Source organism: Amblyraja radiata, chromosome 27, assembly GCF_010909765.2.
Source record: "Amblyraja radiata isolate CabotCenter1 chromosome 27, sAmbRad1.1.pri, whole genome shotgun sequence".
In the NCBI taxonomy this organism is placed as follows: domain Eukaryota; kingdom Metazoa; phylum Chordata; class Chondrichthyes; order Rajiformes; family Rajidae; genus Amblyraja; species Amblyraja radiata.
The window spans coordinates 13,380,783-13,517,562 of NC_045982.1; the positions used below are offsets into that span (position 1 = coordinate 13,380,783).

Here is a 136,780-nt window from a genome sequence, read left to right on the forward strand (position 1 = left end):
GAAAGAAATTGACTTTATAATGTCGTTGGATTATTGATCTGCAAGCTTGCAGGTGAGGTGAATATTTGTGCAGGTTGAAGACACTCAGCAGCTGCAATCACATCACATGGTGCTGGATGGTTTGGCATATAGTGTTTAATGCGAAGGGGTGTTATTGACTTGAACAGTACTAAAGTCAAGCATACCTGCACCATAAAAGAAAAAGAGCCAAAATCTCCGACAGAATAAATAAATATTTAATATAGAAATAAATAATAAATCATATTTAAAATTTCATAACCAAGTGTATATGTTGCTGGACTAAATTCATGTGATTCTCCATTACAAAATGACAGATACCATATTGACCTTGTATAACATTCAGGAAATTGTAGCCAGTTTCGATGCCCTCACAGGGAGATGATGTTGACATTTTTGGAAAATGTTCAGATGGCCAAAGGAACAATTGCAAGCTTGACCTAATTTGGATACCCAGACATGCTTAAAGAACTGAATTGATGCAAGTGTACACGGTAAAGGAATAAATTTCACACACAAAGAGAGTTAATGGCAAACGACTGATCATACAATTGTATCACACAAAAGGAAGAAATATATACAGTAAATATACAGTATATCCTTTCACAAAGAAAATAATACAAATGGAATACTGAATCAGCTTGTTGATAAGCGTTGATTACGGTTCATCTTCAAATGTGTCGTGGTCTGCCCTCTGGAGACAGTAGAGGTTGCATCATTCAGAAAGCAGGGTATTATTTTAATACAGAGAGATTGCAAATGAGTGAAGTATCAGGGACTCTTGGTGTTCTGTGCATGAATCACAATAAGACGGATGCAGTGTGTATTTACGATGGCAAACAGCTGGCAAACAGCATACTGGCCTTTATTACAAGGGCGATTGGAATTTAGAAACAGAAGAATTCTTACAATTATATACAATTATGTGGAAAGGAATGTGACAGGACAAAAGGATCTTCCAGAAGCTCAAATTGTACGTGTCCTATAAGTAAAGGCAGACAAATAAAAACAGAAGATGCTGGAGCAACTCAGCGGGACAGGCAACAGCTCTGGATTGAAGGAATGGGTGATGTTTCTGGTCGAGACCTGAAATGTCACCAATTCCTTCTCTCCAGAGATGCTGCCTGTCCCGCTGAGTTACTCCAGCATGGTGTCTACCTTTGGTGTTATCCAGCATCTGCAGTCCCTTCGTACACAAAATAAAAACAGAATTAATCAAGCTACATTTTGCTAAGAGTTGTGTCTTTTTGTGGAGGGAAGACAATACTTTTACTATCATTTGTAAATAGCTGTTGGACTTCGTAATCTCAGAATCGGGAATCATCAAAATATGCATGTTTACCATTCTGAGAGAACAGGCAGAATTTGAACGACTAGTGCAATCTATGGAAAGTCATGATAATCAGGACATTCAGTCAGCAAGCCTGGCTGATACTCGAGATACTCAATTAAGTGACTGAACAGGCATGAGTTTGACAAGTCTAGGATGTGCTGTCCAGAAATATCCATCAAGTAGGAGCTTTAATTATTATTCTGTTCTGCGCAACTAAAAATCATCTTTTATATTGTTCAGTCACAAATTCCTGATGAATTTTAAGTGATCCAAAAGCCTATTTGATTTAATTATTGTCCACTGCATTTCCCCAAATAATAATTCCTACATTCATGTTATAGCGGTACCAGTTGTCACACTCACCTGAAAGTTACATTGAATAGATTCCGAATAAAATTTCACTATCATCAGAGTGCAATTCAAATTAAGTGCAAACACCTCTTAATATGCGCAATGATACACCTCTAAATATGCTTTAGTATCATTTGACTTATATAATTATATTCATTTAAAATAAATCTAACTGATCATTTGAAACAGATGATTTGTGAAGACATTTCCTTCATAGAACACAGAACAGTACAACACAGGATTGGCTGCTTTGGCCCATAATGTTTGTGCCGAACATGATACCAAGTTAAAGGTATACCTGTAAGTGAACCATACCTTTTTATTCCCTGCACTGCCATGTGCCTATCTAAAACCCTCTTCAACACTGCAATCATACGACCTCCATCACCACCACTCGAAGCAGTGTGTTCCAGACCCCCCCCCCCCCCACTATTCGGTGTTAAAAAAAAAACCTTCCCCTTTCTCACCCTACAGTTATGCCTTCGTGTGTTCAACATTATCACTCTGGGAAAAAGGTTCTGACAGTCTACCCAATTTATGCCTCATATAATTTTATATATTTCTATCAAGTCTCCCTTCAACCTCCGATGTTTAACAGATAACAAACCAAGTCTATCCAACCTCTTCCTGCGCCTGAAACTCACTAATCCAGGCAGCATTCTGGTAAACATACTCTGCACCCTCTCCAAATCCTCCACATCTTTCCTGTAAAGGGGCAACCAGAACTTCACACAATACTCCAAAAGCGACCTAACCAAAGTTCTATAGAGCTGAATTACGACTTCCTGACTCTTGTACTTAATACCCCAGCGATGAAGCCAAGCACACTATTAATGTTCCCCATCACCCTAGCCACCTGTGCTGCCATTCTGTGAGCTATGAACTTTGACTCCAAAATCCCTTTGTACATCAATGCTGTTAAAGTCTTTCCATTTACTGTGTTCTCTCTTTTTACATTCAACCACCCAATGTGCAACACCTCACACTAACTCAGGTTAAACTCAATCTGCCATTTCCCCTCCCACTGCTGTAGTTGATCTATATCCCGCGGTAACTTCTGCTGCAACTCCTCCAATTTTATGTCATCAGCAAACTGACTCACCAACCCATCTCCATTCACATCCAAATCATTTACATACATCTTATCTCCATCTCCCCGGTGAAGACAGATGCAAAGTACTCATTTAGTACCTCACCGACGTCCTCAAACTCCAAGCATAGATACCCTCCTTTGTCCTTGAGCAGTCCTACCTTCTCCCTGGTCACTCTTTTGTTTTTAATGTACAGATACAAGCCTTTGGATGTTCCTTAATTCAGCTCGCCAATGACAGTGCATCGCCAATGGTCTCTTTTGGCCCTTCTTATCGCCCATCTTTCCTACTTGCTTTATATTCCTCCGATGCCGTCTTCATAGACGTAACAAACACTTCCTTTTTCTTCCTGACTAAATTTATAGCCTCCATGGCCATCCATAGTTCCCTTACCTTTGTCACCCTTCTCTCCTTATTGGAACATGCTGATCCTGCACTTCAATCAGATGGCCTTTAAACAACTCCCATATGTCATCTGTAGATTTACACAATAGAAACTGCTCCCAAACTACCCTTTTTCGCTCCTGCCTAATGACATTATAATCTGCCTTGCCCCAATTAGCTCCCTTCCCCCAACATCTGGACCTGTCCCTATTCAAAACAATGGGCTGCTTGTTTCTGCCTCTCTGCGTTGATCCTTGTTAATCCTGTGTTAAATTTCCTTTAATTACATACTCAAGGTTTATAATTATTCCATATTATTGGAAACACTTATGGAAATTACTGTTTTTTGCTGCAAACACAGGATTGGAAGTTCTCAATATTATTACACCGTTTGAAAAGTTTTTATTTTCAAAACCATGCAAAGATCTTCAAAATCAATGATGAATAGAGAAAGTGCTGATGAAATGGGGGGTCAGGTCCTCTATTGTGCATTGGCAAATTTGCTTTTTGCTGGAGAGTGCTGGCATAAAACATATCACCACATATTTCTGGCCCATTAGACCCTTTGCTTATTGGTATTTTGGCCATACATATGCCGCAGGAAACATATATTGGATGTGAAAATATATGTTTTATTTTTTTAAACAAATGCCAGCAGTACACTATATAGGAAAGAACTACAGATGCTGGTTTAAATCATAGGTAGACACAAAATGCTGGAGTAACTTGGAGGGACAGGCAGCATCTCTGGAGAGAAGGAATGGGTGACGTTTTGGGTCGAGACCCTTCTTCAGACTGATGAAGGATATCAACCCAAAACATCACCCATTCCTTCTCTCCAGAGATGCTGCCTGTCCCGCTGAGTTACTCCAGAATGTTGTGCCTGCCAGCAGTGCACTGGTGTATTCTGCAAAATATGTTCAACATACAGGAGGAGATGCAAGCATATTGTACAACAGACTGAAACATAGGTAGGCCTGAGTGAAAAATATCCCAATTGATATGTAGTCTCCAGCATTTGAAAACATTAAACTTATCTTCCAATGAACATTTTCAACTGTCTTCTAAATGATAAAGTCCAAATCTGCTTCATAATCTATGCTGACATGCATTTATTCACTTTCTTTATTTAAGCAATTATTCAATGATATCAGTGTTGAAGATATAATCTTCCTCATCACTTTAAACAACTTTAAAAAGCATAAATCAATTTTAGAAAGACTTGGCAAAGATGCTGCTTTCAGTATGTCCGACTGGTCAATCTTTGATAAAGGATTGTTCCTTGATGAATCAAGTCTGACAATCTCAGGCTAGCTTTGACTTGAGAGGGAACATATTTGATTTGAGAGAGGGCATATTTGCTAACTTGGTTTCAGTGCTAGACATTCATTCCCAACAATTTTTATCAGCCAGAAGTCATTACTAATCTGCAGCCATGAAGATTTATAAAGCACTTTAAATGTGGGTTGCCTCAACCCAAAATAATCCAAAATTTGTCCAATATCATTTGTGGTGTTGAATTGCATTAGTGGAGTGATCTTTTCCAAATCATTCACTTTGAAAACTTCAAATAGGTGCTTTATTATGAAATCTTACAATCCATTCCAACACGACTAATACAATGTGCACCAACCCAAGACTTGTGTGCCCCTTGGCAGTTTACAGGCATGACAATAATTCTTGTGTAGCATTACTTTGATACACCCTGATCAGTGTTAATGTCATTGCTCTGTGAACTAATTTCTGCTGTTAAAAAAACCCTTAAAAGTGAACATACGCATTACATTAAATATGCATAATTATTTCCAAAAGAATACAATGCATGATCGTAATAAAAGATAAATTAACATGGCAAAATTATTTTCTAATTACTCATATCCATGCATTGTTTGAAGTGGCGAGCAACAGAGATTAATGAGAGTATCTTTTGAATGTCTAAGGCTTCCTTTCCACCAAGTGCTTTACAAGTTGTGCACAGATTTAACATTTCACATAACTACAATGATAATTATATCAGAATTAACATGTCAGCAAGCATTTGGCAATCAGTGTTCAGATCTAAACATTTACAAACACGTTAGTGATCTGTTTCAAATACAGTCCCATGTGACTTAGTTTAACTTGCATTTTTAAACCATCACCTTAAACAATAGAATAGAATTTTGCAGTCCAGAATTATGGTAGTCATTCAACTCTCCTGAGGGCAAGAACAGACATCTTGATTTACATCTTTATTTACTCATTAACAAAAGAAATGTAAAAAAAAGCAAATGAAGGACAAGATATCCAAGCACCTGAATCTTTTGAACAGATGATCGCAGCTTACTCTAAAAGTTTTTCCTACTGCTATTACATTTTGTGACAGCTTACATATCGTTTCAGTTTTTCACAAATTGAAAAAAATATTCATTTAATTGTTTTAAATAAATGAAGCAGGTTACACATTTGCCCAAAGCCTAAGCTTACTGTTTAGCATGTATTCACTAATGGAAAAGTTAGATATAACACCTTCTCTTTGCACCTTCGCTCCATACACTGGGTGTGAAGAATCTCTTTGCGTTGTCCTCTGCTGCTTATTAACTGCCTTGGTGCTAAACTGTGTAAGAGATTACAATATTTTACAAATGCTAACTTAGTCCCTTTACATATTCCTATTTCAAATTAAAGCAACAGCCAATTGACATTGGGCCTAATAATGTTAAAATCTGGTGGCACTTTAGTGTATAGCCCTCTCGTATAATAAAACAAAGCTCAGAGATTGCCACAATTGGCTAACAGTTCAAATGTCAAGAAGATAGTCTTTTAGGTTTAGTATGGAGCCCCTTCTCTGAAATGGATACACTGTATGGTATGTAACACACCACTGGGTGTGCCGTTATCATTAGAAATGAACTCTTGAAGTATAGCCAATCACCAAATTTATTGTGGAATCCAAAGGCATGTAAACTTTGGAGAAATTAATCCAAATTTGTATTTCATTATTGAAATTTAAAAACATTATTTTACAAAATGCAAATGCATATTTAATTTTGTTGTCTATGTTGCAGTTGAATCATTCAACCAAACATACCATTATGAGGTATTTATGTTGTGCCAGATCCTAAATATACCATTTGAGTGATTTCTACTCATATATTTAGACATCACCCGATTGCTTTTTTGATCTCATCATTAATAAGCAGTCATGAAAAAGTAACATGGCGTTAGGGGCCGCAAGCTAAACTAACATACTTGCTGTTTAAAATCTAACCTTAATTTCCTTGCCTTTAAACTGGAGCCCCACTTAGCTCATACTTACTGGTGATGATTCAGCTTCGATCAAAGTTCATAAAAAAGCCTAACAGCTTGGTGGTATCATAATATTTGAGGAAGAATCTTGTCTTTGCTTCTTCTCAATTTTTAAAATCAGTCCTAATCCCTATACTTGGTTGGGGAATACAATATTGGTTATCATTCCACTGAACATTTTCATAAAGTCTTTCTACCGATTTCCTTATTTTTGTTTCGGCTAGAACTGTGTGGGAAATGCTCAGTTTAAATATCCTATATGCTCACACCTACAAGCAAACATTTGTTAAATATGACGAGGAAAAAGAAAAAATTGAAATAGTTTCAGGAGGACGTTCACCTCTCAATATATTTGGGTAAAATACAATGAGCAATGAAGTGCTACAAACTCTAGAAGATCATGTGTTAAAGCAAATATTAACTCATCAATTCAAAAGGAAAGGAAGCTACTATTTACCACAGAAGAGAGCTGGAGAGATTTCCTTTAATTCAGTAGAATGGTTAAATACAATCACTATATGCAATTCCTTCACCGAGCAAACTCCCAGTGAGACGATTCTTCTTCCATCTACTTTCACTCCCAGCCAACAGAGCCAATGGTTACTTCATATCAGCTCAGAACTAAAATGATCCAGAGAAGAAAACCTTATTTCTTCACGAGTGGTCTGCAAGCATTTGTACAGAGCACAAATCGCATTTAATCCAATTATTTGCAATAATACACCCTACGTAAACATAACCAGACTTATGTGGGGATTAACAAACTGGAATCTGCATTGAAGCCAACTATTGGTGTTTACAAAAGGCCAGAACAAATAGACAAGGGATATTTATTGAAACATGAGAAAGCCGAACCAAAAAGTTACAAAACCACATGAACAGGAGATGCACAACATCCAGTTATCAAATGTAAATGACTTTTAGACAATGTAAGCAAATTCACTACATACTTCATGCCAATAGCTCTTCCTGTGACTTTATTTTTTAGTACTCACAGATCATTGCAAATATTCTGAAATTATACATTTGTTACCTTTTGACACCAGACACCAACAAATCAATGTTCAGTATTTCAGTTTAAAACAGATACACATTTCCTCATCCCTGCATGTGTTGCAAGAGTGACCTACAAGCCTACCTCATCTGTATGACATCAATCAATTGATCAATCAATAACTATCTGTTTAATACTAGTTTAAAGAGACAGTGATATTTTTCAGGGTGAATTGGGCAGTTTAAATAGTTTACAACTGGGGAATGCACATTAACAATGGTGCACCACAATATACATTTTTTTTTTTAAACAACCACGTTATAAGTATATAATTTTTCATAATAAAATGGAGTGTTGAATGAAATTATCATGGTGAGAATTATCCCATTTTACAAAATACAAGCAATTGTATATCATATAAAATCTGAAAAATAAATTTACTGAAACATGGAGGTATGCCAAAACAAATATAATAAACTACATGTGCTCCCTTACCAGCAGTTGCAGATAAATTCAGCTTGAATCATTGCACGTTGTCACCTCATGAGAAACTCACTTTGTTAGTTTGCTTGCTGACCCATTTGATGATTGCAGGTGGGGGGGGGGGGATAACAATCAGGTGAGACCCATTATTTAATTGACTGCATGGTTCTTTGCAGATTTGTTCGCTGGGAAATTGATCTCACATGAACTGTTTTCCTTAAGGAAACCGATCCACAATGCAGTAACTCTGATATCAAGGGAAAATAAAATATATTACTGGCATTAAATGAGAAAATGCAGTTGTACGGTTAACACCAACAGGAAATGTTCTGATCTGTGTAGTTACAGAAGAAAAGCTGCTGTTTGTTTTCTACTGCTTGTTATTTGAGCAAAATGTATATTCTTCAGTGTTCTCCAAAGTGCCAAGTAGATGAAATACACTGAGTTTTGCATCAGTTGACCATGCTGGCCATCAATCACCCATTCCCACTAGTTCTGCGTTATCCCACTTTTGCATCCTAGGGGCAATTTACAGCGGCCCATTAACCTACTAACCTGCACGTCTTTGGAATGTGGGAGGAAACCAGAGCACCCGGAGAACACCTACGTGGTCACAGGGAGAACATACAAACTCTGTTCAGACAGTACCCGAGGTCAGGATCGAACCCGGGCACTGTGAGAAAGCAGTTCTACCACCTGTGCCACTGAGCTGCACCAGTTCTGCACATAAACTGGGAAAAAATGAACTGGCATTTTACATGACTGTCATTTGTGTTCAAGAATATGAAAGTTTTGCAATAATAATAATGTGGTGTAACTCCATTACTAACGCATTTGATATAGTTTATTTTATAATGCTGCAACTATCACTTTGGCCAGTATTTAAACCATTTTGAGTAATTTTGTTTTTATTCGTGTTTAAAGTCAATCACCACTGGGATAAGAATAATATGGTATCAAGTGGAACTTGTTTATAGGTTGGAAAATGACAGCTTGGTTTTTATCATCCATAATCACAAATGAATCACCTTAAATCAACACGTCACCCTGAAACAATTTCAGGTGAAACCTATCTTTACAGATCACAACTTCATCCCTAAGTGTCCATTGGTTAAACGGCCTGTAGGTTGTAAAGTACAAGGAATTACTTTAGCAATGAGATCATCAACAATGGAAGTTCTCTCATTTTATACTTCAAATCAGTCATAAATTTCATGTAATTCACACATACAGTGATGCTGCTTGTTTTGCTGGAGATAAGGAGAAAGAAAATATGGCAAAGAAACTTGAATGTTTCTTGCAAGATATCCCTGACCTGCACATTCTGTGAAGCAACAGAGCCCACAGTGGAGAGAGAACCGCTTAGAACTTCACAATTTGTGTATCTCCCACGAGAATATCCAAAATACAAATAGCATCAGCTGTTTTTGTGCAGTAAAAGGAAAGATATATCCTCACAAGGTGAGGTTATTCATTGAATTTGCCTGCATGGATTCAAATAAACCAATCTCTTTTGAAATTACGTGAATACATGGAGAGAGAAATCCAGTTGTTTCTATTTCAGCCCTTTAAGACTAACTTTCACTTGACCAAACTTTACAAAAGATCCTATAAACTCCAAAGTTGCATGGCCCACTCCGCCACTCATGACTACGTTTTACTTCAAAGTTGATTTCATTCCATTTCTGATTTACCTAGCCCTTACAGCAACTCTATGATTCCACGGAAACGGATTCTTCTGTTAACTTATCAAAATATCAGCAAGACTGAAGAAAAGAAAAAAACTTCAAAACAGTTATGAATGAAATTTAATAGTGGGGCAAGTGAAACTCATGATTAGTCAATCAATCACAAATTAGAGGATTGTTGAAGCATTATAGATATATTAATAAAATAAATCCATAGAATACTGTTATAATATTTTGTGACTTAATGTGTATATCCTTCATAATACCTATGCCAGGGCTTTCAAGGTTACTTGATTAAAGGTGATTACACTTAGGCATTTGTGATAACTGCTGTGAACTTAACAAGTTAGGCACTGCAAACTGTTAATTTTTGAGGCCAAGATTGGTTTGTAATATCTACATTTAAATGTGATCAAAATTGACTGTAAGATAAACAAAGTCATTTTGCTATTTTTGACGTAGCTGATAGAATGACCATTCACAGTGCAAGGTCTTACAGGCACAGCTTCCTATAATAACAATGTCACACGGAAAATCGACTCCTTCTTGTGTATCAATCACATTATTGTTATGATCACCGGAGCAATCGCTGGCTTGCCTGGCAGGAACATTGAAAGCCCTTCCTAAAATATGTATATATAAAAAAATGTAAAAACTGAGATACCTGAAGTTATAATCCAATAAAAGATATAAAATTATATCTGACAACTTGCCATACCATGCAATAAAAGGAAAGCATTGTCTATTAACAAAAGCTTTTCTGTTAGTTGGTGCTTGTGCTGGCCCTGCCGGTCATTACTTGCTGAGGCGTTTTGCGACATCCGCATAAGCTATTTCGATTTCTTTGTCTCCAGGGCAGGTGTTTGTGAATTCATCCCTGGTGTAAGCGTTCTGCAGGTACCGCCAAATTCCCGTCATGTACTTTGGAATGTCAAAGTTCCGATATTTCTTTGTTACAACCTAAAAAGGAAAAAAACTTTGCATTGACATGTTGCCTTGTCATGGATTGCAGGTACGCTAATCATTACGTAAAACGTAGAACAGTACAGCGCAGGAACAGGTCCTTGAGCTCAGTGTCCACGCCAAACATGATAAGTTCATAAGACATCGGAGCAGAATTAGGCCTTTCGACCCATCGGGTCTGCTCCACCATTCAATCATGGCTGATCAATCTTTCCCTCTCAACCCCATTCTCCGGCCTTCTCCCCGCAAAATTTGACACCCTAACTAATCAAGAACCTACCAATCTCTGCTTTAAAAGTACCCAAAGACTTGGCCTCCACAGCCTTCTGATGCCAGGTTAACCTAACCCTCTCTGCCTGCACGTGATCCATAACCCTCCAATCCCTGTATGTCCATGTTTTCAAGAGAGAGTTAGATTTAGCTCTTTTGCTGATTTTGGACGATCAGCCATGGTCATATTAAATGGCGGTGCTGGCTCAAAGGGCCGAATGGCCTACTCCTGCACCTACTTTTCTATGCTTCTACTTAAAAAATGTCCTGAAAAAACAAATGATTATCAGTTGCAATAAAACCCATGGATAGTAGGTGAACATTCAACCTTTCGAAGAGATGCCAGTTTATGATAGAGGAAGTAGTAACAAGTTCAGAAGGTATAGGAGTAGAATTAGGCCATTGGCCCATCTAGTCTACTCCCCCATTCAATCATGGCTGATCTCAGCCTCCTAATCCCATTTTCTTGCCTTCTCCCCATAACCCTCGACACCCTAATCAAGAATTGGTCTACCTCTGCCTTATAATGTGTCTATCTCAGCCTCTGCTTGGTCAGTCCCATCCCTGACAGTTCTCTTCCCCAAGGGCAGCTTTCTACTGAGAAAACTTGTGATTATAAAATCCCAGAACAACACATGCCCCCCCCCCCCTCCCCCCCTCCCCTCCTGCAAGTGCGAATAGACTGCTGTACCTCCAAAGCAGCTTTTGCAGCTGGTGGGGGAAACCAGAAAGCTCATCAGTTGTCATTGCAGTCACTGGAATTGAAGCTTCTTGAATGAGCCAGCAGAAATATAGGCCGTGTATGGGAGCGGGGAAGGAGGTGGCAGGTGCTGCCATTAACCTGCTGCCCCCATCTTTATAACCAGCAGTGACGGCAGCTTTTGTGCAGTTCATAAGTTCATTAGTGATAGGAGTGGAATTATGCCACTCGGTCCATCAAGTCTACTCCGCCATTCAATCATGGCCGATCTATCTCTCCCTCCAAACCCCATTCTCCCCATAACCTCTGACACCTGTACTAACCAAGAATCTATCTATCTCTGCCTTAAAAACATCTACTTGGCCTCCACAGTTTTCTGTGGCAAATAATTCCACAGATTCACCACCCTCTGACTAAAGACATTTCTCCTCATCTCATTCCTAAAAGAACGTCCTTTAATTCTGAGGCTATGGCCTCTTGTCCTAGACTCTCCAACTAGTGGAAACATCCTCCCCCCCATCCACTCTATCCAAGGCTTTCACTATTCTGTATGTTTTAATGAGGTCGGCCCAGTGCCGACAAATGTTCATCATAGCTTAACCTACTCATTCCTGGGATCATTCTTGTAAACCAGTTGTTGTTAATGTGGCTTTGACAAGTAAATGCATTGCCTCTTTTAGCTGGTGCATGCTGCAGTTATGCTACACCGATAGTAGAACTAATTGCTTGGTGATAATGGAATGCCAAGTATGCATTCTCCGTTCTGGGTAATGCCAAGTTTCAAGAGTATTTAATTGCCATTTATACCGGGACCAAAACAATGATTTGTTTTATTTGCTGCAGCTTTATAGGCACATCAAGCACAACAACACAACAAATAAATACACAATAAATCATCAGCTATTCTCAATAAAGCTGACCATTACAGTGCAAGCCAAGGTACAAAGTGCAACCTTAGTACTGATAAGACTTTTGAAGGTAGAAACAAGGAAATGCAGATGCTGATGTACAAAAAAAGGCACAAAGTGCTGGAGTAACTCAACGGGTCCGGCAGCATCTCTGGAGAACTTGGCTCCAGGGAGAACATGGATCCAGCGATGCTGCCTGACCCGCTGAGTTATTCCAGGAATTTGTGCCTTTTTAAGATTTTTGAATGTTCTTCAAACTAAGATCATCTCGGTTTTGGTGCATATTCCATTTTACACCTCAACTGTGCTTTGTAGATGGGGGGAACGTCAGGAGGTGTGTAACTCAGCACCGGATACCCAGCCTCAAACATGCCCTTGCAGTCATCATCATTTTGTGGCCTATACATTTTGGTCAATGGTGATCCCCAAGTTGTTGACCACAGGGCATTCAGCGATGGTAACATCAACAAATGTTAAGCAATTATGAAGGCAAATGATTAGTTAATATTTAATGCAAGGGCGTCACAGTGTAAGGGTAAAACAATTATGCACTGTTTGGTAAGACCAATCAACAGTACAGAGTAGAGTTTTGTTCTCTTCATCTAATGAAACATATGTTTGATTTGGAGGTGATGCAATAAAGTTTGGAGATTGTGCAGATTATCTCTGGAGTTTTGAAGACAGATTGATTTAAACTGAGTCTAGCTCTTGACACGGTAGACATATTACAGGCACTTTGTCTTTATTTGGAGAATCTCGGGCATAATCTCCAGATAATTGGCCAATCATTTAGGTTTGAGGTGAGGAGAAAATTCTCCCTTCAAAATATTCTGAAACTTTGTGATTCTCCAACCCAAAGGTCTGTGGATGTCAGGCATTGAGGAAATGCAAGACAGTAATATTTGGGCTTTATGGACATCAAAGAGTACAAGGATAAAAAAAAGTGGAGATAATTTTGTATCAAGGTTCAGCCAATATACTGCTGAATAGTAGAATTTACAGGACTTACAGGACTACCTACTGATGTTATATTCTTTGTTTAAACTTCTTTCATCTTGAATTAATGCTTAACTCTGCCACAGAAGGCAGTGGAGGCCAATTCACTGGACATTTTCAAGAGAGAGTTAGATTTAACTCTTAGGGTTAACGGAATCAAGAGATATGGGGAAAAAGCAGGAATGGGGTACTGATTTTGGATGATCAGCAATGATCATATTGAATGGCAGTGCTGGCTCAAAGGGCCGAATGGCCTATTTTCTATGTTTCTAACTGGCCAAACAAATGTTTAACTGCTGCAAATTTTGGTCAGTTTTCTTCTATCTTCGTCAAACTGACATATCCTGCAGCTCATCGATCCACAATTATTAACTTTCTCTGTCTGCGTTCTCACTCTCTAACTGCCCCATTAAACTATTGACAGGAAAACATTTACAAATTATCCCCATAACAAACCTGGTATCATCCTATCAATGACATTCCCTTTGTCCTATTCAGTCCTCCTCCATCTTCTTTGCAACTTCCAACTAGCTCATGTTTTTCTCTTTCACAAATCACTTTAGCTGAGTCTTTCAAGCATTTTTGGTTTTGCTTTTGTTTCGGATGTTGAGCTTCAGTATTTTGGTTATTTTTTCTCACCTAGTGCTGACTGCTCACCTCCAATGGTAATTTGCAGAGCCAAAAGAATCCTCTCGTAATATAATCAGGGTCCAATATCTTGTTTGGGGGGAGATGAACAGGAAGCCAATGGTTACCCTCCTGGCTACACCTGCCAGGGTCAAACAACAAAGACAGCTTTCTGCCAGGTCCAGATCATGGTTCAGAAAAGGAGAAAGAGAAATGTTTCTTGTTAAATTCAGTTTATGTTATGAGTGTGCAAGAGCAGTGGTGCCAAGTTCTACTGCAGTTCTGAAGTTAAACAAAAAACGTGGCCAGACTGTACTGCCAAAGCCATTTGCCAGGTTATGTGTTAGGTTGACTGGCCCTTTCTGCAGGGGTCCAGATGTTTCTGCTTGTTCAGATTTGCACACAATGAAAAACAATTCATCGTACCTTGACAATGTGAAGTTTGGGGAGCAAATTACAGTCTGCTAGTGTCATCTCATTTCCATCCAGGAACTTGCGGCTGGAGGCTTTGATATCCTCCATGCTGTCAGCATCAATCTCTTCGGGAAGGGCTGTGTTCAGATACTCATCCAACTTCTGCAGGGTTTTTAGCAGGCTTTTCTCCAGAGCTGAAAAACAAAACAAATGCAGTGCATTCCAACTAAACATATGCAACCAATAGATTTTTAAAAAAAGACTCGTTCAGTTACACAATGTGAAAGCAAAACCTTCGGCCCATTTCCCCACCAAATCCTATTCCGCACCAATCATTGATCACACATTTGCACTAATTCCATTGCATTCTCCCCATCAATTTCCTCAGATTCTACCACTCACCACACATTAGGGGCAATTTATAGTGGCCAATTAATGTGCCGAAAATCACACATTTTTGGATGTGGGAGTAAACCAGGGCACTCAGAGGAAACCCACGCTCCACATGGTCACAGGAACAATGTGCAAACACCCTGAAGTCAAGATTGAACCCTGGTCGCCAGTGCTGTGATGCAGCCGTTCTATCAGAGACCCAGCACGGTGGCGCAACAGGTGGCATGGTGGCGCAGCGGTAGAGTTGCTGCCTCAGAGCGCCAGAGACCCAGGTTCGATCCTGACTACAGGTTCTGTCTGTACAGAGTTTGTACATTCTCCCCGTGACCGAGGTAGGAATGCGGGGTAAAGTTTACATTCAGATCAGGCATGATCTTACTAAATAATGTCGCATGTTTAAGAAAGAACTGCAGATGCTGGAAAATTCAAAGGTGAACAAAAAAGCTGGAGAAACTCAGTGGGTGAGGAAGCATCTATGGAGCGAAGGAATAGGCGATGTTTCGGGTCGAGAGCCTTCTGGGGACAAGTACCTAGGGGGTGGATGACTCCTGCTCCTTATTTGCATATTTGCATGATGATCATATGTAAAAATAATATGGTGCAGCAGTGTAATTGTGCCTGAATACTGCTACAGCACCAAAGGTTCCCCAATAAGAATAAAAAATGGCATAGTTTGTGACAGTACTCCTGGTGCACAATCTCACCCTTCATTACACAGCTCATCACGTTGTCCTCCTGTATTGCCTCTCCTTCATTATCATTAAAACTATTGCAGGAGGCTATACTCTTACACAATTGCATTTGGTGCATTTTCAATAACCTCCAGCTAAATCTTTGGGAAGCTCTTCAGTGCTGGCACACTGCCAATGCGTTTTCAACCTTGCTTTTCTTAAGGACTTTGAGACCCTTCCTCCATTATAAATGCACAATATTCATTAAAGTTGTTGATGAAAATAACACAGACTGAATTGCACCAGGCAGATTTTGACAAATTGAGTTTAACAAAATCTTTTCAACTGTCTGCGTGTATGGCATAATGATGTCATGGTAGAGTTGCTGCCTTACAGCGCCAGAGATCCAGGTTCTGTACGGAACGTGTATGATCCCCCTGTGACCGTGTGGGTTTTCCCCAGATGCGTCGGTATCCTCCCACACTCCAAAGACGTACAGGTTTGCAGTTTAATTAGCTTCGGTAAAATTGTAAATGAACCCTAGTGTATTGGATAGCAATAGTATGCAGGATGATCACTGGTCGGCACGGACTACAGTGTTTCCACTCTGATTTACATTCTTCCCTGGCATTATGAAGACAAATACTAAACTTGAACACCATGTTACCTGATGGCATTATTCCAGAGATCCAGAGCAACACGACATTTAAAGAGGTGTGTGTGTGTGTGTGTGTGTGTGTGTGTGTGTGTGTGTGTGTGTGTGTGTGTGTGTGTGTGTGTGTGTGTGTGTGTGTGTGTGTGTGTGTGTGTGTGTGTGTGTGTGTGTGTGTGTGTGTGTGTGTGTGTGAAAAATGAAAAACATTTTGCATTGGCTGTTTGCATTCAATCCAGATTCAATGTCAGGGTGAGGTTTCAGCACAAACACGGTAAAATGCTGGAATTGACTATAAGATGTAAGATTGGTCAGCTCATTACTGAAATTACTCCTGATGGTTTAGCGAACTGAATGCTCCACACTTATTATAATCATGCAAAATAATGTCTTTTATAAGACATCGGTGAATTTATCCTGTCAAGCATTACTGGGCTATTTTAAGACAGGTTCCATAGAGATTACATCCAAGGCATTCATCATGATGGCGGTGAAACATATTTCACTAAAACAGTAATTTGCTGCTTTTTCTTGTGCAGTTCCTATTGATTGAATATCATGGTGTACAGAAATGATAAATTATGGAATATGGCCTTGAAAACTACTTTGCTTAAGTGCAGTATGAAATGATAATGTACAGGCATTTTGCAGGCATGCATAATCTTTGAATGATCAAAAGCAAGATGATTTTTCTCACTCCCACTACCCAGCAATGAATGCAGGGAGGGGTGAGAGTCAGTCTAAACCTGCAGATTTTGATCTGATATAAAAAATATATTCACCGATGCCTTAGCAATGTAAGATTTGAGTTCAAAAGTATAATTGTATTTATCAAAATCTGGTGAGGCGATCTCAGTCCACCAGATTCTTAGGTCAGACTATATTATCAAAGAGTAAATATCTTTAAACATGAGGATACATTCTTTATGTTATTTGTGGAGTCCTCCAAGAGCAAAGAATGAACAGAAGGTTATTAGAAAGCGCTTAATCCTAGTGAGATGGTACAAATACGCCAAGATTTCATTATTGTGTGTAACACTGCTGCAATATGTCGGTGCTCATTTTTAATCTGATAATGTTCCTTCACATTATTAAAATATATATTTGTATAGAATTTATTGTATAGAGTGATACAGATACAGTGTGGAAACAGGCCCTTCGGCCCAACTGCTACACTAGTCCCACCTGCCTGCGTTTGGTCCATATCCCTCCAAACTTGTTCTATCCATGCACCTGTCTAACTGTTTCTTAAACGTTGGGATTGTCTCAGCCTCTGGCAGTTTATCCCGCACACCCACCACTATTTGCGTGAAAAAGTTACCCCTCAGATTCCTATTAAATCTTTTCCCCTTCACCTTGAACCTACGTCCTCTGGTCCTTGATTCCCCTACTCTGGGCAAGAGACTCTGTGCATCTGTGTTCAGGATTTATGTTCAGGACTCGCACTGGGCTCCAACATTACTGGGGCTAGGGGAAGGTTTTGGATGGTTCCCGCCCATTAACTGTCCACCATGATTTATATCCAACTGATGTAGGCCTGCACTGCTTTGTTCTAATTCACTGATCATGGGTGCTTGTCGCTCTGGCTCCTGCATACACTTTCAGCTGTGAGATCTCAAGAGGAAGCCAAGGTAGATGATCTACCCAGCACTTTAGACTAAACAAAACTATGGACGTTTCAGCCTCGTGTTTACCACCCATAACTGGATCCTTGCCTACACTGGTAATGATCCTAAATTATTTTCAATAGACAATAAACAATAGACAATCGGTACAGGAGTACCCTTCGAACCAGCACTGCCATTCAATGTGATCATGGCTGATCATCCACTTTTAGTACCCCATTCCTGCCTTCTCCCCATATCTCCTGACTCCGCTATCTTTAAATTATCTATCTAACTCTCTCTTGAAAGTATCAGGAGAGCTAGCCTCCACTGCCCTCTGAGCAGATAATTCCACAGACTCACAACTCTTTGTGTGAAAAAGTGTTTCCTCATCTCCCTTCTAAATGGCTTACCCCTTATTCTTAAACTGTGGCTCCTGGTTCTGGACTCCCCCAACATTGGGAACATGTTTCCTGCCGCTAATGTGTCCAAACCCTTAATAATCTTTTATGTTTCAATAAGATCCCCTCTCATCCGTCTAAATTCCAGAGTATACAAGCCCAGCCGCTTTCATTCTCTCAGCATATGACAGTCCCGCCATCCTGGGAATTAACCTTGTAAACCTACGCTGCACTCTCTCAATAACAAGAATGTCCTTCCCCAAATTTGGAGATCAAACCTGCACACAATACTCCAGTTGTGGTCTCACTAGGGCCCTGTACAACTGCAGGATGACCTCTATGCTCCTATACTCAACTCCTCTTGTTATGAAGGCCAACATGCCATTCGCTTTCTTCACCGCCTGCTGTACCTGCATGCTTACTTTCATTGACATGAACAAGGACCCCAGATCCCGTTGTACTTCCCCTTTTCACAACTTGACACCATTTAGATAATAATCTGCCTTCCTGTATTTGCTACCAAAGTGGATAACCTCACATTTATCCACATTAAACTGCATCTGCCATGCAGTTTAATGTCGATTTCCTTCTGTCATCTGTTTAATTGTCTACACCCATTCATTACTAGGTGTGAAAGGACTTCAGATGAATCCATTGATATGGGGTTTGCTTAACTTTGTTAATTTCATGCTGATGTTCCTGCTTAGCTGCTGCATTGGATAGGCACACCTGCTACAGGGAGGGTGGTGAGAAAGAGGTGCCTCATGTCGCCTCATGCACTACCTGCTGCAAACCGGTCTACCAGCTCTTGGCTGGTTGGGTCTCTGGTAGTATTACCAACCATTCTCGATGAAGGACATTAATACACCCCAGTCAGAGTACATTCAGTCTTTTTGATACTTCTAATGCTTCTTCTAAGTCTGTGGCAATCTGGTGGAAACTTTAGTGCCCAAGTTTGACCTGATATTGTGCTACTTCATGTAGTCATACAACATGAAAGAGACCCTTCGTAGCAACTTGTCCATTCTGACCATGATGCCCCAACTACACTAGTCCCACCTGCCCATTCATTCCAACTATCCTTTCTTGCTCCCTGCTGTACCGTTACCTATTCAGTTCACTGACTCTTCTTTCATCACCTTCCATACTGACTTCCAGTCTTCCACCTGCCCTCAGTCCTGCATTGGATCCTGTCCCCTGTGGCAATCTAGATTAAACCCAGCCGTTTAGCACTAGCAAACCTGCCTGTCAGTATTGCAAATTCAATGCATACCTTCCCACCCGTACAACCAACATGTTACTTCCAATGAAAGAGAAGACACAAAGTGCTCAGAGGGTAACTCAGAATAACTCATGAAGGTCAGGCAGCATCAACGGAGAACATGGATAGGTGACGTTTCAGGTCGGGATCCTTTTTCAGCTTACAATTGCCGACCATCGATAAATCGATTCACACTAGTCCTGTGTTATTCCACGTTAACATCCACTCCCCACATACTAGGAGCAATTTTACAGAGGCCAATTGACCTACAAACCTAGATATCTTTGGAATATATGAGGGAACCGGAGCACCCAGAAGAAACCCACGCAATCACAGGGAGAACATTCAAACTCCACACAGACAGCACCCAAGGTCAGGATCAAACCTGGGTATCTGGTGCTGTGAGACAGCAGGTCTAACAACTGTGCCACTGTGCCAACCAACTTAGTTGGCCAAAGAGACTGTGAAAGTGCTGTATGACTCAGATCATCACAATTACTTCTTTGCTGCATGGCACATCACTGGTTCTGCTACATTTACTGATACATTTTATTTTTTCTTTCAGTTTAGGATGGGAAGTCACAAGATTTGGAAATTGTCAATGGGAGGACTGGTGATTAAATATCAATCGTGTTAAAGTTTCGTATTTGAACAGGATACAAGAACAATTTGTCACCAAAAAATGCAATCCTTGCTTAAAGCTGTGACATTCCACAACTCCCTCTCATTTGAACTTTCCTTGCCTTAATTACATCAACATTTGTATGTTTAATGCTTCTTTGAAGTGTCCCCTTGTTTATTCTTAGTGCAGAATGCAATATTTTTAAGTCTTCATACATTCCTGTTATGTTGAAATCAAGAGACATTGCACAATCCTTCACTCAGAGATCTTTTCCCAGAATCTCAGTTCTGTGGATCACTTCACTCTCCCACTTTTTCCTTCCTACAGCCTTAAACATAGAAACATAGAAAATAGGTGCAGGAGTAGGCCATTCGGCCCTTCGAGCCAGCACCGCCGTTCTAGATGATCATGGGTGATCATCCCAAATCGGTACCCCATTCCTACTTTCTCCCCATATCTATTGATTCCATTCGCCCTAAGAGCTATATCTAACTCTCTCTAGAATACATCAAACTTTAAATATCAGGCTACCAACACTTAATCATGGCCCCTTCATTTATTCTGGCTTAGAATTTTCTTGCAACCCCTTCTTCAAAGATTGAACTTCAACTTGGCTGGATACAAGGTCCCAAATATACTCTACAAAGAGGCCAACATTAATCTGTAAACAATATGCACGATAGGACCCACACACTCATTACAGCACAAAGTGAATCCTCATCAAGAATACATTCGGCCAGTTTACTGAACGAATATGTTCCGTGCTTCCAATTCAGAATGTATTATATCCTGAATTGGAAGCAGTACTTGAAGGATCACTATTGCTCTTCTAACAAACAGTTTACCTTCATTAGCTTCTGGCTTGGAGTTTTTGATGAAAGACGAGAATTTTGCAAAGATATCATTCCCGGCTGTGTTGGATTCTGGGTGTTTTGTGCCGAGCTTCAAGTACCTAGGAACAAAATGAATATTGAATAAGAAATTTAAAAACAGAAACATTTTACTTCTTCTTCTTATCGAGTACACATACAAGATTAGTTGTTCAGCCAGAGCTGAACACCCTTCTCGGCATCTGCATACAATGGTGTCTGTCTTGTCGCTTCTTGTGCGTGGTGGTGGAAAGATTGCTGGAAAAACCGCTCTTTCCTTGACCCCACCATTTTACTGTTGTGGGATGGATTTAATCCACAATAACTTTCATTGATGGTGTAGCAAATAGTATTACCACTCCATAGTTCCACCGGCCCAGGTTCTATCCTGACCTCGAGTGCTATCTTTGTGGAGTTTGTGCTTTCTTCCTCTGACCATAGGTGTCTATCCCAGGTCCTCCTGTTTCCTCCTATGTTTTAAAGTCATGCTGGTTGTATTGTTATTTAGTTGCCCTTGCAGTAAAGGGCCTGGTAGGTGGACTGGAGCGATCAGACCATTACAAAAATAAAATTCAATAGCGTGCAATAAAACGAAGTAACAGGTTAAAGACCAAGAACCTGGTCAAAGGCTAGATATTCATGAAGAAGGGGAAGTAATGATGTGGAGTTCTGGTGAGGGAAATTTAGAATTCAGGGTGTCCACATACCCACCAGTGGTTAATGTCAAGATACACATGAAGGCAGAATTAGAGGGGTAGGGTCACTTTGAAGGGTTTCAAGGCTGGAGAAGGCTATGGATCTGCAAGACCACTAAGGAATGTGAAAGCAATGAAGGAAATGTTAAAATTAAGGTCTTGAGTAATCAGGAACCACTCTGGTCAGCAAGAGTATGGGCAATAAGTGAATGAAACTTAATCCGATTTAAAGTAATCAATGGGATTGGACTTGTGACAATGAACTCATTACAACTTACATGACAACCATATATCAACCACAATTTTAGTAGACAATCAGGGAAACCCTTTATATTTTCTGTCTTGAAGGTGGAGTGATAACATGGAAAGCTGCAATAATGAGTATCGCTACATTAACAGGCAGTTCCATTCTCACAAAACAATAATGTTTAATTGGACAACATCACCACATGTGCATGATCTATCTATTCAGTAAGATTGCTTTTGAATTACCTTCCTTAAATATTCAGCATTCCACTATTAACCACAGAGCCACAATTCTTATTTCTTTCCACTATTAATATTTCACACCATTGATTGAATGATGGAAGGAACTACGGGATAGCAAGTGCCATTAAGTCTCCTGGTTAAATTACATGAAATAAACATGCAATTACATCTGAAATAAAAACAGACAATGCTGGAAAACTTAACAGGTCAGACAGCATCTGTGGAAAGAGAAGCAAAATGAATTTGTTAACAAATTCTGACCTGCTGAGTTTACCTAGCAGTTTGTTTTTTGCTGCAGATTTTAACATTTGATGGGTTGATGACACATTATATTTTTGTCTTTCTGCTGATTCTGGGTATTTCAGTTTTTATTATAGATTTCCATAATCTGCAGTAGCCGACTTTTGGATGGAGCAACATGTAATGTTCTTGTTCTGCTGTCGGGCACTGCTGCAACAGGGATTTTTATTGACCTGTACCCCAAATAGTTTAGTAAATTTAATGACGAGATGTTGTGACCTATAGGCCAGGTTGATCACAGGAGTCATTCCTGTTCGTTCCAGAAAGATGGTCTTGGCTTGAATCCCCTGCTAGCTCTCACAAAGTGAGTGAAGTACTAATCCAGAATTCCAACTACTGTCTCAAGAAAACAGATTGGAAACGTCAGGCATTCTGTCATTCAATATATTCCGCAGAATATCTTATGAGGCCTCTATCAGATCTGACCTATTACATACTAATAAAAAATGTCTCACATTCATTCCCCGAATGTGAAAGCTATTGGAAGCACATCCCAAAACCCCTTCAAAAACACTGACCATATTTTTAACAGGAGGATTAGTGGCACATTATTCATTCTGCTGCTGCACACACACCATCTGTTTCTGATAGATTTGCATACTGCAGCTTTACTGATATTAATATTGCAGATTCAGTGCCAGCACCAACAAGATCATCACCATTGAGAATGCTCTCAAAAATGTAATTACCTGAGAATGAAACTCAAAAACACGATGGCTCAAATGATTAAAATGACTGTCACCACTGTATGAAGCAAATCTTCCATTTCAGCATTAAGAGTCTCAAAATAAGAAAACCCTGCTGCACTTTTTACCTTAGAATGAATTGCAGGCTCTTTGCAAAAATCAATAGAAGTTTCCAAATTTAATTCACATTGAACTTCTGTAGATGTCTCTGTTAAGACATCTTCCTGACAATACCATCCACACCCCTCCCCCTCCCTCTCCCCAAGCAGCAATAGTTGAATTAGAGATTTAAATTCAACTGCATACATTGTCTTCCGATAAATATAATTCTGTAATTTTGAAAGTGATATGACTCAGCTGCAACATCTAGGGACGACTTGATTAAGTGCAGTTGCTTTGAGAAATTCTAAACTACTTAGATCAATTGGTTCAGTTGAGTTTAGAGATACTGCGTGGAAACAGGCCCTTCGGCCCACCGAGCCCACGCCGACCAGCGATCCCTGTATTGTCCCACACACTAGGGACAATTTACAATCTTTACCAAAGCCAATTAACCTACAAATCTGTACGTCTTTGGACTGTGAGAGGAAACCAGAGCACCCGGGGAATACCACATGGGGAGAATTCCGTACAGACAGCACATTAGTCAGGATTGAACCCAGGTTTCTTATCTTTAAGAATTAAAGTGTCCAAAGCTTATTTAATATTTTCTATCAGATAATACAAACAAAAAAAAATCAGCCCTGAGGTTACTCCAGGCCTACCCCTTATTCTTAAACTGTGACCCCTGGTTCTGGACTCCCCAACTTTGGGAACATTTTTCCTGCATTTGGGCTGTCCAATCCCTTAAGAATTTTATATGTTTCTATAAGATCCCGTCTTGTCCATCTAAATTCCAGTGAATATGAGCCCAGTCGAACCATTCTTTCATCATATATCAGTCCGCCATCCCGGGAATTAGCCTGGTATTAACATTGAATGGTGAGGCAGGCTGGAGGGACCATATGGCCCACTCCTGCTGCATTGTTCGTGTGTGTTCTTGGCAAACTGCAGGTGGAAACTGACATTCCCAGCAATGGACTGCAATCAGCTGGACTATTGCATTCCCTGTCCTTGAATTTAAGCAGACTCATTCTTGGACACAGTTCACAGGTACCGTGACTGGTTGATGTTTACCATCTTTAAATCATTATTATTTTCCCTGAAGTGAAATGATAAAAAACACAACTGCCGTGTTGAGAGTGTGATGCTATCTCTCCACAAATCTGAAAACAATTTAAGATTAGCACCAATTAATGTCCCGGGCAAACAACATCACTTCCATCCAAGTTCTGGAAACATGTATAAACAATGTTTAAAATAATCAAGTAGTAGCTTGATATACTCATCCAATAACCAAAAAAATGCTTACAACAATTAAACCAAGATGCTAATAAACTAAATATCCAATATTTCCATGCCTGCACTCAATTATTGCTTAAATGCTTGATTATTAAGCATTAAGCATTAATAATTAAGCAATTATTGCTTAAATGGGTCTGGTTTTGATTTTTTTTCATGACCAAATTTCAGTGGATACATTAACAATGATACATATATTGTGAATCATTGAGCACTTACATTTATGCTCAGTCTATTTTGTGGATTTGACAGAGATAGGCACCACGAGAAGATCCCACTTAACTTTAGACTTTACTTTAGCGACAAAGCATGGAAACAGGCCCTTCGGCCCACCGAGTCCGTGCGGACCAGCAATCTCCTTCCACTAGCACTATCCCACACAATGGGGACAATTTACAATTTTACCGAAGCCAATAAACATACAAACCTGCAAGTCTTTGGAGTGTGGGAGGAAACCGGAGCACCCAGAGAAAACCCTCACGGTCATGGAGAGAACGTACAAACTTTGTACAGACAGCACCCATAGTCAGGATCGAACCCGGGTCTCTGGCACTGAAGGGGAGCAACTCTACCGCTGCACCCCTGTGCCAAAAATGCATAAAACTAAATGAAGACATATTAGTGTAATACATTTTTTCAAATCAAGATAATCGTAGCTCACAGACCAGCCCCAGAGAATGCTGAATCTCCAGAGATATTTCATTTAAATTAAACTTGCAAGCGGAAGTTACGTAAATGTAATTCCTGTTCCTCCTAAATTGTATTTTATTGCTCAAATGGCTGTGGCATCATCCATCTGCACGGCACGGTGGTGCAGCGGTAACGTTGCTTCCTTACAGTGCTTATAGTGCCAGAAATCCAGGTTCGATCCTGGCTACGGGTGCTTGGCTACACAGAGTTTGTACGTTCTCCCAGTGGGTTTTCTCCGAGAACTTCAGTTTCCTCCCACACACCAAAGATGTACAGGTTTGTAGGTTAATTGGCTTGGTGTAAATGTAAAAATTGTCCCTAGTGTAAATGTGCGGGAATCGCTGATCGAGGCGGGCTCAGTAGGCCAAAGGGCCAGTGTCCACGCTGTATCTCTAAACTAAAAACTAAACCATGGCAGGTATCACAGAAAAGCTAGCTGCTGTTGCAACCACGAGGAGAGGTATTGAAGCTAGGAAATAATTCAGTTGTCGGTTTGCTGTCAGCTAATGCTGGCATTTGGCTGCGAGCCTCAGCATCAGCACTGCTTTGAGACCTACCCCTGTGGTTAGTCTGGCTCACAAAAGCCCAATTGAGAACACACGATATAAACAATTTAGAAATACAGATCTGGTTTTGGCAGATTCAGGGCAATCTGACCTCTGAGTGCCACGTATGAATAGGATGAAAGTTCCAGAATCCCGTGGCTTTGAGGGTTAGGGTCCTTTGATAACCTTTCCTGCAACTATTAAAACAACTAATTTTGTATTTGAAAAATCAAAATGTCCCAAATTGACCAAAGCAAAGATGTATTTGCTCTGCAAAGCAAATATATATGTTGCAGTTGTATAAGACGTTTGGGAGACCACATTTAGACCGCTCGGTTCACAATAACCAACCTGATCTCCCGGTTGCTCAGCAGTTCAACTCCCCCTCCCATTCCGAATCCGACCTATCTGTCCTGGGCCTCCTCCATGGCCAGAGTGAGGACCACCGTAAATTGGAGGAACAGCACCTCATATTTCGCTTGGGCAGTTTGCACCCCAGCAGTATGAACATTGACATCTCTAATTTCAGGTAGTCCTTACTTTCTCCTCCTCTTCTCAGCTCTCCATCAGCCCACTTGCTCCTCCTCTTCCTTTCTTCTCCCCCCCCCCCCCCCCCCCCCCCCCCCCCCGCCCCCCACATCAGTATGAAGAAGGGTTTCAGCCCGAAATGTTGCCTATTTCCTTCGCTCCATAGATGCTGTCTCACCCGCTGAGTTTCTCCAGCATTTGTCTACCTTTAGAATATTGTGTTCAGTTCTGGGCACCATGTTATAGGAAAGATATTGTCAAGCTTGAAAGGGTTCAGAAAAGATTTATGAGGATGTTGCCAGGACTAGAGGGCGTGAGCTATAGGGAGAGGTTGAGTAGGTCAGGTCTCTACTTCATGGGGCACAGGAAGATGAGGGGTGATCTTATAGAGGTGTACAAAATCATGAGAGGAATAGATCGGGTAGATGCACAGAGTCTTTTGATCATAGAGGAATCGAGGACCAGAGGACAGGTTCAAGATGAAGGGGAAAAGATTTAATAGGAAACCAAGGGGTAACTTTTTCACACAAAGGATGGTGGGTGTATGGAACAAGCTGCCAGAGAAGGTAGATAAAGCTGGGACTATCCCATCGTTTAAGAAACAGTTAGACAGGTACATGGATAGGACAGGTTTGAAGGGATATGGACGAAGCGCAAGCAAATGGGACTAGTGTCGCTGCGCCAGTGCGGGCAAGTTGGGCTGAAGAGCTTGTTTCCACACTGTATGTCTATGACTATATCCAAACCCAACAGTGCATATACACTGCATCTTGCAAATGCTTTGCCTAATGCTGCTTATTAGCAGTCAGACACTTAATTCTTCACCTCCTTCCTGATTATCTCATTTTGCTTCGCTATTATCTCAACACATGCAATGCCAGAATACAAATGAGCACTAATAAGTCACACAATGAAGAATGGGCCAGGGAAGCTATCACTTTGGTTCCTTGCATTCTCACATGGAGCGAGCTCAATTAGAATCAGGAAATTCCAACAGTTTTTATCAACCAGGTCCTTTACCCTCATGTGTAGGAAGGAACTGCAGATGCTGGTTTACACCGAATATAAACACAAAATGCTGGAGTAACTCAGAGGGTCAGGCAGCATCACTGGAGAAAAGGAATAAGTGATGTTTCAGGTCGAGACCCTTCTGTAGGAAGGAACTGCAGATGGTGGTTCGACCCGAAATGTCCAGAACGGTCTTGACCCGAAAAGTAATTATTCCTTTTCTCCAGAGATGCTGCCTGACCCGCTAAGTTACTCCGGCATTTTGTGTCTATCCTTTACCCACAAAACAGATCATAAGCTGAAGAAGGGTCTGAAGAAGGGTCTCGCCCCGAAACATCACCCATTCCTTCTCTCCAGAGATGCTGCCTGTCCCCCTGAGTTACTCCAGCTTTTTTTGTCTATCATAAGCTACCAACAGTTTTATCATGGACCAAATTAGCAACAGCGACTGTGGTAGGCATCATCGTTTTAAAGATGAGTTACGCCCCAACTATAACATGACAGGACAGTCAGGTGCAGGAGTTCATTAAGCATTATCTAACTGCTCCTTCAACAAATATAGTGTCTCTGTCAGTCCGAACATGATGTTCTCTTGGGATCTAGTTCTGCGTTCAAAATACAATCCAATGTACAGGAGAGTTATGATGTGCCATCTCCTTTCCACGTGTAAATAGTTTTAGTTTATATTTATAGTTCTTATAGGCCTGTCCCACTTAGGTGATTTTTCGGCTGTCATAGTCGTAGCAGGTCGCCGAAAAACGGGACAACTGGACCCCCCCTACGACAATGTCTACAACAATGTCTACAACAACTTACCACCTAGTCAACGTCAAGCTACTGACAACCGGCGACTCATTAGGACGTCCACACCTACGTCAACCTACGTCCACCTGCAAAAAGCTATGAACAGGTAAGATAATTCAGTTGCCGGTGCTGCCTGCTGCCTGACCCACTCAATCACGGGACCACTTTGTGTCTTTTAAAAGTGATATAACTTTTATTTTATTTCCATTGATCCAAGCAGACGGCACATTTATGAGTAACACATGTTGGACTGTCAAAGTCAACAGGCCTACAAGGTGGAACAGTGATGCCAAGCATTTGTGAAATATTAAAGTAATAACAAATGTGGATTTACTTTCAAATTTCAACATTGAGAGTTCACTTTCAAAATAACACTCGCTTGGTCAACCGACACCACTTTGCTACAAATATTTCAAACAGCTCAGAAAATGATATATATGTTTAAATTGATGATAACATTTGCTCTACGATACCTCTCGATCTTTAATTCAAGATCAACCCAGTCTAGAACGGTTGTGGTTTCCTTTGCTGTTGTGTTTGTGGGAAATCAAACAGTGTGCTGAGTGTGTGCGGCATGGTGGCGCAGCGGTAGAGTTGCTGCCTTACAGCACATGCAGCGCCAGAGACCCCAGGTTTGATCCCGACTACAGGTGCTGTCTGTACGGAGTTTGTACGTTCTCCCCGTGACCTGCGTGGGTTTTCTCCGAGATGTTCGGTTTCCTCCCACACTCCATAGACGTACAGGTTTGTAGGTTAATTGGCTTCAGTAAAATTGTAAATTGTCCCTAGTGTTCAGGATAGTGTGCGGGGATCGCTGGTCGGCGTGGGCTTGGTGGGTCGAAGTGCGTATTTCTGCGCTGTGACTCTAAACTAAACCTAACGAAAAATATACCTGTGACTCACATCTCAAAACAAGCTGTCACAGAGACATGCAAACATTGTTGGAGCTGTATCCATTCTTATATCTTCATTCATTCATGGGCTGTGGGCTTTGCAACAGTGCGGGCATTTAATTTGCCATCCCCAGCTACCAGGTAGTGGTTAGCTAACCGACAAACGTGCCAGGAATGGAGTTGCAACATTTTAACCTCATGAGGCTGAGGACAAGGAGATATTTTTTCCAAGTCAGGATGCTGTGTGTGTGCTTTGGAGAACAATGGTCCAGGTGGTGGTGATCCAAATTCCACCCCAAATGCACAATACAAGTGACAAAATATTTCTCCATCAAACCTCCTGAACCATCTGATTGTGTTCACTGCATTGGAGCAAACTATCTTGTTTTATTCCAGCAGTTTCAGCCAAATGAACTTTATCACATTCCAAATGTAACTTGGATATATTCCAGCACCACTCTCCTCTTTGGGAAAGAACATTTTTAATTGCTTGTGCATGAGTTCTCTGCAGAACCAGCTCAAATTCCATTTCCAATACAACACGTACTCCCCACACTCAGGATATGTAGCGCTTAATTGATGTCATAGCAATGTGTGTCACAATGACCAAACCTCATTAACCTCTTTTTGTCAGGAACCCTGTCGTTTCTCACTACGCTGGTCAAAATGTTTCTTTCTCCCCGAAGAAGAGAAAATAAGATTCTAATTCCACCGTAACTCATGACATCGAAATTTTAGGTATTGATTTCCAAACGCTGTTCAAAATCTCACTGTAAGAATTCTGTAATCTCCCTCTCTGTTCTCTTTGGTTAAAACAGCTTCAAATCCGATGATTACAGGGGCTCCAAGCACAAAGGTTCACCAGTGCCAAGCATAAAATATGTATCAATTAACTGTTCGGGTGCCAAAAGCCCAACAGAGCAATTTCTAGCCGTCCTCTCATCCATTCAAGCATCTGCGGAAGGAAGGAATGTTTAGTGGGAGGCCATAAGTTTGGCAGAGATCTCTGGTGGAAACAGAAGTTTATATTCCAGCATTTTTGAACTTTGATCCCCACTTCTGGCATTCACAGTCCAAAGTTGAGAGGGGCCAGAGATTACTAGAGAAAGTACGGGTCTGAGCAGAATAGAGAAACCCAGCCCAAAACTGTTACAGTGAATATCAGTGATTATTCTGTGAGCATTTTGTGTACATCTTTTTTTCACATTCACCCTTTGCCCTTTTCCATATGAGTCTATACTCATTGGGCGAAACAGTCTCAGTCTATGTTGTAGGCCAATATGGAAAAGGGCATAGGGTGAATGTGAAAAAAAGATGTACACAAAATGCTGGACTAACTCAGCGGGACAGGCAGCATCCCTGGAGAGAAGGAATGGGTGACGTTTCGGGTCGAGACCCTTCTTCAGACTGATGTCAGAGGAGTGGGCGGTACAGAGATAAAATGGAGTCGGAGACAGTAAGACTGGTCAGAGAAGTGGGATGGGGGAGGGGATGGAGAGATAGGAAAAGCAAGGGTTACTTGAAGTTAGAGAAGTCAATGGTCATACCGCTGGGGTATAAGCTGCCCACGCGAAATATGAGGTGCTGTTCTTCCAATTTGCGCTAGGCCTCACTCTGACAATGGAGGAGGCACAGAACAAACAGGTCAGTGTGGGAATGGGAAGTGGAGTTAACTGAGCTGAGCAACTGGTGAAAAAAAGATCTATGTTGGAGAGGAAAGACACACACACACACACACACAGAGGAGGGAAGTAAAACAGGAACACAGAAACTCAGGAAGGGGATAAATGAAAAATAACAATGAGCTGACAAAATTTTACATCGCAGGCAGAATAGTTGGTTTTAATGGTTAAAATTGATTAAGACAGAAATGTCAGCCCACAGGAACGCAGAAAGTGGATGAGACAAGATAACAGAAAAATCACAAGCGATAGATATGCATTCTGATCCCGTTAATCAGGAAAAAGATCACGTTCTCCCCAAGGCTTTGTAATAATCAGGGATAGACCTTCTCCATGAGAAATCTTCCATTTCAGGTCTTTTCTTCTGCTCTAGTATAAAGCAAATTGAATCTAAAAATGCTAAAAAATGGTAGACGTCACATTTGACGTCTACCCAGAAGTAGCAGCACCGATGTCTCAGAGTAACAGCCCATTCCTTCAGTAATTAATCATCTTGTGCTTAGGTGGGGAAGGGTGGTGAGATCAGGCCTCAAATAACGCTGTACATCTTAATGATTGAGACCGCAATCGTATGATATAATTGTGCAATGATCTACTCTAAGGGTGGTTACCTTGTGGTGGTGGTGAAGTTTGTGTGTGCCTAAGATTCTGAGAGCTAAGATTCTGGAGATATGATCCTGGCAGGCTCATCCATGACAGAGCATGACACAAAAAGACCTCAATGACAGAAGAATGTAGAGAAAAAAAAAAAACGCAGATGTTGTTTTACAAAAAAAGACACAAAATGCTGGAGCAACAGCGGGCATTGCACCATCTCTGGAGAATGTGGATAAGTAACATTTCTTCAGACTGAAGAAGGGTCCCAACCGGAAATGTCACCTATCCATGTTCTCCAGAGAAGCAGCCTGACCCATTGAGTTAGTCCAGCATGTTGTGTCTCTTTTTGCCTCAATGGTGGAACAGGCGGAGGATAGTTGATAGCCAGCAGGTGGAGCACCACAACAGCTGAGAGGGTGGAAGAAGGCTGCAGTCGGGAGGGACTCCCAACAGTTGTTGAGTTCATGCTCTTGGATCTGGGTCTGTCTCTGCCAAGGTGGCTGTCTGTGCACCAGTCTCTCCATGTCACACACGATGATCTACCTGGAGGATTAATATCTGTGACTCCAGGATCAGTCTCTTCAGCCATCGCAAGACCCACAGAAAGGACCCAGCAGGACAACAATCATACTTGACTTTGAGTGATTTTTGATGATGACGAGTACAAAAGTGTCTTTACTTTCACTAGGATTGGGTCAAATGAGAAAGCCAACTCCAATAAGTTGTCTCAGAGCCTCGTTATAAAAAGATTGCACTTACTTACATCTCTGGTCCTGATTGTTGCTTTGTGACCAATTTTCTAGGGACATTCTGCTGCCTGTGTGCAATTGAAAATCACCTACCCTCACAAACTGCTCACATGGCACAATTTGGACAAAAATGAAACACTTATGTTTTGAAAAGATAACAAGGGGTTTGCTGATGTAGCTAGATAAAAATAAATGTCTCCATTGGCTGGTAAGTCGATACATAGAGGGTGAAACAGGAGTTGAAATCATGATCAACAATCTGTTCTGATGAAAGATCATCAATCTGAAACATTAATTCTGTTTCTATCTCCGTAGACGCCACCTGACATGTTGAGCATGTTCCGGGTTTTCCATATAAAAATATATATAATTTAGATCATCTACAGTTATTTGCTTTAAAAATTCTCAATCTTGTTTTCAAATCTATCATCTAATCTCTTCTTATCTCTGACCTCTCCTTAGGCCTTATAAACCTCTGGGACGTCTGTAGTCCAGCAAATATTGACAATTGACTCAACCTCGAATTCAATGGTTCCTCAGTTGTTAAGCATGTTTTAAGGGCCTGTCCCACAGCAGCAACCTAATTGGCAAGTTTAGAAGAGTTTCCCTCGACTCATACTCGCAGCATGGTCGACACAAGGTCCTAGGTGGTCTTTGTAACTCTCCTTCATGCTCGAGAGTAGTCTCCGCGTACTCGAGGCCTCAGCTAGGTCGCGGCGTATTTTCAACATGCTGACAAATGCCCGCGAGTAAAAAAAGCCATGGAAAAAATCGATATTCTTTTTACTCGTATGTTTAGTCAAAGCAGGTCGTAGTAGGTCGGCATGTTAGTCGTAGGTAATCGAGGGTAGTCCCATTTCTCCCAAATTCCACCCCATCCACCATACTCCTCTCTCCCCTCCTAGAAATATTCATCTCCCATCCTTGAGCCCTTCCTTTCTCAATTGCCCCATCTCTTTCCATCCATATCCTTCCCTCCAGCTTTACATTTCACTCCTCCACTCTCCTTATATGGATGCCCTCATGTCATCTTTTCATCTGCAGCCTTTCTCACTTACTCCATCCATTTGTCAACCAGCCCACTTAATTGTATCCACCTAGCACCTTCCAGTCTTTTTTTCCACCCCCACCTCTCTTTTCATTCCTATGTGTAAAGAAGGCTCCCGACCTGAAACGTCACCTGTCCATTCCCTCCGTGGATGCTGCCGGATCGGCTTATTTCCTCCAGCACTGTGTTTTACACAGGCATATTACTTTTGTCTTGTTTGCTGTTAGAAATCAATCTGGACTCCTTTAAACGTAGAGGGTATTAAAATGTTCTGCTACCTCGTTTAAATGCTTTCCCACCAGTCACAACTGGAGGCACAGCGACACAGGTCACTGGTGCTATGAGGCAAAGGTACGAACCACAGTATTATTTCCTGCTTGAGTAATATCTTCCATTTAATAACAATCATGAGACCTCACATGGTTGGTGTATCCGGTAGGCGGCGCGACTCTCGTCAGCTGCGGCCTCTGCAGTTTGTCTGCGTTTTTATTATTTTATGTCTATGTTTTTATGTAGTTTTTGTTATTTTTGTTGGGGTATGTGTGTGGGGGGGTGGGGGTGGTGTGGGGGGGTTGGGGGTAACTTTTAAATCTCTCCCTGCACGGGAAACCCGACCTTTTCTTTGTCGGGTCTCCGTTGTCGTTGGGGCTGCAACGAGGAGCGGCCTCCAACAGGAAGACCGGGGGCTGTGGTGCCGACTACTCACCTCACCGTCGCGGAGCTGGCCGAGTCCAGAGCGGGTGGAGCTGTGGTGGACGCTGCTGCGGCCCGACCTCTGGAGATTCGGTGGCTGCAACTGCGGGTCTGGCGGGCGGCACCGGGAGCCCGCGGGTCCCTGGAGGGAGACCGCTTTTCGGGGCTTCCGCAGCGGCGACTTCTCCCGCCCGAGTTGCGGGGTTGAAGAGCTCCTGGAGCGGGGCCTTACACCACTGCCCCGCGCGGCTTGGAATGGCTGCGGGCTGCGAGCGCGCGCCGGGGACTCTAACACGAAGAACCCGGTGTGCGGCCTTGCATCACCCGGCGTGGCTTTAATGGCCACAGGACAATCGCCATCGCCCTCCGGGGGCTTTGACTTTGACTCTGACATCGGGGGGGAGAGTGCAGTGGAGAGAGAAGTTTTTTTGGCCTTCCATCACAGCAAGGTGATGGATGTTTATGTAAATTATGTTGTGTCTTGGGTCTATTTGTTTGTAATGTATGGCTGCAGAAACGGCATTTCGTTTGGACCTCAAGGGGTCCAAATGACAATAAATTGAATTGTATTGTATTGTATTGTATTACCTACTCTGAGATTTGCTGTGACATAAGGTGATGCATAAATGCAGCCATTCATTGTTGTTACAAGTCCTGATCTCCCAGTTTCAGGTTGACATGGCCATTCTGAAACCACCAGGGGTAAATATAGTGAATGGAAAGCCTGGACTGTTGAGTTCCACCTGATTTTTATTTAGTGTTTATTTTGTGCTTACACTGAGTGGAGATTGATGGCTGATGTCAAATCCTTCAACAAATTGGAACAGAAATCCAGGCACAGGCTGACCAACCAACGCTTCTGTGCTAAATAGTGGCTTCACTGTGGGTGAAGATGCGCTTTTATGAAGATGTACAAATTAAACTCTCACCCACTGTTGGAAAAACAAAGTCATATTCAAAGTAAGTTTACAGTGATTTCAGTCTAAAGAACGGTCCCGACCTGAAACGCCACCTATCCATGTTCTCCAGGGATGCTGCCTGACCTGCTGAGTCACTCCAGCACTTAGATTATTTTAATAGTCATTGAGTCATAGAGTCTTACAGCGTGGAAACAGGCCCTTGAATGACGCAACTTTTTTTTTCCGTTGATTCAAGCAGACAGCACATTTATGTAACAAATGGTGGCCTGTCAATGTCAGTCAACAGGCCTACAAGGTGGAACAGTGCCGCCAAGCATTTGTGATATATTGAAGTAATAACGAATTTGGATTCACTTTCAAAATTGAACATTTGACAGTTCACTTTCAAAATACCGTTACCGTTCAAGCGGGTCAACAACAACCACTTTGCCACATATACTTCAAACTGCTCAGAAAATGATATATGTTGCAGTTGATGAAAAAATATGTTCAATGTTGCCCTTTCAACCCCAGATCTTCGATTCAAGTTTGACCCAGTCTGGAACGTGTTCTCGAGAACAGTTCTAGACTACATCTAATCTATAATCAATAATGTGATTGTTTCCTTGTGGATCGTGGTTCAACTTCTAACGTAATCTACCTTTACTACAAGGAGCACAGAATCCACGCCAAATTAATTCAAAGCTCAAAACAAAAAGTGACTGCTGTATTTGCAGTAGGGCGTTTCACTGTCAGAAAGTTAGATGTGGAGTTAGATGTGGCCCTTGTGGCTAAAGGGATCAGGGGGTATGGAGAGAAGGCAGGTACAGGATACTGAGTTGGATGATCAGCCATTGAATGGCGGTGCAGGCTCGAAGGGCCGAATGGCCTACTCCTGCACCTATTTCCTATGTTTCTATGCTTCTAACAAGGGACAGGTTGTGTGGGGCAGTGTCGCAGTTTTTTCCCCTTATGTTCTTACATGTGATGCATTCTGAAGATGAATTGCGGTGCAAGAAAATGACTGGAAAATAAACAGCCTGCCTTGTACTGCGCCTACTCCTCCAACAGTGTGCATATTAGGGCGGCACTGTGGCACAGCGGTAGAGTTGCTGCCTTACAGCGCCAGAGACCCCGGTTCGATCCTGACCACGGGTACTGTCAATACGGTGTTTGGAGATTCTCCCCGTGACCGTGTGGGTTTTCCCCAGGTGCTCCGGTTTCCTCCCACACTCCAAAGACGTGCAGGTTTGTAGGTTAATTTGGCTTCTGTAAACTGTAAATTGTCCCTAGTGTGTAGGATAGTGTTAGGGTGCAGGGATTGCTGGTCGGCGCGGACTCAGTTGGCTGAAGGGCTTGCTTCTACACTGTATCTCTAAATTAAACTAAACATATATTAATTACCCTGAACAAACCGAGGACAAAGGATAGAAACATAGACAATAGGTGCAGGAGTAGATCATTCGGCCCTTCGAGCCTGCACCGCCATTCAATATGATCATGGCTGATCATCCCAAATCAGTACCCTGTCCCTGCTTTCTCCCCATATCCCTTGATTCTGATAGCCCTAAGAGCTATATCTAACTCTCTCTTGAATACATCCAGTGAATTGGCTTCCACTGCCTTCTGTGGCAGAGAATTACACAGATTCACAACTCTCTGGGTGAAAAAGTATTTCAGCATCTCAGTCCTAAATGGCCTACCCTTTATTCTTAAATTGTGACCCCTGGTCTGGACTCCCCCAACATTGGGAACATTCTTCCTGCATCTAGCATCTGTCCAATCCCTTAATAATTTTATATGTTTCTATAAGAGACCCTCTCATCCCTCTAAATTCCAGTAAATATAAGCCTATGATGATGTGGCCGTCTTAAATTGCCAACCCATACTGCAAGTGAATGCTGAGTTACTCCAGCAGTTTGTGTCTATCTTTGGTATAAACCAGCATCTGCAATTCAATTTTATTACTGCAACTGAACCTTTTGCCCATCTCCATTCAAACCAGAAGAGAATGGTTTGAGATCTTGATGCAGCTTTTTGGCTCTTCGGCACTTCACTTATTTATGTTTAAATATTTAAATTATTTAATGTTTACATCGCCCACGCTTCTAGTGCTTCACAAAAGTGTATCAGGTTACTAGGATGCCCCGTCTCATGTTAAATGGGGCTGGATTCCATACTAAAAGCTTCTCATTATTTTTCATGATCCATTATAGTTGAGAAAAATTATACATTTTCAATGGTGTAAAACAAGAAAAACAAATAATTACAAGGCAGTCCCTATTCGAGTTTTTAATGTGGAGAACTTGGCTTTGATCCTTTGGGAAGGTTTAATTGACGCATGGAACATCGAAAGGTCTAGACGGGATGTAAACAGGAAGGATTTGTCCCTTAATGGAAAGGTCAAAAACCAAAGGATAAATATTTAAGAGAATGGCTGAAGGTTTTGCAGGTGGATGGAATGTGAAGTAAGGTGGTTAATGAAGGTGGCATGATGACATAGTGGTAAATCTACTGTCTTACAGTGCCAGAGACTCGGGTTTGATCCTGACTACAGGTACTTGTCTGTATGGAGTTTGTACGTTCTCCCCATGACCTGCGTGGGTTTTCTCCGAGATTTTCGGTTTCCTCCCACACTCCAAAGATGAACAGGTTTGTAGGTAAATCGACTTGGTATAAATGTTTTTTTTAAATGTCCCTTGAGTATAGGATAGTGATAGTGTGCAGACTCATTGGGCCGAAGTGCCTGTTTCCACGCTGTATCTCAAAACTAAAAGCAAAATTCGTTCTAAGAGAGGTGTGGGGCTGGAACTCACTGCCTGAAAGAGTGTAGAAGCACCAACCCTTATCCAGACATGAGCTCATGAGATGATATAATTGCTAAAACAAGATTTAACAACAAAAATATCAAAGTACATAACCAGTTTTTACTTTTTGTTCTGCAAGAACACAATATGTTTAAGGTATCCTTCGGTGCCAGAAAATTAATGGTCCATTATGATCCATGAATAATCTATATTATTAATCTGGAAATAGCAGATATGAGTGCACTGACTGTAACGTGGTCGGAATTTCTCCACTGAAACCATCGATATTTTTAAGTAAATGCACCAATTCCACATTTCCCTCGGCAGACGTGCTTCTTGGGAGTAGGTCAGAGAGCGCCTTGGAAAATCCCAATCCTATTTTTCATTAATAATGTCTTCAAACAGAATTTAAACCACACTTTCTAGATTGGCGAACAGTTATACATATTGCGCAGGTTTTAAAGTAACACTCACGTGATACATAAACACAACAGAAATCATTATAAAAGTGGTTTTAACGTGGAGCAGCTCAAAGTAAAATTCATTCCCCCTTTGAAACTGTAGTGATATGTTATTTAGTTACGTGTAGTTCCCATACATCAAAAAATCTATTTATAGCCCTTTCCGAATTAAAGTTCATTTTATTAGATATCTTGAACTTAAATCATACTCATTATTTTATTGCAATTTAAAATGAGCTCTTCAACTGCATTATAAAAGTTTGCAGGATTCTGCTTTGAACTGAGATGATTACTATCACATTGTTTTTTTGAAGACCTGCTAAAGGTTGTGTGTGAACATTCTTAGTAATAAGCAATAACATCAACCAGATCATCCCAGTGAAAAAATGCAGCCAATCTGAATGTGTTCCTATCTCACGTTGCCTTTGTTGGTAGTTGTGCGGGGATCCTAATTATCCAATGGATCGACTGGGCTTATAATGGATCGACTGGGCTTATAATGGATCGACTGGGCTTATAATGGATCGACTGGGCTTATAATGGATCGACTGGGCTTATAATGGATCGACTGGGCTTATAATGGATCGACTGGTCTTATAATGGATCGACTGGGCTTATAATGGATCGACTGGGCTTATAATGGATCGACTGGGCTTATATTCACAGGAATTTAGAAAGATCAGAGGGGATCTGAGAGAAACATATAAAATTCTTCATGGCTAGATTGAACAGGCTAGATGCAGGATGTTGAGGAAATCCAGAAGCAGGGGGTCACAGTGTAAGAATAAGGGATAGGCCATTTAGGACTGAGATGAGGAAAAATGTTTTCAAATGGATTCCTGTTGTTGTATTTAACTTTGCATCTACGTATCACCCATTCTTGAGGTTTCCGACAACAGTCATTTCACAAAGTGGACCAATGTAGGTAGTCAACAATTACAAGCCCCCGCCCCATCCCCCCAAAGAGGAGCTCCGTCCATGGATTGTGTCAGTGGACTCCTAACCAGTTATGCTGGTGGAGGGTCCTTTCCACTACTTCTGAATCTCTCTGATGATCACAGATATTTAGAGGTAGTGGAAATCTATTCAATTAAATTAAAAATTAAAAGCATAACATCTGAAGGATATTTAATGATCTGGTTTCTTGACCACATTTCTCACTGTGTTAATAAGATGTGCTTTAATGGATGGGGGGGGGGGGGGGGGGGGGGAGGGGGTGAGCAGAGAGGGAGACTTGTTGGCATATGGGGAACCTGGAAGAATCATCTTCCCTCATGTCCTGTCAAAATAAACAGCACGACATGATTAGTATTTCGATGTCTCTGCTTGTAAGTTTTTTTTTCTTTGCAGCCCATTATTCCTCTTCTAACTGTGTGGTTGGATTGTCTTATTCCATTGCATGCTTTGATTTAAATGAAGCAAGATACGATTAAAGGCATCAGGTTGGGCAGTCTGCCATGCTACTGTAACGTAAGATATTCTTCTTTCAGATTTTATTCCCTTTCCTTCATAAATATATGCTGGTGTTGTGCCTGGAGGCAACTCTAACATCTTTTGTTTTGCAACTAAGTTCCCATAAATCTGAAGGTGCTGGAATCCTGTATGTTTTTGCTCTCTCTTCCCTCACCCATTCCTCCCACTATCATCCCTTTCCCTTCCCCCATCGCTTCCAACGCCAACCGTCCCTCTGGCTTTACATTTCACCGCTCTTCTCTCATCATCTGACACGCCTTTGTCTCCGTGTCTCCTTTTGTCTCCTTGCTCTCCTTTTGTCATCCCTTTGTCTCATTTTCATCTCGTGCTGTTGTCACCTGCTGATCAAAACCCCCTCAACTGTATCCACCTATCACTTGCTAAGCTTTGTCCCGCCCACACCTCTTCGCCAACTTTCTCCCCCTACTACGATCAGTCTGAAGAAGGGTCTCGACCTGAAACGCCATCTATCCATTTCCTCCAGAGATGTTGCCTGACCCGTTGAATTACTCCAGCACTTTTGTTCTCTGCAACATTCCAGCTTCTGCAGTTCTCGTGTCTCTGTGCTTCCGTAAGTCTGGCTTGATTCTACACAGTGAGAGACCGCAGCCACTAACGTCACAAGAGTTGTGTTTCCACTTGGATCATTTGCAGGATAAAAACTAGGTTACACCACAGAATACCCAGATAATATTAAGATTAAACCTGGATGTGATGTCATCCATCGTGGAATAGACTGCAAATACTAATGATCCAGGCTCACAACTGGAACCAGAGTTTTGTCTGCAATTCTGAGCTTGAATTTGAGTTTAGTTTATTGTCACGTGTACCGAGGTACAGTAAAAAGCTTTCGTTGCATGCTAACCAGTCAGCGGAAAGACAACACACGATTACAATCGAGCCATCCAGATTGTACAGGTACATGATAAAGGGATTAACAGTAATAACGTTTAGTGCAAGATAAAGCCAGTAAGGATAGTCTGAGGGTCTCCAATGAGGTAGATAGTAGCTTGGGACTGCACTCTGGTTGTTGGTAGGGTGGTTCAGTTGCCTGAAATTACTTCCATCGAAGATCGACAATTACAGGAGATGAGGTCAGAGAAATGGGTGAGAAACATTGTTAAAAATACTTTTGTTTCTTTAGCAAACTGATAGATTTAAGGAACAGTTTGAATGGGGGAATTTGACCGACTATAGCATGTTGTTTCCATAAATACAAATGGAACAATTTAAATGCTTCTATTAAAGCTTTCAGCTATAGCACGAATCTCAAGAAACAGTAATCAGTGATTGAACATGAGGATGAACAAGGAGGTTGGAGAGGGGAGACTGCAGTGATGCAAACTCAACCAACAATGTAGAACGTGAGCGAGCGAGCGAGATCTTCACAGAACTGGATAGTGGATAGGACAGTTTTGGAGAGATACGAGCTAAAGGTGGGTTGGTGGGACCAGTATAGCCTGGACATGTTGGCCTGTGTGGGCAAGTTGGACTGAAGGGCCTGTTTCCACACTGTATCACTCAATGACTCTTCGACTCTATCTGATAGTGATGAATTTTATTCCAGAATATGCTCCCTATTCTTTTTCAAGTGGTGAATCTTTCCCACAAGCCAATAGAATAGCTACTTAGAATGATAATTTATAACATACGTATTTGTTGTGAGGTTACGTGTGCTATGCCTGTAAAGCTGCAGCAAGTAGGAATGTTGTTGTGTCGATCCCAATGCATATAACAATTAAACATTCTTGACTTTCTTTTGACTCTTCAATGGATTGCTTCCCATGTCAATTGAAGTAAGGCACGTTTCAGCAGAGAGTACCAAGTCGATCATGTAATGGACAACCAATACTCTTTGCATATCCACATTTTCCCTGCAGCTGAGGCTGATCAAAGTTCAAACCTTTTTATTTATTTTTTAAGCATTGAGTATTAGTGAGCTATGAGAGTGCATTTGACGGCACTGGGCCTGTACTCGCTGGAGTTTAGAAGAATGAAGGGGGGGACCTCATTGAAACATACCAAATAGTGAAAGGCTTGTATAGAGTGGATTTGGAGAGGATGTTTCCACTAGTGGGACAATCTAGGACTAGAGGTCATAGCCTCAAAATTAAAAGAAGTTACTTTAGGAAGGAGATGAGGAGGAATTTCTTTAGTCAGAGGGTGGTGAATCTGTGGAATTCTTTGCCACAGAAGGCTGTGGAAGCCAAGTCAATGGATATTTTTCAGGCAGAGATAGATAGATTCTTGATTAGTACAGGTGTCAGGGGTTATGGGGAGAAGGTAGGAGAATGGGGTTAGGAGGGAAGGATAGATGGATAGATCAGCCATGATTGAATGGCGGAGTAGATTTGATGGGCCGAATGGCCTAATTCTGTTCCTATCACCTATGACTTTATGAACACAAGATGTTCTGCTCTATTGGCGTAGCGATGTATATGACCAATTTTGCCTTCAGGGAAGATCAGTCAAAAGTTTGTCTTCTCCTTGTTATGGCCATCAGATCCAACCAGGCCCTTCAACCAACAGATACTACACGGACTATCGATCAGCCATCTACCGTAAACCAACGTCAATCCTACTTTTTTTAACTTCCCTGATTTGATCCCCCATTTAAACATTGGAAGCAATTTACAGAAGTCAATTAACCTACCAACACAGGGAGGGAACCGGAGCCCCCACAACAAACCCACGTGGTCACAGGGAGAACAATTGAAAGTCTCCACACTGACAACAACAGAGGTCAGGACTGAACCCAGATCACTGGAGTTGTGAGGACCCTCACGAGCTCTGCCACAATGACATCACGCACTGGTTGCTCACCAAAAGTGGCTTCTGCGAATTCTAGAAGTTTTAAATCCATTTCATTGCTGCAGAATTGACAAATTCCATTTTTGGCTTGCTGCGGTAAATCACTTTACATGCACCGTGTGCTGTGCATTATTCTGCATGATGCTGCAGTTGACTTCTGCAAATCTGGGAAATGCTATCTTGAGTTCTTGTGCAGACACTTACTTAGGTGGAGCCAGGACGTCCTCAAGGAATTCTTCGATCTTATTAACATCGGTTTTCACTTCTCCATTGAAGGTTATAAATGGTGGGTGTGTTCCAGGAGCCAGGTTTTGCAGGTCAGCTGGTTTCCTGTTAATTTAAAAAGCAAGAGAGTGTCATCAATTAACCATCAGCAGAATCATTAAACGTCCCCCTTCAAAGGCAGGCAGGGCACAAGATGCTGACACTGTAGGAATGAAGCTCAGTGCTTCTTGAGCAGACTGTGAGGATGGTTCAATCTGCATTACACTGAGCCCTGATGATGTCTGAATCAGTAGGAGAGATACAGCTCCTGATCTATTATTTGGCGCCTGCCTGTCTTCCTGGTCGGTTTCCACCACTGCCAGCACCCACCTGCCCTTCCACAGACTGGCATCCAGTCAAAGCAAAGAGCCCAATAAACAGGGAATCACAAAGGAAAAATATAAACGCAGAACGGAAAGGTGCTGGCACATAAATAAACAAACTAAAAGAGGCAAGCAGATATTCACACGAGGACAATCTGATGCTGACAGAGATGAACAGAAATAATATAGATGAAGAGAAGGGGGGGGGGTGAGGGGGAGAAAGAGAGAGGGTGGGAGAAAGAGTGGGAGAGCGAGCTGGAGAGAGAGAGCAGGAGAGAGAGGGAGAGAGAGCACGAGAGAATTGCATGTGAAATGAAATTCTGACAATTAATCTTTTGCTGTTTTGTACCAGGTTCAGAGAGCAGTGCTTTCAGGGCAATGGGTTTGTTGTTAACTCTGGAGTGGAAAAAAAAATGACTGTAATTGTATTTAGCATGTGCACATTGTTATTAATCCTTGATGGGATTAATTGGGAGACCTCTACAAAGTTCAAAGAAAGTCTTTGAAAAGTAGCGTGGCTTCTTAAAAACTTTGGCACGCATGTAACTAAAAGATCACCTCAAAAAAACCCAAAACAACATATTAACAGTCAGGTATCAAGACAATTTACTGTCAAATATTAAAACAGCAAAAAAAACCCTGACATAAATCAGCAATAATTATTCAAGACCACTGAGAATAAAAAAAGTTCACGACTGAGTAAATACAGGGGAAAAGGTGACATCGTGATCAATCCTGACATTTACTTAAAAGCCATTAAATTCAGCAAAAAAAATTATATCAACAGCAGAAAGTTTCAATGTGCATCCAATGGAAAAATAAAGTGAATATTCGCTACCTGGAGGTTAGGAAAGGGGAGCACTGTGCTCCTGCCTTCACTTTAACACCAACACGCTGAGACCAAATTGTTCTGCACGTTCCTATTGCAAGGGCAAATGGAAAGGCCAATGCAAAGTTGGTGTTTAAAGTAAAGGGTCTTTTATTAAAGCTGGTGCGCACCAGGAGGCCAGTCAAAGCTGATCTCTTGAGCGCGACTTTGGTACAGCTTTTACATCTGACACGAATACACGGAAACATGATTAACAATAAAACGAGGTCTTGATTACAGTGGATGTTAGAGAAAGGCTTAATGAGGTAACAAACTAGATCTTGATTGCATAATAAAATGATTATCCACAACTCTAATTTAGTTGACAGTAGCTCCAATTGTTTGTTATGACGATGGGTGCAAGCTACAACATAATCAATGAAGTTCCTGAAACTTGGGGTTCATCACTGCTGCATTCCATGTCTCTACTTTTCGACTTTGTCCGTGGTTCCCACATTCACCACATTAGCACAATCCACATCTCTATTTACTGGTTATTAGCCCTCACTATTCTTAGTGGAATAAATGGTGGAATTATTTATTAAGAGGTAACATAAAGATATTTAAATGTCATAAGACAATCAAAGCAGAATTTACAGTATGAAAGGGAAATTGTGTTTGGGAAACTTGCCAAAGTACATTGAGGATATATCAAACAAGATGGAAAAAGTGGAGCCAGTAGCCGTAATGCATTTGGATTTCCAGAATACTTTGATAAGATGCCACATATGATAGTAGAACACATGGGGATGATGGTAATACACTGGCATGGATAGGGGAGCAGCGAACTAAGGAAGAACAGTTGGATTAGCTGTAGGCACAAGGATTTGCAGATGCTGGAACTTTGAGCAAAGAACACGAAGTACTAGAGTTATGCCCCTGTCCCACTTTGGAAGCCTGAACGGAAACCTCTGGAGACTTTGCGCCCCACACAACGTTTCCGTGCGGTTCCTGGAGGTTCCCAGCGGTTTTTGTCAGTCTCCCTACCCGCTTCCACTACCTGCAACCTCCGGCAACCACCTGCAACCTGCAACCTCCGGGAACCGCATGGAAACCTTGGGTGGGGCGCAAAGTCTCCAGAGGTTTCCGTTCAGGTTTCCTAAGTGGGACAGGGGCATAAGTCAGCGGGTCAAGCAGCATCTCTGGAGAACATGATGAGGCAATGTTTCATGTCAAAACCCTTCTTCAGAATTGGGCTAATTGGCTCATTTGTGGATTTGCTGTCATCTAATAGTTACCGTAGGGATCATTACTGGCATCTCAACTATTTATGATTTATAACTTGGATGAAGGAACCAATTCTAATATAACATTTATTTTACTATACAAAGAGAGGTGGGTCAGTAATTTGTGAGGAAGACACAGTGCCTGAAAATTAATATAAATAGAACTTAGAAAAATATGGTACAGGATCAGGCTCTTTAAACCACAATGTCTGTACGGAACACGATGGCAAATTACACTAATCCTTTTGTCTGCACATGATCCATTTATCGTGTATCTGTACACAGTGAAATGGCTCGATTGTAATCATGTACTGTCTTTCTGTTGACTAGTTAGCACACAACAAAAAGGTTTTCGCTGTACACGTGACAATAAACTAAAAATAAACTACCAAGATCCGAGTCAGTGTTGAAAACTATTTCTAATTTATACACAAGGATGGTAACTAAGGGTCACTGAGTATCAATCAAAATGCAGAATGTTGGAACAGACATGAGAGTGCAATTTAAGACATTTCTGGATAGACACCTGCAAATGCAGTGTATGGGGGGGGGGGGGTCATATGCAGGCAGAGGAGATTAGTTTAACTTGGCATCATTTACAGCACAGACATTGTAGGCTTAAGGGGCTGTTCCTGTGTTGATCTGTAAACTGAATTATTTGAAACACAAATAACCTAAGAATTATTATCTAATGCGGACAGCATTGGGGGTTAAAGAACAACGGCAATTCAGACAACCTTGGCCAAAACCGATCACTACTCAGTCCCACAGCCCAGAAACTATCTCCATTCTTGGCCAGCCTACAGTTCCCCAGGGTTACATAGCTTTCATTGCAAACACTTAACATTACAGAAATGTGTCTGGAAATTCAACTACTTATTAAAAAAAAAAAATTCAGTCCTCCTGCTTAAAAGGTATTTTGAGTTCACGATTAAAAATTAAAAAAACTGCGGATGCTGAAATTAAAACAAAAAAAAAAAACTGCTGGAAAAGTCAGGCAGCATCGGTGGAAAGAGAAACAGAGTTAATGTTTCAGATTGCAGACCTTTCACCAACTCTGACTAAAGGTTTTCAACCTGAAACATTAGTTCTGTTTCTATCCCTGGATGTTGTCTGACTGACTGAGTCTTTCATCATTTTCCATTTCTATTTTGGCTTCTTAGTTGTGAGTTTAACTAACCATATTTGTAAAATCCTTTAGCACAAGGAAAATATGGAGCTCGTCCCATCGTTGTTTCCCTGAAAAAGAAGCATGTAGCTAGCTTAAATGTTGCTCCCAACTGTGGTGAAAAGTCACCCAAGAACAATCTGTAAGATTGCTACAACTCTGAGATTGTGTTTTGTCCTCCCATCACACTGACAACAACAGCTGGTGATTTTATAAAACCAAACACAACCTTCTGTTTTCTGCTGCCGTACTGTTTTACCAGTTTGATTTGAATCTTGAACAGCTGTCTTACCAACTGCACCGTAGCTTTTGCCCAATGACCGTATCACGCGAGGAGAGGCTAATTCCGATGTGCATATAATTAATACCGAAGAAAAAGTACCAGCTCACAAGGTTCTGGAGTTTATGTCCATAACTCATTTATTATACGAGCCTTCAAATATCCTCAGCTCAAAAGCCAACACAAACACTAAATTCAAACAACCAACAAACATTTCAGAGAGATGTAGACAATGTTTCAGAAACATTATGACAGATACATCATAGGATAGGTTTAGAGGAATATGGGCCAAACGCAGGCAGGAGGGACTCGTGTATATGGGACATGTCGGTCGGCGTGGGCAAGTTGGGCCGAAGGGCCCGTTTCCACACTGTATGACTCGATGACTAATATTCTTGAGGTGATCGGCACATTCAATATTCATCATCAATATTCATCATACAAAGGCTTTTCCCATTCTGAAACCCTAAACTTAAATTTGTCAACAACTGTGCACTTCCATACCATGTAGTGAAATGTAATACGAGAAATTTGCATTAAACATTCATAAGTAAATAATTGGTATTGAATTATTGACACAAACTGACCATAATTTGGCACAGATTGATATCTGACATTGCAAATAAGACAGAATAGCAAATGTAAGATTTCAGATAAGTGGCTAAATAAATAGTTCTTAATGATTTTAATGGTCCAAAATTCCATAGAGTTATGGAAGCTTCGATTAGATTGGAAAATAGTGAATGTAACTTCTTTGTTCAATGCACATGGAGGACTGCGAGATGGTGACATGAGAGTTGACAATTCTAATATTCAAGGTCAGTTTGAGATTAAGGAGGTGGTGTTGGGGCTCTTGAAGAGCATTAATGTGGATAAATACCACGGCACGATGGTATCTATCCCAGGTTCATAAAGCCATAAGTGTTAGGAGCAGAATTAGGCCATTTGGCCCATCAAGTCTACTCCGCCATTCAATCATGGCTGATCTATCTCTCCCTCCTAACCCCATTCTCATGCCTTCTCCCCATAACCCCTGACACCTGTACTAATTAAGAATCCATCTATCTCCACCTTAAAAATATCCATGGACTTGGCAAAGAGGTCCACAGAATTACTACCTTTCATAAAACAGCCCACCCACCACAAGGTTATTGAGAGAAGCAAGAGAGGAGATTGCAGAAGCCTTAATGAAGATCTTTGCAACTTCCCAAGCCTCAGGTGAGATCCCAGTAGACCGAGGAACAATGTTGTTCCTTTGTTTAAGAAGGGAAGTAGAGAGAATCCCGGGAATTGTAGGCCGGGGAGTCTCACGTCTGTGATCGAGAAGCTATTGGAGAGGATACATTGTGTGGGCCGAAAGGCCTGTTCTATGTTTTAAAAACAGAGGGTGACAGAAAAATAGACAACGATAGTCCAGTTAGCTTAACATCTCTCCTATGTAACATTTTTGAAGATACTGTTAAAGAAATTACAGCAGTAGACTTAGATACATTTTTAGATAATCAGGCACTGTAAGTACGGTTGTGTCTATGGTAAATTGTGTTTTACTGAGTTATTCAAGTTCTTTGAAGGAGTAATGTACGCGGAGGATGAAGAGGAACCAGCGATGTTTACAGGGGGCAATTGATAAGATGCTACTTCAAAGGTTCAAATGGCAAATAAATGTGATGGTGGCGGAGGAGGTCACCTGTAAGCATTGATGAAAGATATGATGGCTAACAGGGAGGTAGGTTGGGAAGGGAGCAAAAGGAGATTGCTAAAGGATGTGGATAGGTTGAAAGAATGGGCAAGAAAATGCAAAATTGTCCATTTTGGCAAGGAAAGTAAAAAGTACTATCAAAACAGCACATGATTACGAAGCTGAATTGCAGAGAGGTTTGCATATCCTAGCGGATGATGCACAAAAGGCTAGTAAGCAGACCAACAAGCAGTTGGAAAAAATAACAGAATGTTATTCTTTATTGTGAGGGGAATTCAATATAAAAGTAGGGTGGTTCTGGTTCAGCTGTGCAGAGCAATGGCAAGACCAGATTTGGAGTATTGTGTAGACTTTTACCTCTATTTAATCAAGAGGGTTAATGAGTTGGAAACCATTTCGAGAAGGTTTACTAGGCTTATACCTGGAGTGGGTGGGTTGTCTTATGCAGAAAGCTTGGACCGAATAGGCTTGTGCCTGCTGGAGTTCAGAAGAGTGAAGGACAAATTATTTGAAACATTTAAAATTTAGTTTGGTCTTGACAGGATGGAATTGGAGATTAAAGGGCCTGTCCCACTGTACGAGCTAATTCAAGAGTTCTCCCGACTTTCCCCCGATTCAAACTGGAAAAATTACGGTAATAGCCACTCATAGTTACTCGGGGCTCTCGTGAACATTTTTCAACATGTTGTAAAATCTTCACGAGTCTTCACGAGCTTACCGCGTTTCCCGAGTACCTGCCATTAACGTTACGAGCCGCTAAGAGACGTCCCAAGCTCCGACATACCCGCTACGTACATTCTACGTGCTTACCACGAGTTTGATTTTTTTTTTAAACTCGGGAGAATTCTTGAATTAGTTCATACAGTGGGACAGGCCCTTTACACCAGGGCAGGGTGTGTACATGTGTGTTAGGGTGGGGTTGTTGTCAATGAATAAAAATAAAGGATTGCCCAATACGACAGAGACATGGTCATTTTCTCCCTTGCAGAGTCATAAGACTCCCTCAAAGAGGTGGAGAACACAAAGTCTTTGAATATTTCTTACAGAAGAATTAGATAAATTTGTGATAAGCAAGGGAGTGAATACTAACAAGGAGGAGGCAGGAATGCAGAGGTGAGGTCACAGTCATATAATTCATGCAGCCGACTCCTTTCCCAAATGCATATCTTTGCATATTTGTACATTAGTGCTACAAGACATGCCCGCGGGAAGCTTTACTCTGCTGTGCCTTGTGTCAAATGTCTTGAGATTTATCAATGCTGACACCGAGTCACAGCTAGAAACACATCCATTCCAGACCAGAGAATCCTAGATCACAATAAAAACAAATGATTACCAAATTACACGTGCGGATAAGATAATATATAATAGCATGGTGCTCTCATTATACTAAGCTTTCAACCTGTCATTGTGGAAAGTGCTAAACCGATGCCCACTCTAATGGCAGTTTCTATTTTAGTTCACTCAATGATTACATTTTCCAAACAATATACAGATGGTCTCTCTAACATACAGAATCTTACTGGCCTGTCACTTGAATTGTATCGTCACTCAGTGTGTGAGGTGTTTGGATTAGAGTAATTATATGTAGACAGTAAAATGAAACTGAAAATGATCACCACTGTTCATTGTTAACTAGGGTTGCCAACTTTCTCACTCCCATATCAGGGACAAAAGGTCAAAATAAGGGATAAATTCCCGACGGCAATTCGTTGACCAACTCGGCCATGGCTGGGTGAATGATGAGGTGCTGGACTGCACACAAAGCCCAGCCGGTGGGCCAGCTGATGAGTTTTGGCCCGGGCGCCGGACTTTGCGCGTGACGTCGCTTGGCCCGGGCCAAAACTCCTCAGCTGGCCCGCTGGCTGGGCTTTGTGTTCTGCTGCACGCAAAGTCTGACACCCCATCCAACTCATGAACCGATGATCGGCCATGAGAAGGCGGGGTGGTGGTGTTGGCGGTAAGCGAAGGTCTGAAATTCGGACAGCTGGCCGAGCTGCCACCCGACGGAGCCACGGGCAAGGCGCTGCTGCTGCACTCCATGGGATGCACTACGTCGGGACAGGTGCGGTTGAGCCGGAAGCGGCGCTCCGATCGGATAGTCCCCTCGACCTGAGTGGTAGCAGTCAAACACGGGACAAGGGCGTTCCCATATGGGACAAACCAATTTAGCCCAATATACAGGATGGCCCGGTTAATACGGGACAGTTGGCAACCCTATTGTGAACCCATCAGATCTTCTCCAAATTGCTTCGCCCCACATTAGAAAGACTTGAATTGGAATTCAGTGAAGTTGAGCATGGAAAATGTGGTCATTTTTATTAGTGTTGTAAATAAGTGTGCCTCATCACAACAGGAAATATAAAAAAGAGTGCTTACATGGTGAATAATTACATTTGCGTTTTAAGGGGGAATTTAAATGAGGAAGTGATGGTGATTTTTTTTTGGATAGGAAATTAAAAGTAGGCAGTCTGGGGAATAGCTCTTAGCTCAGAATTCAGTCAGTATGGAAAGCTTGGGTGTCGACAAAAGTAACATTTTCTAGACAGTCAGAATCTTTTTAAGACAGTCTGAACCTTTTCTAGACAGTTAGAATCTATTTTTTTTGACAAACCTTTTTTAGACACTGAACCATTTTCTTGGGATGGAGAAATCAAATACTGGAGGGTGTGGCATAAGGTGAGAGTAGTTGTGCCGGACAAAGGGTGCTGAATGCCTGGAACACGTTGCCAGGGTTAGTGGTTTAGCCAGATATGATAATGAAGCAGTGATATAACAATGTGGTGCAGAATAATGCAAACAGGTCCAAACATAAATATATGCTTGCGTTCTGTGATTCCATTGATAACATTCTTGCCTGAATCCAGAAGTCTTAGTCACAATCCGAGCTGACACACGATTTAACTGTAGACAGTTGTAAATAAACGCTAAACCTGTCCTTTAACATGTTCAAGATCGATATTAACAAGTTGGATGTGAATGTATGAGATGCATTTTGTAAGCTTGAGGGCCTGTCCCACTTGGCTGTCTTTCGCGCACCATTTACGCGACCTGCTAGCGTGTGGGTAGCGTGTGGGTAGCGCATGGGTAGCGCGGGGACGGGCACATGGAGTGGTGTGGAGGAGTGTGGACTTCGTCCTGAACGAAATCTTCGCTCTCCACCGGCCTGACGCGTAACTGACAGCCAAAGTGGGACAGGCCCAAGACCCTGGCGCGGCGCAACGTCTCACCTTCAACAGCAGCAGAAGCAGGCAAACGATCGTTGAACTCAGCCTAGGGCTCACGGCCATTGCAGATCCCGATCTGCCCCCACTCCTACTCCCAGAGTGGGGCCAAGAAGATTGAAGATAGACACAAAATGCAGGAGTAACTCAGCGGGACCGGTAGCATCTCTGGAGAGAACGAATGGGTGACGTTTCGGGTCAAGACCCTTCTTTCAGACTGAAGAAGAGTCTCGACCAGAAACATCATCCATTGCTTCTCTCCAGAGATGCTGCCAGACGCTGTTACTCCTGCATTTTGTGTCTATCTTCAAATGACGTCACGCGCTCCAGACGGCTGTGCAGGCGCATGATGACGCGCGCGTCTCTCGCGGGACCGTCGCGCGACCGTCACTACCGGCCTGTCGCGAAAGTGACGGCCCAAGTGGGACAGGCCCTTTACAGTCGACATTAAAATGGATAGTTTTGTTCTTAGTGAGGATTGTAGTCTTCTGCCACTGATCAAAATTGATCAGTTGGTAAAATTGACCGAGAGACAGTAGATTGAATCGTAAAAACCCACGAAGAGATGATATACCCACTAAATAATAGAGACCTAGGAAGTACTGAGCAACAGAGGAGTTCTGGAATGCTTGGCCAAAAGCAGGTAGACAAGGCAATTACAAAGGCAGAGAGGATATTTTCCTCCTTTAGCTGGGACAAAGAATATAAACACAGGGAGGTTATGGTACTACCATATCAATTATTTTTAGGCCAGAGCTGGAGGACTGTGTGTAGTTCTGGTCAGCACTCTATGAAAAAATATGTGCTTGCACTGAGGGGAGATCAGGGTGAGATGTACACATAGAGTAGAGAATGAGAAATGTGTCCTCTCAGCAGAGGTGTCCTTGACTAGAGGGCATGGTTTCATAGGAGAGCTGGAGAGGAATTAGGGAAGACTTTCTTTCACCCAAGTCTGCCTGCAAGTGTGGTACATGCAGGTACTTTCACAATGTTACAAGGTATTTAGATGACCCATTGGAATGTCCTGGCATAGAATTCTACAAGCTGAGTGTGGGGAAATGGGATGGACATGATGGGCTGAAGGGTTTCACGAGTGATAGGAGCAAAATTAGGCCATTCGGCCCATCAAGTCTACTCTGCCATTCAATCATGGCTGATCTATCTTTCTCTCTCAACCCCATTCTCATGCCTTCTCCCCATAACTCCTGACACCCGTTCTAATCAAGAATCCATCGATATCTGCCTTAAAAATATCCATTGACTTGGCCTCCATGACCTTCCACATATTTACCACCCTCTGACTAAATAAATGCTTCATCATCTCCTTCCTAAAGGAATGTCCTATAATTCTGAGGCTATGATTGGAAACTTCCTCTCCACATCGACTCTAGCCAGATCAATGCTGTAATGATTCCTTGGGAAAATTACTTGATGGAATTCCAGCTCTATGTCCATGCGGGTTTGACCACCCTGCTAGTGTGTGCACACACAGTATAAGGCCACTGCTGCCTTCACATTGAAATGATCTGCCAGCACACTTTGTTTCAGCTCCAATGGGGGGGGGGGGAAACAGCTCTGGATGTGGAAATGTCATAGAAATCGCCCTCTGGCATTTGTCAGAACATTTGGTGGGAGAGAATCAAACTGATTGGATTGAATAGTAAAACCAGGGTTCAGCCAACTTTGGGCCCATTTTGTTGAGTTCGTGTATTTTCTGTGTTTTGAAAGGCTACATTCCATCACTAAGAATCTGTCCACAAGATTCAACTTCCTTATTAATGGAAATAAAAGTTAGCTTTTGCAGGGATAAAAAATGTCAAGAACTCCAAGGTCTTTTTTTTAAAAACACAATTCAATCGCCCCCATTATGCGACAGGCTGAAGTAAGGTTGTATGAATTGACCACAATCAGAATAAAGTGAGGATTTGGACACTTGACCCAACATTTGCTGAATGGGCCGTGGTCACTGAGGGAAAATTTGATGTGTTTATTATGTGAAAGAATTTGAGGCTACAGATGGACTCAGTACTTGTACAAAGCTCTCCACTACAGAGCTGTGAGACTGGTATGAATGAGCTTTCTGTCTTGCCTGTGCAAAGACCAAAAGGTGGAATGTGTAATCTGATTTTGTGGCTGCTGCACCACATATAATTTCCACCAAAGATTAACATGTCCAGAGTTCATATGGCAGTGACTTTCAAAACCAGGAACCGGAATCTGCTTCGTCTCTAGTACAATATTCAATCAGTACTGGATTCAGTCTCTAGAAACTCTCAGGCTCAGCAGTAGAGTTGCTGCCTTACAGCGCCAGATATCCGGGTTTGATCCCAACTACGGGTGCTGTCTATATAGAGTTTATATGTTCTCCCCGTGACCCGCGTGGGGTTTCTCCGAGATCTTTGGTTTCCTCCCACATTCCAAAGATGTACAGGTTTGTAGGTTAATTGGTTTGGTATAAATGTAAAATTGTCCCAAGTGTGTGTAGGATAGTGTTAATGTGCGGGGATCGCTGATTGGTGCGGATTCGGAGGGCCGAAGGGCCTGTTTCCGCGATGTATCTCTAAACTAAACTAAATTAAACGCAGTGATTTTGTTGCATTTTTTTAAATGAAAAACTTAATGTAACAATGCCAATGTTATTCAAATTTTTACAGGGCACTTTCTGCAGATCTGTTCTTCTTAGTCAATTAGAGGCATGGTTCATAATGCTTCTATGTCTATATTTATTGTGAAAGTTTCAAATATCATTTTATAAAAACGCAGATCACCTGTAAACTAGTAAAATTCATTTTAATCAGCCATGAGAAGGGATTACTTTATCCAAATGATATATTAACCTGCCGGGCAGTGTGGGAGTGATGCAGGTCCCCAACTCAGAAGTGCGGGGGAGGATGCAAAACATAAAACATCGGTGGGGGCAGAAGTCAGATTTTGAAATGACTCCAACCAGATCCTGCAGAAGTTCCACCTTCGATTTGATTAGAAATCCCTCCACCTTCAACTAGAACTAGTGTATGGGTGATTGTTGGTGGGTGCGGACTCGGTGGGTCAAAGAGCCTGTATCTAAGCTGTTTCTGTAAACTAAACTAAACAACTAAACTAAACTGTGGATAGAAATGGATGGTAAACATTTGCGTTGATGCCCTTCATCCAGACGAAGGCTCTCAACCCAGAACGTCAACTGCCCATTCCCTTCCATAGTTGCTGCCTGAACCTCTGAATTCCTTCATTTGGTCCCTTATTTATCCTCCAAAGTGGTGAGATTAGAATTTCACAGCATTTCCAGGGAGAGATGCAACATTTAAAGTAGGGTCCCGGTCCAAAACATCACCTGTCCATTCCCTCATAGATGCTGCCTGACCTGCTGAGTTACTCCAAATCTTTACATGTAAAGAGGGCACCCACTTCAAATGTGAGCCAAATGAATGACCCTGCATGAAGAACAAAATAGTTCTTCTTGAAAAATCTTCCTTACAATGTGGATATAAAACGCATTAAGTTTATAGCATTAACATTAAACGGTTTAAACCACCACATTTCCCAAAAACTGCAACTTTTACCACAAAGAAAAACATTATGAACCTTAGGAGCACCATCATCTGCAGATTCCACTCCAAGTCATACATCATCCTGACTTGGAAATAAAACAAATTTTCCTTCATCATCTCGAGGTCTAATTCCTGAAACTTCCTTTTTCAATACTGCTCCGGGTTGACCATCACTAAAAGGAATGCAAAGGTTCAAGTAGGCTGGCTCGAAGGGCTGAATGGACTACTCCTGCACCTATTGTCTATGGTCTAGGTTGTATCCCACAATTAAAATTTGGGATGGGCAATAATTCCTGGCATTGCCAGCAACACCCACATTCTTAAATTGAACAAACAAAACAAAACTCACTTGTACACAGTGGAGGATAACAATGCACCTCTACTCAAATACAGCAATAAAGGAGGAGGTCAAGAGCAAAAGGGATGTCATATATCTGCTGATGGAAAGGACTTAGTCTTCTCTCTCACCTGCCTGCTGCCTTGAATCTGCTGGTGCTGTTCTGACTATGCCCACATCCTCTTCCCCTCCCTCATCCATCCAGTCCAAGGGGAAAACTCATCAAAATTCCCACGGAACAACATTCTTTCCCTTGGTGACTCCCATCTGGTTTTGAATGTTGTGGAATATGGTCTTCTCAAATTAGGTCTTCAGCGAATTTTCAACCTAAACAATCCTTTTTGGCGGTGAGATTGGCATCAGCATTGTGTTTGCTCCTAACGCCGTGGGACTTTGTTCGGAGAGGCTGTTGATAAAATGTTGTCAGCCACAGATTTGGAATTCTCTTTAACAAATGTCAGTAAGCACTTTGGGTGTTGAATCAACTCCTTGTGGGTGGATATTCCTAACACAACTCCTTTGCCAAGATGCCATTTTTGAACAAGCGCACTTAAATTATCCTTTCAGGAGAAGATCTCAATTTGAGGCACTCTTCCCGCGCACCCCTACCCCAACCTGCAGTCGCTTTTTTAAGATGCTGACTGCACTTCACCATGAAGTGATGGAAGTGTAAATATATCACAGTGTAGATTGAAGTTATTAGTCCATTCACTAATGCCTTTGCATTCTACCCACAAGGCTACAGAACGTCACTTCTGCCATCACCAACTTCAAAGCCATGCTTGTTCTATTAATGCAATATGTGCATAAAATATTATATGCAGTGCCGCATTATTCTAGGATACTTCAATAATATACCCATGATTTAGCTTTAAAATAAGAAAAGATTAAAGAATAAAAGTGTTGAAGGGTTATATTTATAAACTGTTTGATCAATGTAGGTACCAATCTTCTTCAACTGCACAAAGCCTTATTTCTAACGTAAAATTATTAGCTGCTCCCCGAATCCAGGAATATCCTGCCACAGATCTGATTGTACAAACAAATGCAGAAAGTGCACTGGTCAATTGTTTTTTTTATGGTTAAAGCTGTTCTCTGCTGCAAATTGTGTTCAACATGGTTTGGAGATTCTTCTTCTTTTAAATTTTAAATGTATGCAATGTATTTTTATGTAATGTTGTCCCTTGCCTGGACCTTGAGTCTGAAATAAAGTTTATTAAATTAAATTAAATTAAATTAAAATTAAATTAAAAAGCAGTTTCAAAGTCTCTGGCAGAGTATAATGTCATACATCAATCAGTATGTTGCTATTTTATATGAAAACCTTAATAATTTTAGTAGGTAGGTAGTTCATATCAGGAAATTCCTCAACCTTGTTATGCTGTGTTGTTTAGTTTAGATATACAGCATGGAAACAGGCCATTTGGCCCTTTGGAAACAGTCCACAGCGACCATCGATAACCTATTCACTAGTTTTATGTTATCCCACATTCACATCCTACACACTAGGGCAACTTACAGAAGCCAATTAACCTATGACCTGTACGTCTTTGGAATGTGGAAAGAAACCAGAGCACCCGGAGAAAGTCCACGCAATCACAAGGAGAACATACAAACTCAGCACAGATAGCACCGGAGGTCAGGATCGAACCCGGGCTCTGGTGACTTTAGACTTTAGAGATACAGTGCGGAAACATGCCCTATGGCCCACCGTGTCCGCGCCGACCAGCGATCACCAGGTACACTAACGCTATCCGACACACTAGGGATAATTTACAATCTTAACCAAAAGCAATTATCCTACAAACTTGTACATCTTTGGAGTGATGGGAGGAAACTGGAGCACCTGGAGAAAATCCATGCGGTCACAGGAAGAAAGTACAAACTCCATACAGACAGCGCCCATAGTCAGGATGAAACCTGTGTCTGATGCTCTGCGCCACTGGGCCGTGCTCTGCTGCTGCGCCACTGGACTGCCCTGCTGTTCTTACAAACTACTGCTTTGTTCAATTTTGAATGGTTTTGTCCAACATGAGAAGCAAGTTCCATGGCAAATATGTTCCACTTGATAAGTTACCGTTTACTTTATCTCCTTTTTAATTTTAATTTTCAGAATAGAACTGTGCTTCTTAAATTAGGTTTGGTGGTAGCTGTAATTGAAAGGAGGATCACAGACTTCATGCAAGGGTCATTTGGAGCTGCTCTATTTTTGTCCTGGTATCAGTGGAGATAAGGGCAGTGGAAAAAGCTTCAAGGAATTTTCCAACATCCTGCCGCACCACGGCATGATAAAACTCAAATTGACTCATCTACAAAGACAGCGAAGGAAAAATCTGTAGATGCTGGAAATCTGCATTAAAAACAGGAAAAGGGTAGAAATCTCATCATGTCAGGGATAACAAGTCAGTCGGTTCAAGGAATATTAGCAATGGTCGTTAAATGCTGGGCTTGCCAGCAAAATCTGAAATTATGCTCATAATTTAAAATGACCTCTATAGAACCAAAATTGCTTCTCACAGAACAATTAGACCACTTCAGACTTTAGAGATACAGAATGGAAACAGGCCCTTCGACCCACCAAGTCCACGCCAACCAGCAAATCACCCTATACACTGCCACCATACTGCTCTCCCTAATACCATCCCCACTATCCTACACACTAGGGGCAATTTACAATTTTTACTAAAGTAATTAACCTACAAACCTGTACGTCTTTGGAGTGTGGGAGGAAACCAGACCACCCAGAGGAAACCCACGTGGTCACAGGGAGAACGTACAAACTACATACAGACAGTACCCCTAGTCAGGATCGAACCCAGGTCTCTGTGACTGTAAGGCAGCAACTCTACCATTGTGCCACTAGGCCGCCCTAAAAAAGCTGTGCAAAATACCAAGCGCTTCCACGTTTTCTGTTCCAAGCTTCTTGCATAACCTATGGACATCCAGAAGGGCTTTACAATCAATAACGTGTACTCACTGTGTACACTCATTGATACTGTATCCTGAAGCAGCAAACATTGGCTTATATTTCACTGTGTGCAATTAATGAGCTGTTTTTGGCCTTCGCCCAACTAACAGTTGCTCAGAGACTCGTTGCAGGTGTGTAAGTGAAGGCTTCCAGTCATTGGGCATCTGCGTGAATTTGTGAGCAGTGCAGAAGGTAGAAAGGCTCAACAACCAGAAAGCAGAACCCTCTCTGATACATAGAGCATAAAAAACAGATAATGATAAGCAGAACAGATAAACTTTTTGTAAATCCTGCTGAAGTAAAATAAAGATTGGGACAAACAATTGAAATTATGGGAGCAAAATATAAAATAGAAAAAACAAAAACAAAGTACTTTAAAAAAAATATTAGCCATACTTGTAATACAATGTACTCAGCCCAATATATTTTTAAGTAGAACCTCCAATTACTCCACTGTTAATATTCTGTTACAACTGTTTTTACGTGCTCTAACTTCTTTACACACCTTTACAATATGCAATAAACATAGTTCACACACGATTTCTGTATCAATTCCTTTCATGGAGGCAACACATCATTAATGTAAAGGAACAGATGGAAAATTCCAACAGTCTTACTTTAACCCTGCACATGCCAACACTAGAAGCTGCTGCACAGAGCAGCACAGTGGTGCAGCGGGTAGAGCTGCTGCCTCTCAGTATCAGAGATCCAGCTTTGATTCCGACCTCAGGTGCTGTCTGTATGGAGTTTGCACACGCCCACTGTAACCACGTGGGTTTTCTCCGGGTGCTCCAGTTTCCTCCCACATCCCAAAAACGTGCGATTTTGTAGGTAATTTGGCTGCTGTAAATTTGCCCCAGTGTGTAGGGATTGGATGCGAAAGTGGGATAATGTAGAACCAGTGTGTACGGGTGATCGATGGTCAGTGTGGACTCAGTGGGCTGAAGGGCCTGTTTCCCTGCTATATCTTTCAATTCAACTCATTGCTGTTTTACTCATTGCTGTAAAAGCAGTGAGCTGCACCTACCATCATTGGGACCATAAAATGTCAGTGACATTTATTTTATCTAATTTGGGAAGTTTTTACCTGTGCAAAGTTGAATATTGAGGACGATTCAGATTGGCTTATTCTGCACTATATAATTTCAGATTCTGCGTCCAGCGGAATAAATGTACTATAAAGTTCAGGTCATAATCTCGCACACTGGAAGAACTTACTTCAAGTGAGTTAGGTTATCTAATTCTACAGCAATGTCGATTGGCAAATACATATTACAAGCCCATGGCCGTAAAAAACGCTTACCTCTTAAGATCAACTGTTGTGACATTGAAAACCACACCCTTGAGCCACAAGATCATGAAGAGTCGTTGAGAGAAGGGGCAGTTACCGATGCTTTCTCCATCACTCCCAGCCTGCAGAAAATTAAACACAAGAAAGCATTCTTCAGTATTGCAGAACTGTAGGGGTGGCACGATGGTGTAGCCATAGAGCTATTGCCTTAAAGAGTTTGGAACGGTGAAGGTCTGAAGATGGGTTTCGACCCAAAACGTTGCCTATTTCCTTCGTTCCATAGATGCTGCCTCACCTGCTAAGTTTCCCCAGCATTTTTGTCTACGAACCATGATTGATGCTTGCACTGAATCTTTGCTTACACTGAACAGTGCTGTCATGATACTCCATTGCTGAAATTGACTATAACTCTAGGCATGACCAGACTTAGAAGCGTGGGTATAAGAGAATGTGCAATATAGGGAAATGGTGATAGGACAATAAACACAGCTGGATGGCAAAGTCCTCTTTTTCGACAATGCTTAGAAATGTTAAGTTCAATTCAAAAAGCTTTGGAAAGAATGTAATTTATTACGTTTTAAAGAACCAGAAATAGACGTTCACTCTTAATTATTAATAAATAGTAGGAAATCACTCTTTTATCCATTGAAGTTCTTGCTTTGGAATATATTGTGCTCCATCTTTATGTTCAACAAACATGACTCACTTCTGATGTTTTTTGTTCAAGTCACAGAGACATACAGCATAGAAACAGACCCTTTGGCAAATGCCCACATAGTTGCAGACCTGACTTGTACAGTTGTAATATGATGATCTAACACCTAACACCAGTACACAAAGTCCTGATCAATGAAGATAAATATCCAGATGCCTTCTTTGCCATCCTAGCAACCTGTGTTGTGCTTTCATGGACTTATGATCTGCATCCTTTGAATTCTCTGTTCTACAACAATCTCCAGGACCCTACCATTTACTGAGTAAGTCCTGCCCTGGTTAAGCTTATCAAAATGCAACACCTTACAAATCCGGCAAATTCCATCTGCCATTCCTTGGTCGACTTCCCATTTCCTCTGAATCTTGTCCCCAGATAGTTCCACTGTTGTTACATTTCCCACACCGAAGGAATATCAAATTTGGAACTATTTAGTTAACATGGCAGCTGAGCAAAAATCTAAACATTTACAACTTCCAAGGATAACCTTTGACCTCAAAGTTTTACATGCCAGTCTTGTGAGCATAATCAAGGTCGAGTCTCACCACAGTCACTCGCTCTTCTCCCCTCTTCCATCATGCAAGAGATACAGAAGTTTGAAACCGCACACCTCCAGATTCAGGGACAGTTTCTTCCCAGCTATTATCAGGCAACTCAACCATCCTATCACCAATGAGAGAGTGGTCCTGACCTTCCATCCACCTAATTGGAGACCCTTGGAGTATATTTTATCGGTCTTTACTGGATTTTATCTCACACTAATCGCTATTCCTTGTATCCCGTATCTGTACACTATGGATGGTTTGATTGTAATTGTGTATAGTCTATTCGCTGACTGGACAGCAAGCAAAAATATTTTCACTGTATCTCAGTACATGTGATAATAATAAACTAAAGCAAAACGTTTTACATTCTATTGACGTCATATATTTACAGACATATGTATGCTTTTACATTGACTCCACTTAAGACAGGCATAACATATATTCCTGTTCAAAGCCAAAAGATAATACATTTTATATACTATAGGACAGGTATAGCTTGAGTTGGTCTGCCATTTTAGCCTCACATAGAAGTAAGTGAGAATATTACATTCTAATTACATATGGTTTATGCAAAGCCTCTAAACATTTATCCCTTTTGAATCCGTCATTGTTAACACTGAGACTCTCTATTTTTGCTTTTGAATTTGTGCCTTTAAAATTAATGAGCAATCAACCATTGGGTCCATGGTCAACAATCCGCTAGTGTCAGGTCAGCCAATATATTGCCAGTCTTGCTCATCGCCACACTAGAGTTCTGCTCACAAGTACCTCAGGCATTTTTATTTATTGATGTGAAGAATTAAATATTTCAGATACCAGTCTAGAAAACAGCAAATGTGTATAACTGAACAAATTATGAATTGCTATAAAATGGCCTCATTAAAAACAAAGCTCTGTCATTTAGTGTGCACCTTTTTGCTTGGCTTGTGTGTACCTAACGGAACAGTCAACTCTAAGCAGAAAAGCAAACTCCCACAGATTCTCGCAATGTAAAAAATGCTGTAAACATTCAGCATGTCAGGCAGCATCCGTGGAGGGTGAAAGCCAATGGCCTTTGATTGGAACTCTTCATAAATACAAATCACCCAATGAAAGGTTCTTGATCTGAAACATTAACTATGTTCTTCTATCCACAGATGCTGTCCAAATCATTCTGTATTCCTGGCATTTTATGTTTATATTTAATGATTGACTCGGAGAAACATTACGGGATGGAAAGAAAATCAAATGAGAACAGAGACCAGACTTAAAAGCTACTTGAACCATCCATTAACAGCTTACTATATGCACAACGCATGGTGACCTCTCTGGGTTTCCATCTCTATAAGTATACAATAGCCATTCTTAAAGTATCTTTGGGAAGGTGCCAAGAATCTCCTTTTTAAATGAGTCTGGTCGATTCTTGGTGCTAGCGTTTGAAATGAGAAAGTGACTTTGGAGCATAATTGGTAGCACTGCTATAAATCACAGGGAACAAAGCCCAGGGGTGTGTCATATGAAACTGTGGACTTAACCCTCCAAACACTGAATCATTCTTAATCCTCAGCAATGTTGCAGGCAGCTCTAGACAGCTGTGCGTTGGAAGCTTGGCGCTGTCAAAAGAACAGCAAATAATTTTAACATGGTGTCTCCCTATGGAGTATATTTGTTGTTTGCTGTTCTTATGCAGTGAGTTTTAATCTCAAATTATGATTAGAGGCCAGAAGACTCACATTACTTCTCTATGGAGAACAAGCTCATAGATGGAGAGTACATTGTTTATATTGTGCTGTGAAAAATCAGAAACCAAGCTGCTCGAGATCAAGGGGCTGGAAAATGTCAACAAATCAGTGTTCTACAATCTTTCCCTTACTGTGTGTATGTACGATTCTGTATTTCGTAATTAGCTGGGAGTCTAAGAATGAAGGATTCTAACAGAATAGCACAGGAGCTCAGCTAAAGCAAATTGGAAGTTATGAACAGTTTTGTACATCCATTTTACAATCGATTCTGTTACCCTGCCCCTTGACCCACACACTATGACCTTTGTCAAGGGCTTTCAGTGAAACCTTTTGAAAGTCCAAGAGAAACACATCCATCACATGTCTCCGCTCTTCTAGTCAGTGTAATTATATTGTCAGCAGAATGTCCGTGGCAAGATCTTAGGGATGAGAAGCTGCTGGGGCTTGTACAGAGAACACAAGGGAAGAAGACCTTAGGTCTGAAATCTCAATGGCATCTAAACCTTGGGGTCACAAACATCAATGTTAAAGAGTTCGACCAGATATCAGGCAGCAAACGAGGACATTCAAGGGCTCTAGCATCGTGCCATTATTTTCCTTGCATTGGTTAGTCTAAGGTCTGGATAGAGTGAATGTGGGGAGGATGTTTCCACTAGTGGGAGAGTCTAGGACCAGAGACCATAGACTGGGGTCAAGGAAAGAGAGTTCACGTTGCGGCCCAGTTTTCGCCAATCTTTCCACCACCACGCACAAGAAGCACAAGAAGCGCAAGACAGATACCATTGTATGCAGATTCCAAGACGTGTGTTCAGCTTCTAATTTTACTTCGGAGTCACATGAGTGACTACGTGAAGAAGCCCGCCAGGACGCATACGTGTCATATCGCTTTCACGCTTGCGAAACGACAGGCGGGGTGGAACGTTCCCCCGCAGCGGTAAGTTTGAAACCGCGACCTGCAGGTAAGTGATTTACTCTGCGGTAGTTTTTGTCCCCGCGCTGTGTTTACACAGGTGGGGAAGCTGGACAAAATAGTGTCCACAAGTGCTGTGAGTAAAGCTGGCTGGGGAGGACCGCGAAGTTGCGGGAGCCAGCAGCAGCTGAAGGCACAAGCCCCGTAAGGGATCAGCTGTGCCGACTTTTTGTCCCGCGCCGGCCAGAACACCACGGCCGGGCGGGAGACTATTCAGAATGGGGCCGTCGACTTTTGACAAGTCGAAAACGGAGGAGGCGGGGTGGAACGACGTTCCCCCGTAGTGACAATTTAAACCAGGACCTGCAGGTAAGAGCTGCGGTCTTTTTGTATTTCCGCATGCTGATTACAGGTGGAGAAACCAACGGGCTGCGACAAAGCTGGTGAGGGAGGACCGCGGAGCAGCGGGCAGCCAGCTGCAGCCAGCGGCACTCGGATCACCGATAGTGGGATCAGCTGTGCCCGATGTCGCCTCCGCACCGGCCAGATCCACGCGGCCGGGCGGTAAGGCTAGACATAAAACAAACAAGGTCGTGGACTCAGAGGAGTCCGACTTTGAACAACCGCGGGCGGCCAGCGACCAAGAGCGCTGGAGCCGGATGGAGCGGTGTGTGGAGCATTTGCCCCAACGTGACAGACTCCGGGAGATGGAGTCGGGTCACTGTGGGCCCTATGATAAACCCACAGCAGTACCTCTTGAAGGGCTGCACAGTGCTTCTACCTCATCAGAGGGGAGCACTGCGGGTCAGTTCTGGGCTGACCTGGAAGAGGGGTCCGCAGAAGGAAAGACAAGTGTGCAAAGGGTGCAGGGACTGTGCAAACCTGGGACCACAAAACCACCAATACTATTGTTTGGAGGCAACCTATCGAAGCAAGTCAAAGAGCTCGATGAGGAAGCAAAAACCCTGGGACTAATAAAAGGGACTCCAACAAAAACCCACTACAGCCAAAGACAGCACCCCTATGCACCCACCAGCAGCACTGGTGAAAGCTCGAAGGCCCGGTACTCAAAACATGAGTCTTTTTAGGCCATGGCCCAGGCCAGCCTTCTTGGAAGATGCGGGGACCTCCAACGCCAACCAAACCGAAAATCCAGACACCAGCGCAACAACAGCAGCGAAGAACCTACAAAAAAGAAGTAAACCTGCCACTGGTAACTATGGAGGTAGGTGGGTCTGGTTCCCTACAAAATACAGGGAGCATGGAGGTTGGGGGGAGATTACACTCTTTTCTGAATGCATGGAGCATGTTAACAACCGATACTTACATCTTAAGCAGTATCCAGGGATATACAATAGAGTTTATACACAAGTACAGCCCTCCATGAACCGAATGTTCATGCTTTCTGATAAAGAAAAATCAAAAGCGCAAGCTGAACTGGAGCGGCTTTACGTAAAAGGTGTAATTGAGAAAACTCAACACGAACCATTAGAATTCGTGTCCAATATATTTACCAAAAACAAAAAAGATGGTGGTTGTCGCATCATCATAGATCTGACAAAATTGAATACATTTGTACAATATATTCACTTCAAAATGGAAACCTTTGTTACTGCTAAACAATTAATTTCCAAAGGTTACTTCATTGCCAGCATCGATTTAAAAGATGCTTACTATTCAGTGCCTATACGAGGTGACCACAGATGTTACTTAAAATTCAACTGGATGGGACAACAGTGGCAGTATAAAGCACTGTCAAATGGGTTATCATCAGCCCCCAGGCTGTTCACAAAATTTTTGAAACCAGCCCTAGCGGTTCTACGGAAACGTAAACACATGGTCATGGCATATTTAGATGACATACTCATTGTGGGCAAAACTTTGGAATTGGCCAAACAAACTGTAACAGCCACAAAACAGTTATTTGAAAAACTGGGATTTATTATCCATCCAGTTAAATCTAAACTAACGCCTTCCACTACTATGGACTATTTGGGGTTCACCATTGACTCAGTTCACATGTCGGTGACTCTGCCTAAGGGAAAGGCAAGAGATTTAATAGAGGCTTGCAATAACCTCATTGACATCAGCAAACCAACCATCAGATTGGTAGCAAAAGTAATTGGCAAAATGGTGGCTGCCTTTCCAGCCACACAATTTGGACCTCTACATTACCAAAACTTACAGAGAGCAAAAATACAAGCACTCAAAATTAATGCAGGTCACTTTGACAGACCTATGAAACTACCAATCAAAGCTAAAATGGAACTAAAATGGTGGATAGATCTGGCTTTGTTCCAATCCAATCATTGTCAGTAATCCTTTCATGGTACTACAAACTGATGCCAGTGCACTTGGGTGGGGAGCCACCAATACCATCACCAGCTGTGGAGGTAGATGGACTGCTCAGGAGGCATCATTATTATTCACACTGGGCATAAACTACCTGGAAATGTTGGGCGCATTCCATGGCCTAAAGTCATATTGTACTGGGTCATATCACCAGCATGTTAGACTACAGATAGACAATACCACCGTGGTAGCATACATTAACCACATGGGTGGAAACAAATCGACATCATGTGACAATCTGGCTGATACAATTTGGCAATGGTGTATCCAGAGAGATATTTGGATATCAGCCACTTACCTACCAGGAAGACTAAATTTAGTGGCAAACACCAGGTCACGCAAATTTAATGAAAACACCGAATGGATGTTGAATAAAAAAGTATTTGCTGATATTACAGCAAAATATGGAACACCAGATATCGATCTATTCGCATCCAGACTTAACCACCAGTTATCAAATTATGTTTCATGGGAACCAGACCCTGGGGCAGCGGTGACAGATGCATTTTCGCTGCATTGGGGGGAAATTGATTATTTACGCATTCCCTCCTTTCTGCCTCATCAGTCGGGTATTAAGGAAAATACAACAAGACTCTGCGTCTGGTATTTTGGTAGTACCCAATTGGCCTACTCAACCATGGTTCCCAGTGGTATTAAACATGGTATTAGAACCATGTATCACCATCCCACATAGACCAGATTTATTGCTACATCCTGTAACACGGGATAGCCACCCATGCCATAAACATTTGAACTTATTAATTTGTAGAGTTTAAAACCACCTCTACTACAACTGGGACTGACGGACCGAACAGTGAACATGATCTCGGCGGCCCAAAGACAGTCAACCAAAAAACAGTATCTGGTCTATATCAGGAAGTGGGAGATGTACTGCCATAAAAACAACATCACCTACAGAGACATGAACATCCCATCTGTTCTGAAATATCTGGCAGGCCTCCACTATGATGAGGGGCTCAGTTACAGTGCCATCAACTGCGCCAGAAGTGCCCTTTCGACTTACCTATGGCAGGGGACAGAGCATTACTCTGTTGGGACTCACCCACTGGTAACAAAACTTATGAGGGGAATTTTTAATACTAACCCCCCAAGAACCAGGTACTCCCAAATATGGGATGTAAGTATTGTCCTGAAGTTGCTCAGGAATTGGTCTCCAGCAACAGCTCTGTCCCTACACAGACTGACATTAAAAACAGTCATGCTAATGGCATTGGTCACGGCACAGAGGGTACAGTCACTGCATAAACTAAGACTTGACAACATGACTTCCTCAACAGAAAATATTACGTTTCATATCTATGAGTTAGTAAAGCAGAACAGACAGGGATCAGCAGGCCTCAATATACAATTTAGGTCATACCCAACAGATGACCGTCTGTATAGTAATAATAATAATAATGGATGGGATTTATATAGCGCCTTTCTAATACTCAAGGCGCTTTACATCGCATTATTCATTCACTCCTCAGTCACACTCGGTGGTGGTAAGCTACTTCTGTAGCCACAGCTGCCCTGGGGCAGACTGACGGAAGCGTGGCTGCCATTCTGCGCCTACGGTCCCTCCGACCACCACCAATCACTCACACACATTCACACACATTCACACACAGGCAAAGGTGGGTGAAGTGTCTTGCCCAAGGACACAACGACAGTATGCACTCCAAGCGGGATTCGAACCGGCCACCTTCCGGTCGCCAGCCGAACACTTAGCCCATTGTGCCATCTGTCGTCCCGAAGTAAGACATCTGTCGTTATACATGGAGACAACGAAAATCCTAAGAGGCAATGAGAAGGCACTTTTGGTCAGCCACTAGCAACCACACAAAAGAGTGACGGTCCAGACCATCTCAAGATGGCTGAAACAGGTGCTAACACAGGCTGGGGTGGATACTAATATTTTTAAATCTCATTCCACCAGGGCTGCAGCTACATCGACAGCGATACAGTTGGATGTACCAATGGACCAAATCCTCAAGGCAGCAGGATGGTCTGGGGAAAAAACATTCCAATTATTTTACAACAAACCAGTAATGAAACCTGGAACGTTTGCAGAAACAATTTTAAGTTCTGTAAATTAATTTAAACCCATAAAAAGGGGTTATAATTTAGTGTTAACAAATTTTATGATTTCAATGTCGAATTCATGTCCAAATTATGTTAACACAATTCCTCCTACAGTCATCAAGGCAGACGTGATGCATGGACTCGTTTCCACGGCATGAAATCACAGAGCTTTAAAATCTTCACGTAGTCACTCGCGTGACTCCGAAGTAAAATAGTAAGATTAAACGAGAACTTACCAGTTTGAAGTTTGATCTGTATTTTATGAGGAGTTACGATGAGGGATTACGTGCCCTCCGCTCCCACCCTTGATCATATACTTAACTGGTATCTCTTCTCTAATCTTACTATGTTTAGTCATTACAGTTATATGTGATTTCACACCGCTGCTTTGAAAAATGACACGCATGCGTCCTGGCGGGTTTCTTCACGTAATCCCTCATCGTAGCTCCTCATAAAATACAGATCAAACTTCAAACTGGTAAGTTCTCGTTTAATCTTACTATCTTGTGTGTGGACTCGATAAGAAGAAGAAGGCCATAGACTCAGAATAAAAGGATACGAGGAGGAATTGCTTTAGTCAGAGGGTGGTGAATCTGTGAAATTCATTGCCACAGACAGCAGTGGAGGCCAATGCAATGGATATATTTAAAGTGGAAATTGATAGATTCTTGATAAGAAAAGGTGTCAGGGGTTATGGAAAGAAGTCAGGAGAATGGGGTTGAGAGGGAAAGATAGATCAGCCATGATTGAATGGCGGAGCAAACTTGATGGGCCAAATAGCCTAATTCTGTTCCTAGACCCTACAAAGTTATGAAATATCAAGCATCTGACGAAGTGTCCCGACTGAAAACTTTGCCTATCTATGATCACCAGCGTTTGTGTTCTATTGCTAATATAAAACTTGCTTCTTGTTTGTTTCTTCACTCACGGTCATCTTCAAAAATTACTGTACCAATTTGTTTACATATATTTGCACTAAGGGAAAAGGAAGTATAACATTTAACTATTCCTTGAACTTATTTTGCACTCAAGAGAAGTACTATTTGAGGAAACATTTGTCCTTTACAATATCAATCCAATTATCTGAAGATGTGTAAGCGAATGAGGATGGGTAGAGAAACAAAGACGAGCTAACCTTGCTAGATAGTGCAAGGTAGGTAAGGGCATTATGATGAAGCCCTTGAATGTCTTCACTTACTTTTCAGGAGCAGGTGTTCGGTTAAGGGGTCAATGTGAATACAGTGACTGATGTAAGCAGCAGATGCATCCTGTTCCTTTAAAATTCTTGGGGTCAAACATTGTCTTGTACTACATTTGTGTAAACAGACCAGAGTGCAAGCTCACCAGGAACTGCCTCTGTCAATGAAGTCTTTATTTTTTAAACTTTTGTTCAGAAAAGCCATAACTTTTTTTAAAATATAAATGTTGTCCTGTACATATAGACCACCTTCTTCGCTGTTGTGTGATAGGTCTTAGGAACGGTGATTGTGAGCAGGTATTTTGAAGGACTCATCTGGTCTGAATATCCTTGAAGGAAGTGTTTAAAAAAAATAACTTGTGCAGGACACAAGACACAAAGACGCAGAGCTGGCACGATGCTGGAGCCCTTGAATGTCCTGGTAGAGCTGCTACCTCACAGCACTAGAGACCTCGGTTCGATCCTGACCTGGCTTTGATGATGGTGGGCGATTTAAAAAAAAGTATTTTACCTTGAATCATTTCTCTTCATTCCACTCTCCCCTGCTAACCTTGAAATGTTTATCTCTAATCGGGCTCATTTGCACCAAGACCAGAGATACAGATTTTCTTCTGTTTTAATGTCACGGCCACCACTTTTACAGATGGGTGGCTCAGTGGCGCTGCTGGTTCGGTCCTGACCTTGGGTGCTATCTGCATGGAGTTTGCATGTTCTCCCTGTCTGAAGAAGGGTCGCAACCTGAAATGTCACCCATTCCTTCTCTCCAAGAAGCTGCCTGTCCCGCTGAGTTACTCCAACATTGTGTGTCTATCTCCCTGTGACTACGTGGGTTTCCTCTGGGTGCTCCAATTTCCTCCCACATCCCATAGGCATGCAAGTTTTGTAGGTTGTAAAATTACGCCTAATGTGCAGGGAGTGGATGAGAAAGTGGGATAACATATAACTACTGTGAGCGGGTGATAGATGGTGTATGGTTTCGCCTGTGGTTTCGGCGGGCTGAAGGGCTGGTTTCCTTGCTGTATTTGTAAACTACACTAAGGCTAAAAGTAACATTCATGAGAAAATATAATGGCTGTTCTGAACATTATTTATCATATTATTACACAATCTTTACTCTTTAAATCTTTCATCACCTTGAAGCAATGTATCATTAGCAAAGTGTGTCTAGACCAATACCAGGCACATGCTAATGACCCAAGCAGCCATAATAAGTTCATAACTTCATAAGTTATAAGGAGCAAAATTAGGCCATTCAGCCCATAGTCTACTCCGCCATTCAATCATGGCTGATCTATCTTTCACTCTCAACCCCATTCTCCTGCCTTCGTACCCATAGCCCCTGACACCCTTACTAATCCAAAATCTAGAATCTATCAATCACCATTTAATGTGAACTTTGCCAATGAGAGCCATTGCCTATTCTTTTATTGAAACAACACAGAATAAAATCAAAACTGCCAAGCACATGAAACCAACAAGGATCACTGTGTGAGGAGCAGTCATTTTCTTTCTTGCCACAACACAGAACCAGTGAGTATAAACAGTGATCTTATCTCCAACCAGGCAGAGGTAAGTGCTCCAGTTTATGTGACAAATTAAAGTTAATTATTTCTTGTCCCAAACCAGCCTTGGGGCACAATTAAAAGCTGTGTATGGGTACTAGGATTCCTTCAGACAAGCAGTTCTCCTTGCTGTCAACTGCTCCTGGGAATGTAGAGGAAAGCCACAGACTCTCATTCCTACCTTCCCACCTCAGATTTCAGACAAAGCTTCACTAAGTAGGCATGTGGCACTGTTTCAAAACACACAACATTAGCTCAACTTAAAAATAACATTTCTCCAAGCCAACATGGCACAGAGTATGAATCAGAGCCTTAAGTCCATTCATACCGTACGCCTAGGCCAGATAATTTGCAGCAAGATACACACCCAATGCATTCTGGAGAAGTTAGTGTACCAAGAAACTCCAGCTGGAAAAAAAAATGGTTCTCAGCAACCCAAGTTTATTAATCACCATCCATCTCCTCCGAGGGCTTTTGGAGACAGCGCATCCTGTTAACCCCTACATCACCAAATATTTTGTCGTAGCTCGTGTGCCAACACACAGAATATATTTACTGAAGTGTCAAGGTGACAAAACACTTTTTGTTTGGGAAAGGGGTAGAGCGAGATAGTTTCAACAGGATCCATGCCATCACAAACGGCATGAAAAAACAAGGCTTGGCATATACCACACGTGAAAGAATAACATTATGCTGTTTCACCCACATTATCATACAAAAAGCTAAGCTAACATGAAATGTTGCCAAGATTAAAAAAAAAAAAACAGGGCTTACTCACCGGAATAAAAGTGAAAATCAGTCATTTTTGCCTGTTATTCACTTTAATGATGTGATAAAGACAAATGATGTTCCTTTGTAATATTTTAGAGGTTGCATGCATTAATGCAGAGAGTGAATTTGTTGATATCCAATGCTGATAAAGTTCGGTCAAATTTTACTGCCGACAGAAAGTATTAATTAAAGCCATTCTTGAAAAACACATGTGCGTTCCTGGTCATTTTTTTAAAAACATAATACTCCCTCTGAGAATTTTGCAAGTAGTTTAGAGTTAGGTGGGGAGAGAAAGATTAACAATGCCAGCAGTTGTACTGAGAATTGACCATTTACATGAAGAAACTGTCAGTGCCCGCGGTTTTCTGTGTGGGAAGAGTCAGGACGAAGCTCATGGAAAGGGTGGGGGGAGGGGCAGGGGGGGGAGGGGGGGGGGATCAGGGGTGACTAATGAAACACACCCAAATGCATGAAAAACCAACTGAACAAAGAGCCAGTGAAAGGACCAGGATATTTGGTGCACAATGCTTACCAGCATATTTAAGCAATACGCAAATACATTCCTTTAATAGCTGAAGAAATTAAACCTGGACCAATTCCTTAGGCAAACGTGGCATGAATAATGCACATTTGAATGTCATTAAACATCAACAGCCAAGGGTTATACTTGAGTAAAACCAACATTGTGGATGAGTCAACGAACCACCATTTTAGTCAGTTCAAATTCCATGGGTTAGCAAAATATAGTGAGCTGGAGACACCTAAGGGCAGAGGGGACTGGTACCAGGACAATTTCCCCCAGACTTCAATTCCACTGTGGAACTGTGTTCTGCACTAATTGCCAAACGCATATTGACAAGAGAGTGGAGTCATAGACTCATAGAATGATACAGCATAGAAACAGACTTGAAAAACACATGTGCGTTCCTGGTAACAAAAAATTAAAACAGAATACTCCCTCTGAGAATTTTCCAAGTATTTAGAGTTAGGTGGGGAGATAAACATAGAAACATAGAAAATAGGTGCAGGAGTAGGCCATTCGGCCCTTCGAGCCTGTACCGCCATTCAATATGATCATGGCTGATCATCCAACTCAGTATCCTGTACCTGCCTTCTCTCCATACCCCCTGATCCCTTTAACCACAAGGGCCACATCTAACTCCCTCTTAAATATAGCCAATGAACTGGCCTCAACTACATTCTGTGTCAGAGAAAGATTAACAATACCAGCAGTTGTACTGAGAATTGACAATTTACATTAATGACCCTTCAGCTCAATTTGCTCACACATACCGGCCAACGTGTCCCAGTTATACTAGTCCCACCTGCTTGCGTTTGGTCCATATCCCTCCAAACCTGTCCTATCCATGTACCTGTCTAACTGTTTCTTAAATGTTGGGGTAGTCTCAACTACCTCCTCTAGCAGCTTGTTCCATACCACCACCACCCTTTGTGTGAAAAGGTTACCCCTCAGATTCTGATTAAATCTTTTCCCCTTCACCTTAAACCTCTGTCCACTTGCCCTCGATTTGCCTACTCTGGGCAAGAGACTGCGCATCTACCCGATCTATTCCTCTCATGATTTTATACACTTCTGTAAGATCACTCCTCATCCTCCTATGCTCCTGAATAATACAGTATAGATTTATCAAAATAATTTCTAAATTCCAAGTCAAACCACAAGGAGAAAATCCACACCGTGGGGTTTTATTCCTTCTATCGTGAAACATTAAGATTTAAATTGAAGTGTTTCAGATATTAAGGTGGATTTCCTCTGATTGGGAAGTTTAAGGCTGGGGGCCTGCTCTAAAAATTACAGCCAGAACTTTCAGGAGTGAGATTCATAAAAATATTGGATTAGTTTCTATAAAAACCAGGCGTTAATCAGTTGTTAATTTAAATGCGTGATTGATAGATTTTTGTTTGCTAACAGGTGTTAAGGGATTCAAGGGAAAAAATGGAAAGTTTGGTCACATATCTACTGGGTGGCCTGGTGGCGTAGCGGTGGAACTGCTGCTTTACAACACCAGAGACCCGGGTTCAATCCCGACAACGGGCGCTTATCTGTACGGAGTTTGTACGTTCTTCACGTGACCCGCGTGAGTCTTCTCCGAGATCTTCGGTTTCCTCCCACACTCCAAAGACACACAGAGTGTGGAGTGTAGGTTAATTGGCTTAAATTGTCCATAGTGTGTGGAGGGTAGTGTTAATGTGCGGGGATCACTGGTCGGTACAGACTCAGTGGGCCGAAGGGCCTGTTTCCACGCTGTATCTGTAAAACTAAAACAACCTTAAAAAAAAACTGAAAGAGATCGGCCTGGAACTGACTGAGTGGTGGAATAGCCACAGGAGACTAAATAGCCTGGTCCTGTTTTTTTATGTTCTTATATTTCCTGTGCTTCCTGTGAGGGTCACAGCTCCCTTTGCTTCTTACTCGGTTTAGTTGGAGCACTGATTTACAAGTATCAGGTGAAACTATTTAGGACCAACAGGAAACGTGTTCTGGAAATGTAAAACAAAATAGGAAGTACAATGTCTAAAATGGCTGGGTGAGGAGAAAAAGGGGGAAGGAGAAACAAATGTTGTGATCAAAATAACTTTAAAATCATTGTAAATTATTTAATTTATACTGAAACAGTTAATGACTGAGTATAAATAATTTTACCAAGTAACTATGAACTTGTTCGTGAGTGATGCTGAAAGAGTTAGTTTAGAAGGTGTGAGATAAATGGCAGAAAAGTTTATTCATAGCTCGCGCCAGAAATATGACTGTGTGATGGGATGGAAGGAACATGCTCAGACTGTAGTGGCTGCCAGTTTTCCTGTGTAATGCCAGCTCTCAGACTCTCCACTGATGCCCTAATTAATCCTGCCCGAGTCATCAGAATTGATGATTGTTTTGCTTTCTGATTATTTTTCCTTTCTTGGTCAGGCTTAAGCAATGCACTGCACATGTGTAACTTTTTTTCTTATGTCAAAACCACAATTTCCTGGGAATTATCGACTCAGTCGAACAGACAAAAGCCCATCACATTGTAATTTCATTTTCTGACTCGATATACATTCCACGTTTAGAGTCATCGAGTCACACAAGCAAGGAATCAGGCCCTTCTGCCTAACTTGCCCACACCGACCAAGATTCCCCATCTACACAAGTCTCACCTGCCTGCATTTGGCCCATGTCCTAAATCTTTCCTATCCATGTACAACTATTGATCTGCATAAGGATACATAATAATACTGCACCATGTGCACAATGAGAACGTGCTGTTCTATTCATGGATTAGAATGAATTCATTGAAAGTTCCTGTCTGTGTGCGCATGAGCATGTGCATATATATACACACACACATTAACATACACAATGGAACTAGCAATTAAATACATTCTAATCCATGAGCGAAACAGCACTTTCGCATAGTGCACATGATACAGTATCATTATGCATCGCTCTGCAGATCAATATATATGTATGGATAGCAAAGATCTAGAGAGATATGGGCCAAACGCATAGAACCTACCCCCACTATCTCCCATTCACTCCTCCTACCACTTGGACAACAGAGCGGCAAGTGTGCATCATTGACAAAATGCACGGCAGGCTGCTGAAAAGGTCTGTGGCAGCAAGTACCTAGAAACATCACCACCTGCAGATTCCTTTCCGAGTCACACTCCTTCCTGACTTGTAACTAAATTGCTGGTTATTTTCACCAGCTCTAGATTTTGCAACTCCCTACCCAAGAGTATCTTGGAACCATTTTCGCCAGAATTACTGCAGGATTTAAAGGGAAAGCTCACCACTAGCTTCTCGAGGGCATTTAGAAGTGAGTAATACATGCCAGCATTACCCATGTCTCAAAATTAATTAGGTAAATATAGAAAGATGGTATGGCTCTATTGAAATTTTTTTTTTAATTTGTATTTTTATTAGAAGCAGTGTACAATAGTATAAACCGTGGCATAAAACATAATACATTTTGTGTACAACTTCTATTTTAAATTTAGCAAGGGAAAGGTAACACAAGAAAGAGAAAGCGAGAAAAGGAAAGAGTGAAGGAAGTGGTGATGTGTAAACCCCTGGAGTATAACTCCCGGGGTTAGCAAGTGATAGCCTGTAGAAAGATGAAGAGAAAAACTCATAGAATTGTAAAAAAAAAAAAGGAGAAAAGAAGGAAAAAAAAGAAGGAAAAAAAAAGAGAAAAGAAACAGAAACAGAAAAGGGATATCCCTACTTCCATATCCAAACCCATCACCCAGTTCAGAAACAGTTACTTTCCAGAGTTGTGTTGCACCATACTATACTTGTAATAAATCAATGAAAGGAGACCATATCTTTAAGAATTGCTCTGATTTTCCTGCTAAGACGAGCCTCATAGGCTCTATTTAAATTATAAACAGGTGCTAGTTGGAAGCTAGTTCCTTTTCCAGAAGGGAGAAAAAACAGTTAAATGCCAGTGACTGGGAGTCTCATTATAATCAATCTATTTCACCGGGAATGACGTGGAAACCTATAAATTGCTAATTAAACACAGAGGATTCAAATGCTGTCGTTATGCACAAAGGGTTTCTCTGTCATAGTCGGTTGGAGACTGACGCTCTGTTTTACAAAATCCTGTCACTACCTGGAACCACAGAAATGCATATAATTCACAAATAAACGTTGGTAGAGTGCAGCACATGATGGAATGAGAAGAATAAAATAGCATCCATTCATAATCTCAAAATCATAAGACGACCAAACTCAATCCTTCATTCATGTGTGGTTCAAACATGATAACACAGTGGGTTGCATTAAAATAGCTGCTTTATTCTACAAACGGTTCTTCACAAAAAACAAATGGCACTGAATTCACAAAATGAACAGACTCTTTGTAATTTTGGTATAAAGTTTGGCCCAGGGGTGAAGTTTGGATATGTTACTTGAAAGCATTTGTCATTTTCATCTCAGTAGTCTAACCTGCCCCAACTCAGCTGAAACCCTTATCTATCATATTTTTGTTCCTCACTTTTATTCTCGCTCAGTCCTGGCTAACTACCTGTGAACTTGAAATCATCCAAATCAGTTCTGTCCCCGCGTAACTCGCACCGTCTTATTTGCGCATCCCTCTTGTTGACTGGCCTCCATCTCGATTTTGAAATTCTCGTCCTTATATTCAAAATCCCTCCATTGTTTTGCCCTTTTCTGCCTCTCTCATCTCTTTCAATCACATAATCCTACAAGATATCTACTGTCTAATTCTGGCTTCTTGCTCAGCTTTGAATTTAATTGCTCCAGTGTTGGCAGCTGTGTGCTCAGCTGCCAAGAGCCTAAGCTCTAGAATTCCCTCCCTAAATCACTTATCCTCTCTTTCCCACTTTGAGACTCAAAAGCTACTCCTTTGCTCAGCAAGACTTTATTTCACCCACCGGAGGTCCACCACTAGAAAATATTAGGTAGAAACTGCATCTGTTGATTTATACCAAAGATAGATCCAAGATGCTGGGGTAGCTCAGTGGGTCAGGCTGCACCTATGGAGAAAACGGATGTGACGTTTCGGGTTGGGATTCTTCTCCAGAGATGCTGCCTGACCTGCTGAGTTACTCCAGCACTTTATGTCCAACTCGCCAGAAAATATCAGTTTGCTTTTCATCAATACATCACTATTGGATCTGCCTCTTAATCTCTATATGTCCTCCATAAAAACAAGGCCTCAATAAAGCACTCCACACCCGCACTCCAAAATGGAGGTGTCCACCTTTCTAGGTCCAGGTCTTTCAAAGCAAAATATGTCATTTACTCACATCAGATGCATATGGTACAGATCTCTGTCCCAGATCTTGTGCATTACTAATTTATATTTTTCACCCGATGACATCAATGATTTTCCTGTACTATTTTCTGTATATTTTAATCCAACATGGCAGGAAAGTAGAGGTTCACAATTACTTTGCACGGCTTCATACATGTTAAGATACTCGCCTTTCAGTAAAAATATCATGTTTTGAAAACACAAATCAACAATTTGTCTGATACAATTTATCGGATTAACCCAGCAATATTTGACACTGAAACATGCAGTTGAACGGGGATTGGCCAAGGTAAATTAACAAAGCTTTCCAGTACACAATCAACTGCATAGGTTCATAAGTTATAAGAGTAGAATTATACTGGTTGGTCTATCTCTCCCTATCATGGGGCTGATCTATCATAGAAACATAGAAACGTAGAACTTAGGTGCAGGAGTAGGCCATTCGGCCCTTCGAGCCTGCACCGCCATTCAATATGATCATGGCTGATCATCCAACTCAGTATCCTGTACCTGCCTTCTCTCCATACCCCCTGATCCCCTTAGCCACAAGGGCCACATCTAACTCCCTCTTAAATATAGCCAATGAACTGGCCTCAACTACCTTCTGTGGCAGAGAGTTCCAGAGATTCACCACTCTCTGTGTGAAAAATGTTTTTCTCATCTTGGTCCTAAGGGATTTCCCCTCTATCCTTAAGCTGTGACCCCTTGTCCTGGACTTCCCCAACATCGAGAACAATCTTCCTGCATCTAGCCCATTCTTCGCCCCATTAGTGCCTCAACCACTTCTTCCAGCAGCTCACTCCATATAGCCACCACCCTCTGAGTGAAGAGGTTGCCCATTATTTCCTATTAAATCGTGCCCCTCTCACCTTTACTTGGGACGTTTAGTCTTTGAGCCCTGGATAACAGACACTGTGCATTCATCCTATCTATTCCCCTCATCACTTTATACAACTCTATAAGACCACCCTCAACTTCCTGCATTCCAGGGAATAAAGTCCTAGCCTGCCCAACGTCTCCCTAGACATCAGCCCCTCGATTCCTGGCAACATCCTTGTCGATCTTCCTTGCACTCTCTCCAGCTTAATAACATACCTCCTATAACAGGGTGGCCAAAATTGAACACAGTACTCCAGATGTGTCCTTACAAACATCTTGTACAACTGTAACTTAACGTCCCAACTTCTATTTCAGATTCTACATTGATTTATCAGAATTAAGAAAAACATTATTTAAATTATTATTTGAAAGAAATGAAGTAAAATCAATTGTATTTTCTATTAATATTGGAGTGTAAGTTCACCACAGAACAAATATTTCTTGGGCTTCACCTCCTTGAGTCAGAAGTAAAGATTAATCTTTGTTTTTTATTGGTTGTTAATGCTTGCCCCTCTCATCCTGTTCCACAAGGTCAGTGGAAGCCATCAGTAGAGAGCATAGTGATAGTATTCTGGTGTAGATGAAGGGTCTCAACTCGGACCGTTGACTGTCCCATTTCCCTCCGCAGATGCTGCCTGACCCGCCGAGTTCCTCCAGCTGCTCTCCATTTTTTTTGTGACTAAGAAATATATCATCTGTTTGGTGTCAGTAATCACAAATAACGTTTTGCCCTCCTGGGCTTGTTTAGATGGGAAAGTCACTCGCTGAAGTAGTAATATGCACCACAATTCTGAAATCCAAAATACTCCTACGTTTAACATAATTTGCAATTTACCAACCAATAATATATCCAAGTTGAACAAAATAAAACCATTGGCCTGTGCTTAGAATGTATCTTTTAATTTACATTGATTAAATTACATTTTGATTGACATGTTGCGGAGTGACGCCTGTATGGTCGTGAGTAGTCGCCCAAAGAGTCGTACCTTTTTATGGTCGCAGCTGTTGCAAATTTTCGGCAACCTGCTGCAACTATGAAGGGTGCCAGCAAGTCGCCGAAAGAAATCGCGTAAGTGGGACAGGCCCTTTACCATACAACTTGAGTAAATGGGTGACCCTCTAAGTGAGCTTAGCTGAGGAGTGAATCTGATGTGGTTAAATCAATTAGGAGTCTGAGGGAAAGAAAATTAAATTGGTTCACTAGTCATCTTATTGTTCCTGAACCAGTTATTAGTCTGCGCACATGAACTCTTGAGTACAAATAATATAACATGGGGTTTAAAATAGAATATCCCTCTGCAGCTTAAAAGATTGAAAAATACACTTTTAACTGGGGAATAGAAAACCCATAACTCACACAGAGGTAATTATTGTCTCTGGTCAAAGTTATTTTTGTAGTGTTAAAAATAGCACACAGTCTGCAGAATTATGAAAGGGTTTTGCTATGTTTCATAACCAGTCTGCCGAGCTAAGGTGTGGTGCAGAACATTGAAATGGAGCGTGCAATTTTGGAGCTACCCATGCTTTGCCATTACCAACTCAGATGTTGACCTCAAAACAGCAAGCGTATTAAATGGGATTTTGTTTAAAAAAGTCAAGTGGAAACCTTTTGCCACTAGCGGTGAATTTCAGAATGTTGAATAATCCTCCAACGTGAAATCCTTTACCACTTATTTTCCGATAAGTTTGAAGGTTATTTCTAGATTTTGCAAAGTTGGCGTTACTTTTGCATAATTAACAATTTTCAGATCTGCAAGCCAGTTAGACGGCCACCAAAGATCACAATCTAATCAGAGACACAAGGAATGTGCAAATGCTGGTTTACAAAAAAAGCCACAAAGTGATAGAGTAACTCAGCGGGTCAGGCAGCATCTCCGGACCACATAGATAGGTGATGTTTCGGTGCGAGACCCTTCTTCAGACTCAGTCAGTGGACTAAATCCAATCATATCTGTCCCTGGTTTATGCTGGAGTAAATGCTGGAGTAACTCAGTGTGTCAGGCAGCATCTCTGGAGAAAAGGAATAGGTGACGTTTCAGACTGAGTGAAGAAGGATCTCGACCAAAAATGCCACCTACTCCTTTTCTCCAGAGATGCTGCCTGACCCGCTGAGTTACTCTAGCATTGTGTGTCTGTCTTCCGTTTATCATTCACGTTTATCCACCACTTTTGAGAACGGGCATCTACGAGTCTGACAGCAGACATCCGACCCACTGAATGGAGAATGTTCTCCACCGTCTCAAGCTGGAAATCTGGGATCATTTGCCCATTAAAATACTAGGGTGCAGTGTGGCTTGTGGTAACCGTAGGGTCTGCTCAGAGGGGAACAGAATGGTTTTGAGCTCTGAGCCAAATTAAAGGCAAAGGTTAGAACCAAAAATAGCTTTTTTTGAAATCCAAATGGCGTAGAAATAGGAATTTCTTTATTTCTGGCACACTGAAATAATGTTGCCTTTAGCACTCATGCCAAATCAGTTACCTATCAAAAATAAATAAATCAGGAAATTGGTCAAAAAGACTTATTTGAAACACCATTCAAGTGTTCTGCATTCAGAAAGAAACACCATAACACAACCTGTGTGGTTCCCAACATAACTCCATTCAGCATTGTTGCTGACTTCTTGTTTCACCGCAGTCAAAGAACAGCAGCCATTAATCAGAGGCACTCCCCATGGCAACCATACACCAACACCACACATATTATGGCTGCCCTTGAAGAGAAGGGGATAGAGGAAGATAACGTACAGATTCTCAGAAAGGGGCATTGGAGTATTCACTAGCATGATACATCCCAGGAGGAGTTCCACTAGACTAGAAACCCAGACACCCGTTGGGATCAATGCAAAGGACTAGCAGTAGATGGCGAGAATATTCTCCGCAGAATAGTGTGGCAATGATCAAAAAACTTCATGGCTTCATAAATATGTCACGATGAGCCGTGCAACACAAAAACTACTGTCCAATTATTTAAAAACACCTCTTCAATACATACACCTTCTTTCTACATGCACCTCATCTTCATTCAATCACTGCTATTCTACTCCTTTCACCTATCCCGCCCCATCCCTCTCCCAGATTTGCCTCCAAATATTGAGTGATGAAGGGGATATCCAACATCTTTCAATACATCCCTTACTGCTAAAGCTGCATTGATTTGGAGAAAAATTTGGCAATTTATACGTGCAACTATATTCTGTTCCACATATCGCTTGCCAGCTCTTGCCAGACTGGGTGACACAGTGGTGCAGTGGTAGAGTTGCTGCCTTGCAGGACCAGAGATCTGGGTTTGATCCTGACTACCGGTGCTGTCCATTTTCCCTGTGACCGCGTGGGTTTTCCCCGGGTGTTCCAGTTTCCTCCCACACTCCAAAGATGTACAGGTTTGTCGGCTAATTGGCTTGGTATAATTGTAAATTGGTCCTCGTGTGTAGCATAGTGCTAGTGTAGGGGGGTCGCTGATCGGCGCGGACTACGTGTTTCCTCACTCGATCTCTAAACTAAACTAAACGTGCAACTCTGCCAACTTCATCTTTTGCATTTGATGCTCTCGATGTGGTCTCCTCCACATCGGTGACACCAACACACACCAGGCAACCTCTTTGCTGAGCACCTGTGCAAACTAAAGGAACTGCAAAATGCAAACCAAAGGAGCAACACCTTATATTCTACCTGGGTAGCCCTGAACATGATGACATAAAGCCTGATTTCTCCAATTTTAAGTAATCTGATCCTTCTCTGTCCCTTTCTCTCTCCTTCTAATCTACCCATATCTTATTACGCATACTCTACTTTCCAATACACCCTCCCAACCCCCAATCACCCAGTTTCTTTCTCTGCCCCATCTCCCACACACTCCTCCTACTTGTCCCCTATCCCCAACGTGCAATGTTCCCATTTAATACCATCCTTTATTGTGTTCCACGTTTACTTTCTTATCAGATTTCATAACCTGCATCCTTTGTTATCTCCACTTATCACCTCCCAGTCTCTCTTGTTATCTCCACTGCTCTTTCCCCCACTAGACTCTATGGAATAATCAATCCCTTTCATCTGGATTCACATCACTTGCCAGCTCTGCCCCCAGCCTTCTCCCGGACCTCTTTGTACTGACTATCTTCCCTCCGATCTTTCGGTCCAGATGAAAGGTCTCGACCCAAAACCTTGACTATCAATCTCCCTCCACAGATGCTGCCCAACCCACTGGGTTTCTCCAGAAGATAGTCTCTTTCACTTCCGATTCCTGCATCTGCAGTCTCTTGTGTCTTCTGCTTCACCTTGGCAGGGTGTGAAGAGAGGCCGGCCCTTTCCCTTCACCAGAACATCGAGAGCTGCTGCAGGTAGTGCCGAGAGAGGAGGAGAGGAGCAAAAAGAATGACAACGATGAAGGCTTCAGTTGTTCACAAGACATCCCACAGTGGCTGGCATCATGACAGATGAGCAGAATACGTCAGAACGATGCACATCATTGGGGGCTACACTAGTCCATGTTCAAGTCATTGATATGCCTCTTCTCAAGGACACCAATTCACCACCAACTACAGCCACACGGGCAACATATGCAACTGCAGCCAACCACCGTGGCTTCGAAGCACTCCTTTAATTTGCCAGGCTCAGAATGAAGCGAGTTCATCGAAGGCAAGAGCTTGTTCCAGGTCCTAAAGGCCATCCATGCAAACTCAGAGGTAAGGAAATCCATCTTCCAGCAACAAAGCATTAGTCACAGAGAGAATAATGGAACATAACATTGGGATATCAAAATTAACTCATATGGCTGACAAAAGGATAAGGTATACAACTTCCGAGACAAATTTCACAACATAGTCAAGGACGTTTCTCACCCCAGTCATTCTTTCCTTTCCCCTCTCCCGTCAGGTAGAAGATACATAAACTTGAAAGCACCACATTCAGGAACAGCATCTTCCCTGCTGTTATCAGACTATGTAATGGTCCACCCATTAGCTACGGTGTAGTTCCAATCTTCCAGCCTACCTCATTGTGGACTTCTCTGTAACTGCAACACTATGCTGCCACACCATATTCTACACTCTAGTAATTTTCTCTTTGCACCACCTGTTGTAGCTGTGTATGGCGTGATGGTACTCACGCATAGTCTGATTTGACTGGATAGCATGCAAACAAAACGTTCCACTGTACCCCAGTACCACGTGACAATAATAATCAAATACGCATTGACTTATTTCAATATTATAAATCAAAACACAAGCAACAGTTCAGAGGTGTTCGTATGTGAAGCATATCATGTCCAGAGAATAATCACACTAGTATGGCAGCTGACAAAACTACCAACTTAATGATGCCTTGTGTAATGTGAGCCATGTGAACATGTTTAAGAAAAACCTTAATTGCTTCCAGACAGTGAGTGATGTTTTCCCATTATGTGATAGTTTCACTACAGCAGAACAAATGACCGTAAAATAAATGTGATTTAAGCCATTGCTGCCATGATATTCTGCAAATGGCGTGAATGACCTCCAAATTGATGTTAATTTCCATCTCACAATACTTCTTCCATCTTGCTTCTGTTTTGTCAAACTCATAATTGCACGTCCCCAGGGAACAAGTCCCACATGAAGATAAAATTGCATTGTGAAATGAAACATGTGTTTTGGTGTCCTGCTCCATAGGAGCCCCCATCCTTCCTCCTCCTTACTCAACAGGATGCGTTGAGACAGTGTTGGCCTGTGCAGAAAATCATGCAAAAATATCAATCACATACAATTCCTGAGACGCGGTACTTCCACTGCCGAGACTTCAGCTGATCCGCTCCATTGTGTATCTGGAAATGGTCAATGAATATAATGGCAAGGCTCATCGAGTCCCATGAGGAAGTTATCATTGCTTAATGAGTGTGGACTCCATAGGTTTGAAAGCTGAGCCACTCAGTGCATCTCCCCACCCATCTTGCCAATATGAGCTGTATACAGTGAGTACATTACTAAGCCGCATCGGCTATAACACTCGTAGAAGCAAAGAACTGCAGATGCTGGTTTATACTGGAGATAGACACAGAGTGCTGGAGCAACTCCGCGAAGGAAAAGGATAGGTGACGATTTGGGTCGGGTCCCAACCTGAAATGCTACATATCCTTTTCCTCCAGAGCTGCTGCCTGACCCACCGAGTTGCTCCAGCACTTTGTGCCTATCTTTGGCTATAACACTGACTGGTCACCATTGGTGCTGAGCAGCAGGAGTTTAAACTCTCAACTGATTATTACTCGTGCAGAGTTAAGTTGGTACAAAGTAGGTTTTTTGTACAATGTTTATTATTGTTAAAGGCAACCGCCACACATCGTGAAATACAGAGATATTGTTTCAAGGCATTAAGTAATTGAATCAGGATTCCATTCATTTATGTGTTACCAGCACTGTCAGACCTGCAGGGCAGGATGTAAAGGGATTTTGTGCATCATTTGAGCTCTCTCATCTGGCTTTTGGCATCCGATGTTGGTGTTAAGGATTAGAGGATGGAGAGGATCATGTGGTTAGCTTTGAAGAACACGCCTTGGCAGGCTCCTTACGAAAGGTAACTTTCTGTCATCTACCGCCCCTGCAGGTAGCATTTCCATCCACCGCTTATCTGGATGAAGCTGCTGATGTTCACCACCATCCCTGCCGTAGCTGAGGGATTTCAGGCTCTGGGTCCCCATGTTGTCCTTCCAGTTAGACAGGAGTACATGAATGAACTGGAACTACACAGTGAAATGATCAAAACTGGGTAGCATTTCCATAGTTGTGCGATTCATAATTGTTTAGTTTTATTGTGACTTTCAGGTAACCCTCAATTGCTCCAATTGATGAATAATATCCTTTTGGTAGGACCCAAGAATGAATTCATCAAAGGGAATTCACCAATTCATCCTCGAATGCTTATGTGATTGCTTAACCAGTACTCAGATATAAACACAGAGAGTGCAATAGGCCCCACTGGTCTCGGAGGAAGGTTGCCTACAGATGCACCATAGAAGCACATTGTCAGATTGCACATCAGCTTGGTTTGGGAACAACTCTGCTTAAGACGGCAAGAACGTTGTGCAGAGAGTAGTAGATATAGCCCAGTCCATCACACAGATCAGGCTTCCCACCATTGATGCCACCAACACTGAATGCTGCCTGGAAAAAGCAGCCAACATAATCAGACTTGTCCCACCTCAGTCATTCCTTCTTCTCCCTGCTCCTGTCGGGCAGAAGATACAAGAGGTTTGAAAGTGCACACCATCAGATTCAGGAGCAGATTATCCCCCTTTGTTATCGGGCATCTGAAGGGTCCTCCCATGAGCTGGTGTACTGTCCTGCCAGTACTAACCCCCCCCCCCCCCCCCCTCCCCCCTCCCCGCCCCCCTCTCATTGACTCCATGCTGCCTCAGGAAAACAGTCAAAATAGTCAAGGACTTTTTTTCACCCTTTCTGTTCTCTCTTCTCCCTTTTTCCACCAGGCAATTGCTTAAAAGCACACCACCAGATTCAGGGACAACTTCTTCCTCGCTGTTAGCAGACTACTGAACGTATAGAGTCATATGGTGTGGAAACAGGCCCTTCAGCGTAACGTTTGCCCACACCAACCAACATGTCCCACCTGCCTGCATTTGGCCCATATCTCTCTAAACCTGTCCTATCCATGTTTCCTCTCCAAATCTTTCTTAAATGTTGCGATAGTACCAGCCTCAACTCAGGCAGCTCGTTCCATACACCCACCACCCTTTGTGGGGTAAAAATACACCTCGGGTTCTTAATAAATCTTTCCCTCCTTACCTATAACCCATGTCCTCAGGTTCTTGATTACCCAACTATGGGCGAGAGACTCTGTGCATCTACCTGATGTATTCCTCTCATAATTTTGTACCCCTCTATAAGATCATCCCTCATCCTCTTGCACTCCATGGAATAGAGTCCTAGCCTGCTCAACTTCTCCCTATGGTTCTGCCATAGAGTCCTGACAACAGTTACTAGAGATAGATACAAACAGCTGGAGTAACTCAGCGGGACAGGCAGCATCTCTGGACAGAAGGAATGGGTGATGTTTCGGGTCGAGACCCTTCTTCAGACTGTCAGGGGAGAGGGATACAGAGATAAGGAAGTGTAAGGTGTGAAAACGAGACAAAGGGGATGGGGAACAAGGAAAATGTGGAATAGATCATTGTTAGCTCGGTGAAGGTAACAACAAAGCAAACAGAGATACAATGTAAATGAGGATAGTCAAACTGGTCGGAGAACTGGGAAGGGGGTATGGATGGAGAGAGAGGGAAAGCAGGGATTACTTGAAGTTAGAGAAGTTAATATTCATACCACTGGGGTGTAAGCTGTCCAAGCCAAATATGAGGTGTTGGTCCTCCAATTTGCACTGGGCCTCACTCTGACAATGGAGGAGGCCCAGGACAGAGAGGTCAGGATGGGGATGGGAATGGGAGGGGGAGTTAAAGTGTTTAGCAACCGGGAGATCAGGTAGGAATTGGCGGATTGAGTGGAGGGATTGCAGAGCCTACGCTTGGTCTTGCAGATATATAGGAGTTACTAGAGAGTTACTGGAAAGTTACTGGAGAGTATTCTGAGGGATAGGATAAATACACATTTAGATGGACAAGGGCTGATTAGGGATAGTCAGCATGGTTTTGTGCTTGGGAGGTTGTGTCTCACAAACCTAAACGAGTTTTTTGATGATGTGTCCATAGATATTAACAACAGTCTAATCCTTGATTAGTTATGCACCAGAAACCAGACAAAAGTAAAATAAGGTGGCAATATTTGTGTTGCATATTTGTAATTACACTGTGAATGCATAATCAATGCAAATGTGATTTGATTAGCATAACCAGTTGACATCCTTCCTATACCGTAAAAACTGCTGTAAAGGGAAACAGCATTCAAACAAATCATTTTGACTCAATATGCAAAGCTGAAATAGATAAATAAAGTATTGCATTCTGAATGCTCCAAAAGAAAAGGTCTGCTAGTTATCAACCAATCTGACAATATAATCAATGGAAACTAAAGCAGTAACAAAACCTTGACTCAGTGTTCATAAAAATGCCGCATTGGCCGAGGAGTGAGAACTATATAACTACAACAACGTGTAAAAGGAAACAGCTTGAGATTTACTTCACGTTTTCAATCACCCCATTTACAATACAAATGTTGAACCCAGATGAAACACCACATTTTGACCACAGCTGGAGTAGTATCATGTTCAATGTGTAGGAAGGAACTGCAAATGCTGGATTAAAACCAAGGATAAACACAAAAAGCTGGAGTAACTCAGCAGGTCAGACAGTCTCGACCCGAAACGTCACCTATTCCTTTTCTCCAGGGATGCTGTCTGACCCTCTGAGTTACTCCAGCTCTTTGTCTCATGTTCAACCATGGACACCAGGATGCAGTTGCAGAGGGTGAACAAGAGATTTGCTGAACTGCTCTTGAGAATGCGTGGATGACAATTATGAAGATGGACCAAAGAAGGTGAGGTTGTTTCTTAAAGGAAGAAAACTATAAAGTACTGGAAATACTCAGCAGCTCACATAGGATATGTGGAGAGAGGCAACTGATGTAACATCTCAGGCTCATCAACATCAATTCTGAACCGAAAAAGAAAACCCACGCGGTCACGGCGAGAACGTACAATCTCCATACAGGCAACATCCGTAGTTGGGATCAAACCCGGGACTCTGGCGCTGCTAGCGCTGTAAGGCAGCAACTCTACCGCTGCTCCACCGTGCCACCTATTCGGGACAAAATGTCCTTTTCCAAATGCCTTTTAATGCCTGTTCAGGACAAAACTGCTGTTTGGGGAAAGAGTTCCACAAATGTAAGAGAAACTGCAAAACTTCCTCAGCTTTTTTTAAAAAATCGAACACAAAATCTGCAGCAAAAAATGTGAACAACTTCCCGCTTTGTTCCAAATTACTGCAAATTAGCATGAACACACAAGTAAATATGCATCTGCTGAATGACTCACAACAACCTAATTGTTCTGGGTATTGCACTCATCTTTTATTCAGTATGCACTCATCTTTTATTCCCCATTTACAACATTTGCCATTTTTTCCTATATTATATATCCTATAGCAACATTGTTGTCATTGTAAGTGCATACTGGCTTTTTTTATAATAGCAGAGTGCTTCCTGTATCCTGGAAGTATAACTTCACATGTTTTGCATTTGCAGTTTCTATTATGTGCAACAAGGAGCTTGCCTGCAGTTTATCATCAAAGAACACATGTCACACATAATTCAACTGTATGACTTTGCTGCCATGTTGTAGTTAGTTGTTAGCACAGCAGAAATAACAGAAGCTCTAAGATGTTGTATATGGGTAAATACACAAAAACAACACAACAAGCTGTTGTAATGTTGCAACAAGCATGTCGAAATGTCATGATTTTTATACGCCCTTTTATTTCAATTTCCACTAGAAACTACCACGGGACAATATGATCATTTAGTCACAGAGTCACACAGCGTGGAAACAGTCCAAACTCCGCTCAACTTATCCATGCCGACCAAGATGCCCCAACAACGCTAGTCACACCTGCCCGTATCCCTCTAAACCTTTTCTATCCATGTCCCTGTCCAAATGCCTTTTAAATGTTGTTATAGTAACTGTCTCAACTAACTCCTCTGGTGGCTCAGTCCATATACCCACAATATATGGTGATCTTTTTTGTAAGATTGCCAAAGCACACATTTATAGATTCCAAAAGGTCCGCACACTTTATCATGGAATAGTCACAAGTAACTTGGCATGACACCTGAACTCCAATCATTAGAAATGATAACCAAGTAGTCTAAAGCTATTGATGCTATTGAGCCAGGCAGACTGGCTATGGAACGGGGGAAAAACACACTGTTGGAGGAACTCAGTGGGTCAAGCAGCATCTGTGGAGGCAGAGGGCTAATCACTGTTTCGGGTCAATTTGCTGGATCAGTACTCCTCATCTGCTCAGAATTGGAGGTTACATTGTGACTCGGTATTTTGGATTCCAGACTAAAATATTAATATATTTATTTGCACAATAAAATTGTGTGCACGTAAATAGATTTATTTATTGCTCATATTTATGTCGCTCTTCTAGGGAGATGCTAACTGCATTTCGTTGTCTCCGTACTGTACACTGCACAATGACAATAAAGTTGAATCTGAATCTGAATCTAAAATTAAATCTAATTGTTCATGCCCACAAGATGATCTGAATACATCTTAACTATTCTGATTACCAGTCATTAATATCCAGAAGGAATCTTGCTGTGCTGAAATCAGAACAATATTTCACCCGAGATCTTAGTATACGGGGCGATCGCTGGCCAGCACGGACTCGGTGAACTGAAGGGACTGTTTCCGTGCTGTATCTATAAAGACTTGCTTTTATTTCTTCTGTTCTTTTTATAAGGCTAAACCTTTTTGAGAAAAAGTCATTTCGCTCGCAAGATTGTGTTTAAATAAATATATATTTTGTTTTTTCTGATAATCCAAATCGTGGGCATTCTGCAAAGATCACCAATATCAGAATGATGTTTTGTTTTTACTTAACATTAGTCCCAGAATTCTCGTTAGATTAAAAGTAATTGTTAGACTAAGATGTTTGTAGTTCTCAGGACTTGTTTGTAGTTCTCAGGATGTTTGTAGTTCTCAGAGTCACACAGCACAGAGCCTTTCAGCTTAACCTGTCCCTGCTGATGTAGATGCCTGATCGACACTAGTCCCACCTTGCCTGCATTTGGTCCATATCCCTCTAAACACTATCCTACACACTGGGAACAATTCACAATTTTACCTAAGCCAATTAACCTACAAACCTGTGCATCTTTGAAGTGTGGTAGGAAACCAATGCACCCAGAGAAAATCCACGCGGGCTACAGGTGGAATGTACAAACTCCATACAGACAGCACTCATTGTCCGGATCGCCCAGGTCTATGGCACTATAAGGCAGCAAATCTACCGTTGCGCCACTGTGCTGCCCCTCATGCACTTCATCGACCTTCTCTACCCTACCCTACCTTGACTGTTGTTAATAACCGAGCTAACAAAGCCCTCGGGGGTAAAGAATTTCAAAGATTTATAGTCCAAATAATCTAAGGCTATGCCTCAAGGCTCCAGAATCTCCGGGTCTCAAGAAACAACCTTTCAGCATCTACTTTGCCAATTATCTATCAGTAATGAAACTGAAAATTGCACTGTAAGTTACTTAGTGCACTGGGAGTCCCAATGAGATTCCTCACATCATTTTGCTAATTATTTTTATTGAACATTATCATAGCGAAGTACAGATTACATGTGAAACTTAGTTATTAATTTTATTACTGAAAATAACCAAAATGCATGCTCCAATGTGATAACATTTAAGAGGTTTTTCTTGCTAGATAAAGGCACTAGATATATGTGACCAGTGCTTTAAAGGAAATCAGCATCATAATCTGCTCAGTATTACAAGTCACAGTCAGCAATACTGTTTCAACTTAAAGCACCAGCTTTATTTTATAGACCCGCAGCACCAAAGATATGTGTTTTAAAAGTGGCTATTGTAATAGACACAAACCTGACCCAAACTACTAATTTGTACAATGTCACATTTAAAATTTTTTTTTTTTAAATCAAAAATCCAATAATGTGGTTAATGGCACAAAGTTCAAGTACGCACTAGAAATGTTTCTGGAAAGTCTGAAAAGATCTTCCTCTATTTTCTTATTGCACTTACAATACAACCAAAAATTATACAATTTAATATTTGCTTCTGCATGTTATAGTACTTTGGATTAGCAAAATATGCTACATTTATGAGTAAGTGAACAAAAATGCTATCATCTCAGGGGAAAGGACCGCAGGCAATCAAATAACCCTTCAGGTTAAAAGATACAAGGGGTGATTTTGAGATTATGTGGCTAGCTGGAGTTTGAGGAATTGAGGGTTGGAGAACTCTACCATAAATGTAACTCAGTATCCAACTAATGCTTCCACCAAGCAGAACATTGAACTGGGAGCACAGAATTAGCAGAAAGATAATGAGGCAGGGGCTACAACATTTAAAAAACATTTGGACAGGTACAAGGATAGGACAGGTTTAGAGGGATATGGGCCAAATGCAGGCAAGGTGGGACTAGTGTAGATAAGGCATCTACATCAGCAGGGACAAGTTAAGCCGAAAGGCTCTTTGCTGTGTGACTCTATGACTCTAAGTCCTGAGAACTACAAACAATGTAAAGCTTTGCATTGTCTACACAGCGACAACAAACAGATCTCTGCTTATTTGGTATTCCCTTTCTATTGGATTCAGATTTATATTTTGTGTAGGCATGGTTTGCTGTCAAACTTCTTCCTTCTTCCAATGCCGTGAGACTTCATGGGGTGTGAAGTCAATGTGGATGAATTTCGGCCTCTCCCCCCTTCACCAGTAAAACAATGTAGTCCTCTCGGGTCTGTCCCACAGGGACATTCACAGGGATTCCATGCTGGCATCTGACATGTTCTGTATAATTCATAGAGTACACATATCTAATTTTGCTTGACAAGTCTGTGGAAAAGTACTCCTTAGTTTAACATCAGTCTTCATCAGATGATTAACATCAGTTGATTAAGATGAAGAATTTGCTAGTTGGCAGAACTGGAAACAACTTCTCCTTGCACAGATCTTGTATCGTTGAGTGTCTGATGTTGAGTGTCTGTCTGTACACTTTCAAAGATAGATACAAAGTGCTGGAGTAACTCAGCAGGTCAGGGAGCACCTCTGGAGAAAAGGGATGCCATTCGGCCCTTCGAGCCTGCACCGCCATTCAATATGATCATGGCTGATCATCCAACTCAGTATCCTGTACCTACCTTCTCTCCATACCCCCTGATCCCTTTAGCCACAAGGGCCACATCTAACTCCCTCTTAAATATAGCCAATGAACTGGCCTCAACTACCTTCTGTGGCAGAGAATTCCAGAGATTCACCACTCTCTGTGTGAAAAATGTTTTCCTCATCTCGGTCCTAAAAGATTTCCCCCTTATCCTTAAACTGTGACCCCTTGTTCTGGACTTCCCCAACATCAGGAACAATCTTCCTGCATCTAGCCTGTCCAACCCCTTAAGAATTTTGTAAGTTTCTATAAGATCCCCCCTCAATTTTCTAAATTCTAGATGCTGCCTGAGCCATTGAGGTACTCCAGCACGGTGTCTGTCCTTGGTATAAACCAGCATCTGCAGTTCTTTGTCTCCAATTATGTTGCAACACAGCTGCTTTAATACACCAGGATGGCTTGCTGGGCATTGCAAGAACTATTAAGAGTCAACCACACTGTTATTTGTTTAGAGCAGCAGGCAGGCTGGACAGGGCAATGATGGGCATTCTCCTTCCTAGAAAAACATTAATGAACTAGATGAGATTTTATGGCAGTCTGCTGGTTTCATTCTCATTTACTGAGATTATTTTTCTTAATTTCCAATTAATTTAATTTAAATGCCCTGAATGCCATGATGGAACTTAATTATGCATTACATATAAATATTGATGAGTTCATTATTTTTCTTAAAATAATTACCATCAGAAATAATGAAGGCAATTAATCAGATAAAAATTGTTATTTCCTATTTACTGAATATGGAGTTCTAAGGCTGGTTATTGTCATATTGTCATATTGTCATATTGTCATATTGTCATATTGTCATCAGTGTGTATAGGCAGTTTAGATAATACTTTGGCATTGGGCTTGGCTTTCTTGGTTGAGTGCTTATCCTGGTGTTATAGCCCAAGTACTTTGTGTTTTAACAGTAAATTATCATTTAAAAAACTTCTTTATGTTGCACCTTTTAATCAAAAGGCAGGCGTTGAAACATTGAGAAAGATAATCTGCTTTTCATCCAGAAAATAAACCTATTGAGCTCTCTCGAAATCATCAAAGAAATATGATCTGCTGCTAAATACATGAAAGGTTTGTGGCGGGCCGTGTGGGTTGTGAAATTATGACAGGTTCCTCTCTGCCAAGTTTCAGAACTTCAAAAGGAATACCGTTTGCTCCCGTGGCCTTGTGTCTCAATTGCAAGATGTTATTTTCTTCGTTTTGGGTGGGAGCAGAGTTGCTCTGGATAGTTTGCTATGGGATGGAGCCATGGGTGCTCATCCTAAGGACTGAGCTATGGCTGAGGATTTTTCAATCTGCTCCTTCCATCCTTTTCCAAGTGCCTCAGTGAGCTTGATAAGCTCTTTGGCATTCCTGGATCTCTCTGGGATTCACCCTTGGATTTTTGTGCTATGCATGGCTTTGAATGAATTGGAGATCTATGTGTTAGGTTTATTGCTGGCCAATAGTGCTCTTTCCACTCATCATCTGTCCTTATATCATGTGTGTTTTGTTCAATCTTGCCATGCAGATGCCTACAGACCTGTTATTTTATCCCATAGTTATGGGTGAGTTTACAATCCAAGAACGCCCCATTTATGCTGTTAATTAGCTCTTGGTCATTGTCATCAAAGCAGTCATGGTGGTTTCTGGTAGAGAAACCAAAATTCATTTCAAGGCTGCTAATGATGTTTGATTTCAGGGCAGTCCTGATTATTCTGTGTCTCCTATCTTTTGGGTTCAGTCTTTGAAGCACTTTCTTTGAAGGGACCATGACTCATGAGGCAATCAGCATTGATTGTCCAACAGCATTATCTCCTGAGCTGGGGAGGATGTGGTGATGATTGTAGTGCTTGTTAGAGTGTGCTGAAGGGACTTGACACTTTGACTTATCCTATCCGGCGATTCAATGACAAGCTAAACTAATTATTTCTTGAAGGCAACGTTTGCCCAATGAAGACAGTGCTTTGTTTCTGGTTTGTCCTTCCAAAAGCTGCGCCATTGCCTTGCTCTTAGACCTGGACACCACCATCAATTAGCCCCACCTTCCAGCCTGACCTAGTGCTGTGAACTTCAGTCAGGGTGCCACATAGCATGGAAAGAAGAGAACCCATACTGAGGGAACTAGGGGGTTAGGTGACAGGATGCACCAGAGTAGGGGAGGACTATCAGGAATGGAGGGAGGAGGTCCGAGGGAGGGTTGGAGCAGGTTAGGAGAGGAGGGGGACACAGTAAAGGAAGAGATTCAGGTCAGAAAAGTGAAACGGCGGTAGACATCCAGAAGTTGGTGTGTGAGTGGGGAGACGAGGTGGTGGCAATGAACAAGGCTGTGTGTGTGTGTGTGTGTGTGTGTGTGTGTGTGTGTGTGTGTGTGTGTGTGTGTGTGTGTGTGTGTGTGTGTGTGTGTGTGTGTGTGTGTGTGTGTGTGTGTGCGTGCGTGTGTGAAAGCATCAGTGTCTGTATCTGTGTGGGATGTGCATATCTGTGTCGGAGCGAGTGTGCATGCGTTTGCGCATGCATGTACAACAGTGTCTGCATATCATGGGGTCGATGTATTTGAGTGTGTGTGCACACATGTATGTCGGTGCGCAGGCATGTGCATCAGTGTCTGTGCATTTGTGCAAGAGTGCTCATGTGCACAAACCATTGTCCACTCCATGTGACAACTGGTGTGAAATGGCTTCCCCCTGTTTAAGGAAATCCATAACCTACCATGCCATGGTCACAGTGGGCAGCTCCACCAGTGACAGACTTGAATGTCACTGTTGCCATTGCCCAAGATGTCAGAGACTTTGCTCCCTGTATTACTTCTGGATGCACACAGCTTGATACTCCTCTCCCTCCCTGCTGCAATCACTTGGTGTCCATGCTCCTGACTGTCAGAGATAAGCTGACACAACACGGGATCGATTCAAATCTCAGACCATTGGGGCCGAGGAGCTCAGCTGCTCCCTGCAGAAAAATGACGAGCCAGCAGTGAATATCCCCTCTGAATACCTTTAACAGGAAATAGAGATTACATAGCAGTGCAATATCACAATGTGGGTACCATCTAACTATTATTTAAAGCCAGTGCGTGAATATTTTAAACTTCACAGAACGGGGTGTAATCTAATGAGCAACAGACACCTGCCCACTGACCTGTCATAACCAAGACCATGCCCTGAATCACAAAAGCGCAGCTTCAACTAATCTCGTTAAACAAAGGCACCAGATCTTTTGAATTAATAATGCACGTTCACCTAGTAACACGCGAGGAGACATGTGTACACATCCACACAATGAGCCGGAATTGTTTGTGCTTTTTCAATTATCAGCTATTGGAATGATTAAATATTTGCTTCAGGATGCACGGATATCACACCATCAATTAGAGCACCTGAGGTAAAGAGCTGCAGATGCACTGTCACCATAGCAAATTAAAAGGGTTTGTGTGCACAGACACAGATAATGGAGCAATCAATGACAATAATCTCCCACTGCCAGAGATCTCAAGAAAGAAATGACTTTTCTAATGTAAATAAAAATGAGGGTGAAAAGAAAAAAGATACTTCAATGAGTCTTCCACTACAACAAAACTCACAAGGGATCAACAATGGGCGGCACAGTGAATGAGCTCATAAGGTCATAAGGAATACGAGTGGAATTAGGCTATTCGGCCCATCAAGTCTACTCTTGAAGAGCATTAATGTGGATAAATTACCACGGCACGATGGCATCTATCCCAGGTTCATAAAGCCATAAGTGTTAGGAGCAGAATTAGGCCATTTGGCCCATCAAGTCTTCTCCACCATTCAATCATGGTTGATCGATCTCCCCCTCCTAACACCATTCACTTGCCTTCTCCCAATTACCTCTGACACCTGTACTAATCAAGAAAGCCCTAACAGCCGCCTCACAGCTCTAGTGATCCAGTTCAATCCTAACCTCTGGGTCCTAAACTCTGTTTGTACAAATCTGTAAGAGGTTTGCACATGTAAGCAGTTTGTGGGCTATAGGTTTCCTCTGGATTCTCGTTTCCTCCCATACCCCAGACACATGCAGCTTGATACGTCAAATGGCCACTGTAAATTGACCCTTAAGTGTGGATGAATGGTTGGATGTGGCGAAGTTGGCAGGAATGTGGGGAGGATAGGCTACAGGACAAATTAATTTGGGTATGTAATTGTTCTGCGAGCTGCCATAGACTTGACAAATCGAATAGCCTCCTTCTATGTTGTAAGGCAACGTGGAAATATAAGCTTGAACTACAAGCTCTGGGGTTCAACTCCCAGGGCTGTGCGGAGTTAACTCATTGAGTAATCACTCCCTCATTTTTCACTCCCTCATTAACAAGACTAAAATGGCCAGGTTGTGAGAGCCATGTGCTAGGAAACAATTCATGACAGAAGTGTGTTTGGACATGAGGTGATGAGAGGAACAAAGGGCTCAGCAATGATTCACAACATAAATATAGTCTACTTAGAGCCTGTATCTGCTTACTTGGGCAATAACAGTGTTCACGTAACCAAGAGGTCCCTCTACTTCAGCTGGTGTTGAGGAGCTGACATTGGAGAGGGTCTAGAGGAGGTTTACGATAATTATCACAGGAATTTGGGTAACGTATAACGAGTGTTTGACGGCTCTGGGCCTGTACTCACTGGAGTTTAGAAGAATGAGGAGAGATCTCATTGAAACCTACCGAATAATGGAAAGCCTGGATAGAATGGATGTGGAGAGGACGTTTCAACTAGTGGGAGAGTCTAGGACCAGAGAGCACAGCCCTAGAATAAAAGGATGTACCTTCAGGAAGAGGATTGAGGAAGAATTTATTTATCCAGAGGGTGGTGAATCTGTGGAATTAATTGCCACATATGGCTGTGGAGGCCGTCTTTGGATATTTTTAAAACGGAGAATGACAGGTTCTTGATTAGTAAGGGTGTCAAAGGTTACAGGGAGAAGACAGGGGAATGGGGTCAAGAGGGAATGATAGATCAGGCATGAATGGATGGCGGAGTAGACTCGATGGGCTGAATGACGTAACTCTGCTCCTATGACATGAACACAAACTTATGAAAGAATAAGGTCATATTTCCTGACCTTTCTATTGTATACCTTCCCGTAACATCCTTCTCTGAGCTATAAAAGTTATTTTGCTTGTGCATAGGTTAATTGGTTTCAAAAAGCTGAACAATAATAGCCGTCTGGATCATGCCCAGAGCAATATCTAAGTCATTGTCACCAGATCAGCTTGCGATGAATTTCCACTGGAATAAAATCAGCTGCTAGTCATTTACAAATGAGCCAAAATCAATCTCGTTTCTGGCACTGAATGAGCACAGGTGGGGTTTCTGGGCATACCAGACACAACTCGCGTGAGACTGAGGCACCACTGTAAATTAGAGTCCACACATATCGCACACATCCCAAGAGATGCTGGTGAAAAGAAAGGCCACATTGCTCCGATACAAACAACACAAACATAAGCAAATGTGTTGATAATCAGGCTGAACAGAGGCAGCAAAACTTTTCTTGACATCACCTTTTATAATTTCGGCCTCAAATGAAGACACCACATCATTCACTGATGACTTTAAATTTGACTGTTACATTTATGAACGCCTCATTTTCACTCTCACCTCCTACCCCTCATAATAAGAGGCAGATAATAATTTTTTTAAAACAGGTGCTGGAAATCTGAAGTAAACATGCAGAAAATAACGGAAAAAAATCACTGTGGCAGCCAGCATCTGTGGAAAGAGTTATCATTTGATGAAGGGTGATGGACCCAAAACATTGACTGTTTCCCTTTTCACAGATACTGACTGACCTGCTGGGTTTTTCCAGCATTTTCTGTTTTTTATGCAAGAGAAATGATCAACAGCTCCAGACTTCACCTGATCTTACAGAAGGTATTAACGTTTTGTGGTCCATTAATGATTTAACCATCACCCACTTCACACTCTAGATCTGAGAAGTGATGGGATCAGCAGTGAAATAGTACCGAGTATTTCTAAAGTAATTAGATGCTTCAGAAGGTGACTGACGACCAACGCCACTGTTAAACAGCTCTCCCTTTGGGCACTGAATTGCATCAATGTGTCATCCATTTTGTAATCAATATTTATTGAAAGAACTCACTGATATTTTTTTTAATTGATTGGAATACATAAATGTCACAAGAGTGGAAATTTATCTCCAAAAGAGCTTGTTCCAAATATGTTTTTTTTCCTTATGCCAATTGATAAACATCCCACAACACTAAAGAATTAAGATTTAAATGCTGTCACATAATGCAGCTAGAATTTTCTTCAGCCATAAATGACAAGATGATGAAATTGCCATCTGTTTTAAATCTGCTTCCAAAAAAAGGTTGAATTCACAAGCACCGGTGATGTCGTACTAAATTAAGCTGGTTAACCTCAGAGCAGTCCATAATAGTTTCTTGTTATATCCCACTTGAAAGAGGCGCCCATTTTTGTAACGTGTGTAAAGGTTTACGCCCTAATATTTCAACATAAATCAGGAAACCTAAAATATGCCAGTTTATCTTGACTTGCGTGCAGTTTCTAACAGGCATACGACAGTGCCCTCTTTAAGCTGTGTTGCCATAGATGGAAACTTGGAAGCAGGGGCACTTTTTATGGCAATAGCAATGCCATAGTTAAAGTGAAGGTTTAAATTCTATTGACAGACGCCAGGACAAAATAAGCTTCAGATCTCTGTTTTGGAATAACAATGAAAGTGAATTAATTTATAGAATCGCAGAATCGCAGACATTTCCTGTGCAGAATTAGGCCATTCGACCTTGTAAAGGCCACGATGGACAGGAGGAACACACATTGGAATGTAACAGTATGGGAAATGAGAGCTGCTAAAATTTCTGCTTAACTATGTTTTCAAATATTTAATTGGACACATTTTTAGCATCTATATTTGCCCACTTGGTGGAAATGAATGTACTTTTGCGATGCTGTTTTGCTGAATGGCTCAGTGGCGCAGCTGGTTCGATCCTGACCTCGGGTGAGGGAGAGATAGATCAGCCATGATTGAATGGCATAGTAGAGTTGATGGGCCGAATGGCCTGATTCTACTCCTATTCCTTATGACATGACTAAATGTTATACCCTTTACCTTTATCTGTACACGGTGGACAGCTTGATTGTAATCACATACAGGCTTTTCACTGACTGGATAGCACACGACAAAAAAGGATAGCAAATGTACTTCTCTAAAACCAATATCTTCAGGTGAGATGGGAAAGATTTAATAGGAAACTGAAGGGGCAACGTCGCCCATGCAAAGGGTGGTGGGGATATGGAATGAGCTGCCGGAGGAGGTAGTTGAGGCAGGTACCATAATAAAATTTTAAGAACACTCGGACATGTACATGGGTAGTAAAGTGTTTGAGGTATATGGGCCAAATGTAGGCAGTAGGACTCATGTAGATGGGCATCTTGGAGCAAGATGGGCTGAAGTGGCTGTTTCTGTGCTGTATGACCCTATCTTCAATCGAATTCAGCATCTATAAAACAACTTTTCTTTAGCAATTGTGTCTTATAAAAACTATCATGATACTAGGATAGAAAAAAAAGGTGTGGATACTTCTGCTTACTGTATATGTTCAATCAAATGTTTTAATGGATTATTCTCTCAGATGCAGACATACTGTCGCCTAGGCTCTCCAATCAATAAAGAAGATTTAAGCGGTGCTATCTGTAGTGTATTTGTAAAACCATGTTTAATGTCTTGAATATAAATCATAGATATCTTTACTAATATTGACGTTCACCCTACTGTTTTGAATTAGAGGGCACCAAAGATATAAGAAGCTAAATGTTAGACTTCCTGACTGTGTGGAATCAGTTAGCCTGATGAAAAAAAACTGCAGTGTTTTATTGATGTTTAAATATAAAGCTACTGCTACTGTACTTTGAATGCAATTTTTCATCCTGGTGTGAATCTATACAACAGTTTGGAAAGTTTTTATTGAGTGCACATATATTTAGTGCTCATATATTTAGTGCTTGCAGTGTTGATAACATTCCTTTTAACAAAAATAATAATAATAATAATAATGGATGGGATTTATATAGCGCCTTTCTAATACTCAAGGCGCTTTACATCGCATTATTCATTCACTCCTCAGTCACACTCGGTGGTGGTAAGCTACTTCTGTAGCCACAGCTGCCCTGGGGCAGACTGACGGAAGCGTGGCTGCCAATCTGCGCCTACGGCCCCTCCGACCACCACCAATCACTCACACACATTCACACACAGGCAAAGGTGGGTGAAGTGTCTTGCCCAAGGACACAACGACAGTATGCACTCCAAGCGGGATTCGAACCGGCTACCTTCCGGTTGCCAGCCGAACACTTAGCCCATTGTGCCATCTGTCGTCCCGATACAATACAATACAATTTTATTTGTCATTTGAACCTCGTTGAGGTCCAAATGAAATGTTGTTTCTGCAGTCATACATACAAAAAGAACCAAGACACAACACAATTTACACAGACATCCATCACAGCGCATCTCCTCCTCGCTGTGATGGAAGGCAAAAAACGTATCTGATGAACAGGATTTCTGTAATCTATGTCAGAAATGCTTAAGATTCTTAATGACGTGAATAAGAAATGTGATACGTTATTGGAAGTGATCATAGAGTCATAGATCATCTTTATTTTAGCTCCTTACATATTGTTAAATGTAAATACTGGGCTTCAACCCCTATTGAGAAATAAACAGAGCCTAACACTCAAAGTGAAGCCAATTTAGTGTATCCTTATGTTCATACTCCACACATCTTCTTCTCAATTACAATAAAGCTTCACAAAGAAATACGTCACCAAAAAGAAGGTGGAAATTCATCAGCAGAGTTGCTGCCTCACAGCGCCGGAGTTACCGATTCGATCCCGACTACAGTTGCTGCCTGTACAGAGTTTGTAAGTTCTCCGCGTGACCGTGTGAGTTTCCTCCCACATTCCAAAGACGTGCAGGTTTAATTGGCTTCTGTAAATTGTCCCTGGTGTGTAGGATAGAACTAGTGTACAGGTGATTGTTGGTCGGCGCGGACTTGGTGGGCCAAAGGGATTGTTTCTACACTGTAGCTCTAAAATGTTAAATAAAACTTTCAGCTAATAGACCAAAGAACTGAGCAGGTTTTTGACAGCAGGGAGGAAGTAGAAAAATGCAAAAATCCAGTCCAGGTCGTACAAGACATGGTTGGATCATTCTTGTCCCTTCCCTACAATTTCAGGAAGAAGAATTCACCATCATCTGGTCTTTGCTTTCTTAGAGCAAAACCTTTGATGGTCTAAAGATGGCATTGAAACAGTGTCAAGCCAGGACTGCCTTAAACTGGTGACTCTTACGAAGAAATCACTGATCTCAGCAACATAGCATCCCAGGGGCTTTGATGAGAATCTAGAAATCAATTTGCGAGAAGCATGCTTTGGTGATGGCTACACTGGGGAAAGTGCTGAAAAGCTGAGAAAGCTATGGAGGTGGGAAAATGGGTTTTGAAGTAGACTATAGAGTTCAGTTTGAGGCCATGAAGTGTACTGACAAGCTGGGAAGAAGCTGAGCAGCTGGATGTCATTACGACTGAGAGACAAATACTGTAAATGCTGGTGCGAGCCAAGGTTGCTGGCTGTAGCCTCTCCTCTACACAAAGTTAACCTGGTTCATTTGGTGGTATTTTGCCTCCGAGTCAAAAGTTTGACAGTCTGGATCCTATTACAGATTACATACAGTCCAATTTGATATGTTTGTTCAGAAGCTCAGCATTGATGGAGATGCCATTTATTAGATGTAAAGGACCAGTGTGTCCACTCAAATGGATTCAACCAGGTCCATGGCCGTCAAAATGTTCTCCTGTCCAGGGCAATCAGTCCACGGCAGAGTTCCTGAGTCCCAAAATCGTCCCCAAATCCCCATCAATAATACAGATTTGATTATTCATTTATTTGCTGAACGTGGGATCTTCATCGAACATAGAAAAATACAGAAGTTGGCACAAAGCACTGGACTAGCTCAGCGGGCTACGCAATGTCCCTGGAGAAAAAGTTTAGGGTCAAAACCAACCATCAGTCTGCAGACCACATAGACAGCACCCAGTCTGAAGAAGGGTTCCGACCCAAAACATCACCCATATGTTTTCTCCAGGAATGCCATCTGACTTGCTGAGTTACTCTAGCACTTTGTGTCTATCATCAGTATAAACCAGCATCTGCAGTTCCTTTCTACACATAGAAAAGTACAGCACAGCAACAGACCCTTCAGCCCACGATGTCTGTGCCAAACAGGGTGCCACGATAAACTAAATCTCATTCTCTGTCCCTGAACTTCCTATCAACACTTTTTCTGCAACTGCACTACAATGGCCTGAATTTGCCCATATCCTTGTCTTCACAATCACTAAATATACTGTGTTAGTGATAAGGTGCAACAAAAAAACTAGTTCTTAACTAAGTGGAAATCAATATACTGAAGATGTCGGAAACCTAAAACCAAAACAGAAAATGTTGGAGATACCCAGGAGATCAGGCAGCATTGTGGAAAGAGGGAGGGAGAGCTAATGTCTCAGGTCAAAGTTCCTTCATCAGAATTGGTGAAAAATCTTTGATCTGAAACATGCAATGTGTTTGCTTCCCACAGCTGCTGTCTGACCTTTAGTTTAGTTTGGAGATACAGCATGAAACAGGTTATTCAGCCCACCAAGTCCATACCAACCATGGATCACCCGTACACTAGTTCTGTATTATCCCACTTTCATATCCCACACACAAGGGGCAATATACAGAAGGTACACAAAATTGCTGGGGAAACTCAGCGGGTGCAGCAGCATCTATGGAGCGAAGGAAATAGGCGACGTTTCGGGCCGAAACCCTTCTTCAGACCCGGCAATATACAGAAGCTAATTAAACTACAAACCAGGTATTTGGAATGTGGGAGGAAACCCATGCAGTCACAGGCAGAAGGTGCAAACTCCACACAGACAGCACCCAAGATCAGGATCAAACTCTCTGGCACTGTGTGGCAGCAGTTCTACTGCTGCACCAATCAGTTGAGTGTTTCCAATATTTGTTGTAATTATATCAATACTTAAGATTTTCAATAATGGCAATCTCACTGGCAAGCCCAAATGATGCATTGTTAATACTCGTAAATACATATTTTCCAAAAAATAGTGGACAGAAACAAAGAGCAAGCGTGCCTAAACTTCCCTTCCCTTGCCATCCCTAGTGACACAACGACAACTGAAATGTCTGTTAGCCCCATATAAGCTGAGATCTACATACACAGCCCGGCCCCCATAGACTCTATGACTCAGTTCAATGTCCAGACGCTGTACTTAATCATTCTAGTGTTTCAATAAGATGCCTGTTGCCCGGGCAAATTACTTCCCAGAAAACATGACAAAGAGCTTACGTGATTAAGTTCTTCCAAAATAAAAATTAAAAAAATTAATGAAACGCAGGCCAAATGCCTTGCTGTTCTATCATGCCCTTCCATAAATGATAGTGATGGTTGCTTGTGAGCAATGCATTTAATCTCACTGTTTATAAACCACACCCAAAGATTTTTCACAGGCAATATTGATATTAACATAATTCTTTGATAGCACAATAAAATCTGAAATCACAGCTGTGTGTACAGTAGTGGGTGACTGAGATCAGAGCATTTTCTGAAGGCTGAGTTAATGATTTTATGCATGTTCAAAAAGTGCTTTCATTGATTTAACGTTATCACTCTCAGCTAGAAGGGTGCATCTTCCATCGATCCCAGCTGACGAGATAGAGTTTAGGGGAAAGCGCCAATTCTAATCAACCAGGTACAGATTTAGCGCCACAGTCCATCTGCAAAGCCACTTCTTGAAGAAACAAGTTCTTGAAGAAACAGCACTTGGATCACTCTCTCAACACAATGAGTTTTGCCAGCACAACTTCTACACAAAGAGCAACGATTCTGCGGGAACAGTCAATGCGTTCCATATAACTGGTTCGCGATGATTTGGCTGACAGCCATGAATAAAATTCATTAAAATGTTTACTGACCCATAACTCATTCACACAAGCTTGAGAATATCACACGGGCAAGACAGCAGTACAAAACACACCAATAAAAACAATGTGTCAAATTCCTAACTGTATTGGTACAAATGATGCGGCGCGGACTACAGTTCTATTTTTGAGCAGAAATTCAATCATCTCGAGTCAGTTTTCTGCACTACAATCACCAGTCTTGTCCAAATATAAAGCAAATTGCGAGTTGTTTAAAAAAAAAGGGAATAAACGGCAGTCGAGGTTTCCAGACAGTTGTCTGCAGGCTGCTTGTGGAATAAAGAGTCAGATTCTGGCAGATCTTACCTTAACAAACAACTCTATCAAAGGATCCTTGTGTCCGTCCACTCCATTCAGTGGGGTTGAGTGAGCCATGTTGAAGCAACTTCGAGTTCTCTTCAATAGCCTGCTGCCTCTGACTTTCTGCCCAAGTTTGCAATCTTGCTCCTTTTCCCCCTCCCTCTGTCTCGAATCAGAGCAACTGCAGCGAGCTACACTCCGGTAATAAAGAGATTCGCTTTTGCGTTTCTGAGCCTGTTCAGTGTTGTTCAGAATCTGTCTGTCTTTAGTAATTTGACTCTCTCTCCCTTTCTTTCTCTCCCTCCCTCTCTCTCTCTCCCCCTTTCCCCTCCTCCTTAGTTCAGATGCTTTCTTTAGCCACGTCCTGGGAAACTGGGTGGTGAAGTCTAGCGCTGTGCAGTTTCCTTTGCTCACTCTACATGGTCATTGTGTAAGCACTAACTCGCTAGAGGGAGGAAAAAAAACCCAGCTGGAATATTTAAAGCTGGTGATGTCATGCAGTACAGGGCAGGAAAGAAAAGGGCAGGCCTGTGGAGAGCGTCAAAGCACAAAGCATGAGCAGTTAACAAATCAGATAGAGCTGGACCAAAAAGCATGTGTGAGTCTGGGCTGCTCCTAAACTTATCCGTTGTAATTCCTCTTCAGCTCAATGATCAGGAAAAAAGGTCAAGGGAGCTGGGGAAATCCCACATACTTCTGAACAGAAACTTTAATCTCTCACTGTTACATATTTTATAAATTAATTAACAGTTTAACCCAGAAATAACAGTATTTCCACTCTAGATTCTTGCATTCTTTCTCTTTCCTGTTCTATGAAGCACCGTAGAAGGGTGGAACAGTGGCGCAGCTAGGGGAGCTGCTGCCTCACAACGCCAGGGACCCGGGTTCGATCCTGACCTCCGATTCTGTCTGTACGGAGTTTGCACGTTGTCCCGGTGACGGTGTGGGCTTCCTCCGGGAGTTCCGGTTTCCTTCCACATGTCAAAGGCTTGCAGGTTTGTAGGTTAGTTGGCTCGGTAAAATTCCTCAAGGGGGCAGACGAGGAAGTGGGATCACATAGAGCAAGTGAGAACGGGTGGTCAGTGGAGACTCGGTGGGCCGAAGGGCCTATTTCCATGCTGTTTCTTTCAACTCAATCAATCAAAATATACTTTACTTTGGTAATGATATCATTGCATTAATACAACTGCAGAATAGGTGACGTTTCGGGCCGAAACGTCTTCAGACTGAAGAAGGGTTTCGGCCCGAAACATTGCCTATTTCCTTCGCTCCATAGATGCTGCCTCACCCGCTGAGTTTCACCAGCATTTTTGTCTGCGATAATTGCTAATATTTTCAATCTTGATATCTGCACGGCCAATGTTCGCCAACCACTTTAGCTGTTGTTGTCCCTTCAGCTCTCGCTTCTCTCTATCATAATTTCTCCTCACTTTTAGAATTCTGAAGTAGGATAGATGTCTCACAGTTACTGCGATTTCCATAATTATTTGCAGCGCAAAAATGGACCATTTTGCCATTTTTTAACAGGTACGAAAGTGCGCGTTTCATGTATTAACAATGTATGCCGTAGGCTGCCCTGTCCTCCACATGGATTGAGCGGCTCCGTGCATCACGCCCTTTGACCCGATGACCTTACTTGCAACCCCCCTATTATTTTATATATTTTACATTGGTGTGCTACCACAAATCAGTTTCAGCTTTAGGCATGTTCTTCAGACATATTTGAATTGCAACTCTTGATCTGCAATTCCTTGGGTCACTCATCCCTTCCCATCTAACCTGTTTCCTCCTCCTCCTCCTTATCTCTGCAGGAGATGTAACACCGGTCCGTATGCCTCCTACCTGCCTCCTTCCATCCACATCCTTCCTTCTGGCTTGGAATTGGAAATAGATAGGGTAAACGTACAGAGTCTTTTACCCAGAGTAGGGATGTCAAACCCAGAGGACATAGGTTTAAGTTGAGGGAGGAAAGATTTAATGGGAACTGAGGGACAACCTTTTTTTTGCACAAAGGGTGGTATAGAAACATAGAAACATAGAAATTAGGTGCAGGAGTAGGCCATTCGGCCCTTCGAGCCTGCACCGCCATTCAATATGATCATGGCTGATCATCCAACTCAGTATCCCGTACCTGCCTTCTCTCCATACCCTCTGATCCCCTTAGCCACAAGGGCCACATCTATCTCCTTCTTAAATATAGCCAATGAACTGGCCTCGACTACCCTCTGTGGCAGAGAGTTCCAGAGATTCACCACTCTGTGTGAAAAAAGTTCTTCTCATCTCGGTTTTAAAGGATTTCCCCCTTATCCTTAAGCTGTGACCCCTTGTCCTGGACTTCCCCAACATCGGAAGCAATCTTCCTGCATCTAGCCTGTCCAACCCCTTAAGAATTTTATAAGTTTCTATAAGATCCCCTCTCAATCTCCTAAATTCTAGAGAGTATAAACCAAGTCTATCCAGTCTTTCTTCATAAGACAGTCCTGACATCCCAGGAATCAGTCTGGTGAACCTTCTCTGCACTCCCTCTAGGGCAATAATGTCCTTCCTCAGATTTGGAGACCAAAACTGTACGCAATAATGTGTATGGAACAACCTGCCGGAGGAGGGAGTTGTGGTAGGTACTATCAAAACGATCAACAAACATTTAGACAGGTCCATGGATAGGATAGATTAGGGGGGGTATGGGGCAAATGCAAGCAGGTGGGACTAGTGTAGATGGGGCATGTTGGTCAGCATGGGCAAGTTGGGCTGAAGGGCCTGTTTCCATGCTGTATGAGACACTATGGCTTTACATTTCACTCCACCTCTCTTCTCTTAGTCTGACACCTCTAGCCTTCGTCACTTACACCACCCATCTGCCCATCATACCCCATCTCACCTGTATCCACCTATCACTTGCTGGGCTTTGTCCCACACCAACCTCTCCATTCCAGCTTTTTACCTCCTACTCAAATCGATCCGTTTCCTCCCCAGTACTGCCTGACCCGTTGAGTTCCTCCAGCACTTTGTGTTTCATCACAAAGATATTGCTTGAGCTATTCAATTTTTTTTTAATGAGGTGATCTACATACTTGTAATTGTACAGAATTAATTTTTTTAATACATTTAAAGATGATGCATAAATTGCCCCTTTTCAAATTAGAATGGACATTTGAAGGACCAGAGACCAAAGCCTCAGAACAAAAGGATGTATCTTTAGAAAGGAGACGAGGAGGAATTTCTTTAGTCAGAGGGTGGTAAATCTGTGAAACTCATTGCCACAGAAGGCTGTGGAGGACAAGTCAATGGATATTTTTAAGCCGGAGGTTGACAGATTTGTGATTAGTACGGGTGTCAGGGATTATGGGGAGAAGGGAGGAGAATGGGGTTGAGAGGGAAAGATGGATCATGATTGAATCATGGCAGAGTAGTCTCGATGTGCCGAATGACTTAATTCTGTTTCTATAACTTATGAACTTATAGAGAAGTTAGAATGTGACATTGCTATTAGATTCAGCTGTGGGCTGCACAACAGCACTGCAGAGCGAATGAGCTTGTGGTAATGCTCCTACAACATCAAACCCACCTCCAAAATGGTAAGTACTTCCCTGTGCAGCAAAGACCTGGCCCTGGTTCCCACTGTTAAGCTAGTTGGATATGGCTTATGTGTGTGGTGCAATTTGGCGCAGTTAATCATGCACTTTGGAGGGGCTTCACTTTGCACCTCAAATTTAGTTTTAGGTCTCAGGATCCTCCATGAGGGCAAGCAATTAAAAAGAGCTTCATTCGTGAACCAGTGACACTCTAGTTAGAAAAACATTTTGCGGCACTTCTCAAAAATTAAAAGCTAAGCATGTTCTCTTGAGTGTTGCAATACTTTATATTTTTCAATACAATTTCTTTTTTCTTATCTGTGTGCCTTACTGGTTTATTTTCTACACACATATTGATTACTGCATCTCTTCTCTATGATCCATCGCAAAATGGTTCAACAATGTATTTCAGTTCCTTGTACTACATGTCCCATCTTTTTATACTGAGGTCTGGAATTCCAAGCAGTGACGTCACTGGGAAACAAAGTTATATACATTGTTAAAATATGATGTTTGTTAACTTCATCTTGAAAAATAAAGGCCGGTGGCAATCAGGGCTGGTTCTTTGGTGCACAGGAAATTAAACAGCAATCCTGAGGTGGGCATTATGCTGTAGTAGCATTAACACAAACCCATTTAATCTTCAGCGCTACTAGACAGTCCAGAGCTGAATTTACTAGTAGTTTAGTTTTAGATTAGTTTAGTTTAGAGATGCAGCACGGAAACAGGCCCTTTGGCCTACTGAGTCCTTGCTGACCAGCGATCCCCGCACACTAACACTATATCCTACAAACACTAGGGACAATGTGCAATTTCACCACACGGATTAGCCGACAAACCTGTACATCTTTGGAGTATGGGAGGAAACTGGAGCACCCAGAGGAAACCCACGCAGATCACGGGGAGAATGTACAAACTCCAAACAGACAGCACCCATGGTCGGGATCGAACCCGGGGCTCTGGTGCTGTGAGGCAGCAACTCTACCGCTGTGACACCATGCTGCATTAATGTCACATTATAGCAGCTATTTAACACCACTAACATCTCCAAAATTCATTGCAGTCAGTCATGTATTAACACAGAGGGGCGGAGGAAACATTACAACACGTAATTCAACTTTTTTCAAAGAGGCAAGTTTAAAATTGTGTCTTAAAGTTGAAGAGAGATGGAGTAGAGAGAAGTTTGGGGATAGAATTCAGGCACCAGGTGGCTGCAGGAAGAGCTGTCCCTGTGGAGGGCAGGAAGTGGGAATGCACAAGAAATTAAGAAGCGGAGAGTTGGGATGGGACACTAACATTGTGAAACATGTACGTAATGTGGACAGCTTGCAAATTAATACGTTTGTGGAATGGCTCCCAGAATAGCTCAAAAGGCCCATGGACAATGGGCAAATGGAACTTCATCTGAGTTTGTACGAGGTGGCAACGTTGAGGATAAGGTTAGGATTTTGAAAGGTGGGAAGAGGACAGTCATCCAGGAGGGTATTGCAGTCCAGAGAGGGCATAAGCACCCAGCGTGTATTGTATCTTTCACCATGCAGCTTCCTGTATCAACGTATGCAAACATATTTCTTGTTTATTGAAAAATAACCATGTGGACATTGCAGTCACTGCTTCTCAATATTAGAACATTGTCAAAGACACTTTCAAAGATATTTATTCCAAGCAACAGTTTTAAGGGTACATGGAGAGGAAAGGTTTAGAGGGTTTGGGGCTAAACACATAGATGATAGATGGACTAGCATAGATGTGGCACTTTGGTTGGCATGGGCAAGTTGGTCTGTTACTGTGTTCTATAACTTTTGTGCTCTATGACTTGTAAATAAACCCATACCACTGTAAATGTATTTATACCATCTCCCAAAATGTTCTGAAGACATCTCAAAGACTCCTGAATTTGTGAACAATGTTGGAGATGCTCACTGAGTGAGTTTTAGGTGATTTTTTTGCTGTCTTTTCCTGCATGTCATTCAGGACAAAATTCGCAGTGACGTTGATTTCTTGGACTATTGCATGTGAAATCTTTGCTGTTGAACAAGAACAAAATGGCTGCTGCCAATGCTTTTATTAGGAGCTTTGGCCTGAAGTAGAGATTAATTCACCATGTATCAAATGAATGGGATATGTTTTATAAGATGAATAATATTCTACAGGTTGAAGTCGAAGGTTGCCCAAAGCTGTGCAAAATGTGTTTTGGGAAGAGATAGATCAAAAACAATGGACATGCTGACAACCCCTTGTACACCACACAAGGTGGAGGACATCCATTTTAAACATACTGTAAAAATGCTGGAAGATTAGCTTAATTCATAGTCATTATAAAATGCTACAAGCTATCTGTTTGGGTCAAGGAGCCAGAAGAGAGGCGAGACAATTACTGAACGATTTATTTCACTGAAGAACATAAATTGGGCCTATATTCGCTGGAGTTTAGAAGAATGAGGGGGGACCTCATTGAAATGTACAGAATAGTGAAAGGCTTGGATAGAGTGGATGTGGAGAGGATGCTTCCACTAGTGGGAGAGTCTGGGACTAGAGGTCATAGCCTCAGAATTAAAGGACGTTTTTTAGGAAGGAGATGAGGAGAAATGTATTTAATCAGATGGTGGTGAATCTGTGAAATTATTTGCCACAGAAGGCTTTGGAGGCCAAGTTAGTGGATATATTTAAGGCAGAGATAGATAGATTCTTGATTAATACGAGTGTCAGCGGTTATGGGGAGAAGGCAGGAGAATGAGATTAGGAGGGAGAGATAGATCAGCCATGATTGAATGGCAGAGTAGATGTGCTGGGCCAAATGGCCTAATTCTACTCTTATCACTTATGATCTTATGATTATGATGAATTGCATTACAATGTTAATGATTTTTAGGCATCATGCCCTAACAATAGGTTTGTGCATGGATTGGTTAATGAATGAGTTGACTCAAAGTTGTTCTGTATGCAAAAGCTGAGATTTGATCATATAAATAGCTCTGGCTATAAAAGTAGCAACCAAAATTGTGAGAAAATGTCACCATGAATTACTTCAGTCCACTGTCAGAGAACTATGATAGCGTTCCAAAGATATAAAGTGTGTTGTGAAGGAACTGCAGATGCCTGTTTACACTGAAGATAGATACAAAATATTGGAGGAATGAAGAAGGGTCTCGACCCGATACGTCACCTATTCCTTTTCTCCAGAGATGCTGCCTGACCCGCTGAGTTACTCCAGCATTTTGCGCCTATCGCCAAAGAAACAAAACTGAGTGCAAAGCCTATTGGCACGAGACTTGGTCAGCCAATTGTCACCATTGGAATAGTTATTTGCCTTGACTGTTGTCAGTTTTGAACAGCCATACATTTTATTTGCCAACAGAAGGGTCACATTTCAGCGGCCTGCAGATCCAAGACTGAGATAATCAATGAAAGCACGTTCAGTGGAAACTCAAAACAAAAACAGTAAGAAACATTTCATGTTCGAAAGTTCATTCTGACAATGAGGAAATTAGATTGTACTGTATTCGTGTCACAACTTGTAAGGGCAGCAAGCAGACTTTTGAGTAAAGATCTTTAACAACCAGAATGACAACATGCATATTGATACTACCAGACTGTTTGATAAGATCTCAATCTGGTTAGACGGAAAGAAATGTCAGACAAAAAAAACTCCTGTCACGAGTTTTTAAGGACCTTTGCGCAAATTTCATTTCTGTGTTTAGCACAATATTCAATGAATAAAGCAACCATCATTGTAGCTAACTTTAATACCAACTAGGAAGGACCGGCTGAAGCAATTTAAGCTAAATTGGAAAAATATTTTCAGCATTGATGTTCAAAGGCGCACGTAGTAACGGGTCTGATGACATGTTCAAAGACTGCTCCACTGACATAGGATATGATGTACACATCAGACCAGACACAAAGCCACTCTTCTGCAAGCCCAGGCTAATCCTGTCTGCTTTAAAGATTCAGCTTGAGTAGAAATGTTGATAAACTGTAACAAAATCATGTGCTTGGAAATGATGAGTGGACCACCCAACTATAGGTATGTCTAAGACCGACAAAATTATCGTGTATATATACTTTATCACAATGAATGAAACCATAATTGACCAATCGCAACTGATGCTCATTTCACGTAGTATGTATGCAGAGAAGACAGGGTATAAGATATTAATAACATTTGAGTTTAGTTTAGAGATATATTGTAGAAACAGGCCCTTTGGCTCCTTGAGTCGGTGCCGACCAGCCATTCCTCCACATTAACACTATCCTACACACTAGGAACAATTTTGACATTTATACCAAGCCAATTATCCTACAATCCTGGACGTCTTTGGAGTGTGGGAGGAAACCAAAGATCTCGGAGAAAACCCACGCAGGTCACAGGAAGAACGTGCAAACTCCATACAGACAAGCACCCGTAGCCAGGATCGAACCCGGGTCTCTGGTGCTTTTAGCGCTGCACCACCGCTTCGCCCTATGTTCACCATCCCAGCTCAATGAAAGGTGGAAGTACCTTTCCATCAACATGCACAAAAGGGGTCAGATATGCTCACGATTACCATTCGGAGACACGTCCCTACCCAAGATCTTCCAAACGATGATGAATAACGTCTTGTAACATATGAACCATTGCTAGTGCAATCAAGACGATCTGATAATCAGGAAATTATATGAGCACAATGTAGCGTCATGATGAAATAAATACATGCTTTGTAAACAGAAGATGTGCGCCTTGATTTAAAGGTTGATGTCAGTGTCCTACATCCAGTGAAACAAAAAAATAGATGCCTTCACCAAGGTGTCAAAATCTAAAAATGTTTCAGAAATATGATTGTTTCCAGCAATGATGTTATATTTCTCACAATTCCATCTAGATCTTGTAGCCATCCCATGACTTGTGAAAAAGAATTGAAATCACTATGGAGCAAAGAGTAAAAATATGCATGAAGATGCAATCTTCAGGAAAAGGATTCTGAAAAGGTACAATCTAGCATATTTGTTCATTATGATACTAAGCACAAGTTGAACCTGTCATGTTAAGACCAGGTGTTGATGCAGTATAAGCTCTATAATGGATGTTGGGCATAAAAAACTTATCACAATGTCTTCTTGTACTCTTACAAGAACATATCAGAAAGGAATAGTGCTTGCAATTGGGAATTCCCTTCTGTTGTTACCAGACACCTCCTTGATCACAGCAACAGCATATACGCTGCAACTAGCAACATTAGATGCTAAATCAGTGAAGCTTTTCACAGCAGCGTTCAGTGCAAATATGGAAAGTCCTACACCAAAAGTACTGAATAATTGAGTACAGACGCTTTAAACTGCAGCTATAGCAGTAGCTCTGTTGCTGCAACCAAACTCTCACGTTGGAAGTGAAAATATTAACAACATGTTCAATAAAGATTAGTTTAATTTAGTTTCGAGATACAGTGATGAAACAGGCCCTTTGTCCCACCGAGTCCAGCAATCCCCGCGCATTAATGCTATCCTACACACGAGGGACAATTTACATCTATACCAAGCCAATTAACCTACAAACCTGTTCAAAAAGGAACTGCAGATGCTGGAATATCGAAGGTACACAAAATTGCTGGGGAAATTCAGCGGGTGCAGCAGCATCTATGGAGCGAAGGAAATAGGCGACGTTTCGGGCCGAAACCCTTCTTCAGACTGATGGGGGGTGGGGGGGGGAGAAGGAAGGAAAAGGGGAGGAGGAGGAGGAGCCCGAGGGTGGGCGGATGGGAGGGTGGGAGGAGACAGCTAGAGGGTTAAGGAAGGGGAGGAGACAGCAAGGGCTAGCAAAATTGGGAGAATTCAATGTTAATGCCATCCGGACGCAAGGTCCCCAGACGGAATATGAGGTGCTGTTCCTCCAATTTCCGCTGTTGCTCACTCTGGCAATGGAGGAGACCCAGGACAGAGAGGTCGGATTGGGGATGGGAGGGGGAGTTGAAGTGATGAGCCACCGGGAGTTCAGGTAGGTTATTGCGGACTGAGCGGAGGTGTTCGGCGAAACGATCGCCCAACCTACGCTTAGTCTCCCCGATGTAAATCAGCTGACATCTAGAGCAGCGGATGCAGTAGATGAGGTTGGAGGAGATACAGGTGAACCTTTGTCGCACCTGGAACGACTGCTTGGGTCCTTGAATGGAGTCGAGGGGGGAGGTGAAGGGACAGGTGTTGCATTTCTTGCGGTTGCAACGGAAAGTGCCCGGGGAGGGGGTGGTGCGGGAGGGAAGGGAAGAATTGACGAGGGAGTTGCGGAGGGAGCGGTCCTTACGTCTTTGGAGTGTGGGAGGAAACCAAAAGTCTTGGAGAAAACCCACGCAGGTCACATGGAAAACGTACAAAGTCCGTCAGACAGCACCCGAAGTCAAGATCGATCCCGGGTCACTGGCGCTGTTAGGCAGCAGCTCTACCGCTGCGCCACCATGCAGGTGATGTAAAAATTATGGTAACTGCGTCAGAAATTGCCGTCAAAACCCAGAGATCCAGTATTGAACAAGGTCTATTTAACTGGAGTATAGACAAAGAACTGAAACTCGTCTAAAATGATTGCAATGAGTTATCAAGTGCATAAAGTGAGATCATGAGAAAAAATATTTTAACCAATTTTCATAGGATATATGGAGACACTGGGAACTGCAGATGCTTGTTTACAAATAAAATGGCACAAAGTGCTGAAATAACTCAGCGGGTCATAGAGTCATAGAGAGTCATAGAGTGATACAGTTTGGATACAGGCCCTTTGGCCCAACTTGCCCACAACGGCCAACAATGTCCCACCTACCCTAGTCCCACTTGCCTGAACTTGGTCCATATCCCTCCAAAGCTGTCCTATCCATGTACCTGTCTAACTGTTTCTTAAACGATGGGTAGTCCCAACGTCAACTACCTCCTCTGGCAGCTTGCTCCATACACCAACCACCCTTTGTGTGAAAAAGTTACCCATCGGATTTCTATTAAATCTTTTCCCCTTCACCTTGAACCTATGTCCTCAAGTACCAGTCAAATATGAGACAAGGGTGGTCAAACCAATTTAGCCCAATATACTAAATTGGGGACGGTTGACGGGTGCCAACTGTCCCTAACGCTAATACGGGGCAGTTGGCAACCCTACCTTGAACCTATGTCCTCTGGTCCTCGATTCACCTACTCTGGGCAAAAGACTGTGCATCTACCCGTGCGAGAGACTCTGTGCGTAAGATCGAGGTGTATAAAATTAGTAGGGGTGTCAGAGGTTATGGGGAGAAGGCAGAAGAATGGGGTTAGGAGGGAGATATAGATCAGCCAAGACACTGGATGGGCCGAATGGCCTAATTCTGCTCCTATCACATGACCTTATGAGCCCTCATCCTCCTGCACTCCAGGGAATTGAGTCCCATCCTGTTCAACCTCTCTCTATAGCTCAGACACGAGTCCTGGCCACAGTTTTCTGGCATAAATGTTCTTGCCATAGATTATATCAAACCACAACTCTGTGACTGCTACCATCATTAATCACTATCTTCCACAATGAAATCTAACCTTATATTGTTACATCATATCATCCCCAGTCACTCCCAGGTTCAATTTCATCAAGATCACATATCACGCATTACACTTGGCTGCTTCGTGTGGTGCTTCATACCACTTATTAGGTATCAATACCTTCATTTTCACAGACCTCATCGACCTTATGGCAAACCGCCAAGTAATTTCAGGCGACGAGGAACCGCAGGTGAGAATGTAATGTTAGGAATGTACCTCGAGAAAATATCCAACACTTGCGCAAAAATTATTTCCGCTCTCGCCCAAAGTTCCAAAATGTAAAAGTGATTTCAGTAATTAGCAGAGTCGCAAGATTGTAAAACAAAAGAACAGAAGGTGAGGAGGGAGAAAGCCGTCCTTAGCAACCGTCGGGCTTTTGAAGCACACTGCACAACACTAACCACAATCCTACCTCAGCAACGATCGACACACTTTGTTTGGGTTGCACTACGTCTGTTTGTTTTGAACTATCACGGTCTGGTTACCTCATATTACTGATCATTAGTCTAGTTTAGTTTAGAGATACAGCGTGGAAACAGGCCCTTCGGCCCATCAAGTCCACACCGGCCAGCGATCTCCGCACACTCACACTATCCTACATATACTATTGACAATTTACACTTATACCAACCCTATTCACATACCAGCCTGTATGTCTTTGGAGTGTGGGAGGAAACCGAAGCTCTCGGAGATTTTCCCACGTGATCACGAGGAGAATGTACAAACTTCATACAGACAGCACCCGTAGTCGGGATCGAACCCAGGTCTCTGGCACCGTAAGCACTGTAGGCACCAACTCTACCACTGGCCACCGTACTGCCCAGTTCCAATACCTGTAGGGGAGAGGGTAGGACTGAAGATGTCCTGGTTGGGTTGCTCCTGGGCCTGGCCAAGCTGGCCATCCGCTAGTCACGGCGTCAGGCGGAAGAGGACTCTGCCCAAGCTGGCTTTTCCGCGATTATGTCCATGCCCAGGTGGTTTTGGAGAGGGACTACGTGCCGTCCACAGGCGCCCTGGGGGGTTTCCAGGACCGCTGGGCACCGCGAGGGTTGAATGCATCCTTAACAAGGATGGGGAAGTAGTGATTTAAGAATATTTGTTTTACTTGTACTATGGTAGTGGGTTTTGTTTTGAATCATTTAGTAGTGTACATATTATAATAAATAATTGAATAAATTATTTTTGGTTTTAAAAAAACACAAAAAAACCCCCAACTAGATTAAGGGTTCGAACGCACAATCCTGAGGGGTACCAGGGTTCAGAATCAGAATGGAGGAAATGTTATGACCAATTCTAAAATAATACATCCTACATTCTAATAAACTATAACGTTTCTTGGCTCATAAGTGAAGTAAGTTTATTTATCACAAGGTGAAGTAAGGGCCTTGGTGAGACCACACCTGGAGTATTGCGTACAGTTTTGGTCTCCAAATCTGAGGAAAGACATTCTTGCCATAGAGGGAGTACAGAGAAGGTTCACCAGACTGTTTCCTGGGATGTCAAGACTTTCATATGAAGAAAGACTGGATAGACTCGGCTTGTACTCGCTAGAATTTAGAAGATTGAGGGGGGATCTTATAGAAACTTACAAAATTCTTTAGGGACCAAGAACCCACCCGAAGGCTCGTAGGACGGCAGGACCTGTAACCTGCCCAGAGTCTCGTGGGGGCCCGCGCGATGGTCGGCGGGGCCGTGAGGGAGCTGGAGACGTCGGACATGAGTAGCGTGGGCTGGTAGGAGGGTGAACCGGGGTAATGCCTCCGGCACCTTCAAGGTCGGCTACAGGAGGTGCCCCGGGACCCATAGATGGCCAGATGAGCTGACCAGACTTTGTATAAAGGTGCCAAAAGTGGCAGTGCCCACGTGTGTAATATATGCAAAAAGAACCTTACTATGCAGTTGCATATGTGACAAATAGAACACTATTGGCTATTGAAATCTTTTCTCCATCTACCCGGTCAAACTAATTTAATTAATTCAATGAAACTAATCTGAATAAAGCATTATTCAGTTCCACCTTAGATACGTGATATATAACATATCTGAAAGTCTAAACTTCATAGAAAATATGGATTCATAGACTTGAAACCAGAAAGCTTTTGGGCCCAGGTTAACATTTGTAGAAACAGTAACATGGCAGCTTTCAAATCTTCCTATCACAACCCATCCAAACAAAATGTAACAATTCATCAAAAATAAACAGATTACCTTATCTCAAGTAAAAATATTCTAAAAAACATATTTAGATAAAATAATTCGGCTTTGAAAATATATCACATGCAGTAAAGTGAAATTATTGCATTACATTGTGGAGGAATGAACTGCAGATGCTGGTTTAAACCGATGATAGACACAAAATACTGGAGTAACTCAGCAGGACAGGCAGCATCTCTGGAGAGAAGGAATGGGTGACGTTTTGGGCCGAGATGTCACCCATTTCTTCACTCCTGAGATGCTGCCTGTCCCGCTGACTTACTCCAGCATTTTGTGTCCATATTGCATTACATTTGCTATGTATTAAAGCCTTACAATCAAGACACTTTTTTACATCAGGGATTTTACAAAATAGGAATGAATTAGATCTTGTATATATGAGTTCAATGCCTGTACCAGGAACGCATTTAACTGAAAGCAGCATTAAAGAACCAGATTAAAGGGAATACCATTATCAAATATTTGCTTGTTCTACATTTTTGCAGTTGCCCTGCAATGTCATTCAGCTCTTTGATTTGATTTTGTTCTTGTTCTGACATAATCTCCAAAGCAATAAATGTTCCTCCGAGACATAAATTGCATCTCTTTCTCTCGAGGCTACTGACAAAGCCACTTCTCAGTTCAGTACCAATCTTATTAAAACAGCTCTCTCTCTCTTGCCCTGTCTCAGTGCACACTGCAGTGTGCTGAGTTAATACAACACAAGCAATTATAATGCAACAGCCTGCAAGAAACCAAGAGGTTCCTTCATTCTCCCAAACACCACATTGCCTGACAACTCACCGACCAAGTCTGAAATGAATGCAATGCAATGCATTTTTATGGTATTCATTTTTAACGAATAGCTTAAATTTCAATTATGCAATAGTAAAATATTTCACATTTCCGACTAATTATTTTGTTAAACATTTTGTCAATGAAAAGAGACAGAATTAATTTAAGCCCATCTGCTTAACCTTGGCAAATACTAATACTATCTTCCAAACATGCCAAGGATATTCTTCGTGACAGGTAAGTCATGCTATTGGTTCTGAACAGGAAGGTTCTTTCACCTCAAGGGCGGCACGGTGGTGCAGCGGTACAGTTGCTGCCTTACAGCACTTGCAGCGCCGGTGACCCAGGTTCGATCCCGACTACGGGTGCTGTCTGTACGGAGTTTGTATGTTCTCCCCGTGACCGCGTGGGTTTTCTCCGAGATCTCCGGTTTCCTCCCACACTCCAAAGACGTACAGGTTAGAGAGTCAATTGGCTTGGTGTATGTGTAAATTGTCCCTGGTGTGTGTAGATAGTGTTAATGTGCGGGGATCACTGGTCAGTGTGGACTCGGTGAGCCGAAGGGCATGCCTTCGTGCTGTATCTCTACAAAAAAAACGAGACTTGACAGAATTTTTCTTTTTATTTCAAAAATCTCTTCACCTCATCCTTTCGTGGTGAAAAGTTGTGTTGTTAATGAAAATTCAACTGCATCAATGAAACACCATATTATCTTTCAAGGTCCTTGTATTGTCTATTAAAAACCCGGGGAGCTAATTTTTGCAGAATCTGTTTTGTCCCCTGATATTTAGTTGTAATATCAACAGGTTGAAGAATACATTACTGAATGCACAGTATGTGTAGGAACAGATTTCTAATATGTCATCTGGATAAGCAAAAAGCAATCTGATAATATACCTCACATCATATAAAGAACACAAATAAGGGCATCCCCGCAGACATTACAAAAATTAAACTAAAGTTTGATTGCAACGGAATGAACTTCGACAGACAGATGCATCCAAACTCCACCCCTTTATGGTATTACTCTGTACATGTGAAGTGGACATCACAAATGGAAGGTAAAGCAAGCAAAGATTAAATGAACAAAAAATTAAAAAGAGTGAAAAGATAATGGCAAAAGGTAGACAAAAATGCTGGAGAAACTCAGCGGGTGCAGCAGCATCTATGGAGCGAAGGAAATAGGCAACGTTTCGGGCCGAAACCCTTCTTCAGACTGATGCAGGGTGGGGGGGCGGGAAGAAGAAAGGAAGGAAAGAATTGACCAGGGAGTTACGGAGGGAGCGGTCTCTGTGGGAAGCAGACAGGGGGGGGGGGGGGGAGATGGGAAGATGTAGCGAGTGGTGGAGTCACGTTGGAGGTGGCGAAAATGACGGAGGACTATTTGTTGTATGTGACGGCCAGTGGGGTGGAAAGTGAGGACTAGGGGGACTCTGCCCTTGTTCCGAGTGGGGGGAATGGGGAGAGAGAGCAGTGTCGTGGGGTATTGAGGAGACCCTGGTGAGAGCCTCATCTATGGTAGGGGAGGGGAACCCCCGTTCCCAGAAGAATGAGGAAATTTCCCATGCCCTGGTGTGGAACACCTCATCCTGGGAGCAGATGCGGCATAGACGGAGGAATTGGGAGTAGTGGATGAAGTCCTTACAGGAAGCAGGGTGGGAAGAAGTGTAGTCCAGATAGCCATGGGACTCAGTAGGTTTATAGTGGATGTCGGTCAGAAGTCTATCACCTGCGATGGAGATAGTGAGGTCAAGAAATGGTAGGGAAGTGTCGGAAATGGTCCAGGTGTATTTGAGTGCCAGATGGAAGTTAATGGCGAAGTTGATGTTGAGTGTGGGTGCAGGAGGTAGCACCAATGCAATCATCGATGTAGCGGAGGTAGAGGTCGGGGATGGGGCCCAGGTACGTCTCGAACAATGATTGTTCGACCTACCCTACAAAGAGGCAGGCATAGGTGGGGCCCATGCGCGTGCCCATAGCTACGCCTTGTGTTTGGAGGAAATGGGAGGAGTCAAACGAAATAGACCTTGCTGTCTTCTCCCCTTCTCAACTCTCCCTCAGCCCTCTGGCTCCCCCTCGTCCTTTCTTCTTCCCGCCCCCCCCCCCCCAACCTGCATCAATCTGTAGAAGGGGTTCGGCCCGAAACGTTACCTATTTCCTTCGCTCCATAGATGCTGCCGCACCCGCTGAGTTTCTCCAGCATTTTTGTCTACCTTCGATTCTCCAGCATCTGCAGTTCCATCTTGAACAGATAATGGCAAAAGTCAAGCAAGAAAAAAAGAGTCAGAATAGCCAGAAAATGGTGAATATGCTTAAGCAGATCAGGCATGAAAAGGGGAAGTTAGCAATTGAGGGGCAAACAGTTTTGTCAGAAGGGTAAGAGCTGCAACATATAGAGGTGCTGCACGAACCTAGCATGTCAGAGTCAGGATGTGCCAATGCCGAAAGCAAAGCTGAACTGACGTCACAAGGGCTGGAGGCAGCCAAAGCATAAGGCAGCATATGTAGAGTGAATGGACAAGCACATTTTGGATCGGGATCCTTCTTCAGACTGAGTTCCTTCAGCACTTTATATTTTGCCGAGTCTCTGGCGCTGTAAGGCAGCAACTCTACCACTGCGCCACAATGCCACCCTTTTGTAAATGTATCACAGGTCCTTCATCACTGCTGGCCCTAAATCCTGAACTTCCTCCCCAATAGTTCTGTGGTAGCACCTCCATCAGGAGGAAAGCAGTGGTTCAGAACAAAATATATAGGTTTTAACATGTTGGGGGCAGCTTCAGCGCTAAAAACAATTAGGCGCTAGGCTGGCTTGTTTGCATTATCCTGCCACAGCACTCAACCTCACACATTCCACTCAGTGGTCAATTCATTCACTGCTGTTTAATGTAGATGGCACTTCATATATTAAACCACAGCAGGCTGTTAGATTATAATCAGTAGTTACTGCAGTCATTCAAAGATTGAGTTTACCTGAATATTAGAATGTTTTCTTCCTCCAACCTTCAACAATTTCCCTCAATTTCCAACAAATGTTCCCTCTACTTCTTGCTTTCAATATAAATTCATTCCTCACTGCGTAAAAGCATTAGAAAGACATGTTATTCTCCACTGCCTTGACAAAAAGCCTCTTCTCCCAAACAAGAGGATAATCACAAGACTGTTTTTGCCATTTTGGTAGTTCATCAGGATCACAAATTACCCACTTCCATTTCAGTTTTGTGGGTTCTGAGGTGGTTGATGAGGCCAATTGTGGGACCCCACAATCTTCCACAGATCAGGCAGGATGCGGCTGACAGAATGGGTGGATGGATAGTTTGCAAGTTCCTGATAAGTGCAATCAACAACAGGAACCCTGGCTGCATTCTGTCTTCTTAATCCAGGGGACCAGTTTAAGTGAAGCACAGACAGAGGAGTGTGCTGAAGAATCTGTACACCAGCTGTAATAACTGCAACGAAACATGTTTTTAATTAGTATATTATCCCATGGCCATTAGAAACAGCATCAACAAACATGCAGCAGCATTTTATATGAATAACATCTGGAAAGTCAGAGCATTCATTCCTCCCCTCATTGTGACACTTTCTGGCAAACAGAGGTAGGTTTATATTTGGAAGCGAGGAGAGAAAGTGGGGGAGAGGGAGGGGGGATGGCTGGAGAAGAGAGAGGGGTGGAGGGAAGAGAGCAGAGGGAGGAGAGAGAGGGGAGGGAGGAGAGTGAGGGGAGGAGAGTGAGGGGAGGAGGAGAAAGGGGAGGAGGAGAGTGAGGGGAGGAGGAGAGGGGTAGGAGGCAAGAGAGGAAGAGAGGGGGATAGGAGAGGGCGGTAGAGATGGGGTTAAGGGGTGGAGCGAGGGTGGTGGAGCAAGGAGAGGAGATGGGGATGAGAAGGGGATAAGAGAGGGAAGAAGGAGCAGGGGAGGAGAGGGAGGAGGAGGAGATGGGGGGGAGGGGGGTAGGAGACGAGGGTTAAGAAGGGGGGTGGCGAGAGAGGGGGGAAGAAAGAGGGGACGAGGGTAGAAAGAGGGGACGAGAGATATGCAAGGGAGGAGAAAGTGGAAGAGATTTACTTGCATTGGAAGGTATTCCAGTCCAGAAATCTCACCAAACCAGGGATTTCTGCTCGGCAATATCATTATTTACCAGTAACCAGCTGAAATACGGGTAAACCTCACAAATTCACACCTTTTTTGTACAGCAATTTTGGCCGATATTTCTCGAGGTAAAGTAGTTGCTTTGAATTAAAAGATCCACTCCTTTTCTGCCGTATAAATTGAACATCATCTTCATACTTCATTCCTGATTCAATCAATCCTGTAGCCCATTGGGCAACAGTTACCATCAAGGCCAAGCTGCTTGAATATCTGAACCTCCAGGAAACAATTTCACAAATAAATTTAATGACAACACTAAATTTCAAAATCAGCAATGTCCAATCCATACAGGGTAATGGACTGGCTGTGTTTGTTTTTGCTATGTGGGAGCAACAGCATGAAGTCATCGAGTTTACTGGGCTTCAGAAACCATTGGCAAAGTGCACCAGTGATCTGTTTAGATTTCAGTTGCAAACTCTGGCTATTTAGAATTTGGCAGAGCAAGCAGCCAGCAATTAAATAACATCTTTAATACAAAATACTGCCCCCATTTGTGAAATGGTTGCCAGAAACAGTGAAATTGGTGATCTAAGGGTATGGATAAAACATTTTTAGTATGGTTTAAAAAAAAAGGTTAAAGTAAATTGCATTGAGTAAAATGCAAAGCAAAATGAAATAAAAGAACAGTGATTGGGAAAGCCAGGGATTAAATGATAAGTACAAGTATATATATTGTTATATTGTTACAAGTACATTTAAAAAAATTATTTTTGAGTTATTGATACCATAACCATATAACACATGAAGATTTTTAAAAAGTCATGGCTTGTGGATTTTGTTGGCAAGGCCACAGTTGCCTCTGGGAAAGTGCAATGAGCAACCATTTTTGATCCACTGTAACTTGTGATGTGTGGATGCTCCTGTATTGCATTTGGGCACTTGTTTGGGAGTTCCAAGATTCCAGTCTTTAGGCTTTAGAGATACAGCGCAGAAACAGCTCCTTCGGCCCATCGAGTCCATGCCAACCAGTGGCGCAGCGATAGAGTTGCTGCCTCACGATGCAGAGACCCGGGTTCAATCCTGACTACAGATGCTGTCTGAACAGAGTTTGTACATTCTTTCTGTGACCATTTACTCCGGATGCTCTGATTTCCACCCACATTCTAAAGATGTGCGGGTTTGTAGGTTAATCGACTTCGGTAAACAAAAATTGAAAATTGTCCCTCGTGTGGAGGATGGGGATCGCTGGTCGGCAAGGACTCGATAGGCCGATAGGCATGTTTCCCGCACTGTATCTCTAAAACTAAAATCAAATTTACATTTACCAAAGCCAATTAACTTACAAACCTGTTCAAGAAGGAACTGCAGATGTTGGAAAATCGAAAGTAGACAAACGTGCTGGAGAAACTCAGCGGGTGAGGCAGCATCTATGGAGCGAAGGAAATAGGCAACGTTTCGGGCCGAAACCCAACTTACAAACTTGTATGCCTTTGGAGTGTGGGAAGAAACCAGAGCACCCAGAGAAAACCCACGTGGTCACAGGGAAAATGTACAAACTCCGCAAGACAGCACCCATGGTCAGGATCGAAACCTGGTCTCTGGTGCTGTAAGGCAGCAACTCTACCGCTGCTGCCACTGTGCCACCAGTCATTAAGAATAAACAGTGATATAGTTTGCTGTGAGGCCTGGAAGGGTACTTCTAAGTGACGGCGCTCCCATGTGCCTGCTTCTCTTAGCCTTGTATGCAGTGATGGTCCCTCCAAACTATTGCGATCAATCTACGACTCCAAGTGCATTTTAAATGTCACAATTGTACCCACCTCTCCTGTGTTCTATCCTGTAGTAGAGCTCAACTCTACTACAGGATAGTAGTTTTACCTAAGTACAAAACATTTTCATACTAATTTGCCTGGAATAGCTATTTTTGGTGTGCTCAGGAAATGCCAAATTAGCTGTAGCAAAACTAAAAATCATAAAATGGGGACATCCTTGCTTTAAGGTAGCATTATCATAATTTACCCACTGGAAAATGGTAATACCTGACCTGTGCAATCAACATGCACAGACAGACAGGCAATAATATCATTTGCATGCTTATGAATAGGAAATGGTTCAGCACTGTCATCTTTCCTTAATAGCTTCTCTCAATAGTTGGTGGGGGAAGGAAGGGGGGAGGGTTTGCAAATAGCACATTAGTTTCTCAGGCAGACCACCCTCCCTTTTGAGCACAGAGCAGGCCAAACTCATCCCATGGTCACAGGTAGCCCTCATCTCCAGCATTTTGTGTCTATGATCAGCTGCAGCACAGCTAATCAGCTAATTTCCTGATCATTAAGCAGATAATACATGGTGTGATCAGCATTACATGCTCGCAGCATTACATGCTTAAAACATCATAGGGCAAGTGACATTGGCCCTCGGGTGAATCATGTTAGAGTATGCTTGGCCCAGTTTCTCAACGGGTTGTGCTTCATCATCAATGTGCACAAGCATTGAATAACAAAGCCATGTTCCATGCTAATTCGCAGACCCTTAAGCTTAGTTTAGAGATACAGCTTAGATTAGAGATACAGTGCAGAAACAGGCCCTTCGAGTCCGTGGCAACCAGCGATCGCCGCACACTAACACTATCTTACCCATGCTAGGGACAATTTACTATTTTACCGAAGCCAATTAACAAACCTGTACATCTTTGGAGTGTGGGAGGAAACCGGTGCTCCCAGAGAAAACCCACGCAGGTCACAGGGAGAAAGTGCAATCTGCATACAGATAGGACCCTTAGTCGGGATCGAACCCGGGTCTCTGGCGCTGTAATGCCTTGGAGAAATTTGAAGGAAAGGGCCAGACGAACAAATCGCGGTAGGAGCTCAGTTTCATGATGAATCCTAAATTGCATTAACCGAGCACAGATTGGAGCGAGATATACTGTACATACCTGTGATAGAAACCCAAAGTTTAACTATGCCTTAGACATATTGTTGACATATCCAAATAGTACAAGTTACTGTTCACCAATGCGGTCTCCTATAAGTAAATCGTAAATTATGGAAGGCACGCAACTTACTTAATATGCATCAACTGTACTTCCTGGAAACAAGATCCATATGGCACACAGACATTTCCTGCTTGGTGTTTATTAGAACTGCTAAACTGCTTAAAGCCACGACTTCTTGTGAACCTTTGACTACTTCCTTCATGGGGCTAATATAACTCTACGAAACTCTACAATGTTGTTGCCGAAGCTGTTGTGCACTATGATATTAAGATATTAACATCCAGCTGGTAATGCTTGTGTTTTATACAGTTCCAGTGTAACATTAACAGTGAAGTTTGCCTGTGTGTGAGGCAGCAGTAGCAATCATGTCCAGACTCATAGAATTCAGAGGAGAATCCTGCAGACTTTCCTTCTCTCCAGAGATGCTGCCTGTCCTGCTGAATTACTCCAGCATTTTGTGTCTATCTTTTTGAAAGGATGGATGCATCCGCAGCACAAAATCCCATCAGGTTACTTACTCGCATTCTGTGCGGCCACAGAGACTGGCAAGAATAACTGAATAGCGACAAAAATGATGAGAAATTTCCTCGAAAAACTTTGAGATAATTGAGACGAGAGGTTCTCACCTACAGGTGGTGGAGACAGGTGGAATTAGGCAGCTATTCCTGCTGATAAAAATGCAACGAGTTGAAAGCTCAGATAGAATACATTCACATTGGTGTATGAAATCTCCCCTCACATTTCATCGCATCTAATGCAGATTTCCATACCTTGTATTTGTCTGAAGAAGGGTCGCGACCCAAAACGTCACCCATTCCTTCTCTCCAGAGATGCTGCCTGTCCCGCTGAGTTACCCCAGCTTTTTGTGTCTATCCTTGTATTTTTAAGTTGAGTTTTTTCCTGCTGTGCTTCAAAACATAATATTTGCCAACCCTATCCTGGATAACCTGAAGATTATTATCATTATGAATGATAATTATAATTTTAATTGTATTTTAAAATAGACCAATATTCATACACCAATATGAATTATTTTATAGCAAATATTAACAGTTTTGTTTCAAATGCTAAGATCGAGTAATTTTCCATTCCTGCCTCACTATAAATCATCTTGGAAAATGTCTATTTTAAGGGCAGGCTGTTATATTATTTTGCATTTTTATATATTCATTCATATCAGATCATTGGACTTACAAGGACCTATCGTACCTTTTCACGAAGACTTGGAATACATTCTATCTTTAACATAATAATATTGAAATTAAATTCTAATGGAATTAAATGGCTGTGGAATTGGTGGACTTTAACTAATCAAATGAATCATTGTTTCACTTATGCATAAGTATAATTCAAACAGTACCATATCATTTCTAGTACGATTGAATCATGTCAGGTATATAGAGCAAAAATTAATTCTTGAAAAAATTGCCATTTTCTAAATTGCACTCGGCTGATTTTTAGATTTAGTGACTGAGATGCAGGTGTTAGACCACAATTCAATACAAATGCTGTGGCTGAGATTTGTAAATTGGACTCTAATTCAACACATTCAAAGAGTAGATACCACAGTGGCATTGAAGAGGCTTTTGGATAGGCAGATGAATGTGCAGGAAATGGAGGGATATGGATCACATGCAGACTGAAGACAATAGTTTAATTTGGTGTCATGTTCAGCACAGACATCGTGGCTGAAGGACCTGTTCCTGTGTTGTGCTGTTTTAAGTTCATTGTTCTCGGTAGTAAATAAATAGTTCTAAATTGGTACCATAAGCATTCAAGATGCTAAAGGTCCGTGGCAACTTCATGATTAATCAGATTTGTACTATTTTCTGAATTGTAACATAAGAACTTTTATGCCCATATCACCACATATATGGGGTCAAGGAAAGAGCGTTCACGTCGCGGCCCTGTTTCCAATCTTTCCACCACCACGCACAAGAAGCACAACAAGCGCAAGACAGACATCATTGTGTGTAGATGCCGAGAAGTATATTCAGCTCTGGCTGAACAACTTCTAATCTTGTGTGTGGACTCAATAAGAAGAAGACCACATATATTGGGCCGTGGTTTAGATATTTCAATGTGCAGCCTAGGTCAGAAGTTGTGGCTTCTAATCCCGATTAATAGATCAGAATACAAAAAACCCGAACGGATGCGATACTACAATACTATTAGAGAGCTGCCATGTAAAAAGTGCTGCCCTTCAACTGATATATTAAACACATGTGCAGGAAGGAACTGCAGATACTGAAGATATACTGAAGAAGGGTTCCGACCCTAAACATCACCCATTCCGTTTCTCCAGAAATGCTGGCTGACCCGCTGAGTTACTCCAGCATTTTATGTCTATATTAAAGCAGATGGCCTGACTACTCACTTAGAAATGTACAAAAGATCCCACAACACTATTTTGAAGTGGAATGGGTACAAATGATATCAAGCTGACTCAGTTTTTCAAAACATCCCCAAAACTGACTCAAAACATTGCCAATCTTTAAGACAATATTCATACCTCCGCTAATACCCCAAAACAGGCTTTCAAATTATGAGGGTAGACAAAAGTGCTGGAGAAATTCAGTGGGTGCGGCAACATCTATGGAGCGAAGGAAATAGGCAACGTTTCAGGCCGAAACCCTTCTTCAGATTATGATATAGCTGTTTATAGGAGCTGGTTCTCTTCGTCCCTGCAGATTCACAAATTTACTAAAATGCTCCCTCCCAAACCACCCCCTCCCCTGGTACTTTCCCTTGCAACCGCAGGAAATGCTACACTTTCCGCTTTACCTCCCCCCTCGACTCCATCCAAGGACCCAAGCAGTCTTTCCAGGTGAGGCAGAGGTTCACCTGCACCTCCTCCAACCTCATCATTTGCATCCGCTGCTCTGGGTGGCAACTGCTCTACATCGGTGAGACCCCAAGCGATAGCTTGGCGATCGCTTCGCCCAACACCTCTGCTCAGTTCGCATTAACCAACCTGATCTCCCGGTGGCTCAGCACTTCAACTCCCCCTCCCATTCCAAATCCAACCTTTCTGTCCTGGGTCTCCTCCATGGCCTGAGTGAGTGCCAATGCAAATTGGAGTAACAGCACCTCATATTTCGCTTGGGTAGTTAACACCCCAGCGGTATGAACATTGACTTCTCCAATTTCAGGTAGTCCTTGCTTTCTCCCTCCTTCCCCTCTCCTTCCCAGCTCTCCCACAGCCCACTGTCTCCCCATCTTCCTCTCTTCATCCCACCCCCACCCCCACATCAGTCTGAAGAAAGGTCTCGACCCGAAACGTCACCTGTTCCTTCGCTCTATAGATGCTGCCTCACCCGCTGAGTTTCTCCAGCATTTTTGTCTACCTACAATTTTCTCTTCTGCTACTTTGACTGAAATGTAATTGGGATGTCACAAGGACATGAACGACAATTTAATTTGTACTTCTTCATAAGATGTGAACATCACTGGCAAGGCCAGCATGTACTGTTGTTCTCTATTTGCCCTTAACGTAAGGTGGAACATTGGTGAGTTTAGTTTTATTACCAGACCAGACCTATCAACAACGAGAGAGCGGTCCTGAGCTACTATCTACCGCATTGGAGACCCTCGCTCCATCTTTAAACAAACTTTTCTGCACTTTATCTTGCACTAAACGTTATTCCCTTTATCATGTATTTCAACAATGTGGATGGCTCGATTGTAATCATGTGCAGTCTTTCCGTTGACTGGTTAGCATGCGACCAATGCTTTTCACTGTACCTCGGTAGGCGTGACAAATAAACTAAACTAAACTAGAAAGGATTGCAGGTACACAAAATTGCTGGGGAAACTCAGCGGGTGCAGCAGCATCTATGGAGCGAAGGAAATAGGCGACGTTTCGGGCTGAAACCCTTCTTCCATTAAGGTTTTTAGTGAACTATGTTTAGCAATTATATTTAGTAGTTTCATATAAATTCTGTTCTGAATCGAGCTATGGAGCGAGAAAACGGATATAGTTTCAATTATCTGAATTTCTATTTCCCAGATTCAATGGTGGGAATTGAAGTTATTTCTCAAGATCAGTGGTCTGGGCCTCTGAATAACTTAACCACCATGTTACCGCACCCTGGGAGAGTCTTATAGTCATACAGCGCCAAAAAAATGTGAATGTTTCTTTTCTGAAAGAAAGCCCTCGGAAAAACATTTGGTACTTTGACTACTTGGGTTGTCAATAAATGCTCCTATATCCACCTACTGAAGTCGTACGGTCAAATTGTTGTTGAATTAAGCAGCCTACTTCAGCAGTTTGTGAACAGGAAGCTGGCTTCCCTTGACCTAAACCAGAGAAATGTCGTACATGAAGGCACCTATAATCTCATCATGCACAAGGAATTTCCAGCCCTCCATCACCACAGCTGCAATGTGTGCCCCTAAAATGAATCACAGGAAATACTGCTCTAATGGCAAGCCAGTGTGCAGTCACTGCCACAATTATGTAGATCAAAATCTGCTTGTCTGGCAGCTTGCCTTTGGCCTTGATAATATCTTCTCCCCATCCGCATTTGTAAAAGGACAAGGATCAAAGGACTTGCTGCCCCTATCCACCCAGAGTTACTGTGATCAATAGAACAGAACGATATAATGGAGCTCAGTAGAATAGCCAGTAAACTAGTTTAGTAATTAGATGCTGTTAGGTGCAATGGCGGTGGTTTTGAACATAGAATATAGAACAGTGCAGCACAGAAACAGATACTTCGGCCCACAATGTCAAGTTAAGCATGACTCCTCTACCTGAACATGATCCATATCCTTCCAGTGGACATCCTGAAGTAGATGTTTCATGACATTGAAATAATCATAGTCACACATTGTAGATCACATAGGATAGGGTGCATCTCTGGAGAAAGCCAAAGGGGGAACAGTAGGACTTGCCAGGTGGGGATCCTGATAGACTACAAGGCAGTCAAAGCTCCAAATGCTGCACAACAAATGGAGAAACCTGATGCTGGTATTTTTCACCTAGATGTCCCACACAGTATAAGGGCCAAGTCCCATCCCTCCCTCACTCCCTCCCTCCCTCCGGGCCACATTTAGACTTTACTTTAGCCTTTGGAGATACAGTGTGGAAACCTGCCCTTCGGCCCACCGAGTCCACGCCGACCAGTGACCATCCCTGTACACTAACACTATCCTACACACTAGGGACAATTTACAATTTTACCAATTAACCTACAAGCCAATTATCCTACAAACTTGTGTGCCTCTGGAGTGTGGGAGGAACCCGGAGCAGCCGGGGACAACACGGTCACAGGGAGAATGTACAAACTCTACACAGGGAGCACCCGTAGTCAGGATTATACCCGGTTCTCTAGCACAGTCTAGCAACTCTACTGCTGTGCCACTGTGCCATCTGCTGTCCAAGTCGTCCTTAGTGGAAGATTTTGCAGGTTTAGTAGTCACTAGATGCTGTCAGATGCAAAGGCAGTGATTTTGTACATAGAATATCGAACAGTGCAGCACAGAAACAGACTCTTGGGCCCACAATTTCAAGTTAAACATGAGTCCTCTACCTGCCCGTGATCCATATCCTTCCATTCCCTGCTTACCCGGGTCTCTGGCGTTGCGAGGCCACAACTCTACTCCTATGCCGCCACCTTCTGCAATAAAATAGTCTCCGACAAATCTGCTCAGCATCCATTCATTTTCTTCAACATCTGACGGAGATCACAGCAGACAGTGACATCAGAGCGTGCTACACACTGCAGACAACACAATTACTCTATACTCATTCAAACTGTCAACTTAAATGTTTTTCTATCGTGGTTCCTCCCCTTTCTAACAGTGGGTGACTCTTGTGCCCAGCTAACTGGTCTGCTGACTTGTCAAAGTATTCCCTAAGGCAGCGCATTGCAGAAGGATGGCAGCTGTGTGTTAGTGTCACATGTCGTGCCAGCATTGCCTTTTAATGTCTACCAGCCACAACACCAGATGGGTCGACATCCACTCTTCCTCACTCACTGTGGTGGAACAGCCCAGCCTTGCCCTGCTTCAGGCCTGCTGTACAACGGGAGAGAACATCTGATAATTATCAAGGTGGAGGATTCTGGAGAGAATTTCCTTTAACCTGCACCTTCTTCTGATCTTGGTTGCCCAAACATTTTGAGGTTTATCAACCCCATGGTCGGCTCAGCAGTGAGCAGCCACTCCTGAGGCTTCCTCTGGAATAAGCCATTCAAGCTAAAAGCCTGCGTTCCAGAAGTAGGATAATGCTTGACAACAACCCAAACTGAAGCAAGGACTCCTTGCATGTGATTCTGTAGCTCTTTCAAAATGAAGTGTGTGTGTGTGTGTTTCTATGTGTTTCTATGTGTGTCTGTGTGTGTCAGTGATTCCGTGTATCCATGGGTCCATGTGGTCCGTGTATGTGTCCAAGCGTGTTTGTGTTTGTGTGTCCATCTCTGTGTGTGTCCGTGTGTGTGCGTCTCTGTGTGTCCATGTGTGTCTCTGTATGTGACCGCGTGTGTGTTTCTGTGTATGTCTGTGTATCCATGGGTTTGTATGGTCCTTGTGTGGTTTGTGTGTGTGTGTCCATATGTGTGTCTCTATGTGTGTCTGTTTATGTGTCTGTCTGTGTGTCCGCATGTGTGTGTGTGTGTGTGTGTGTGTGTGTGTGTGTGTGTGTGTGTGTGTGTGTGTGTGTGTGTGTGTGTGTGTGTACGTGTGTGTGTGTGTACGTGTGTGTGTGTGTGTACGTGTGTGTGTGTACGTGTGTGTGCGTGTGTACGTGTGTGTGTGTACGTGTGTGTGTGTGTGTGTGTGTGTACGCGTGTGTGTGTGTGTGTGTGTGTGTACGTGTGTGTGTGTGTGTGTGTGTGTGTGTGTGTGTGTACGTGTGTGTGTACGTGTGTGTGCACGTGTGTGTGTGTACGTGTGTGTGTGTGTGTGTGTGTGTGTGTGTGTGTGTGTGTGTGTGTGTGTGTGTGTGTACGTGTGTGTGTGTACGTGTGTGTGTGTGTGTGTGTGTGTGTGTGTGTGTGTGTGTGTGTGTGTGTGTGTGTGTGTGTGTGTGTGTGTGTGTGTGTGTGTGTGTGTGTGTGTGTTTATGGGAGATTATGGGAGTATTATCTGGGGTAAATGCACAGAATCTTTTACCCAGAGAAGGGGAATCAAGAACCATAGGACATAGGTTTAAGGTGATGTGGTGGCGATTTAATAGGAACCTGAGGGGCAACTTTTTTACACAAAGGGTAGTAGGTATATGGAACGAGCTACCAGATGAGTAGAAGGAACATATGACTGCCTTTAACTCATAAACTGTGACCATTGAACCACCTGTTTTACACATCTCTCCCGTTCCTCCGTGCACCTGGACATAGTTCTCATTGAATCACCAGCACCAGGCCCATATTTACTTTTCCCACCCTATTTATTCCTTCCACCCTTCGAACCCGGGTCTATGGTGCTGTAAGCATTGTAAGGCACTGTAGATGGTTTATGCATGCAACCTATAATGTAGCTACCTCATCACCATTAACCACGCCCCATCATATTAGTATAACTGTGATATCCTCCCTTTGTTTCCTCCCACTTGGTCCCGGTATGCCTGAAGGCTGGATGCAGTCAGTGCTGGGACGTGTGTGCCATGTGCTTTAATAAACGCTTAGTAAAGGTTACAGTGTGTCAGGTATCAAACCTTTACATGGTGTCAGCTAGTTAAACGCGCGCCTCCCGTTTACCGGTTTTCTTTTATTTTGTCACCTGAGTGCCCAGTGTTGGGTTTCCCTTGATATGGCATCCTCATGCCGAAAGCCATCTCCCCTTGTCTTTGACGCTGACATTGCGGAGCGATGGGCTACTTTTGTGATGGATTACACTCACTTAGTTAACATTGTGCTCCGGAATGACCCAGCTGCGGTCAAAGCCTCACTCCTGCTTAACCTGGCCGGTCCCGACGCCATGAAGAGAGCTCAGGCTTTCGTCTACGAACCAGCAGTCCTGGATGACAACGACCAGCTCGTCGAGCCAGCTGAATCTGCCGATGACCCGGTATGTCTTTTGCGCAAGTTTGCAGAGATTTGCGACCTGCCCTCCAACCGCATATTGGAGCGGGCTCGGTTTTTCTCACGGAAGCAGCAACCGGATGAACCTGTCGAGTGTTTCATCGCTGACCTGCGCTACCTTGCTCAGCGGTGCCGTTTTGAGAGCATGCGTGACCAGCTCACCCGGGACATTCTCGTCACTGGCATGCTCGACCAGAAACTACGTGCCGATTTGCTGCAACGGCCTGACCTAACCCTGACTCAGGCAATGCATGCGTGCCGCATCGCCGAAGTGGTTGCCCCTCCGCATGGGCAGAGGGGATCTGACAGCCGAGCCATACATCTGACTGGCGTTGCAGGACCACGTCGTATGCAGGACAACGTTCGCCCTCCACCGCGGCCCGTTCGTACATCTCGGGTCCCGCGGTCTCAGAAGTGTCCCAATTGTAATTATGTCCACCCCCTGCAGTCGCAGTGCCCAGCTTTTGGAAAATCTTGCAATTTCTGTAAGAAAATGAACCACTTTGCAGCTGCCTGCAGGTCCCGTGGGAATGTGCCCTCAGCTCCTAGACAATTCTTAAACAACCTTCGGCAAGTTGATAGTGAGATGGATTCTCAGTCCTCTGTCGACACTGCCCCCGACTCTGAGCTCAGCTATTCCATGGGAGATGCGAGTGTTTACACTATCTTCCACAGCCGATCTCGCCTCCCCGATCCATCTGTGCTCATTACTGTGAACAATAAGTCCTTCTCTGCGAAGCTGGATACTGGAGCAAAAGTGAACGTAATGTCAACAGCACTGTTTCACCAGATAAGAAATAATGAGCTGTTGACTGCAGATCGCTCTGTTTTGCGTGCCTATGGGGGAGAGGAGCTAACACCTGTGGGGAGGGCGACCTTCCATTGTGTGCTACAGAACTCATCCCGTGACCTGTCGTTCTTTACTCTGGATTGCGACTGTGTAACTCTACTGAGCAACCAGGCCTGCCAGGATCTTGGTCTGGTGTCCTTCGACCGTACGGTCCACGAGGTGCAAGCAGTGATGGATCCATTATCCGAGTACCCGGACCTGTTCGACGACAAGTTGGGAAAGCTGCCGCTGGTGTATAAAATCGCAACAGACCCCTCCGTGGTGCCTGTGATCCGCCCACCTCACAGAGTGTCGTTCGCCATGAAGGGCAAGGTGGAGGCTATGCTGAAGCATATGGTTGACATGGGAGTGTTGGAGGCTGTCAGCGATCCCACCGAATGGGTCTCCACCATGGTCGCCACGATGAAGAAAGGGAAGAATGAAATACGGGTATGCATCAACCCTAAGGACTTGAATCTGGCGATTAAGCGGCCCCACTACCCTATGAGGAACGTTGAAGATGTTGCCGCCCAGGTCGGACAAGCCACGGTGTTTTCCGTCCTCGATGCCAGGAGTTCATTTTGGCAAATACCCCTGGACAAACGCTCCTCGGACTTGACCACATTCGGTACGCCCTTCGGCAGGTTTAAATTTTTGCGAATGCCGTTCGGCATCAACTCCGCCAGCGAGGTATTCCAGCGCTCTATGGAACAACTGTTTGCAGGTCTGCCCTGTGCGATTATTGTGGACGACATTCTGGTCTATGGAAGGGATGTGGCTGAGCATGACCGCCACCTCCGACGGATTCTGGACCGCGCACGGCAGATCAATCTAAAGCTGAACCAGTCAAAATGCAGGTTCCGGGTGCCTGAGGTCCCATATGTTGGCCACATTTTCACGGCCCACGGGTTGAAGCCCGACCCGCAAAAGACCAACGCCATCTCCGAGCTGCCTGCCCCGTCAGATGTTACCAGTCTACAGCGCTTCCTGGGTATGGTAAACTATCTGGGCAAGTTTATCCCTGACCTCAGCGAGCTGAGCGCACCCCTGAGACAACTTACTAAAATGGACATTGCTTGGTCCTGGTTTCCACACCACCAGCAGGCTTTCGACCTACTAAAGAAGAAGCTGATCAGCACACCTACTCTGAAGTTCTTTGATTTACAATGTCCAGTTGTGGTTACGTGTGACGCTTCTCGTTTTGGACTGGGTGCTGCTTGCCTGCAGCCCCATGATGATGGTTCGTTGCAGCCTATCTCCTATGCCTCCAGGACCATGACGGACACAGAGCAGCGCTATGCGCAGATAGAGAAGGAGCTGCTGGCGGTTGTGTTCGCTCGTTCTAAGTTTAAGGACTTCCTCTTTGGCTCCAGGTTCACTGTAGAGACGGATCACCAACCTCTGGTGACGATCCTCAACAAGCCTATACACAGCGCTCCAGCCAGGCTACAGCGGATGATGCTACAGCTGCAGCGGTTTGATTTTAAAAATCGTCTATAAGAGGGGCACCGAGATGCATGTGGCTGATGCGCTGTCCCGGGCTCCCTGGACCTCCTGCGACCAGCACCCCTTCGAGCAGGAAGACCTACAGGTACTGAACGTAAACTTCGTCCCTTCCAAGCAGCTCCAGTGCCCCTTCGTCTCCCTCCGAGACGCAGGGAGGCGTGTCCTGTACAGGCTCCTCCTCCACACCCTGCACTTCCTCGCCCTGGTCCACCGTCCGGACACCAAATGGCGGTCGGTGTTGCCTTCCGGTCGCGAGGGGGGCCCCCGGTGGGGGTCCCTCTACGCAGGGATTCTCCCCCTCTACATTGGGGACCTGGGGTGGAGGGTATTGCACCGAGGTGTTCCCTGCAACCTGTTTCTCTCGCGGTTCACAGACTCGCCAGCCGTCTGCCACTTTTACGGGCTGGAAGAGTCTGTGTACCACGTGTACATGGAGTGCGTGAGGCTGCAGCCACTGTTTGAATATCTAAAGGGGCTGCTCCTTGCCTTCTGGCTGCATTTTTCACCCACCATCCTCATCTTTGGACACCCTGTGCGTAGGGGAGAGGGTAGGGCTGAAGATATCCTGGTTGGGTTGCTCCTGGGCCTGGCCAAGCTGGCCATCCGCGAGTCATGGCGCCAGACGGTGGAGGGCTCTACCCGAGCCAGCTGCCTGCCCCTTTTCCGGGGTTACGTCCGTGCCTGGGTGGGATTAGAAAGGGAATACGCCCTGTCTGCGGGCACCCTGAGGGAGTTCCGGGACCGCTGGGCTCCGCAGGGTGTTGAATGTATCCTCAATAAGGATTGTATCATAGTTGTATAGTAGTTTATTACATGTTTGTATTGTATTATGGTGGTGGGTTCTGGCTTGTTTTATTGTAGTGTAAATATTATTTTTAATAATTGAAAAAAAAAAATTTCTTTAAAAAAAAAAAAAAAAAAAAGCAGCTCCAGTGCCTGGTTGAGCACACCGCCAACGACCCCGAACTGCAACAGCTTGCTGCTGTCATCAAGCGTGGGTGGCCTATGAAACGGACTTCATTGCCTGCTGGCGTTCACCCTTTTTTCTGGTTCGGGATGAGCTGGTGCTCCGGGACGGCATTATCATCAAGGGACACAAGGTGGTCGTCCCTGCCTCGCTGT

The 136,780-nt window shown here is 42.6% G+C and overlaps 1 protein-coding gene across 2 annotated transcripts; it reads right to left on the reverse strand.

Annotated features, from left to right (window-relative positions):
• Nucleotides 1-4,739: 4,739 nt before the first annotated feature.
• clic4 (chloride intracellular channel 4) lies at nt 4,740-121,204 on the reverse strand. Of its 2 annotated transcripts, none has more exons than XM_033045168.1 (6): nt 121,186-121,204; nt 59,449-59,558; nt 42,445-42,570; nt 20,958-21,064; nt 14,521-14,702; nt 4,740-10,590 (listed from the first exon to the last, which is right to left on the reverse strand). In XM_033045168.1, exons 2-6 carry the CDS (start codon nt 59,502-59,504, stop codon nt 10,426-10,428), a joined length of 636 nt encoding a protein of 211 aa, XP_032901059.1. In that variant the 5' UTR covers nt 59,505-59,558; nt 121,186-121,204; the 3' UTR covers nt 4,740-10,425. The 2 variants fall into 2 exon arrangements, with proteins under 2 accessions (XP_032901059.1, XP_032901058.1); XM_033045167.1 differs by lacking the exon at nt 121,186-121,204 and adding an exon at nt 104,135-104,566.
• Nucleotides 121,205-136,780: the final 15,576 nt, after the last annotated feature.

Bases quoted from the DNA above. Each gene is read 5' to 3' on its own strand.
- clic4 (XM_033045167.1), bottom strand. From the start codon at position 104,203: ATGGCTCACTCAACCCCACTGAATGGAGTGGACGGACACAAGGATCCT. The intron at 42,571-59,448 runs GTAAGCGTTTTT...TTAAATTAACAG, and splicing joins ACAACAGTTGATCTTAAGAG to GAAACCAGCTGACCTGCAAA. The intron at 10,591-14,520 runs GTACGATGAATT...TTTCCTTTTTAG, and splicing joins CCAAACTTCACATTGTCAAG to GTTGTAACAAAGAAATATCG.